The 144,179-nt window shown below is 38.7% G+C and overlaps 1 protein-coding gene across 10 annotated transcripts; it reads left to right on the top strand.

Moving 5' to 3' along the window:
* Positions 1-56,361: 56,361 nt before the first annotated feature.
* Positions 56,362-141,371, top strand: Fam135a (family with sequence similarity 135 member A). 10 transcript variants are annotated; one of them, XM_021649105.2, is made up of 23 exons: positions 56,362-56,525; positions 58,039-58,130; positions 69,821-69,912; positions 71,021-71,137; positions 81,695-81,774; positions 94,357-94,496; positions 94,588-94,658; positions 95,874-96,047; positions 97,459-97,585; positions 98,278-98,431; positions 102,392-102,469; positions 105,418-105,467; positions 107,350-107,505; positions 121,375-121,448; positions 123,178-123,332; positions 123,550-125,908; positions 127,270-127,430; positions 129,225-129,316; positions 129,793-129,890; positions 130,699-130,850; positions 133,905-134,015; positions 138,353-138,466; positions 139,949-141,371. In XM_021649105.2, exons 4-23 carry the CDS (start codon positions 71,061-71,063, stop codon positions 140,152-140,154), a joined length of 4,629 nt encoding a protein of 1,542 aa, XP_021504780.1. In that variant the 5' UTR covers positions 56,362-56,525; positions 58,039-58,130; positions 69,821-69,912; positions 71,021-71,060; the 3' UTR covers positions 140,155-141,371. The 10 variants fall into 10 exon arrangements, with proteins under 10 accessions (XP_021504780.1, XP_021504781.1, XP_060225780.1 ...); XM_021649106.2 differs by having other exon boundaries at positions 56,362-56,637; XM_021649109.2 differs by having other exon boundaries at positions 56,363-56,525; positions 124,138-125,908.
* The last annotated feature ends 2,808 nt before the right edge of the window (positions 141,372-144,179 follow it).

Below are 144,179 nucleotides of genomic sequence, written 5' to 3'. Positions count from 1 at the left end.
ATCACAAAAGATTAAAACTAGGCAGTATTACTAAATATAAAATCCAGTATAAGCTAGCAAATATGTGAAATTATGTCTCTACACCCTTTACATTACAAATATTGGGAAGCAGATAAGAGGAACTGCCAGAATCCTAATGAAAATAATCAACCTCTCTATCCACCACCAGCAAGTTTCTGACATTGCCAGGAGCTCAGAGAAACAACCCCGATTTTTGTATCCTTTGTAAAGACTACAGGGCTTGAGTAGAGGATGGGGGGAATCATTTCTGAGCCAGAGTAACTGTTGAAAATTATTTAAAAAAAAATCCAGTTTCATAGAGGGCTGTGACATACTCATAGGTGCTGGCAAATGACACAAGAGTCATGGGTCAGAGATAAGGGACAGTTTGTGATTCATTGTGTTAGCTTCAGCCTGAGTATAAGCGTCAGTATCCTGGGCCTCCATTACCACAGTGTGACGTGAGGAGGGCCAAGTGATACAGTCTCCCTTCCTTGTCTCACCTGCACAGGTGGTGGTGCATGCAGAAGAACAGCTCCAGAAGCCCAAATGCTTCTCGGGAGACAGGAAACCCATGAGACGCTCCCCTAGAAGCCGTTATATTTATCATACTGTAGAGTAGTCAGATTTTACCTTACTCCATTTAAAGGCCTATCTGCATTTTCCAACGCTGTTCACTACAGAGACATCTTTGAAAAGATAATCCATAACAAAGACTGTTTGTGCCCCTGCTCACAAGATGGGCACAAACTTTAAATACTCACGGGGAATCATCTCCCACTATGTGCCAGGCAGCGGGACTCCACTCTGTGGTATACTCTATAGCCCGTGACTGTTTCTTTAACCTTTTCCAAGGAGCTTAAGACAGCACGGCTCTCTCTGAATCTCGACATTCTCCCTTCATTGTCTCAAACTGCCCTGGTTTCTCCTCTTGCTCCATGGTGGTTTTTCCATTTTCTGACTCATCCTTCGCTTCACCCTTATTTTTGCTCCAATGTCAGAAGTGTTCCCTCTCAAGCCCCAAGTTCACTTCTGCTTCGTGTGTCTTGTACCCTCTAGAGAATGCTCCCGCTAAGAGCCTCCTTACCTACTGTGCTGGCTAGTTCAGTGTCAATTTGACACCAGCTAGAGGCATTTGAGGAGAGGGAGGGAGCCTCAGTTACTAAATGTCCTACCCTATTGGCCTGTGGGCAAGTGTATGAGGAATTTTCTCAATTGATTATAGATTTGGGAAGGCCGGATTCACTGTTGTCATGCCAACTGGCAGGTGGTCCTGGATGCTATCAAAAATTCAAGAGCAGCAAGCCAGTAAGCAGCATTCCTCCACACTTCTTCAGTTCCTGCCTCCAAGTTCCTACCTTGCATTCCTGCCCTGGCTTCCCTCAGTGATGGAATGCAAGCTGTAAGCTGAAACAAACCCTTCCCTCCCCGCGTTGCTTGTGGTCATGATGTTTAGGTCCTCTGGCGTTGACCTAAGAAGACGACCCTTAGAGAGCACGTACTGGTTATAAAACTGGTTGTTTCTAGGGATATTTAACACAACCCCACACAGATAATCATTATGGGGAACTGGAACTGAGTTTGGCCCCTTTTCTTTTTTTCTTTTTAAATGAGTTTTCTGGTGAAGGGGAATCATCTTGTTCATGTGCAATTTTAGTTAACGCTTTATCCAATGTTACCATAGAAACAGGTTTTCATCTGGAATAAATCCCATCAATTCTGAAATTATCATTCCACACACCTTCACAAATTTAGAATAAATGTCAGCATATAGATGATAAGCTGCATTTCCCTTTTATTCAATAATTTTTAATTTGAAAAGTGAACAATTAGGATTCCTACTTACAAATATGTAAGAATAGAAAGATAGTCAAGGAAAGTCCACCCCTTGTTTATTTTATTCATGAAACAGCACTGAAGTAGAGCAATGTGCACCATCTCCAAAAGACAAGGTCATTTTTCAAATGACTAGACAATAATGGAAATTCAATGTGAAGGAAACAGATCATTTAAACAGTATTTTTCTCCTTAGCAGAGAAACCTGAAAATCTATTTATTGGAAAAATACCAAACTTTGGAGAGCATTTAAATACTCTCATACTTCCTGCCTCTAAAAGTATTTTTAGCACCTACTATTCCTAAGTGTAAAACTATTAATAGTTACAGAATCCCTGTAAAGTGAATCACAGATCCCAAGTAAGAAGGACCCCATAATTTGAAGACAATATTAGCCTTTCTTCTCATAATTTATAATGAAAAGAATTTTTAAAATGTATGAAGTGAACCATCAGAAAAAAAAAATCATCCGTCTCAAATGTCTCAAATGATGTTTCATTAAGGTTTTGCCGATAAAAAGGTGTCTCCCATGTCTCTCCCTGGAGTCCATATATTTCACTGAAACCTCATCAGAAAAAAAAGTAAGAATGAAACAGAAAGAAGTGTTCCATGGTAAAGGAGGCGCCCTAAAGGCTATGCTGTCCAATATGGTACCTACCTACCGCCACAAATGGCTATTGAGTCCTTGATGTAGCTAGTGAATGGACAGATGTAGTTTTATAAAGCTGTCAATTAGCATGTTACATGTGAGAAATGGTTTCCATGTTCAACAGCAAACTTTAACTGGAATCCAGCTGAGAAGTTCTAGCTGATGGGAAGACCCGGCATGCTACATTATTGGCCACATAAATCTTAGAGAGCTGTTACCCAGCTACACAGATTATCAGCTATGTGGTCAAGTCACCTAACCTCATGGGTGAATTACATGTTCTGGTAGTGTCAAATGTCAAATGTGCTGGTTACTTAGCATGTGTCTGTCTTAGGGATGTCCTCAATGAATGTTAGATATTATTGTTAATTACTATTACAGAAATATTTCAGTAGAAGACTTTCTATTGCTTGCAGAAAACACCTGAGAAAATATAGCGAACTTGTAACAATTAATACTGAATGAGCAAGTCAAATCCAAATTGTTCACCAGCATAATTTAAGAGTTTGAGGCTGAGAGGAAGACACATTGGGCAAGACCACTTCATTCGCAAACATAAAAAGCTGATTTAAAATCTCCAATACCCGTGTAAAAAGCCATGATTATGCGAGCCTGTAACCTCAACACCACAGGGCAAAGACAGATGGATCCTAGAGCCTGCAGCCTAGCCAAACTGGTAAGCTTCCGGGTTAGTGAGAGACCATCTCTTGAGACAATAAGGTAGAAAGCAACAGAGGAAGACATCAAACACACACACACACACTGCTTCCACCGCCACACAAGCAGATTTAAGACTCTAAATTCAGAGCGATTTCACCAACATTCATAAGACACGTGGTATTCGCCGTAGTACAATCAGTCAACTTTTTCTCAATTGCAACCTGATGACTATGCATTGACCTTGTCTTAGGTACCTAGTAACGCAGCGAGGTGAGGTAGAACAAATATATCTCTGCCGGAAATCCTATTTCCAACGAGTTCAAGGTGTGCCGAGTCCATCGGTGACACACGTCGCTCTACAAACAATGCATGTGTAGCCACAAGGTTCTATACCTCAAAAGATTAATGTGATATTCAAATAAACTAACAGCTCCCACATATTTATTAATTCTTAAATTCGATATCAAACAGAAAAACTTTAGACTCCAAGAGTCAGGAGAAACTTTTTAACAGGGAGAAAAATGTTTCTGTCAATTTACAGAAATCCATAAAATCTGAAGCCTCTGAGGTAGAATGCTGTCAACACTGGCTTGAAACATTTTTATTTTATAAATGGACCCGGTGTGCTCCCCTCATCATTTTTCTGGCATCCTAACAGCAGACAAAGACAGCTCTTATTTTTCCAGCGGTGTCTGCCTGCTAAAGTCGAAATAGGTCAGGGCAAGAAGCAAAAGCTCTTCTTTCAATGAATGTTTCAAAAGTCAGAAACTCCCTTTCTACTTGAAAGTAGTTCTGCTGTGCAGTTGCCTAAAAGCAAACAAGCTAGCAAGCTCTTTGCTCTGGGCTCAGTGCTCACAGATCCCAAGAAACAACAAACCTCCAGTGTATGAAGTGAAAGTTCTTTAAAAAAAAAAAAACTAAGCAATATTTTTATTAATTCTTTGAGAATTACTTACTATATATTTTGAACATATTCACACACTCCCCAACTTCTCCCAAATGCCCCTCCTCTCCACCCTCAACCTTCATATCTCTTCCCATCCAACTTTGAGATTTCCTATTTCGTTTTGCCCCATCAAATCCAGTACAAATTCTCTGAAATATTTTTACATTAAATTCCCAGTGTATTTCAGAAGCCACCTTTAACGATGAGCTAGTTGTAGCTAACAATTCATGTCTGGCACAGAACGTGATTCTTCAGGTACACAATGGGAAGCAGACACGTTTGGAAAGGAAGGAAGACAAGAAATGGTCTAAGGTTAGAATTTGAGTTAAACACGTCAGAAAGAGGATCTAGAAGAGAATGTTCCCAAACTTGCTCAGAGAGGTTGTGTGGAAAACTATCAAGAGCGGCAGTTTGCAATTGTCCTTTTGCAAGAGAAGATACTGCTGTTGACATGAACTTTTGACAAATGCTAGTATCTAATGGTAAAGGTTTTCAAGCACATCTCTATCGCACCCTACTATGTATGACCCATGTGGGGACTGGAAGGACCCCATTCCTTGGGTGCCAGATGATACTGCCCTGATCTGTGAAAGTTCAAAACCTATCCTAGGGATTCACTGATTTTCAGTTAATCATCTCAGCATCCTGATTACCCTGGGTCCTGCATCTTCGAACGCATCTTTCCTCCACTATGTAAACACAGGTAGTAAGCAGAACTGACAAGTTTCATTGGTATGGCTAACTAGAGAAAGGGTCCCCTCTCACATCACTCCACAGCTTCAAAACTTTATGGTGAACTAAATCACATCTCTGGCTGCTGCTGCAAGGTGAGGGGGTCCTATGAGCGCGAGGAAACTAGATACCCACCACAGCCAAAGAAGCAGAGGACGAGTGTACCCAGGTGAGAATATTCAACATCCACTGAGTTCTAAACAGTAGTCATGACTCCCAAACCTGCAAAGTTGTGCCATAAACTCTTCATCTTGGAACAGAGGGCTGGACTTTTGGGGCATAAAAGAGGATGGTTAAAAATAAAATAAAATAATAAAATAAATGATTTCTATGGGGGCCTCAAAAGATAACTTGGCAGTTACGAACACCTGCTGCCCTTGCAAAGTGCCAGCATCTGTTTCTAGTACACACGTCAGGCACTCAAAGTCACCTGTAACTCTGGCTCCAGGGAATCCAGTCTTCTGGCCCCACTGAGCCCTGCATTGCATGCCGTGCACACAGAAACAAGCAGACACGTACATGTAAGTTTAAATTCTTAATATAAAAAGTAAAAATATCAATATAAGTATACCACTATAGAAATGATTACAAATAAAATTAAATGGTTGTTTAGATTCCTTAAGGGCTTTAGATTTTAGTATGTTTATCCTATAGTATATGGCTAATATCCACTTATAAGTGAGTATGTATCATTTGTGTCTTTCTGTTTCTGGGATACCTCACTCAGTTCCCACCATTTGCTTGCAAATTTCATGATTTCCTTGTTTTTAATTGCTGAGTAGTATTCCATTGTATAAATTTACCACACTTTCTTTATCCATGCTTCTGCTGAGGGACATCTAGGTTGTTTCCAGATTCTGGCTATTATGAATAGAGCTGCTATGAACATGGTTGAGCAAATGTCCTTGTTGAATGGTGGAGCATCTTTTGGGTATATGCCTAAGAGTGGTATAGCTGGATCTTGAAGTAGCACTATTCCTAATTTTCTGAGGAAGCCCCAGATTGATTTCCAAAGCTATTGTACAAGGTTACATTCACATCAGCAATGGAGGAGGGTTCCCCTTTATCCACATTTTCTCCAGCATGCATCATCCTTTGAGTTTTTGATCTTAGCCATTCTAATGGTGTGAGGTGAAATCTCAGGGTCGTTTTGATTTGCATTTCCCAAATGGCTAAGGATGTTGAGCATTTCTTTAAGTGTTTCTCTGCTTATCAGGGGACTAGGGAAAGAGCATAGAAGGAGAAAAGGGAGGGTGCATGGGACTGGGAGGAGATAAGGGAGGGGGCTGCAGCGGGGATACAATGTGAATAAATGGTAATAAATAAATATATAAATAAAAATTAATTAAATTAAATGGTCATGAACTTAGGTAAGACTAGAGACAACCCTTTGGTACTGCTCTGCAGTGTTCCACAGATCACCCCAGCATGACGGAGGAAGGTCAGCTCCATCAAAGACAGAACAGCATTCTAGGGTAGGGATTAAACACAACGCTCCAAGAAGTACCAACATGTACTTAATTAGTATTACTCAGGAAGAGAAGATATAATAAGAAAAAAGATGGCCAACACAGATACACATATGTGTCTTTACAGGAAAGAAATTTATCAGAAAAACTGCCTGAACACAGTCTATATTTCACCTCAAAAAGGTGGGGGGATGGGAGTAAGGATAGAGAAGAAAGAGGGGAGGGGAAGGAGAGAGAGGGGAGGGAAGAAGAAAGAAAGGAAGTTAGGGGAGAGGAAAGGAGCCTTACTGTGGCCTAAAATCAGTTTCTTGATAATTGGAATATAATGTTTAAATATAAGATGTAGCTTCCTCATTAAATTCTAAACACTGATTTGCTTTGAATTCTCAAAATACTTTCAGTTTCCTTCATGGAGGAGAATTAGCAATGATTCCATTTAGGAACCAAGCCACAGGGGCAAAGAAAAAAGCATTAACACAAGAAAGTCAGTATATCTACTTAAAAGAGTCTTGTAACCTTGAATTAAGTGCAAAGCTAAATAAGGGATCTCATCACATTTCTCTCCTCGTGAGCCAATGCCACAGAAAAGCAAACTGAAACGAATGAGGTTCTTTGATTAATTTTCTAGTACAAGCAGTTTAAATATCACACTGGTAGTTTTGATTACAACAGATGGAAATGATAGTATCTTCTTATATATTCCAACATCCTCTTCCAGGATCCAGAATGCTCTTATTTAAATACTAATTTTAATATGATTTGCATTTCTACATCTGCTACTGCAATCAAGTTGCCTGGTTAGTGAGGGTGAATCATGAACCATATAATCCAGACCTAAGGTTGGATTGTAAGAAAATTTTCATTCAATTACTGCATATTACTATGATAAGCGACAGTAGCCTTTATGGCTCTACTCTAATCAGGAAAAGTTTGTCTAATCCTCTAAAAGAAATTCTTTAAGTAAAATAGATTCACAGGATTTGATATTGAGCCAAGGTATGCAGTGCAGGCCAGTAATCCTGGATACTTGGGAGACTAAGGCTTCAGGAGTGTCACAAGTTTATGGAGCTGCCAGGACTATTAATCAAGTTATCCGAGGGAAGCCTGGGCAACATAATAAGATGCAGTCTCAAAACACCAAAGTTATAGGAGGACTGGGAAGATAACTCAGTGGCAGGATGCTTGCACAGCATACCCAAGGCCTAGATTCAATTCCCAGTACAGGAAAAAGAAAAAGAAGAAGAAAAAGAAAGAAAAGAAAAATCTTAAGTTGAAAATATTATATAGTACATTGACGTTTATTTAATGTCTTTAACCAAATAAGGTAACTCAGTAATACAGTATGCTAGAGTATCAGTTGCTTAGTGTCCACCATCTTGGTGGACTGACTCAGAGCTGCAGCATGATGTCCAGGTCACAGTATGGTATACCACATTGGATATCAGTACTGCCCACTGTCAGCCCAAGGGGAGATGGGATTCAAAGCACAGCTTCTGCTCAAAGCTCATCACTTGCATTCCATTGCAATATTAAAAAAAAAAAAAAACAAAAAAAAAACATTACGTCAAACTACGGTTTGACTCAAATTAGATGTCTACAAAATCTTTTTACACCCAGAATCTGCCCAAGTCTTATCCCATTTGAGCCTTAATGAAAATTAAAAATATTGCCTAATTTCAGAAACACCAAAATCCCAAAGCTAATCACCGTAAAGCTGTAAATCAGGTAGAGACGGGGTTCTGAGTACAATCCTTTCTGAGCACGACTCTTCTCCGTGTTCGGACCTGTGAAACTGGTAACACATATAACCTGCTCCAAGCGCACAGTGGAATGAAAAGCATAGGATACTTCCGAGTTTCATAGTTCCAGACAGTGGGACTATAAAAGAACTATTGATCCCAAGAAATGTTGAAAGCCAGACAAAGTGCAGGCAGGAAAAAAATATATATATACGATGGCTCTTTCCACTGAGCTCCTTGATGACCATAGAAGTTGTAGTTCCTCCATGGTGAAATGCAGCAGATACTTGTAATTTCATAAGTCTTAGTCAGGGTTGACTATTGCTGGGATGAAACACCATGACCAAAGACAACTTGGAGAGGAAAGGGTTTATTTGGCTTACACTTCCATATCATTGCTCATCACTGAAAGAACTCAAACAAAGCCAGGAACTCAAACAAAGCCTAGAAACCTGGAGGCAGGAGCTGATGCAGAAGGGTGCTGCTTACTGGATAGCTCTCCAGAGCTTGCTCAGCCTCCTTTCTTATAGAACCCAGGACTACCAACCCAGGGATGGCCCCACCCACAATGGGCTGGGACCCCCCCCCCCCCGGTCAAGCACTAATTTTTAAAAATGTTCTACAATCTGGCCTACAGCTGGATCTTATGGAGACATTTTCCCAGTGGAGGCTCCCTTCTCTCTCATGACTCTAGCTTATATCAAGTTGGCATAAAACTCGCCAGTGCACAGTCTTGCCAGTCTTTCTGTGTCTTTGTATAGTCAGGTTACCCTAACAAAATCACCAATACAGAGCAGCTTGCAAGTAATGTTCAGTTGCTTTTAGAAGGTAGGTCATTTAAATAAGGACACAGAACTAGGATTCATGATGAGAATCATGCCTAGTTTTATTCAACAGAGAAGACTAAATCAAGGCAGTCAGGAAAGAGAAACAAGGGCTTCCAAGTTGGAAAAGATGTCAGATTGCCATCATTTATAGAGGTCATGATCTTCCATATATTTAAAACCAGAAAAATTCAGTCTCAAATTTGCTTGAATTGATGGATTAATTTAATAAACTTTAAGTATACAAAATCAACCTTAAAACTTCAGTAGCATGGCTATATTTCAGGAATAAAGTATTTAAAATAAAAACCAAGAGTATGACCACATTTATGATAATTTCAAAAATAGTAAAATCATGATATTAATAAATAAATTGAATCAAAGATGAAATTTGTCTACAATGAAAATTTATAAAACACTGATGAAAAATTAAGGTGGAATCAAAAAGTGGAAAGCCACTCCATGTTAATAAGTTAGAAGAATAAAACTTGCTAAATTATCCTTGCAACCCACAGTGACTTAGAGATTTGATGGAATACCTATAGAAAAAAAAAACATTTTTATAGAACCACAAAAATAACTCCATATAATCTAGAGCAAAAAGAGCAAAGCAGAAAGATTGACTTCCAAATGTACTAAAAAGTAGTAGGGTGTGAATTACTTTTGTCATTACTGTGTGTTCTGGTTGGGTTTCTGTCTCCGAGATAAAATGCTGACCAAAACCAATGGGGGGGCCTCACCATAAGACTCTATCTGGACTGGCGCTCACTTTGTAGACCAGTTTGGCCTGGAACTAACAGAGATCCGCCTACTTCTGCCTGCTGGACGCTGGGATTAAAGGCATGTGCCACCACACCCGCCTTGCTTACAGGTTACAGTCCACCTTCAAGGGAAGCGGAGAAGGTGCTCAGGGCAGAAGCTGAGAAGCAGGAACTAAAATAGAGCCCCAGAGAGTGCTGCTTAATGACGTGGTTTCCTTGGCTGCCTCAGCTGTCTTTCTTAAACTGCTCAGGGGCCCACCTGCAGAAGACAGGCACCATTCGAAGTTGGCTAGGTCCTCCCAAATCAACTAACAATCAAGAAAATTCCCCACAGACATGCTCACAGGCCCATCTGATGGAAGCAGTTCCTCAGTTAGGACTCCCTCTTCCCAGGTGACTCTGTGTCAAATTGACATATAGGAACTGCCTCTCCATGACTGCTTCTCCCCCTCGGGATAGCCAGCCCTTGCACACCGGACTGGCTAGAGGGAGAAGACTAATAGAAACTCAGTCACTTGGAAACTCTGTTGATTTCACCTCTGTTAGGAAGTGGGCAAACATGGTCCATGTTTGTTTGTTTGTTTTTTCAATTTAATAGGCTTTCAGCAATTTTCATAATTTCTCTAATTATTCTCGCAGGCTATTTCATTTGCTCTTGTCTATCACCACATGGATAATGATAAATTCTTCCCTCAGCTCAAGTTGTAGCCTGCCCCCTTTTATAATGGTGGCAGCTGCCTCCAAGAGCTTACATGGCTAAACCACAGAAAACCCTTCTTAGACAGCTTTCTAGGACAGGGCAGTGTACAGGGCCACTCTTTGTTCAAGCACTTTTTTCCTCAGGCACTCTCTTATTCAATTCTTCAAACAGATTTGCAGTTTCATACACTGAACACTTCGATGAGTAGAATAGGGATAATAGGCACCTTCTCTATTATCCAGCACGAAGTCCTCAGTTTCTAATGATGATAATCTGCTCAGCAACTTGAGCAACTTTGTCTACACTTACCTTGTCCACAACACTAAACTCATCCATGTTCTTTTCCCCACCAAACTGCACATTTTTCACATCTTTGAACTCTGCCTATTCCTCAGAATTCTCACTGTAAGCATGGCTTTAACCAGTGAACAGTAACCATGCCGCAGCCTAAAAGCTGCTCTGTTGTCTTGGAATTTCAGGGGTAGGACATAAACACATTGTTTCCCTGAATAGGGAATAGTAACATGAACAGGCCCTGGCCAAACCCCTGAAAGTGTGCTTCTCCCCCCGCCCCCAACAGCTGGTGAGGTTAGACTTAACTGATCACCTTTCTCTGGAACTTCTCAACATCTTCATGCCCACCACAGGGGCTTGTGAGGCTCTTCTTATAACATCCAGCTTGCAGCCCAAATTCTTCCACATTCCTCCCACAACCAGTTGCTACAAACCACGTCAGATTTTTCACAAAAAAAAAAAAAAAATTACCCAATTTCTTGGCACTAATTTTTTAAATTTCCTGTCTCTTCACTGTGACAGAATACCTGACAGCAATGGATTAGAGGGCTTTTTTTTTGGGGGGGGGGGGGTGGTTGGTTGGTTGGTTTGGTTTGGTTTGGTTCACGGTTCTAAGCAGGAGTGAAGAATCAGCTGTTAGATAACTTTGGTCAACAATGGCAGACTTGAGAGGCAGCTGTTTATTATACTGTGCTGACCAGAAGGCAAAGAGTGAGGCCAGAAACAAGCCAGCCTGAAACTCTCAAGACCCACACCTGTTGGTGTGGAATGTATACAATTTACCCTTGTTCATTCAAATGATGATTTCTCTACCCCACTACCCGGCTTCAGTCTGAACATTGCATTGTGATGTTTATTCTAAGCATCAACTTCCTCAAGCATGCCACCATTTGTTCTCTGTATTGCCAATAAAATAACCAGCCAATGCTGTGCAATGGAGAGAATAAGGTGGGACATCCTGGTCCGGAGGGGAGGAGAAAGGAAATGTGTAGGAGGAGTGGGGGAGGAGAGATCAACCGGAGAGGACTTGTAACCACAAGGAACCGGATCTAAGATATGACTAAAAGCAAATATAATGTGGGAAATCTGAAGGTAGGAAACCGTGCAGGCTTGGGGGTTTAGGATGGAGTAATCATTGTCCAGCATTTGCCCTAGATTAACTAAATACATCCTAGTCTCTGTATGGTGATTTGGATATACAGCTGGTTTAGGAATAAGCGCTGTTTAGCTAAAAGATAAATCAATAATAAATATTAATAACCAACAACATACACCTATAGCCCTATGTCCATCTATAGCTCTAATGTCCCATGTTTCCGAAACCTCCCAAAGCAATGCCACCAGCTGGGGACAAAGTGTTCAGCCACATGAAGCCACGGGGAACATTTTATATTCAAACTATAACATGTGATAATCAGGATAGCATGATGTTATCATTAAAAACAAACAAACAAACAAACAAACAAACAACCAGAAAGGGTTTTGAATGTTTGCATCATAAAGAAATAATGATCAATAAATATGTTTAACCTAGTTAAACCCAATGCTATATCTGCATGAGTTAAAGCATGACACGGGACCAAATTAAGGTTTATAGCTTTGACGCTTTTTGTGTGTAAGAAATGAGAAAGCAAGAAAACAGAGAAATGCGAAATGAAGAATGTTCAATACGATTAGTGCTGCCGGGGCTTAGTCGTGGTCAGAAGGATGGTTGAACTGTGCAATGTTGAGATCATTTTCTCCAGAGGTTGTAGTAAAACAAGGCAGATTCCCAAGAGCAGATGATGACTCCGGGAAGATGAGGGTGGAGGTGGAATCTCAGACGCATCCCAGACTCCGCATTGTAGCTGAAACATTTTCTTCATCTCTAAAGCATTTCTTCCATGAGGAGGAGCACTTTTTAATTATCCATGGGCATTTATTATTCAGCAGATTCTATCTTTGAACCATAATTCATACGCAAGTCCCTAGAAGTTGAAAGTACAGAAGAATTTGAAAACTTAGAAGAATGTGAAAACTCTGCTTGGGAGGCAGTTGAGGGTGCATGAAAGGCTGCTTTCTTTAGACTTGATGTACCTTACTATGAAGGCTGACCCATGCTAGCTGCAATGCTCCAAAAGGACTAAACATATTGACCTAATTATGATCGCCACAGAACTCCTAGAAGACACTTACCAAACCTCAATTATTTTCAGAAGTTTTGCCTTCAAATTGAATTTTAAGTGTGGTAAAATTCCCTTTCCTTTTTCTCTGTTAATTTATATTGAATTTTTTTTCATACAATGTATTTTGGTTATATTACCTCACCAAGGTCTCCCACTTTGTTTTGGAATTTTTACTTTGTCTTATTAAGTTGTTGGTTTTTGTTTTTGTTTTTTTGTCTTTTCCATTTTATAAACTGAAATAAAGACATTTTAAGTTTATTCAAAAATAGCTTTATTTATTCTTGTTTCCCTGTGTAGCTTAAATTTCAAAAACTACCAAATGTTATACACTTTTATTTATATCCAATCATACGAAATAATGAGATTTTTGGATACTTTTGAACATAATAAAGAGAAAAGTGAAATGGTTTTACTTTTTCCCCAATATCTTCCAAACGCTCTTGCATTTTGCTTTCCGACCATGCCAGGCAGTTACCATTGCTTTCTGAGTTCCTCCGAAGATTTTAAAGATCTGGGCCTGTTCAGGCCAGTTTACTACTGCAGATCCTGTATCCAACTGTATTTACATCCTCATCTTACAAAGCACCAGCCAGCCACACACTGAAGGCAGAAGTGGGGGAGAGAGAGAAGATGGCCTGAGGAAGCAGATCCACCCTAGACAGGGTGGCCAGTAAGTTGGGAAATGCAGCAGGGAAGTAGCCAGAGTAGCTTAGAAAGTTTGTTTCAATCATACCTGCCCAGTTATTGTGCTAAAGTTTTTAAATGAATCCTCAGACCTCTGTCTTGATTACTGGGGGAGGGGCAAGCAGGGTCATAGTAGAGCCTTATAGAATTCAATAAATGTCCACAACAGTATTATATTGAAGATATGAGATGGTAGCTCACTTGGAGACCAAGGAGGTAAGTACTCATCAAATATCCATGTCCTTGTATTCATTCTCAAGGCTTCCATAAAGGGAAGAGACACTTAGTCATCATCGAGTAAGTGTGAGCAGAATCCACGTGTCTAGTTTGATCTGGTCTGGTCTGGGCGGATGAAATCGAGTGTAGCTTCCATCTTACACACCCTCCAAGGTGCAATGAGCACACAGGCCTGGAGACTGGCCCCCTGGAACGCCAATCAGAGGGAACCAGTGCAAGGAAGCTGCCAGGCCAACTGCTACAGCAATGACATGAAAGCACATAGGCCTCTGCTAAGCACTGAGCGAGCAGTATCGATTTGCTTTGCTATTAGAGCTTAATCTGCTCCATCCTAGTCTGTGCAATAAGCCTAGGAGATGAGGCGGAGCAGACAAAAAGCAGGCTACACCGAAAACCTCCGGCCAGAGGGTAGAAGGAGGATAGACTGATGACAATATGACAATATAATGAAATGTGAAAGTATAATGAACTCGCACGAATGTTCATATAAATGGGTGAGAAGGAGCCAGGAAAGAGTCTTGGCAATGGAGAGAACAGGAGAAAACGGATCTGTTTCCACATACAGATGGAAGGTTGAGATTAATTATGGAAATGAAAAGGCATGTTTTTGAAGGCATCCTTGCTCAGAGACAAGAGCAAATGAAATATCCTGTGAGAATAATTAGAGAAATTATGAAAAGTTCCAGAAAGCCTATTAAAAAAAAAAAAAAAAAAAACATGGACCATTTTTTGCCTACTTCCTAACAGAGGTATAATCAAAAGAATTTCCAAGTGACTGAGTTTCTATTAATCTTCCCTCGCACACTTAAATTTATTCAGCTTTATCCCCCACAGACGGCACATAATTCCTATTCGTAAGTTATGGTAAGCCTGATACATTCTACATCTTACATGCTTTTAATGCACTCCTAGGCAAAGTTACCCAAGCTTCGTGCGTACTAGCAGCACTGCAAACTCAGACTGGGAACTGCGGAAGTTTGAGAGAGCTTCCCAACCTGAGCTGAATAGAAATCCAACAGCATTACTCGCAGGTTTTACAGAAAGGTGACTTGTTTGTGCTGAGCATCAAGTGAGAGGGGAGAAAAAAAAAACATAGAGAATTTGAAAAAGAGTTGGAAAGCTAGAGTTGGAAAGCTGACAGAAATGCGTGTTTTCTGCTTTGCATTAAAGAAACGGAAAATGGAAAGGGGATGGACAAAACGCACAGAAATGTTCCAGCTCCAAAATTTTCGTAAGTCGTGGGATCTCTTCCCTCTGGTCTCCTTTCCCTCTCACCAAAAATCTTAAACTGCAGTTACCAAATTAAAAGATGTGTAGACATGCAAGTTTGCTTTAAGGTTTTACTTTAATCAGTATATAGACTTATAAACGCCAATTTACTTACTATATAACAGTGCCCGTCTTTACTAAGAGGCGGCGCTCTGCTCTCGGTCAACCCTTCACTGGCTCTAAAACCTTTCAATGTTGCTGTAAGAACACTGAGTACTAATCAGTTGGTTCTCCGTGCATTTCATAACTAATTATGTTCTTCATTTAAATATGCTTATATCTGTCCATTTCTTTAATTCATGACGCATCCCACCCTATTCAAGATTCTCTCTGCCCTACTATTAGATCTGGTAGCTCCCCAGACTTCCCATCACAGAATATGATAAACCCTCTTTCAGGCATTGCATTCATAAAAGGCCGCAAGACTTTTTTAAAAGGCACTAAAATTCCATGCAACCTTTCAAATATTGTGGGTTTTTTGTTTGTTTTATTTTTTTTCTGGTAACAATACCCAGTTTCCCCAGTTTCCAGAACCTCGTGAAGGTCTAACAAGAATTGTAAACATGTATGGATGGGTTACAATCAAAACTCAATGACCAGCATTCAATAGGTGAAGTAGTGGTGTACACCTTTAATCCCAATACTTAGAAGGCAGTTGGATCTCTGGATTCAAGGCTATCCTGGTCTACATAGTGAGTTCCAGGCCTGCCATAATTCACTGTGTCTCAAAAAAAAAAAAAAAAAAAAAAAAAAAAAGGCAGAAGGACCTGATTTGGATATCCAGAACCTATGCAAATATGGAGATGGTTGTGTGCGCTGTACCCCCTGGAGACAAGCCGATCCCAGGTACCCACTGACTGGCCAGCCTATCTGAATTACTGAGCTCCAGGGTCAGCGAGAAACCCTGTCTGGGGAACCCAGGTGAAGAGCAATAGAGGAAGACAACTGGGGTTGACCTCTAGTCTCCAAACACATGCGCACATATGCACACACATATGAACACATGCACACACACACACACACACACAAACACACACACACAGGGTGAAACCAAGGTGACATTCATAGCCCCTAACCCAGGTCTTTAGCTAGCTCCTCCTATCCTGTTCTTTCCTCCCTTCTATCATTTTTTTCCCACAAAAGCTTACTGAGTGCTTCTGTATTCTACGCATCATCATCAGCACCAAGAAAGAACACATAAAGTGACAGTCTCCTCACTGAGGAACGTCTAACCCAGTGGTTCTCAAGCTTCCTTATACAGCCCCGCATGTTGTGATGACCCAACCACAGAATTGTTTTATAACTGTAATGTTGCTACTGTTATGAATTGCAATATAAATATTTGGTATGTAATAACCCTCTTTCCCCCCCACACACACACACACAGTGCTGAAACACCACTTCCAGCATATGGGAAGTTAGGACTGTGGCCAGGCTTGATACTTCAGCAACTGAAGAAAGGTATTAGGATAGAGTATGAGAAATGAACATTGGACGTCCAAAACAAAAGACTTACAAGTGACAACTACCAAAGAGGGCTTCTGACTCATCAGATCCAAAGGGGGTGATGGGCAGAAAGGTGAAAACCAAGCAACCATAGACTTCAAAGTTCAACCAAGATAGATGGAGCAAATAGACTTAAGAAAATGGACAAGAGCTGCGACCCAGGGAGTCTATGGAACAATCGTAGGTAACAAGATTCCTTTCTGGGTAGCCTCAGCTCCACTAGTGGGACAAGGGAAGGGGGTTGGGGGGTGGGGAGCTCCGTGTCTCTCTTAGGGCCTGAGCCATTCACTGCCCACCCACCCATTCTAATACGTGTTTGGATGATCTTTAGGACAAACTCTCTAGGTCTAGAAACTCTGGTCATGCCTCCTGAAGGTCATAGCCCCTCAATTGGCCTCTCTACGCTGTCATAATCCTCACCCGGGGGCTTTCGGACTCATCCGCGGGCCTCTCATCTGATTTTTGTCTTCCAATTTGCTTTCTCAACCATCCACACTGGCAGCTCTCTGCTGCCCCCTTCTGTTATCAGCCTGTAACTACCATAGCAGCCCAGGGACGTGGGTAGGAATCCTGGGTTACCGGGAGAGTCTTGCTCAAAACCCATGATCCTCTTCCAGCCTGAGAGTTTCTTCGAAATGTGGACAGCACTTCCTGCTAGGTACTCTGGTTATGCTCTCTTGGGTTTCTTCATAACTTCTTACCCAACGCTTGGGCATTGTTCTAAATCCTCTTCTTTATCTCGCGGATAATGAACATATTCAAAAAGACAACTCCAGAAACCTGCATTCTTTCTGTTTAGAGTACTTCTTACTAAAACATAAAACCCTTACATTTTTTTCCAAGTCTCAGTGGAAGCTTGATTGCTTCTCTGACCCTCGCATCTTACTGACTAGACTGTGAGACCCACACCTGTATGGAGTCAATCACATCAAACTATTATTTTCCAAGTAAATGTCCAGACATATTTTGATAGAAATTCATCAAAACAGAAAGCATTGTATTTAATGACATCTAAAGAGCAGACAGATGTTCACACAAACTGAGCTAATACTGAAAGCAGACATAATGTCTGGCTATGGACAGTGGCCAGAGGTTTTCTGTAGGAAGCTTCACTTTAAATCGGATGGCTGTGAGTTGAAATTTCTAAAGAAAAAGAGAGAGGGGGGAGATCTTTTCCTTCAGAATGCCATTGTCCCAGAAGTAAAGGGGACAGGCTTGTTCACTTTCTTTGGCAAGCATGGTAGGATTTGATATTGTTTTCATCCTCGACCATCATCACCTTAGAGCCCTACTGAGAATAAACAAACTAATGGCTTATGATCACACATGTGGTCATCGGTGTATTTTCTACAGGGAAGGACTGCTCCACAGCTGGCCACCACCATTTCCCAACCAATGATCTATTTGGGATTAATAGTTAAACTTACGCTTTCTAAATGTATCCATAGTAATGGCATTTTGTTAATTTAATATAAATTCAGCAACTGTGAATCCTCACCTGAGTTATTACTACTGAACAGGCTGCCTACATCTCAAATATTTTTCTAAACGTCAATTAACTTTTGGCTGAGAGGTGAGCTAAAATGAGCCCACAGTAAAAAGATCCCCTCATCTCTCTCTGTCTTAAACAGTTGTATCTTATTTTACACTTTAAATTGACCTTGTACATTTTCCACCTTTATTGGAAGTGATATGTCACTCTTATCCTAAAGTTCATTCCTCAATATTAAATGGCGTTCATCAGTTTTTCATATATCTGCTAGCCTTTGGTTCGGTTGTTGGAGTAAAAACAGGCTTTTTACAACTCTTCTTCATATCATTTTAGTCTATTAATATAACAACCAGAAGTTCATGGGAGGGTGTAATGAGGGTTTGAAGCCAAGGTCAAAACGACCAGGGGGTTCTCAGCATGCTTGCCTTACGGAGCACAGAGCAGAGCCTAAGGACAGGAAGCTGGGTGTGGCAGGAGGTGGTGAGTCCGAGGAACACAAACCCAGACACCAAGCTGTGGTTTGTCCCTCCCATTAGCATTTGTGTCCGTGCTACCTGCAGAAGGAAACAGGACGAACTGTAGATTTATTAATTTTTCACTTTTAATAAAGCAGATTTTTTTTCTGTCACTGAATTAAGCTAGCTGATCGCATCAACTTTTATGTTACCAATTTTATCAACATAGATTTTCTGAAGCAAGTGTAGCTTATTGTGAAATATAACATTCCTACTTTAACATGGTTTTAAAATAGTATCATTAGAATGTTGCCAGCAGGCAAAGACTTAACAACATTGGATTTTACCTATCCTAAGGTAGGGTACAAGCTACTCTGGACTTTGAATGTGACAGACAGAACTTCATTAATCACATAAACAAAAACATGGAGACCCATCGCTATTCAAAACTGTCTTCAGTTCATTGAAGCTTAATTTTAAAGCTACTGTAACCACCATTTTAGATGTGCATAGAGCGTCTTAAAATTGAGTGTTTGTATTATTACTGGAAAAAAATACCAGATTCCTGAGTTGTCTTTAGTCTTTATTAGAAACATGAACTTTTTTTTTAATTTAACTGTCTCAATTATAAGTGGTTTGGAACTAGTAATAAATTAATGTCTCTTGCACTCCCCCATTTTGGATTTCAGGCAGCCAACATAAACGACTGAGAACTTCATGGAAGTTCTATTTAAGCGCATAGCTCAGTGCTTTGAACTAAAGAATAAACAAATTTAATCATTAATGTACTGATGGTTCTTGATGCTTCTCGGACATCTTCCAGCATCTGTGTCAACGCTCCTTGAGGAAGTAGTTCTCTAGTGCTGCCACTAGATGGCGCAGGCTCGCCCACCTAAAGGTGTGACAGAGTTGACACTCAGGAGACCTCAATCTTACGCACAGAGCTACAGGCGACTAAGGAATGCTGAGTGTGGGAAACTGTCTTCCCCAGAGAAGAGCACGCTGACTGGTCATCCAATACCAAATAGTCAGCCCTGAAAAACATATGTACAAGTCACACTATACGGATTGAGAAAGTTGTATTTATGAATGAATATATATGTATGTATATGTATACATATATATGTGTGTATGAATATGTATGTAAGTATACGTGTGTATATGTAACAACAATTAGTGAATAAAGAGACCATGAACTTGAAAGAGAGCAAGGAGGGGAACAGAGCAGGGTTAGAAGGGAGGAAAGGGAAAAGGAAATTTTGCAATCTTTTTATAATTAAGGCATAATTTTTTTTAAGTTATATTAAACAAAATCCTGTGGGTATGGTGGACATCAAAAACCTTATAATGCCTCCAGTCAAAGAAAGTAAGAACTAAGGAATTTTTCCTCATACCAGATTTAACTTTCCCCCACACGAAAATCTAGGCTAGTAGAATATTATTGCTTAACATACATGGGAATAAGGAAGAAAACCCATGGTGAAAACAAAATGCCTTCTCTTACACTTACCTCTTCTTACTATAATATCACGGCAGAACAGTAACAGGAGGAGCCGTAGAAACTCAAACCCGTGGGACCCCTTTGGAATTAGGTGTATGTTTGCATAAATTACACCCGCGGGAAACTGTTGGGAGAACATGCCTGCTGGTTAGTTAGATACAAATTAAACAGTTAGGAAGCAGGTGCCTGGGGAGCGCTCGGCCAGGCCAGCGGTGGTGGAGAAGGGTCCGGCTGTCTAGACTGAAGACTTCTCAGGCAGTTTCTAAAGCCAAAGACACTCCATGGTGTCATGACCCCGACAGTGGAACACAAACCCTCTACTTCCTGCCGAGACGATTTTTTTCTCCGAGGAGGAGTAGCGTGGGTTGTCTTTGTTTCTGGTGTTGAGGAGGGGTGGTGTGGGTCGTTTGGGTTTTTTTTATTCGTTTGTTTTGAGAAAGGATCTCGCTGTGTAGTTGTCAGCCGGCCTGGAACTCACTACGTAGACCAAGACGGCCTCGAACTTACAGGCCAACCTGCATCTGCCTCCTGAGTGCTGGGATTCAAGTCGTGTTCCGCCACATTGCGGTGCGTCTTTGTGGAACAGAGTCGCAGAACAGTACTTAGCCTAACAGTGGACAGCACACGCGTTGGTGGCCCCAGAAGATTACAGTGAAGCTAAAGGCTCCCTGTCACCTGGTGGTGCCTCAGCCGGCTCAACAGCGCAGGGCAACGCTCTACGCGTGTGCTTGCAGGGTCGCCCACGTGACTGACCCCGCTGCGCCGCCTGTCCTGTAAGACTGCAGCGTGAGCAATCACTCACGACGTGCGAAACCTGATAACGATAACTAGCAACTCTGTTAACTAGCGTCCTGTAGGCGCTGCTTTCTCTATTAGTGACAAGGGTCCTTCTGTTTAGGTTACTGCACAAGAAACAGCGTGCTGTATAATGATAGCAGCGGCCGCCTGTCACCGGGTTTCCTGAGTCTCTGGTTGCATCAGGAAGCCCGGGGTTGGGTGGGGAGAAAGGGTTGGCTGGCCTTTTAGGCCCTTACTATCTGTGTTCATGTAAACACACTGTGATGTTTGAACAACAAAATTAGCTAGTGACAAGTTTCTCCTGATACCCACACGATCACTGGCGCATGACTATAGGACTCTAAGCCTTTCAGCTGCGTATCTAACACCCAATGATGCTAATCACCTTCTCATGTGGACCAGTTGTCTATTTTCTGTGAATGCATGCCTATCTGACGCTTTTGCTCACTTGTTATTGCCCTGTCTTTTTATTATGGGGTCCTTTCCATAGTTTTACATGATTTGCAAATGTCCTTCTTGTTCCATGGCATATTTTTTTTCATTTCTTTTTGTGTGTTTCTTTTCTTTGTTTGTTTTGTTTTTATGAGACAAGGTTTCTCTGTGTAGCCCCAATTGTCCTGGGGCTTGTTCTCAGAGCAAGCTGGCCATGAACTCAGAGATCACTCTGCCTCTGACTCCCGTGTGCTGGGTTTAAAGGCCAGCGCCGCCACACCTGACTATCTGTGCATTTCCTAATGGTATACTTTGTAGCCACACACCAAGAAAGCGCTTTGCTTCTGTGGGTGGAAAAGGTGACTCGGTGGGTAGTGAGGAGCACTTGCTGTACACTCTGTCCACCTAACAACTGAATGTCCCACAAATGCCTGCGACTCCAGCTCTGAGGGACCTGACATCCTGTTCTGGCTCCCACACTGCTCTGGAGCACACACCTGGGCGTGCATGTGATCATGCATTAATGCAAGTATACACACTGAAAATGCAGAGAAATACTAGCCTGCTTTGGTGGAACATGCCCTCAATCCCGGCACTCAGGAGGCAGAAACACGTATAGCTGTTCGAGGTTAAGGCTGGCCAGGTCTACATAGCAAGTTCAAAGCCAGCTAAGGCTATATAGTGAGACCCTGTCTCAAATGTGTGTGTGTATGTGTGTAAATACAGTTTCATTTGCAATTCTTCATTTTGTCACTTTTCATTTGGGCATCACATGTAAGAAACTAGCATTTAACCCAAAGTCTTCTAGGATTTTTTTTCTCTATTTTCCTGCCAGCCCTCTGTAACTTTAAGAAATGGAAGAAAGGGTCTGGGTAGTTGGCTCCGTAGTTAAGAAGGCTTCCTGTTTTTTCAGGCAGCCAAGAACATGTGTATATATACAAAAAAAATTATTACATCTTTTTAAAATAAAGAACCAGTAAAGGAAAACAAAGTTGAAACATTACAGCTTATGTTTAAAAAGAAAGACAGATGGTATCTTTTGACAACGGAAACTCTAATGATGTTCGCCGAACTGAGAATAAAAATCACAAGACAAGACAACTTCCTTGGGCAAGTTTTGTTTGACTAGTCACTAATTTCCCAGCTGAGACTAGAGAGTATTCTTTAACAAGAGGTAAATGGGGGTTCCGAGTGTACATTGTGTTCTCCTGTGGGACCAAAATACAAAGGAGAGATGAAGGGCTACCACTAGAAATGAGCCAGAACCAGCTAAATGAAAGAGAATCTGGAGCAGGAGCAAGTCCACAGATAGATTTCACTCAATGAGGCAAAATTCAAATGATAAATATTCTCAGTGAGAAAATATCTAAAATATAATTAAGGGTATATAATACATGCTAAACTGTATATTCACATATTCAATAGTACTCCGTGAATGCCACATACTCACGTTCATATGAACTCACAAAAAGCGTCATAAAAGACACATTACTAAAAGCTTCTTGCTTCTAGGAAAACCACTAGAGTACGTAAGTGGTCAGAGATACAATACTCACACACACACACACACACACACACACACACACACATATATATATATCAGTATGAATACATTAATGAAAAAGTTTCACAATTGCTTGGTTTGAAAGGATTCCCCAATTCATACATCAGAAACTTTAATTATCAAAGTCAATGGTAGCTCAGGCCTTTGGGAAGTGATTTCATCATTAGAGCAAAGTCCTCAGGAACAGACTAAGCCATTCATGAATTAATGAGTTATCCTGGGAGTGGCTTTGTTATAAAACCCACTTTTTTCTGGCTTCTGTGCTCTGTACCATCATGCAATACCCTCTTCCATGTTCTGATGCAAGAAAAAGGCCCTCACCCAATGCCTTACCCTTGGACATCACAGCCCCTAGAACTATGGACAATGTAAGCTTTAGCTCTTTGTAAATTACACAGTCCATCACACTCAGTTACAGAAACAGATGTAGACTAAGGCATAACTAAATATACTTCTTCATTATTTAGAAAAATATAGTAATAAAAACTTTAAAGTACAATAATGTAGGAAAAACAGAGATATAATGTCTACCGCTAGCCAGCTTGTGTAGTATGAAAAAAAAAATCCCTAAGACTTACAAATGTATACTACCAAGTTCTGACCCAGTGCTTTTTCAAGTTTCTAATATCAGCAGTTCGTAAGATGAGGAACTGTCTGAGCTATCTACTTGATGTCAAGATTTCTTCGGAGTTCAAGTTCTCGGGAAACAAAACAAAAGCAAAGCAAAACAAACAAAAACAATGAGCTATCCTAAGCTTTCCCTCCAGCTTTCATGAAACCTGAAAAGATGTCTCTGTGAGAAAGCTGTTGAGAGAGTAAGCTGAAACAAACATAATGATACGGGATTCTCGTTTGAGGACTTAAGCTCGGGAGCACTGCAAATGAGATAAATTATCTGTGGACAAACATGAAACGACAAGCAGCAGGTGGCCTGTTAAACCACAGCCTAAAAGTGGGATGTCAAAACTCTTTCAGGGCTGAAGAGGTGGCTCCTGTGTTAAAAGAGAGTACTGCTCTTCCAGAGAACCCAAGTTCAGTTGTCAGCACCTGGAGCCCAGGACCCTCATCACCATCCGCAGTCTCCGGGGATCACTCATGGACACACACACACACACACACAGGCATTCATCCGTGCATGTACACACACGTGCAGAAATAGACCCATAATTTTTAATTAAAAATAAATAAATCTCAAATACTTTCCATCTTGTCATTTCTTAATTTCTCTGCTCCCACCCTAATCCTAACCCTAACTCTAACCCTTGATTTATTCCTCACCTACTGGAATTTCTAACTCCCCACTGAGACTTTTCCCAACCATTTTTCTAAATGCTAATCAAACTTGCAAACATTTCTGAAGGTAAGATAAGGGGGGAAGAAAAAGAATAATGAGAAAGAAAGTGACTTATTTGTGTGCCAAGTCTCTCAAAGCTTTCCAAAGCGTGACCTAATCTAAAATGTTCCAAAAGCACAAGATAAGATTATATTTATTTCCATGTGACTTACAGAAACCTAGTGGAAGGGGAAAAAATGGGCTATGTGCTGAAGGCAACAGAATTTACTGATGGTCCATGACATATTACTCAAGTTCTTGCTCCTCTCCAGAGTCAGGGGCAGGAACTGACATGGAGAGTCTCAGCATATTGGGAGACTGAGCTGGCACAAGAGGTTCATCGGCGTGAGAAACTATACTCTAGCTGGGGCACCAGCCCAAAGCGGTCTTATATCTTAGGAGGCCATGTGAGCCACAAAGTAGCCAAACTCATTGTCCTATCAGGAAACAAACGTTTACAGAGCGCTCCTTGGAGACAATTCAAGCTCCAACATGAGACTCACAAGAGTCGGATCTTACTGTCACGGGAGGCAGCCTGGTTCTCAGTGAGAACCAGGTTGGTCTTTAGGACTCTCCAAAGCCTGCCTCACTACTTCTTGGTGTCATGATGTTTAGCACTCTTCTCCCAGATGGCAAGTCAGAGCAATCACTGATGGGCACTCAAAAGGCCAAGCCATGAAGTTTCCCATTCAGCTCAGCAATGGCCTGGCCCTCAGGCTTAGCAACACCAGTGGGTACATGGATAATTAGTCACTGCACTACATTTTCTGATAGGGGTCATCCACAGAATTCTGGGTAAGAGTGGTATCATGGGCTGTGGTCATGAATCCCTCCACATTGTCTAATTTGTCACCTTGAGTGACCTTGGCCAGAGGAGATCTGGAAGAAGTTATTGTATTTCTTCCACACTTCAAAAACACGGAGACATTAGCACAAGGAGCAAAGATGACTCAAGTGACCCCCAACTTTCACCCAAGGTCAGGAAGACAGGAGTGGATCCAAGTGCATGCAGTGCCAGCATCCCTCCATATCAATATATCGATACCTATATTGATGGGATCTTCCTCCTGGAAGATATGGTTGAGGTCTCCCTTGATGACAAAATGTCCATTCTCAGCCTTCACTGTGCCCCTGGAATGTCCAGTCTACATGTAGAACAGGTGGCTGGAATCAACAAAAATGTCACTGCTGGTGGACAAGTCAACTCTCCCAGAACTGAAAGCACCCTTGGTGACCAGGTGTCCAGTACGGTCAAATCTGGCATTTGTCACTGTGTCTCAGACACAGCCAGCACCAAATAAGAGAATGTGGTAATCTGCCAAACAGGACAAACAGAGAACCAGAGGCAAAATTTGAGACACAGTTGTGGTGCTAAAATAAAAGGTCATTCGTTCTGAAAAACACATGAATTGTTTCTAAAAATCTTCAGATTATCTCTGAGGAGAGACATAAAGAGAAATTTCCCATGGAATTCTTATTTCTTCCATCTTTAAGTGGAAAACACAGATAAATAATTAGTGTTCCCTTTTTCAGTGTGCCTTTGTGTACATTCCTGAGTGACTGCTAACAGAGTGGATGGACTGCTGATCGATTTTCCATTAATAACTCTAGATGTGCACACATCCATCCATTCTTTTGGACTGTGCCTCAGGGGTCCAATAACATCCATTTGCACAACGGCTAAAGACAGTTAGAAGTGGTGCCACAGGCCCCGAGGCAAGTGAAGCTAATTGAACTATATGTGAACTGAACTCATGACCTTGGCCTCCACTACGCCACAACAACAGAGGTTAAGAATCAGCCGATACTTGCTCAAATAAAAACAATGTTGAAGAAGAACAGTGAGTTGGGAATTAAATATATATTCTTGGAAACTTAGACAGAAATTAATAGCATAGACAATAAATGCCTAGTCTCAAACCATGTTCAAAGTAACTGTAATGTTTTAAACTTCCAATAGTTTTGGGTGAAATACTTTTGAAAGTTCTTTTAAATACAAAATTTTCCCTATGGATATTTCTAGAAGTCTTTGGAAGGTCATTATATAGCAAACTTGTTTCATGAAATCTTGCAAGTTAAAAATTGCTTGCTAAGGAAACTATAATGACCTATCTGTTATAAGGGATTAAGTTATGAAAGGAAAAGTTCATAGGTGATCAGGAGGTTTAGTCACTCACTCCTGCATGTGCTGATTCTGAAAACAAAATAAATAAAAGTAACCAACAGTGCCCAGCACAAACTCCCAGCAATGTTCAGCTGCGTGAGCAATGGCTACCTTTCAGTAGGTTTCTGGTGAACGGAAGAGCCAGAGTAACCGTGAGGGGAGAACTTCGATGTCTAGCTTGTTGACAAAACACTACGCCACAATACTCAGTATTTAATCAAACATCAATCCGTAGGTCTCTTACAGGCTGGTTTTAAGTTGTGATGACGTAAGGCTTCGGCCTTACCGTAGGCTTGAAGCCCAGCCGGTTGTCTTCTACAAGGACAGTAGGTCTCAACTTATTAGTTGATGATCTTCCAAGAACAGACTGAACAGCCCACCAGAGGAAGAGGAAATTCTGTTTTCGGTCTGTAGTCAACTTCAAATTGGGGCTCCGCTCTGTCTGCTGAGCTTTCAGCCCTCGTTGACTAGCCCATGTGATTTTGACAGCTGACAAGCACAAGCATACAGGTAGCAATTTACGTCCTATTAGTTTTTTAATCTGGAATATTTTAACTAAGGTAGACAAAACAATGATCGATTAGGTGATTTCCTCCTAATAAAAAGATAAATGTATGTCCTGATATTACTTCCATTTTTAATTTTAATTTTTATTCTTTACATAGATTACATCCCAACCACAGTTTCCCTACTTCCACTTCCTCTGTTTCTTCAAGAAAAAAAAAAAAAAAAGCAGGCTAAACATATTCGTCTTTATGAAAAGAGTAAAGTAGTTTAATCAGCAGTGTAGAAGTATGCATCAGGTTTTATGTTGGTGGCAACAACCATTGAGACCTTTAGGCTCCTGTTCAATTGCTAATTTGCATATAATTAGCTTCCCCCGGAGATATTACTGTTGAAAACCAGTCACCACACTGACAATTACAAACTTTAAAATTTGTTTGATGGGTAAAGTTTTCACAGTGTATTCAAACGCTGGGTCAAGTTACCTTTAAAGTGATGCCTGTTACGGGTTCAAAAATAGCCGCACGCTAACCACTCTAAAACCAGACTCACGTTGATGGAAGTTTATTGCATGTTGAAAAAAGACTGACCGACCAGGGGAACAATCTGATCCCAGGAGCCAGACTGTGACACCATCTGTTTCTAAGGAAGCCTTTTTATTTAAAAAAAAAAAAAAAAAAAATGGCAACATAGTAACCAGGTGTAAGAAAGCAAGGGAATAACAGCATTACATGATTTTGACTAAACATAATCAAATATTTTCCAAGTGGATCTAAATAGCTAGACAAAGCACTTGAAGCTGGCTGGCTGGGATACAGGCTTCGGGACTTGCCAGTTCTCCACCATTCTGGGAGAAAGGAGCACAGCAGGCTGCTTCTCTTTAACTCAAGCAGAACACGCATTTATCATCTATCGTTTTATTCTAGGCAGCAAGAATTAAACTATTGAATTGTATCCTGGTCTCAGGCACCCTGGGCCTGAGAACTTGAGCTTAATTTCATCTTATAATCAAAATGGAGGCTTGGAGGCAAAATGGCTTCTGATATGCTAAAGGCAACACCAGGTGTTAGCAGAGGAGCCACAGTTGTGCTAAGAGCTAAAGTAGGTCTCAATAGAGGGGCTATACTGTTCAAGCTGGTTACAACAATGCCATGAGTCTAATTGAAGTGAATCAATCCTCTTCAGCCAGAATCCTCAGAAAATGTCTGTGTCTTAAGGAAAAAATGGTAGTTCACTAGCTAATGAATTCAGGGGAAAGGCAGAAGAAATGGGTGGTTGTCTACACTTCTATTTCTGAAAAAAAAAAAAAAAAGTTTGTTTACTTGCTTGCTTGCTTGTTTTTAGAGACAGTGTCTCTGTGTAGCCCTGGCTCTCCTAGAATCTGATCTGTAGACCAAACTGGCTTTGAGATCTGCTTGCCTCTTCCTCAAGAGTGCTGGGATTGAAGGCATGTATCACCACCCCTGGTACTGAAGCAGCTTATAAAAGAAAGCTTGCACTTTTGAGGGTTAGAGTCCATGATGGATGGTGGAGCAAAGGCATGGAGACAGGATCAGCTAGATGCTCATATCTTGATCCACAAGTAAAAGGCAGAGAGAAGCACACTGTAGATGACAGAAAATGTCAATGCCACCCCCAATAACTGACACACCTCCCACATCGCTGCACCTCCTAATCCTTTCCAAACAGTTCTACCAACTGAGAGCCAACCATGCACACTTATGAGCCTATGGGAGCCATTCTTATTCAGCACACCACAGAAATACATAACCAAAGTCAGACAGGGAAGCGTGGGGCGTGGGGCGGGGGTCAGGTGACCATCTCAGGTGAATGGAGGAGGAGCCAATTACTTAAGCAATGTAGTAAAAAAAAAAAGTGTTAGAGAGGTCAGCTGGAGTTAGCTCATTCTCTGATTACCACAGTGAGATGTTTGTATCACATCCTGAAGCCAAGGAGAGTGGGATCAACACAAAAAAAGGAGCGGAGGGAGCTATTTGTGTGGAAAGAGTATTGTAAGACTCGTGGATGTGGGGATGAATAAAACAAAATATTATGTCACATACGTATGAAAATGCCATGTAGATAAACCCATCACTTTATGTAGCAACTTAGAAAGGAAAAATAGAATAATGTTTTCGAAAAGAGAAAAACAATTTTCTTAGGGAGGTACTGAACATTCTCAGGAGCTCCACAGTCGCCGGCCCCCTCAGTAGTCACCAAAGAATTTGAAAAACATAGAAGGAATGCAGCGTCAAAGTAAAAACAGACCAGGCAACAGACTGTCTCCAATCTGTTGGGTGTTATATTTAGCATACTTTATAATTAAATGAGCTGAGTGTTAAAGTTGTTTTGAGAGTATAAACAACTACTTAGTTTTCTTAATAAGAATGCCTAGCACCCTACATGGTATCTGTCTGCTGTCACCACACTAACGATGCTGGGTTCTGTCGAAAAGCTAGGGCGTGGCGCTGTTGTTGTTTTATCCCGTATTAGCAGTTTTTAATGATGTGGATACAATATTCACTGCGACGATGTTTTTAATTCTGTTCCTGCACCGAATTATCTCAAGCTATGTTGATACCTGGCCCCTTGGACCTGTGTTTTGCTTACTCGTAGCAACGGTAGCCAATGAGTTAGAACGCCTGTACGTTTGTTTTTATTAATAAAATTATAGGAGTCTGAAGAAAGATATCACTTAACTGTGATAAAAGATGTTTAAGTTATAAAAATTCCAAATTTTATCCCGTAACTTCCAACCTGAAGAAGACTTAATGTCATCACCTGGCTCACAGTCTTCCTGCGTGGGAGCTTGATACACATGCAAGTTCCCAGGAGCAGTGGGTCCGACGAGGCTCAGGAATCTGCATCTAAAATAAGAGCATAGGATGGCCCTCGAACTTATCAATCAGCACCCTTATGTCACGTAGCTGACCTTAGCCTCAGAGAAGGTAAACGGCTTACCCAAATCCACACAGCTAAATGATTGACTGAGGTAGAACTGATACAGCCTCTCAGTTCTGCGCTCACACTCTCAGCCCCTAACGGTTTAGACTGTCCTGTAGGATTTCACATCTCCAGTGCATCCAGGGACTACTGTGAGCAGGAAGATCAAAAGCACTATTCTATGTAGGCCATACACCAGAAAAAGAAAAACAAACACTGTGTGAAGGGCCAAGGACAGCCTGGTCCATGTGTCTTTCTGCATTTAAGTTTCTCACTTTATACAAGCACAAATGGAACATTAAAGCAAAATGCAAAGAGGTGGTTACAATAGATCTCTAGAAAATCCCAAGTTTTCCCATTTAGTCAAACACAATTAACACAGATTTAAAAATAATTTTTAAAAACAAGCTTTCTGTATTTTTTAGCGTATTGAGCTCAGAAATGCTGCATCCTAAACTTGCCTGTACTTTGCAAATTTCACTTATTATGTATGAAACGAGTCAAATAACCCTATATACTTTACCATTGTATTTGATCACCGCCAGGTTCCGTGCTCAGTGCGTCCCTGTTTCTGTCACATGGTAGATATGCAATAAGCACTAATATTAAAATACTATTATATAGTGAAAGGATTCCATTGAAGAAAAACTTAAAAAAATAAAATAAAAACAACCAAACCAGTGCTGAACATAAGTCCAGTGCCTGTATATCTGTCCAACATACACAAAGCCCCAGGTTCAATCCCCAGGGAAGAAGAAGAGCCAGAGGAGAGAAAGGAGCAAGCGGAAAAGCAGGAAGAGGAGGAACAGAAGAGGAATAAGAGGAAAGGAGCAGGAAGAGGACTGAGGTGAGAGAGGGGGCAATAAATAGTGAACTGCCTTGCTTGCCAATGCATAGTTAGGAGGCAAAATTAGAAAGTAATGGACAGAACTACTGGCCTAATGGTTCCCTCTGAGGGGTAAAGACAGGCTGCCATGACAAAGGTCAAGTGGCCGCCACCATGTGCTGGCCACATTGTGCCTCTGAGTCAGGTGAAGGTCATGTCAGTGTTGCCTTTATATATCCAGGCACAGGGGTCTTTCCTGAAACTGATTCTCCAACCAAGGACCATGCATGGATATAAACCTAGAACCCCTGTTCAGACGGAGCCCATGGCAGTTCAGCATCCAAGTGGGTTTCCCTAGTAAGGGAAACAGGGACTGTCTCTAACATGAACTCAGTGGCGGCCTCTTTGACCTCCCTCCCCTCCCCCTGAGGGAGGAGTAGCCTTGCTAGGCCACAGAGGAGGACATGGCAGCCAGTCCTGATGAGACCTGATAAGCTAGGGTCAGATGGAAGGGGAGGAGGACCTCCCCTATCAGTGGGCTTAGAGAGGGGTAGGGAGGAGATGAGGGATTGGGAGGCAAAGAGGGAGGGGGCTATGGCTGGGATTCAAAGTAAATAACCTGTGATTAATATAAAAAAATAAAAATTATAGAAAAAGTTTTGTCTATCTTTGTAGATTTCTGTGGACACACTATATTTCATATGAGTGATTGTTTTCACATGTCTGGGTCTCTAGAAACAGCTCAGTGGCTAAGAGCACATACTGCCAGAGAATCCGAATAAGGGCTGAATACCACATCAAGGAGCTCACAACTGTCGGTAACTCCATCTCCAGGGAATCCGGTGCTTCGGGCCTCTGTGGGCCCATAATCCATGCACAGATACACATACACAAACACAGAATTTTTTTAAAAAGTAAATTTTTAAAATGTCTCTAGAAGATGAACTTAGTAGGTTACATCCAAAGATGTTATTATTAGGCATCCCCGACTTAGACGTGGGCATGGTCTCTCCACATGGACTAGTAAAGTAATAGAGCGCAGCTGTGTGTCAGGTCTGTGTAAATATTTACCCGTGTCACAGCCCAGAGGACTCACACCTCGAGGCTGTTGTGAAGTCTAATTGGGAGTCATTTGATCAGAAATTGCCAAGATCCATTTAGCGCTAAATATATCATCAACCCAGTTCCAGATGACTGACGGGTTCAGCGGTGATCGTGGTCCCAATCATCAGTCTTAAAATAGTGACGTTTTCTTATCCCAGCAATGTTTTCAGACACAGTTTCTATGGTTTCCAAGCCTCAAATAGAGAAATAATATACTTCCTAAAAGAAAGGAGACGTGATTTTCTGATTTTTTCTTTTTTTTTTAATTTTTAATTTTTACAAATTATTCACTCTATATCCCAATTATAGTCCCTTCCCTAATCCCTTCCCAGTCCCTCCCTCCCACTATTCCCCCAACCCCCTCCCCTAGTTTACTGAAAGGAGGAGTCCTCCTCACTTGCCATCTGACCCTAGCATATCAAGTCTCATAAGGACTGCCTGATTCCTCTTCCTCTGTGGTCTGGCAACCCCCCCCCCCGCCCCCACCACCACCAGGGGGAAGTGATCAAAGAGCAGGCAACCGAGTTCATGACAAAAGCAACCCCTGCTCCCCTTACTCAGATAACCTCATGAGACTGAGCTGCCTATGGGCTACATCTGTACAGGAGTTCTAGGTCCTCTCCATGCACGGTCCTTGGTGGGTACATCAGTCTCTGCAGGCTCCCCTGGGCCCATATTTTTTGGCCATGTTGGTCTCTTTGTGGAGCTCCTGTCTCCTCTGTGTCCTTCTATCACCACACCACCACCACCAATTCTTCTGTAATATTCCCTGCTCTCTGGCCAAAGTTTGCCTGTGATCTGCTTTCATCTCCTACTGGGTAGAGTCTTTCAGAGGACATCTGTGGTAGGCTCCCATCCTGTTCCCTCTCTTCCACCACTTCTGGTGTCTATCCTGTTTGTCATTCTGAATGAGATTTAAGGGTCCTCCTTCTTGTTTAGTTTCTTTAGGTTTGTAGATTGTAGTATAGTTATCCTATATTATATGGCTAATATACACTTATAAGTGAGTTATACTATGTGCATCTTTCTGAGTCTGTGATACCTCACTCAGGATGATCTTTTCTAGTTCCCACCATTTGCCTGAAAATTTAATCATTTCCTTGTTTTTAATAGCTGAGTAGTATTCCATTGTGTAAATGTACCACAATTTCTGTATCCATTCCTCCATTGAGGGACATCTGGGTTGTTTCCAGATTCTGGCTGTTACAAATAAAGCTGCTACAACATGGCTGAGCAAATGTCATTGTTATATACTTGAGTATATTTTGGATATATGCCTAGGAGTGGTATAGCTGGTCTTGAGGTAGCACTATTCCCAATTTTCTGAGAAAGTGCCAGATTGTTTTCCTTAGGTTCCTTAGGTTCCTTGTTCCTCAGGTTTTTTTTTTCTTTGTTTTTTTTTTTAATTAAATTTTTGTTTTTTTATGTTAATTACAGTTTACTCACTTTGTAGCCCAGCTGAAGCCCCCTCCCTTGTTTCCTCCCAATCCCATCTCCCCCCCCCCTCATTTTCTCCTATGCTCCTCTTCCCATTCCATCTGACCCTAGCTTACCTGGTCTCATCAGGGCTAGCTGCAATATCCTGCTTTGTGGCCTAGCAAGGCTTTTCCTCCCTTGGTGGGGGAAGGTCAAAGAGTCAGCTACTGAGTTCATGTCAGAGACAGTCCCTGTTCCCCTTACTAGGGAACCCACTGGGAGACTGAGTTGCCATGGGCTACATATGAGCAGGGGTTCTAGGTTATATCTATGAATGGTCCTTGGTCAGAGAATCAGTCTCAGAAAAGACCCCTGGGCCTAGATATTTTGGTTCTGTTGCTCTCCTTGTGGAGCTCCTCTCCAGGTCTTACTAACTCCCCCTTCTTTCATAAAATTCTCTGCACTCTGACCAAAATTTGTTTATGAGTCTCAGCATCTGTTTTGATACACTGCTGGGGAGAGTCTTTCAGAGGCTCCTGTCCTGTTTCCTGTTTTCTTCTTCTTCCAATGTCTGTCCGGTTTGCCTTTCTGAATGAAGATTTTTTTCTTTGTTTTTAAACATGATGTTATGTGGCTCAGATCTTATCACATGGCTCAGGCTGGCTTCGAATTCATGATTATACTGCCTTACTCTCCCAAATGGTGAGATACTGGTGTACGCCTCCACATTTGGTGCTATTAGAGTTTGAATTTGTATTTCTCTGATGGCCAAAAATATTGAATTTTTTTTTTTTGAGACAGTGTTTCTTTGTGTAGCCCTGGCCATTCTGCAATTCACTTTGTAGACCAGGCTGTCCTTGAACTCAAGAGATTTACCTGCCTCTGCCTCAAAAGTGCTGAGATTAAAGGCATGTGCCACAACGACCACCAAATATTCCTAAATGATTTTATTGGTAATTTGTATTTCTTCTTTTGGGAACTGTTTGTTCATCCTTCTGTTACCCTTAGCATTTTTAAAAGCTATTCTGTGTATTAATCCTCAGTCAGGTGAATGGCTGGCAATGATTTTTCTCCCACTCTGCAGAGAGTCTTTTTACATTGTTGATTTTTCCTTTCCTGCAAGAAAGGAAAGTTGCACATTTTAAAAGTAAAATGTGTTATATTTTCATATTTTAAAATCATAATTGGAGCCTTAGTCAGAAAATCATTGCTCGTGTCAATACCGTGAAGGTATTTGCCTTATGCTTTCTTCTGGCAGATACAAAATTTGGGGTTTTAAAGTAAGTTCTTTGATCCACTTTGAGTTGAATTTTGTACATGAGGAGAAATAGTAGTCTAATTTCAATCTTGCAGATGTCCAGTTTTTCTAGGACTGTTTCTGGGAGAAGTTATCTTTTCCACATGTGTGTTTTGATCTTTTTGTCAAAAATCAGGGGATTGGGGCGGGAGAAAGCTGCTGGTCTTGCAGAGGATTCAGGTTCAAGTCCCAAGACCAATTACAGGCATCTTAGAGCCGTCTGTAACTTCACTGTCACACCCTTTTCTGGACTCTATTGGTACTGCACAAATGCGGCATGCATACAGACAATCAGACATATAAAGGTGTACATAAATAAAATTAATAACTTTTAATGTTTAATCAGAAGGTTGTTGAAACATGGATTTGTTTCTGGATCTTCTGTTCTAGGTCTTTGGTCTGTGTTTTTATTTTAGTGTCAATACCATGCTAGTTTTATTACAATAGCTCTATTCTATATATTTAGAAATCTGGTGTGGCGATGTCGCCATGATCGCTCTTTTTATTTGGGCTTGCATGAGCTGTTCAGGATCTTTTATGCTTCCAAGCAAAGGTTAAGATATTTTCCTAACTTTGAAAAGAATGTCATTGGTATTTGAGTAAAGATGATTTTAAATGAGTAGATTGATCTTGGTAGTAAGGTCACTTGAAAATATAATTTCTGCCAAGTTACATTAATAAAAGATAATAAATGAAAACATCATTTCAAATTAGGTTACAGAGCTATATTCATATAACAGCACGATACTGGCACAAAAACAAATGTGGAACAGAATGAGGACATATAAACCTACCCACAACAAAAATATATACTGGAGTAAAAAAAGCAGTGTCTTCAACAAATGGTGCCAGGAAACCTTAGTATTCATGTAGAGAAAAATGAAACCAGGGCTGGAGAGATAGTTTAATTGTTGAAGTGTCTACTAAACCAGCAGGAGGACCTAAGTTCAGATCTGCAGCACTGAGGTAAAGAGGTAGGGTAGGCATGGTGGCATTTGCCAGTATTGTAGCACTGCAGAAGTGAGGAGGCAGAGAGAGCTCTGGAGTCCACTGGTCATCCACCCTCTCTACAACTGAAAGAGAAAGGCCCTGCCTATAAACAAACAAACAAGTAAATAAATAAATAATGAAACGGGAGAACAACAGAAGAACACAGCTGGTGCTGACCTCTGATCTCCACAGGGACACACGCTTGCACACCTGCACATATATGCTTATACATAAACAGACGCGTGCATAAAGCACACACAAGAAAATGAAGCTAGATTTCTATCGCTCATCCTGCACAAAAAAAAACGTTCAGATGGATTAAAGACCTTCCATTAAGATCTGAAGTCTTGAAGACTGTCCCATCTGTAACAACTACTCTGATCCCAACTGAGTACACTCAGATTGGCAGAAAGTGGTATGGTAAACTCTTAGTGTCAGCAGGTTTTGGTGGTGATGGTGGTAGTGGTGGTGGTGATGGTGGTGGTGGTGGACCAATTGTGCTAGAAATATTTTAAAAGAGTAGACTTATTTTGTTAAAAAACAGAGAATTTTCTTTATTTGTTCAGTTGAAATTGCTCGGTTTAGGATAGAAATGCCCCGTACAAGGAGGAAGGATGTGTGATGACTCTCCTTTGCAGCACGGCAAGACACAGTGGACTAAAAACAAACTGGGGGCAAAGACTTTCTTTGCAAAGAATCCCCAGCTGCCAGACAGCAAAGCTCGCCCTCAGCGTACTCACTCTCCCTCTCCTTCTGGAGGAGATGCTCAGGGTCTCCTGAGCTTTTGTTCTGCTCTTCCTGTTCTGTGCAGTGTAAGGAAGTTCATGATCATTATCCATCACCTCTCACGACAGGAGCTTTTGGAAAGACACCTTGTTTAGTAGTTGTGTTCCCTGAGCTGTGTCTATATCGAGAGAGCAGAAAAGCTACACCCCAGGGGACAGAGCAGCTAGCTTCCATAAGAGCAATGTATGACATGAAAAGCCATCTTTATAGATGCCTTTATAGATATAAATTATTAATTTCTTCACATTTTCCCTAATTTTTTCCTCATTGAAAGTGTACAAAAAAAAACCCAGTGAGAACTTCTTAGCATATCTGTCCTATTAATTTAAATTAGTGATGGGCCATAAAATATTTATTATTTGGCTATAATTATTACAGTGGCATTATTTAACCCACTATCACAATCAAATAGACACAAACACCTTTTAGATTTTATAAATGCTTTATTTTCCTTGGGCTAGACAGATATTTCACCTATACTAGCTCAATAACTTCACCATCCATTTCCCAGGCCACATCCAATGCCATCTGCTTTAACTATTCCTGTCTGGGCTACCTTCCATTCATAATCCAAAGACAGTTTCTTGTATTTTTTATCCTGTTTGTTTGTTTGTTTGTTTTGTTTTCCCATCCATGCCATCCTTGGAATCTTTCCTTTCTTTCCTTTCTTGGTGTGGTTCCTTTTCCACACCAACCCATTGCGGTGTCCTCATTTCTCCTCAATTCCCATCTGTCTGTTTCCAGTGATTCTCCTCAACCCAAAGCCCAGGAATCTTAGCTATACCTCCCCCATTCTTCCCTGTCCATGTTTTAGGCCCTTAATCAACCAATCAGGTATAATGTCTTAGGAAGGTTTATGAAAGGATAGTAACATCCAGGCATTAACCAGATCTTGAGGGCAAGTATTTAGCATCAAAATACAATCATCAGACCAACTCCCAACACATATCCCATGACCAGGAAAAGCACTTGAGCCATCTAAACAAACAGGCAGGGAACGTAGCTTAGTGACAGAGCAGGTGCTCAGTGTGTGGGACTCCTTGATTCAGTCCTCACCCTCTAGAATAAAAATAATGCAAAAGAACCTCCCCTCCATGTTTCAGTAATTTTTCACCCTTTTCATCTCATCTCTTTTGGGAATAGCCCATTTGGTTTCATCTACAGTATTTACCCGTCGGTGTGGTTTCCAAGATAAGGGAAAGAGATGCTGTGATGACAGCTGCGAAAGCACAGACTCTTGACAGTGTCCCCTCCACTGTTCACAGAAGCTATGGAGACCCAGCCGACCGGCAGTTAGTGTCACAATGGTGTCATTTGTTCAGTGTTCCTCCTACTGTGGAAATCATGCTTTGGAGCACGTAAACCCTGGGTCATCAGATCCTGTGTTATTGATAAGCTAAAAGAAATGGGACACTGGAGGTGCAGTTAATAGAGAGAGGACCTGCCTAGAATGCTCACAAAGCTCTGTGTTTGATTCTTAACACTGCCACCAATAAAAGAGAGAGAAAAAGAAAATAGGGTTGTTTTTAACTGTCTTCACTGAGTCTATTAAAATGCACTGTGGCAAGACAGTCACTTCTCAATGGGAGATGCTTAAAGATGTCAGTGACAGAGTACGGACAAACTGCCTCAGTAGTAATTGTAGGGGGAAATGGTTTAGTTACTTATTAGACAAAAAGTTAATAACATGATTGGATATCATATATTATTTTGTAACGTAACCACATTTTAGTGAAGTTGAACTATGCGATCATATGTAGATGGGGCTGAGGAAACAGTTCAGAGGGTAGAGGACCTTGCCAGTGTCCCAGAAGACCTCTGCCTGAGTCCCAGAATCCACACCCAGGAAGAGAAGCAACTCTGCAAACTGTCGTCTGTCTCTGTCATACACACACATACATACACACACAGAGGTTAAATATTTAAAAATTAAAAATCCTGCACAGCCAAGGAAGCAATAGAGTGAAGGAGGAGTCTAGAGAATGGGGTCTGACAGAGGATAAATATGTAGCGTATACAAAGAGCTTTAAAAAAACAACAACAACAATTAAGCAACAAGAGATTAAGCAACCCAGTCAATGAAATTCAAACATCTCCTAGGGCAATGACATTTTCTTCTAACAGCTTCAGTGTCTCGGGTTTCACATGGAGGTTTTTGATCCATTCACAACTGATTTTTATGCAGAGTGATAAACATAAGTCTAATGGCATTCTTCTACCCACGGATATCCAGTTTTCCTGGCACCGTTTGCTGAAGATGCCATCTTTTCTCCAGCGTGTGTTTTTACTATCTTTGTCAAACACAGCATGACTGTAGTCAGACAATCTTATGTGGGTCTTCCGTTCTGTTCCACTGATCTAGGAGTCGGTTTTAGGTGTCGGCCTCATGCCATTTTTAGTACTACACCTCTGTAGTAAAGTTGACATTTTGTTGTGGTAACGTCCCAAACATTGCCATTTTAGCTTAGGACTGCTTCGACTTTCACAGGTCCCGGATAGGCAAATGCTGCATGTACTTTCTTGTTTGTGGATCTTAGGTGTGCCTGGAGTTGCTGCAAATGCCAGGAAAGTAAGATGTCATCAGGTGGGGACAGGTGGAGCTCTGAAGAAGGAATAATAGAACAGGAGTGCTCTGGAGGGGAAAATAGGTGGGAGCACATCCCTGGTAAGGGGAAGGAAGATGGATAAATAACGAAGAATGTTCAAAGTTTTATAGGGAAATCTTCTGTTTACTTAAAATATATAACATATTATATATATTAAAAAACATATTATATATATTAAATAAGGTAATGCAACTTGGGGTGATAACAACCGCCTCAAAAGCTACAGAGTATCTAACAAATACCCCGAGTGTCAGGCATAGGAAACCTCCTTCCAAGTTGTTGGTTAAGAGAGTCAAAGACACCCACCCCCCAATAGTACAGACTATGCCATTTCCCTTAGGTGCCTCCCACAATTTGAAGGTATGGCCCTCTTGCTGAAGACTCCACTCTTAAGGAAATAAAGCTGGATCTGACCTCAAAGCCTCCTCCCTTAAGAATAGTTCTCATAGTATTCAAAGATGCTCTGCCAGATACCAAGGGGAAGAAAAGCAATCAATAGTCCTACCCAAACGTAACTTATCAACCACCACAATGAGCTGCATACCCCCAAGGATGCAATTGTGGCATTTAAGTCTTAGGAGCAACTAGTACCTATCCAATTAGACGTAAGGCCTACTCAATAAAAGAGAACACATTCCTGGTGCTATAAACCTAGCAACTATCCATGGCTGGTAAAAGATCCTACTATTTCTACTTTCGTATAATTTCTTGCTGCATTCTAAATAATTATCCTATATTCATAGATAGGTGTAGCTTGCAAGCCTCACCAAAGAAGCTTCTTTTTCTAGCAGAAAGAGACTCACAAAATCCACAACTGGTCCAACTGCAGGGAACAACCCTAAGCAATACCTCTACAACACAATTCCTACCTCTAAGGCTCATAGACTACCAAGGAAGAGGGGGCAGAAATATTGTAGAAGCCAAAAGACCAGGACATCTCCGGTGAACTAGTGTGTTCTGCAGCAGAGAAGCTGCACCCATTAAATCTCAAAGATATGTTTGCTTAAGTAAGACCCACACAACGACACCAGATGGCATGCCACTGTAAGTGGCAGAAATATCACAAGGCCCTACTGCTAGATCAGTGGTCCTCAACCTTTCTGATGCTGAGACCTTTTATTACAGTTTCTCATATTGTGGTGACCCCCAACTATTGTAGTAAATAATAAATGAGTGTGTTGGACTGTAGAACATTTATTATTAGCCCTAAGATTATCATGGTGGCATTATCTAACTTGCTATCATAAATAATAAGACACAGACACCTATTAGAATTTATATTTACCTTGGGCCAGGCAGATATTCCTACTTAATGCTGTCTGAATATACTCACCATCCATCTCCCAGCCGCCATCCAATGCCATCCTTTTTAACCATCCTATCTTCCATCCATATTCTTATAAATACTTGCTTTTATTCTTCATCTGGGCCTTCCTCCCAGCTCCACATGGTTTCTTCTCCAGGTTAGCCCTTTGTGGCTTCCTCCTTCCTCTCTTCTTGTCCTTCTCTCTCCCATGATCCTCTCTGATCCCCAAAGCCCGGGAACCATAGCCAAGCCTACCCCATTCTGCCCTGCCCAGGTACAGGCTGTTTAATCAACTAATCAGGTATGCCTTAGGCAGGTCTACAAAACAAAGATAGGTGTAATCAGATCCCAAGCGCCAGTAACATGCATCAGACCAACCTCCAATACCCAACCATAAAATTACTTTTGCTGCTTCATACTCCTTACAAGAAAATGCTTCATAATTGTAATTTTGCTACTGTTGGGCATCCTATTGTAAACCTCTGTCTTTTCCAAGGCTCTTAGGCAACCCCTAAGAGGGTCAGGACCCACAGGTTGAGACTCATACTGCTGTCCTAGATAGGTACAGGTATTTAATGTCTACTGAGAGGATGAGAGTCTCCTCTACGAATGAGCTCCCTACCAATTATCCAATCCCAAAAAGCCCTAAACACACACACACACACACACACACACACACACACACACACACACGGGAAACACTAAATAGACACAGCAGTTTGCACGTATATATACAGATGGATGTGTGTAACAACGGTGAAAGAAGAGGCCATACGTTTGAGAGAAAGTTGGGGATGGGGAAATTGGAGGGAGGAGACCAAAAAGTGGAAAGGTATAAATACAGCTTTCATGTAGGGCAATGTCAGAAAAGTATACTTAAAATGCAAGTATCAGAAAGGGGGAAAGTAAATGAAATCTCACCAGGCATGCCCTGAATGACATTTCCTAGAATTTAAAAACAACAAACGAGAAGGAAACTTTGGATATGCTGATTAACCTGTAAGTTTGTTTTTGGAAAAAGAAAGCAAGGTTGATAGATCATTGTTTTAATAACCTTTCTTTTGGCTACTCTAAGAGATTAGCTAACCAATTACATAAGGAGCTATATAAAGGACCAGGCTGAATCCGAGAAACAGTAGTCTAGCACCTGAGCTTTCCCACTTAGTATGAAAGCCTGCTAGACTGTGACCTAAAACTATTACACACGCCACTACCAACAGGAAGGACACTCTCAAACTTCCTGGAAGTACTTTACACAAAGAAATACGGTTCTCCTCGGTGAACCTTGACAGTTAGCACTGTTAACGATTTTTCTGGACTGCCCTTAGGGACCTAGCAAAGTCTTCAGTCATTATCTGCACACCAGGTGTGCAGATCCGATGAAAAGACTCCCACCACCCCAGCTTGCTCTCTCTCTCTCTCTCTCTCTCTCTCTCTCTCTCTCTCTCTCTCTCTCCTCCATGCCCCCCCACCTTCTTTCTCCCTGGACCCTCTTTCTCTGCCCTCAAGGCTCACTCGCTGCCTCTACCCCACCTCTCCCTTCCCGCAATAAACCTTCTTATACCAGATCTGTTGCCTGGCAGAATTTCTCAGGGGGTGCACCTTGGCATGGGCCCGCCCCTCGCCCATCGTTATATTTCATAATAGCCAGCAGGCCTTCTACCAGACAAAGCAAGTAAATAGGTAAAGTCTGTTTTAGCAGCACATCTTAAAATCTTTCTACCTGGGCCCATGGGACCCACAGAGATTGAACTGTAAGCACAGAGTGTGCATGGGATGGCCTTAGGCACTTTGCACATATGTACAGTTGTGTAACCTGGTCTTCATATGGGACCCCCAACAGCAGGAGCAGGGGCTGTCTCTGACTCTGTTGCCTGCCTTCGGATCCCTTTCCCCAACTGGGCTGCTTTATCCAGCCACAACAGGAGAAGATGTACCTAGTCCTACTATAACTTGATATGTGAAGGCAGGTTGATATCCATGGGAGGCCTCCCCTTTTCTGAGGAGGGGGAACTGGAGGATGGGAGTAAGGGGAAATGAGAGGAGGGGACTGGGAGGAAAGGACGGATGGAAGGGAAGCTTCGATCTGGATGTAAATTAATTAATTACACATTAATTAATGATTCTTCCCTTGAAAATCTTCTTTAAAAAAGAAAAGAAAGAAAAGGAGAAAGAGTAACAGAACAACAGCAAGTGAATTTTAGAAAGTCAAAGGCCACTTCAGAAAGAATTGGTGGGGATCTCAGCTTCCTGGTCCTGCCTTCTGCTCTTGCAGATTTTCTCGTATGTGTGTGTGTTTGTTTGCTCACCCCATAAACTCCTTCTTCAGCTGCTGATTCTGTCTACAGTGTTTGAGATTTCTCTGTTGATACCTGTTGGAGTTCAGATTTTTGCTGTCTTTCAGTTCTATAACTAATAGCCAAAAAGAACCTGTTTCAGACCCCTAGACAGTACCTTTTCGTGGGTTCATCTCCAAATTCTTTCTGAAGATGGTAACTTTGGGGAGAACCTCATCTTGGGATTTCCTTTGAGGACCACTACAGTGTTATGAAATATAATGATGCAGTGAGGGGTTACCATGGCAGGCACATGCCAAAGTATGTCCCTGAGAAATTCTGCCATGAAACAGTTCTGATAAAAGTAGCTTTATTGGGGAAGGGAGACGAGTGAGGGCCTGGAGAAAGGGTAAAGGCAGAGGAGTGGACATGTAGGCAAATGGGGTAGGGCAGAGCAATAAGGGGAGAGAGGACAGCTGAATTGCCTGTACACACAGACTCCTCAAGGTAAGAAACAGAACAGGAAAGTGCATCTGTGAAACTGCTAGCACCTTTCTCTCATCCTGGAATGGGGCTGAAAACTTTATTTTCTTCTCTCAAACAACGAAGACTTGCTCTGAGCTCCTAACTTTAATGTCTGTGTACCCTAAGAAGCCAGTGAAGATGTTTGGTGACAAACAGGTACCAAAACTGTACTGTTAACCTAAGGCCTGGTTATGTGACCTTACTCTGGTTAGGATGAAATCTAATCAGGGTGCCTGGAGGAGCAACATTTTTAGGAATATTTATAAAATTACTGTTTACGGGAAGGCAAATGACTCCTGTATCTTTGAATTTCTCAAAGTACCTGTAATCTCCCAGCCTGTCTCTTCTGCAACACGTAGAGAGAGTGAGACAGGCCAACAACTCAAACTGATTATAATCACTCTGAGATGAGGCCATGAAATTCCTCTGTTTCTTTATTTTGTTAATCGAGGCCTGCCTGCTGAGGCCATAGAAATTGCTTCCTCTTCTATTCACTCTCAGAAAGTGTCTGTTTTCAAGAAAGGGTAAGATCCACATTTAATCTGTGAGCCCTGTGGATACCTCAGGGACTTGTGTCTCTTGGGAGAGGGCTCGCTTTATCAGTGAGCTGGGCTCACCCTGAGAAAAAGCAGCCATGGAGCTTGCTGCCATCTTGGCTGGTGACCTCATCAACATGGAAGCAGCTATGTGACTTCATGATTAATGTAACCATCTGACATAAACCCAGTATGACAACACCCATAGAACTTCCTGGTCCTACGGAGCCCTCTGGTCATCGCGGCATCTTTTTCTTTATTAGACTGAGGAGGTAACACCAGGCTGCCAAGATAGTTGTTTGGTTTGTTTTCCTAAATGTTCTGCTTGGTTTTAACTCTGGGCCTTTGTTGACGTAGTTTTGTTACTTTGTTATAGTCATAAAGGTCAACAATAACAACAACCCCCTAATATGATCACATTTCTGGGTTCTTTTAAATGTTGCTTTGTTCTGCTTTCTTTTCCTTGTTTATTATTTTAGATCACAGAGACTTAACCCAATTTACATATGCACTTTCCTAATTTAAATAATATTTAAAAAATAATCAAGAAAAAGGATGCATATGAGATCAGGGGACCTAGAGCAGACACTGATCAGTTTTTGTTTAGGCTATTCTTTGAGATACAAGAAGGTTCCAAGTCCTCTCTCCACGAGCTAGATATTGCTTAAGTTTATATTACAAAACAAACAAACAAACAAGCAAAACAAAAAGAAAAGAAGACCATTATTTAGATCTCAGAAAAGGAAAAAAATAATAATAAACAGCTCTATCTCTCAGAATCCACATCATCCTAACCTTGATCAATCCTAGTGGGGGAAGGTTGGGATTGAACCAGCATCCTCTCCGCCTCAGTATCTCCTGCAGAGAGGGTTTGCAGGGCGCTGGGGTCTGTCTCTTAATGTGATGCCTGGGGCATAAGTGAAAACTGGTGGGGACTGAAATGGCAGATACTAGTAAGCTTGAATCAGTCTAGGGAACCAGTCTAGTCACTCCAACCACCCTTTTGATGGGCTAGGAGTCACCCTCTCCTGATGTTGGAATGAGAGACTCAAGAAGGGTTAGCTAAACCTCCATGGGCCTTGTTTCCACTTTACAGATGGACAAAATCCTCCAGGATTCCCTGATGTTCCCCCATCAGCTTGCTCCCTGGACAGCTGAGAAAGTTTGAACCACAGGTGCTTAGAAGGAGGGAGTTTTGGTCTTTTTCTCAACCTATGCATGGTCTAAATATCCTCCTGGGGGGAAAATGCCCCCGTTAGCATGCACATGATTCTGCTGGCCTGCCCTCAGGAACCTAGCAATTGCCTACATTCTCACCTGCCAAAGGCCTGCCACCACCTCCAGCTCTCACCCTGTACCTGTGCTTCCCGCCTCTGTTCCTCCCCCTACCTCTCTCTCCCATTCTGTCCTTCTCTCTGCACCTCCTGGCTCTGCCCCTGTCTGTCTGCCTGTCTACACATCCACTCATCTGCCTCTACTCCTTTTCTAGGTCCTCACTCCTCTCCCTTCCCCCCAGTAAAACCTCCTTATACCAGGTCTGTTGCATGGCATAATTCCTCAGGGATGTACCTTGGCATGGGCCCGCGACGGTACCCCCATCACTGCCACTTCATTCTATCATAACAGCCCCCACTCCAAGAATCCTTAATTATAATGCCATCCTACAATTAGAGTAGGTATGTCAATGAGAGAAAAATTCCCCTAAGACTCTCTATGTTTAGCTTTTCTTTTACCTGAAGGATCATCCAGATCTTGCTAAATACTACAGGATGGACCCACAGATTCTAGCTAAGAGACTTATAGGTGTATCTAATCAAGGTTTATTTTAAAAGTGATTAATTTCTGCTCAAGCTTCACCTAAACATTACAGACTAATCAAAAATAATAAACTGGTTGCAACTGACCCTCTGAGTGGTCAATAACCACATTTGGAAAGTTAAACTGACATGGACAAAGGAATTAATGGGGAAAATATTTTCTCCCTTGTCATCCAAGGTCAACTAAGTCTCAGGAAATGGTGGGGCATCTCTGAATTCCCTGTAACTGTGGAAAGTCACTTGTTCTCTTGTTTCAGGAGGCCATGGAGATGCCACTGACCTGACCCTAGCTAGTTTCCAGCACACAAAGGGAAGGATGAACAAAGAGGAAGAACTCCTCCACACTTCCAAATAAGGCAATGGCCAAGCAAGGCCTCTGATTTACCCTCACATAGATGGATTAACTGGCCAAAGAGAAGCGAGAGGAGCCAGAGGTCCCTCCTAAACCCAAATACGCCCCGAAGACCAGATTATCAACTGGCCTTGACAAAAGAAAAAAAAAAAGTTATTGATTTTGGCAACCTGCATGGTCTGAAAGACCCAGTAGGAAGGTAGAACCATGATTTAAATGACCAGATATATGTTTCTTTGAAGTCCACAGATGTCATTCTTAACTGTATGAGATGCTATTTGGACAGCTATTTCCCCTAATGACTCTCTTCCCTGTAATGCTGTTTCTGAAGAGCACTTCTCCCAGCTATAATATGATGTCCTGTGTGTTGGGCTTCAGATCCGGGACAAGTGGCTGACATGCCCTTTTTAACCACGTTCTCCCAGCATCCCTCAGTCCCTACCTGTTACAGGGTGTGGCTAACATACTCTGCTCCTCTACCCTAAACTCTCCAGCCCAGGGGCAGGAGCTTTCCCTTCCCAACAGGATCTTCACTATGTAACCCAGACATTTTGGTTCCCCCTCTCTTTCTGTTTTCTCTCTCTAGGGCCCCCCACTTTTCTGTCATCTCCCCCACGTGGCAGCTACTCCTAGCCCCATTCCTTGGGACCAGTGAACCCACCAAGAGCGGCTCCCAGTGAAGCTGCACTTGCAAACTCTAATTTCAGCTTGAATTGGCTCATTTCATCCGGAGAAAGAATACCCATCACAGTGTCCTAATCAGGCACACCCCCTGGTTAAAGGAGGCTCCCAGAAACTGTGTGGTCAGACTTACAGGTGCTGATGTAGTGACTTGAGCAGATGGAAGCTGGATTTCATTCAGGTTTGGCCCATAATGCCCTCTCCCAGACATTACAGCTGGTACATGGGCCCTGCCAACAGACCTTCCATAGGATTCTGATAGAAACGTTTCTGGTACACAGTCCAGCCAGCTATAAAATTACGTCTCACCTTATTAAACAAAACTTATGTTAACCATGATTTTGAGGAACTTTCCTCACTAACCTCGCTTCATAAATGTTCCCGTGAGGTTACAGCAAAGGAAACTCAATGGCCAGCTTCTCAACTTAAATTGATGGATAAACGGCTCCTTGAACTCTTGAACAAGACAAATGGCATCCTCCCTGGTGTACATCTTATGGCAGACATCAATCAATCTTGTTGATGCCTATGACAAAGCCTGCTCAGGATTCTTTGGTTTTCTTGCCCATTCTCTTTCCCTAATTATAGCTGGAACAAAATTACCTCAGCTATTTTCTAACTATGTTCCCAGTAGGAATTACAGGACTGCTAACCATCTCACTTTTAATATGTTACAAGTGCTACCCCATTCTTATGGCAAGCCTCAACGATTCATAACATCACCAAATGGCTTTCCTACACTCTGGATCATCGCCATCGGTTAAGTTTTATCTTGGTCCCTTAGGTAGACTCTCCTTTGCAACACTCTGACGGCTGCCCCTTCATTGCCAACCCTCTGACAGCTCAAAGTAACTAAGAACATTCATCAACCCCCAAGTCCCCTAACAGCTTCTAGGGTGACCTCTGAAAAGGAAAAAGTGATAGACTAAGAGTTAGCCTCCCTAAGAGTTTCCTGCTGGAGAACTACACTTCCCAGCTCCCCTTGTGGACTAAAAAAGTAATTTCCTGATCATTTCCACTCCTATGAGAGACAGCTTCCCTTCAAGGCATATTGGCAATCACACAGGTGGATGGAGGTACAAATGATTTTCAGAAGTGTTCTTACTAAATATTATATCAAAATAAATCAATAGCTCTCTGATCCCTCATGGGATTTCTACTTCACAATAGTATTAAACCCTTTTCTAACTTGACTAAAGTAAAACATGACACACGTATCCTTTATCCTGTAGGACTGTGCTCTTCAGATTTTTTTGGAACCAGTAACACTTTTGATTAGTTGTAACCTGTAGCATCAGGTTTGTCAGTTCTTTGCTGCTATTATTTGACTTTAAGAAAATTTCAATACATCTGGGTGTGATGATAAACACCTTTGATCCCAGCACTCATGAGTAGAGGTAAGTGGGTTTCAGTGAAGCCAGCCTGGTCTACATAGAGAATTCCAGGACAGCCAATATTATATAGAGAGACCATGCCTCAAAATACATACATACATACATACATACATACATACATACATAAATACATAAAACAAAAAGGAGAAAAATATTGCAATAAAAAGGTTACATAAAGATGAAGGTAAAAATACTAAAAATCTAGACACTTGAAAATCTAGCAAGTGGTTGAGTCTTTATTTTAATTCCTAAAACTCCCCTTGTATTTATTTTTAGTTTAAATTAGACATGATTTGAATCAATTTTTAAAAGCCTCTTTTGTTTTAGATTCTTAGATGTTTTCCACATCATATTTCTCTAGTTTCCATTGTGTTGTTTCCTGTTATGAAATTATTCAATGTTGTTTCTTTTTAATTGTTGTCTTTCACAGAATGACGGGCAGCACTTGGGGTTATTTCACAATGCAGTTCCTTCCTGTGTAGACATTCACACAGGCACCCACACAGAAGCACACGCGCGCTACATGAGAGACTACAGTTCCCAAGTCTTGGAATTCTTGTGACTATCCTTTCCCTGGTTACTGGGAGCATCTCTTCCCCTTCAATTACCCTACACCCTGTCCTTTATAAGGGGCCTGCATCTCTTTCTTACAGAGGCCCTGGTGTCAGCCACAGCTTCGGGAGGTGCTGCATTACAGTGGCCAGCTTCTGCAGGCATGCGTAACGAAATGAAGGGAAGAGCCAGCTGTGCCCCTCAGCTAGCAGCCAGTCTGTCCAGCACAACAGGACTAATTCTCATGAGTTATATCCTGTTTGTAACTGGACTGGCCCAACTACTGGGTCATATCTGTTATGAAAACTTGCCCAAAAGAGTGTCTGTTGGAGGAGAGGGGCGGGACAGTACTGCGAAATAGTGAAATAGGAAACTAGATTCTCAAAAGTATAAGAATGTGAGCTATCAAAATGGCATGCCCACTCAGTTAAATTAGACGTTGGAGGTTTTAGCCACATTTTGCTCTACAAGATTCCAGCTTGTCTTGGAGACGAAAATCTTTACTTCAGTTACTTCAGTAAAGCACTAAGTGGGAGACTCATGGTCAAACGCTGCTGACAAGAGGTTCGGGGTTACCCTGTTCACTGTAACGAAGTTCTGAATGATTTCATGCACAGCTTGAGTAATCATGGAATAAGTGACTGGAGGAGGGGGTTGAGACACCCAAATATGCAAGATAGTTCCTTTGCTATACATATTATGTATTAGAATATATTATCCTACCCTGGTTCAGAAAGAATTATTTTTTAATAATACTCCTGGGCTTCTTTCTTGTGTACAATTTATTATGGAAGGGGTAGAAATGTATTCTGGTTTATTAATATCATTATATCATTTATTTGCTCAGTAATGGGACCAAAAAGATTCTCACCATTATTTTTCTTTTGAGATAGAATGTCATGTGTCCCAAACTAGCCTCAAGCTAACCATTTAAGCAACCATGACTTTGAATTCTGGGTCTTTCTGTTTTGAGTGATGGGTGAGATTCCAGGCATATGCCAGCATGCCCAACTTCTGCTCCAAATTTAGAATGTCAACACTGGCGGGTTAATATTAAAAAGCATATACTGTAGCTACATAAGATTATCAGTAATATCTTAAAAGCTTGTATTCTGGCTATACACAGGTGGCTTTTGTTTTAGCAACATTATAATGACTATGTCAAAGTGAGCTAAGACCATTTACTCTAAAGTGCTCCGTGCCCCCAAATAATTCTGAGCCATATGGCAGAAATTCGATACAGATGGCTAAACATGCATGTTAATTATTAATAGTAAAAACCAATACAGAGAGTTAGGCGTGACACACTGACCCCTCAGAACTATAAAAATGTGTGTGAAATTCTATCAAAATACCATCTTAGAATACTCAAAAGCAAGTAAGACAATAGCAAAGGTAAACGCAGGGAGAGAGACTCGTGTGGAATGTGCTGACCAGACACTGAGGCGGACACTTCCCACACCTTAGTTGATCTAACCTGAGAACATTCAGATAGTTCACCTGTGAGGGCTGTGGCCATGTTTAACTACTTTTTCTTTTTCCAAGCCGGCATACCACTTGGTTCGCATAGTCCTAATGGAAAGGTTAACTTGCTCAGTGTTACGATTCTCTTGCACAATTTTTGACAGTCTCATCTCTTGAATCATCATCTGCCTCGGGCTTTACTCACAGCTGCCTCTGGAAGACTGGTTTAGCTCTTCAACTCACCTTTCGAAATATCTCCGACACAGGTCACTCATTCTGTTTGTGCCTAATGAGTCATTTTCCTCTTCCCAGTCGACAGAGCAGGGTATCAAAGCCTCGTTTATCTTTCTGGGTGGATACAGCATCATTAAGCTTAAATATGCCCTTTGCCAACAACCTTGAGGGTTGGGTTTAGTTATTAACTTGCTGAGCCTCCACCCAGCTAACTATTCTAGGAAATAATTTGGTGAGTCAGGTGTTTTTATATTCATAGTTCAGCAACCAGTAATCTACCCTGGGTGCTGCAGCTGAAGGCTGAACATCCTGGAAAATCTGTCTTCAGGTTTCCAGTACTTCAAAAGCCGACCCCCTCCCCCAAAAGATGTATTGTTTGCCTGGGCACCATTGTTTTTGTGTTTCTCTTTTGTGCGGCCTTGCCCTGGTTGTTATAAAAGGTCACGTTTGCGGGCCTCGATCTTGATGAAGCTGGGAAGGCTTGGCACAGAGCCGCCTTCTGACTTTGAGAGTATTGAGGAAGGAAAGCCGAAGTAACAGTTGGGAATGAAACAGGCCTGAAAAATGAGCTGCTCCTCTGCTCCTGGTAGAGAAGCTGTGAACACCGCGACCGTGCGCCTCTCTGTCTAAAAGGCTTGACTCACTGGCTTGTTTTCTTCCTGGCAGCTGGTGGTGCGCGCATGCCAAGTGACAGACTTTCCATCACTCTGCTCCCACCAAATGTGCATGCAGAGAGGAACCTGGAAGAGGAGGGGGAGGGGGAGGGGAGAAACAGAAGGGGGTACCTCCCCCCTTTTCACAAGAGTTATCCTAACAGGGCTCCTCTGCTTGAGAGGTAAGGACTCTACTAATTTATAAAAACAGAAACATGGTTAAATTGCCCAAAGGTCAGGACATAAGGAAATTTATTTTAGGAAAAAAAAAAAAAAGTCCTCCTAAAACCAAACAATAGTTAATTTTCTCTTGAATTCTTTTAGCATGGTAAGTGTTAAGCCAAAGACAACTTGTGTGGTTTTGTGCGTGGTGATGCTCACAACATTTTTATAATGTTGCCAATATTTCATCATTTTCTAGCCAAGCTTTTAGACTGTGATTTTCCCAGAGCTGAAGAACTGAGCCAAAACTTAGATGGAGTCATTTGTTCTGAGGAATTATTAAAAGATGTTGCATGAAGAGACAAAGCTGCTGATAAGTATGTTATATTGCATACACGGTAAGTCTTTAAGATTTATTTATGTATGTGGGCATTTGCCTTCATGTGTGTATGTGGGTGCCAGGAACCAAACCCAGGTCCTCTCCAAGAGCAACAAATGCTCTCAAACTCAGAGCCAGCTCTCCAGCCCCATATAGTATTTTTTTTTTTCAAGAAAATTAGTACTATTAGCATATACCCTGCAGAGCAAACTTATAGACTGGTTTGGTTTGTGCATATAGACAACAACATACAGATGTCAATACTTCTTTTAACACAACTGTGTACCATTATTGAAACAAAAAACTACAAAAATTTCAAAAGCAATATTTCAAAACAGCGATAAATAAAAATTCCATCAAAACATGGCTAAAATTCATAATCTAAGCAGCATCAAGTTTCAGTGGCAAAGCAGTGAGTGATGTTACTGAAAGCCATAAGGAGGAAAAATAATATTTTCAGGTTGGACAAAGATGGTTTGGAGGGCTCTCACTGCACACACACACACACACACACACACACATATCACACATCCATATATGCATTTTCTATATATAAGAATGTATTCATTAAAACACAGATTGTTACCTGTGTAGAACTTTTGGCCATAATTCCTATTTTGATTATGCTCTTTATAAACATATGCTCTATGTCTGAACTAACAGATAGACATAAGAACAATTATGGTAGCATGGAAAAATAAAAAAAATGATTAGGAATATGTTGGTAAAGCAATCAATTATCTTATCTGCACCGTGATATAAAAACAAAAAAACACTTCCAAATTCATTTGACAAAGTTGGTACAAATCTGATACCAATCGATGGTAAATACAAGGAAAAGAAGGAAGATGACATGGGGATGGTGAGGAGGAGACTAAAAGCAGGACATATGGGTGTAATTGACATATAAAAGTCATGTACATATTAAGGGTATACAATATGATATTTTAACATATAATACAATGCTTACAGCTAAGTTAATAAACATGCCCAGCATTTCACATAGTAAATTTTGTATGTGATGAAAACGTTGAAGATGTAATCTCAGAAAGGCTTAAGCATATTAATTATTAATACCTGTAGTTACTACGGAACATTAGAACTCCAGGACTTACTCAGGAAAAGTAAAATGGAGAGATACATTTATGTGACACCAGTAAAGTTTCCTGTCTATACATTTTGATCTTGCTAACAGTGTTTATAGAATCACAGGAAAACAACAGAAATGAGTAGGAAAACACTTTTAAATGGGCAGCAAAATCATTACTGTTAATTCTTTTCTTTCTTTCCTATCTTTTCTTTCCTATCTATCTTTTCTTTCCTATCCTTCCTTCCTTCTTTCCTTCCTTCCTTCCTTCCTTCCTTCCTTCCTTCCTTTCTTTCTTCTTTCTTTCTCTCACTCCTTCCCTCCCTCCCCCCCTCCCTCTCTCTCTCTGGTAATGATACAAAAAAGAAACCCATCACCAATACTGTTTTTCCTTAACCTGCAAGTTAAGGAAGTTAAGCAAGTGCGTGGCAAATTTCCTCTTCAAGATGTTCCTCCAAACAGCATCACCCAAAGCTGATTATTTATTCCTGACCCAGCTTAGTCTAAATTGCCTTTTCTTTCAATTAGCTGAATAGCTTAGAAAAGTAATTTAAATAGGCTTTCAAGATGTAACTGAATTTTTAGTCAACAGCCATGCATACTGAACTTGACCAACATCATTTGATCATGGAAGCTAATCAGGGCTGGACCTGCTTAGTAGTTGGCTAGAAAAATATAAAAACTAGATTGACAGGCTGGAGAGATGGCTCAGCGGTTAGAAGCACTGGCTGCTCTTCCAGAGAACCGGAGTTCAACTCCCAGAACCTACATGGTAGCTCACGACTGTCTGTAACTCCAGTTCCAGGGGATCTGGCACTGGCATACATGCACGCAAAACACCACTGCATATGAAATGAAAAGAAACAAGTTTAAAAGAAAACTAGATTCATATTTTTCATGATACTGTATGTTTTTCTTTCTCTGCACCCTAGATAATAAATTCAGCAACTCATAATACATTTCAAAAATAGGAAACATAAGGATATACAGATTTGTAGTTGGCAATAAAGGACGTTAAGCCTAATGATAGCTTGAGTATAAACATGTGATTTTATTGTTGTGGCTTTTCTGGCTATTGTATTTATAGTGATGGCTCCAATGTAAAAACTAGGACTATAAAGAACTTTTCTTTTTTTAAAAATATTTTTATTTTTATGTACATTGGTATACATAATCTAAAGGTGTCGGATCTTCTGGAACTGGAGTTATAGGCAATGGTGAGCTGCCATGTGAGTGCTGGGAATTGAATCCAGGCTCTCTGTAAGAGCAGCCAGTGCTTTCGACCTCTGACCCATCATCTCTCTAGAACTTTTTCTAGAAGAACTTTTTTTCTAGAAGAACTTTTCTATACGAAATCATATTTGAATGTTTAATTTTGCATTCTGTACTGACACTGGGGATTAGAGCTGCATACATTTTTAAGGGACTTCCAGCAATAATTATATTGTCTTACAAACTCAATCTTTTGAGGGAAAGAAATATTCAGAAGCATGGGCCTTTTCTTTTGTAAAAAGGTCTTGGCAAGAATAAGCTTTCCAACACAACCACGAGGCAGCCTCTTATGGCATTCAGCATACAGAACAGAAAGTTGTAAACATTTTATAAAGTGGAGGATCTTCAGAAGACATTGCAGTCTTTTAAATTAAGTAATGAATTCACAAGTAACTGAAAAGAAGTTCACAACCTTAAAAAATTCTACAACTAAAAAAGGCAAGAACTATGAATTTTGATGTTAAGCAAATATGAAAACTGACACACATAAAAACAATAGTTTTATTTGATGCAGGTAAAAATTTTCTTTTATGCAAATTTTAATAATTAGTAAATTACTGTTTAAATAATAACTTATTTGTTACATGACTGGTTATTTTAGACAATATTAGAAAACAAATACTGTCATGCAACAAATAATTTAGTTGACAAATCTCTTATTTCCATTAATACTATGTTTTAAATCCCTTTCTCTATTCACTAGAGGTGCTATTTCTTTTTGTCCAAGTATGACTTTTCCTTGGAGTTGAAAGTCATTTTGAAATAGAGAAGTATTTGGAAACTGAAACAGGATATGGAATGAGATAGATGGGAAACACAGGAAAGCATCCAATACGACTGACAGATTCTAGGCTTGATAAGTGCGTCTGGAAAAGACACTGCCAGAACCTTGAAGACTGTGAGAAACAATCTCTGCAAAAAGGGAAAAGGGAAGTGGTAAGAGTTCTGTTTGAGCTATGGTGAGCAACAAGATTCATCACGCTACCTAAGAAAATCAGTCTGATGTGAACCAACCAAAGATACGTGGCCAGAACCGGCTAAAAGATCAGCACTTGAGATAAGGCATGAATTATTAGAAGAAGGTGATAGTTGCCCTTATGTGTTTTCTATCACAAAGCTAGTGATAATTAGCATATATATCATATTACCAAAAAAACCTAGTAAGCTTAAGGCATATAAAGAAGAGAATAATTCATGAAGTCCTGCCATTGCTGTCACTTGATACTAGATAATTATACTTTACAGGAGTGATTCAGAGGTATGGTGGTGGGAGGAATGTCTCCTGTCTGACAGATTCTGCCAAGCAAATGCTTTGTCACTTAGGAAACCCAAATAATCTGAGTTGCAACCTGCAAGTAACTGTTTGCACCTTTCACACTATACTGAAAAAGCTACTTTGCGGTTCAGTCAATTATGTAGTATCAGGAGTTTCTGGAAATATATTATTAAAGACTATGGCACATGTATTATAAAACTGCAGTTATTTTATATAGATTCAAATCGTCTCCTTTAATAATTCACTAAAATCTCCATTCAACAGCTAGATGAAAGCAGCGTTATCAGCTTAAAAAAATCCATTTATACACTTATTAATCTGTAGCTCAGGCTGGCCCCAGGGTGTCTAGTGCAGCAATTATAGGTGAGAACCTTGAAACACAGTTGAATACTTTCGTTTTAACTGGCAGGTTGGCATGGTCACTTGTCTTATCTCATGCTTTTCCTAGAAAGGCCACAGCCATGAAGCCATGAAATAACACCACAACGTTATGAAGTAATATATTTGCCCTTTGGGCTTGTAGCTGTTGTACCCATAAAGGAAGTGCTATGCTTAAACTTAGCTTTACTCAATCTCATATTTGCTGTTCTTTTTAACTTCTAAAGACAACCTAACCATTGTGTACTGTGGGCGCCCATCTTAGTGTCTATGACTCTGTCTATAGAACAAAAAAGTGATTGCACTGGAGGAGTCATTTATGGAATGTTAACAGGTTGGTTATCATAGCATAATTGATTCATTCCAATCTTGTTTAAAATTTGTTCAAAACCGAAGAAAAGGCAATGGTTTAAATCATATTTAACACTCGTTTTCAAAGGGCCTAAGGTACAAGGCAACATCACCACTGCCAAGTGAACAGAAAAGTTTCGTTCATCTTACTGTAGCAAAATACACATAGTATTTGCCATTTTAACTATTTTTAACTGCAGAGATGAACGGCCCCACGTTCACTCACATTGTATATAACCGTTCCCACTCTCCGTCTTCCCAATGCACTTTTAAATCACAAGCTGTGGTAAGTGTTACAGCTCTGAGGGGGATTTACAGCTGTTGAGGAAATTCTCAACTTTGCTTTAGTCACACGCAGTCGCTTTACGCTCTAATATAAACGTTCTGTTGCGACAGTGGGAAATAAGAGAATGAGGCTAATCAATGAAGGACTATTTTCCGTGGGCTCCTGTCAATGGAACATAAGATCTGAAGGCTTCTGTTTAGATGTCATCAACCAAGAAGCTAATGGATCAGCATGCTCGCACAGCCACACCACGAATGGACCCCCAGGGGCGACCCCCTTCAGCAGCTCCCTTGCCCAATTGCCCTAACAGAGGCGCAGGGGCCAGCTCCAGCCATGGCTGCAAGCAGAGAAGTGAAGGAGAAAGGATGACTTCCAGAGGAATCTCTACAGTCCTCAACCGTCCCCTGGGGCCTCTTCTGGCCTCCTTTAATTCCTGACCAGACCTCCACACCATTCCTCCCGCTCCCACCCGGCCCGGGCTCGCGCTCTTTATTGACGCAGGCCCTCCGTTCTCGCGGGATCTCGGGAACGCGAGCTGGGAAGGAAGGGAGAACAAATCTTCAAATCTGGGTTGGCGCCGGCCAGACCACAGCAGCTGGGGCTCCGTGGGGGCGGGGCGCGGAGCCCTTCGGGGGCGTGGCCTCGCCTCGGAGAGGGCGGGACGTTGCTGGAGGGGGGAGGGGAGAGCGCCAGGGGCGGGGCCGCGGGCCGGGACCTGTTGAACGCAGGTAGCGCTCCCTAGCCGCGCTCCCTCGGGACCGGGGCGACTGCGCATGCTCGCCGGCGGCGCTGGGCCGGGAGCCGAGCGCCCGTGACGAACCGACAGCCGGCTTGTGGTGGTTGCGGTTGCGGCGATGGCGATGTGAGTGGGCCCGGGGCGGGATGGTGCTGACCCGGGGGAGGACGCCTTCCAGCCGGACGCGGGGCTCCTCCTCCGCCGCACGGGCGCGAGCCGAGGCCGCGAGGCCGGAGAGGTGAGCCCCCCGCCGCCCGCGCGCCACTCCCGCTCGGCCCCGGGACCCCGGCCGGGTCCGGATCGGCAGCGGCCTCCTGGCCTCGGCCGCCTCTCTCGCCCCGGCCTCGGCCGGCTGCCCGGCGGTCGGAGCCGGGTCCTGGGCCTGCCTGAAGGTCGGCAGGGACGCGAGGGGCGCGGCGCGCGGCGGGGGCTCCCGGCCGGCCCTCCCCGCACCTCGCGCCCGCCGGCCCGCCCGCCCTCCGGCCCGCTCCGTCGCCGCCGCCCGGCCCCTCGACCCTCCGTCGCTCGCACCCGCGCGCCGCGGTGGCCCCCGTGGTCCCCCTGGGTCGGTCCTGCTCTGCGCAGTTTGCTTCCCCCGACCGTGCATCTCCAGTCGCAAACCTCTTGGTCGCCGCTGACCGGTTTTCCTCAGTGTTGACATTAATTCCCCCCTTTGGTACTTCATCCCAGTTCTTTTGTTAGTTGTTGACTTATGGGAGGCTGGGTGTTTGGCTTTTTGCTTGTTTTGTTGTTGCGCTTAAACATCCTTTTGCACTAGTGGTCTTCCTGCGTTCCACCTTGCCTTTAGAGACCCTCACTCTCTTACCTCTCTTTTGGTACCCTGCTTCATTACTTTCTGTCCAGTGGCTCCTATCCTCAGTACTGAACCGATTTCTATTCTCTAATGTTGGTTTTTCATTCTTTCTTTCTTTTTCATCCATAAAACTCATTTTTCCCGTTTGTATGGAACCTCTTCATTCAGTGCATTTGTTTTACTTTTTATTACATTCCTAACGACTTGTAACATGCTCTCATCTCTCCTGCTTTCTACGAAAGTATCCCTACTACTGCCCAGTATCCCTAGTGCAGTTTCCACATCGATCAGTCTATTCATCTTTCTTCACCAGAAATTTATCATCTAAAGAATGGCACTTCATTTTATCGAATCTTTAAAAATTATTATATAGACCAGTCATGTTGTGAGAAGCAGTCTGGCTATTTATAAAGAGTTAAGATTTGCCAAAAGTTGATGCTCCAGTAAGTAATAGTTGTCCAGGAAGAAATCTAAAATGAGGTCTAACAAAAATTATTATATAAAATGTATCGATTTGGTGTTTTACACTCAGGATTACAGTTGTTTGCATCATTTGAGTCTGTTCTCTTTAATAAATGCATACAGTTTCTGCTAACAAGAATAGGAAACTGCTCACTGAGAAGGAACAAAGGAGCATAGAGGTATTAGTTTTTTGAATTGGGCAAAAGAACTTAATAAGTACATTTGGGAGCTTTTCTTCCCTTCATTTCTATCTAGGTCTAATTTAAATGAAACTCCTGTTTCTCTGTTAATAAAGGTGTAGCATCATCTTCAGGAGGCATCTGCTGAGACACTTGTTTTCAGTAAAGTTTGCCTTTTTTCTAGGGTTGAAGACCAGCTGGAATATGTATTTCATTCTGGAATCTCCCACAAACAACCTACAAACAATATGTTCTTCCTAATGTTATCTATGCCAGGTAGGAATTACATTTTTCTATTTCCATGTTAAAAGGAAAAATACCAAGGCAGAGAAAAAAGGTTTCTTGTTCAAAGTGACTTACAAGTGAAGAGTAGAAGGTGTTATTAAACCACATTTCTCTTAGAAGAGCTAGCAATGCCCAGCTCAGATGAAGTGAATAATTCTTTTTACATTTTACATTTTAAATGCTTTCTCAAATGCAAAGAAATCATGCTGTTTCTCAAAGATGCCTGTTCTTCTTCAAAAGCAGGTTTTTATTTGTAGGGAAATGTCCATTAGGAAGTCACCATCTACAAATTCTTAGTATTATAGTGAGCTACTGTTACTTGAAATGAAATGAGGAGTCTTTGCTATTCAGCAGGCACAGGACTAAATGTCAAGAGATTTGAACCCACAGAATAACTCAGTGGTGGTTTGAAGAAGCCACTTAACATCTACCTCAGTGTCTCCACTGAGTAATAATGCTGGCAACCCAGTAATCTGTCTGTAGTCACCACTCATCATTCAAACATGCTTATGGACACCACAGACAGAAATTACTGTGTAAATACATAATTTTTGTTTGTTTAATTATAGGCAATAAAGTCAAATACTTACACATCCCTTAAGAACAAGCTAAACAGTTTGATATCTTTTTAAAATTTCTTTTTTTTTACAGAATATATCTAGAATACTAGTGCTCCATGGACCAGCTTAAGTTAGTTAATGTTCAGACACAGTGAGCAGGCATTGGCTCATACAGTATGTAAAACGGATGAGTTGTTTGCCAGGAGTTGATACTGAAAGGAACTGTAAGAGTCCTATCTTTAGTGACTCCCTAGTTTCTGTTGTCTTTATGTCCACATTAATTTCTGTAAACTGTAGCCCCTTGAGACTTATGGGCCACGAGAGATTGTTTAGGGATTATAAAAGGCAAGGATTCCCTTTGCTTTGTGGTCTTTCTGAGTGTTTATTTAAGTAAGCAAGTGGAGCTAGAGCTTAGACATTTAGGGTGGAGATTGAGCATAGACATTTAAGGTGAGTAGGGTTGGTTTGTTTTGAGTGTCAGGAAGAAGGGATGACTAGGAACCAGATGCTGTGATAGAGAGCATTCTTAATGGATCCAGAGGTTTTCACAAAAAGTTACAAGGCACATGGTAGGCGTGCATGTTCTCCGAAGTTTAGTGAGGCGCCTCCACAGTGGTTGTATATTTGAAGGTTTGGCAGTTTTTAACATGCACCGGCATGCTTAGTCATCAAGGGCATGCTAGATATAAAAATTAACCTCTTTAATAGAAATATAAAGGTGCCAGGATTACTGTGCCATTAAAGTATATCTCCTACTTAGATAACCTCTTATATAGTTCTTGTTTTTATGAGGTCAACTTTGTGAATACTCTCTCAACCAAGAAGCGGTTCTGAGAAAATTATAGTGTATAATTCCTTTTATGGAGTTACATTACACCAGTCAGAACACAGAAAGTTTCTTAAGTATCTTGTAAATATAGTCTAGGTTTGACCAAATATAGTTGGTTCTTAATAGGCATCTAGAACATTTATGTTAAGTTTCACTCACATGTCTTTTAGCATCAGTTAATTTAGTCTGACCTAAAGTTGGTATTCCTTTATTGAATACCCTTGAGGTTGCCCTGTAGAATGCAAGCACATCATTCATAATTGCTTTTAGAAAAGTGGTGACTGTCACATGTGATCATTGATGTGTTCAAGCTGCCAGTAAGTTATAACTTGGAAATGCTGCTTCCCCCTCATGTACAAGTAACACAGTTAGGGATTATCACTATGACAGTGTAAGACCACCGAAGCCTGTGTACTCCCAACTATTACTTTTGTCTTTTGGAATTGAGAGCTCCAGATTTTCAGACTCTTCTCATCCTTGCTCAGCTTTACGACATAAAAGTATTCTCCTGTTCAGTTGGACAAGGATATAATGCAGGCTTTCACCAGCTCCTTCAAGTTAAGTCCGTTGCCACTTATAGTGGCAAGCTTCATTGCCACTATATAGTAATGTAATGCTTGTAGAAGAGTTTTGAAATAGCCCTCATAAAATCATTCTCCATTGTAATCTTTTGTGTTATAAATGAAGCTTTTTTTCAGGTTGTACACTTGAAAAATATAATTATAACTAGTTTTATTTGATCTGTATTTGGAATAGATATTTTCTTGAATAGATTAATATTTAAAGATTATAATAAAAATCATACTGTCAGCTATTTATTGAGCATCGTGCACCAAATACTGTGTTTAGTGCTTTTGTGTATATTACCTTTTAAGCATTATTTTTTTCAGATAGGAATCGTAAAATTAATTCCATTTGAGAAAACAGGTTTAAGTCTGAATTAGAATCCAGGTCTGATATCAGAGTTGCTGGTAAAATTACAACTACAAGGAAGCATAGGATGTCAAGAAAACAGTATTTCTTAAAATATTTTTCTAGAAAGTTGTGGTTCTTTTTACTCTGCTTTTGAGTCTTGTTTTTGGTTGAGATAAGGAAAAAAATTCAAGCACTATTGAGCAGATCCTTGAACTAGACATTAGAGGATCACTGTGGTTTGGTAGGCTTTTGCAACTTTGGCCCTTCTGAAGTCTTTAAAAGTTTATAATAGAGTAACATGTTCAAAAGCAATCTATCCTGTGGTGTTGGCAGGATTGTTTTTACATTAATGTATCCTTAAGTTTCTATGAACTGCTTTTAATAAATCCAGTATTCCTTTTGTCCAAATAAAATGGAGGTAGGGTTTTTCCATTGTCACATGAAAAGTTCTTTGTTTATTCCATTTTCATGTATAGAAGAAAACATGGAGAAACTCTCAGGGTAACTAATGCTTCCTACTGTATTGTTTGCTTTAACTGACACAGTTTTCTAATATCAACAGTGTTCCTTTTGTTGATTTTTTTAAAGAGTACCTACTGAATAGAAATGTCAGTTCTAATATTAGTAATAATGCATGTCATTTTTAATAGTCAGCTGTTTAAACACAAGCTTTAAAGAAACCAGAAAAGACAGTCTCTTCAGAGTATGCTTTTGTTTGTATGGGTATGAGAGCTTTTAAGGATATCATAGGAAATACTGTTGATTACATGGGAGACTGAATATAGTAAATTTAGTAAGTGTAATTTTTACCGTTAGTGTTGCAATCTGATTTTTCCTCTGGTGGGCATATTTACCTATGGTTTTATGATCACTATTTCTTACAACAGTGCTGGTGTGCATTTTAGAGTATTTTACGGACAGGCACTGGGGCTGAACACATTTTAGTTCTTTGGGTTTTTTTTTTAATTATATCCTTTCTATGTAACCTTGGAATAGTTACACAGACATTTTGTGAACCTATGTGTAACTGGAAATGTTAATTTCCAGACTTAACAGGAAAAATAAGTCAAATAGCATAATTAAAGGCACCAGTGTAGGGTTAGCTGCACCAAACTGTAAGTTCCTATATTTGCTTTTATTTTATTTTGCTGTTTGGTCTATATTTGGTGTCACCGGTAGAGAACAAAGCTTTCCAGAAACACATGTCTGTCAAGTTACTCTTCCCTTTCCTTTCAAAGGTCTGTTCTCCCTCCTCCCCAAAGAAGAGAGTCTAATTTTCTATTTTTAAATTTTCTGTAATTCATGCAATGTGCAAATAGCTGCTAAAAATGTTAATTCAAAGTTTACTTTGATAAATGAGGAATGCCAGCAAAAATTTCTAGATATATGTTTTTCCTTGCCTAAAGTGTCCACTTGATTGTAACAACTCCCATAAGCTGGCGTTGTGAGTCACTCTTTTTAATGAGTGGCATTACTACAGAGAGTTATGTCCACGCAAATGATTCTAGTCTGAGTGGTGGTGATCCTTAGAGGCTGGTGCTTGCCAGGTGGCTGGGCCGTTTAAAGCAGGCTCTGACTCAGTTCAAGCATGGTTAGCACCTGCAAGAAGCTTGCAATGATGGGTAGGGTATCATGGCCTCACCCGACCAGAAAACGAACTGCATAAAAACCCAAGAAATAAGACTTGCTCATATATTCAGAATTAGCCAGCGAGTGCATGCTTAATCACATGACCAGAATTTACACCTGATGGCAGATGTCAGCAGCTGATCGTTTTTCAGTGTATGTGCTGTGGTGTAGGACTTGGTCGAGATTAGCTCAAAACATCTATGTAAATTTAGAGTTCTAAATTTAGGTTGAAACTTAGGAAAGCTAAGCATTCCTTCCAGCAGGGAGACCATCTTCCCATTGGTTGGTGGGCTGCAAACAGGATTCTTAAAAACCACTTAGTGTTGCTCACAAGAAAACAGCATTCTGAAGACCTCTAGGGTTCCTCCTATTTAAGGCTTTCCAGTTATTTCTTTTGAGAAACCCAAGGAAACTGACATGAATTTTATTTTCACCACTATTAGATGCATTGAGGTAACCCATTCTAGCCTCATTAGAAAATGTCTCTATCATATTTCTAATTAACATACTTAACTTTAACTGTGTGTTTTAGCTATTCTTCCTGTTGTTGGTTACAGTTCCCAAATGTCAGTCTCAGTTCCCAGTTGTTTAGGAGAATGTGAGTGACTCTGCTGTCCCTTCATTTAATGTCAGTTTCCATGTCTGTCTTAATATGAGCCTCTCACTCCAGTGAGTATGAACTTCTGATAACAGTGGAGCTCCTGAAAAGCAAGCTTAACTATGGTAGATAGTATTTAGCTGGAAAAATAATGAACTTTTTCACAGTACTGGAATAAAAAGTAATCCTTGTTTTATGAGAAAATGACACATTACTTGCTAACAAGGAGCCTTTCAAGGAGTTTTTCTAAAAAAATCTTTTCTGTGGGTGGTATCATTATTTAGACTATCACTATTACAGGTTCTGATCCCATTTGTCTTATAGTGTCTAAGTTACAAGTAGAATTACCAGCAGAAACCTGCACTATTTAGTGGTATGTGGCTCTGTATCTTGGGGCTGACAAGGAGTATTGCATCTCTAATTTGTTCAACTCCTTTTCCATCTTCCTCAGTAAACAGAGCATCCCTTAGGGTGGCTAGGATCCCACAATGGAAGAGTTGCAGCTGCTTCTTGATTTCTGTGAGCAATTAATTTCTGTGGTCTCCAGTCCATCTTGAGGGAACTCTGAGCTTTGCCTTGGAGTTTCAAGTGCTTCCACATCTGTGGGGAGTGTCGAGATAAGCCTTCTGGAGGGATATAGGAAATGGCGAGTGAAGCATCAGTGACCCCAACTCCTCGAAAGGTCCTGGTCCACCACACACAGTGTTGATCCACTAGGGACTCCTAGCCCACTAGTGAAGTCTCAAAATGGATCCAAGGGTAGGGCCGTGACTGCTTCCCCCTTGACTTAAGTCTAAGGTGACCTTGTCCCCTCCCTGCAATATTTCTTTATAGTTGTACCATCCTGATTGATTTTTATTTGTGCTTGAGACTAGCATGGGGTGGTCTGATTGGCCTTTCAGTCGTTCAAAGGCTTTTACATTGGACAATAAAGTTAGAGCTGCACCTTGAGTCTAGTCTCCGGAACCTGATTCCTGGGATTCTGCATGGGCTCTGTTGCCACTCACCAGCCTTCCCTCACACATACCCATAGTACTCCAAAACACTAATGTCTGCTGAGTTGAGAGTATTTTAGGATCAGTGTGGATGATGTAGGAACATTTCGTGCAGTTTCCTAACGTCCATCCCTTGGCAGTAACTTGGTGCTAATAGCTGTCTCAACTGCTCTGATGGGAAGTTGGTATCTTGATTTCTTAAAAGCTGTGCATGGCAGTACTATGTATTCCTTTGGTACTACTTCTGGGTTATTTTGTGTACACACTGTAGCCACGTAAAGACACAGCTTCATAGGAGTGACTGATAAACAGTTTTGAGGACATGTCAAAAGTTTAAAGTTTAAAGAGGACATGTTTAAAGTTTTCTAGTAAGCTTGTACTGTAAACACAAGTGAAATTAGAATGGCTGGTAAGATGGCTCAACACATGAAGACACGTGCTCTCAGTCTGATGACCTGAAATCCACACAGCAGAAGGAGTGAATTTATTCCTGCAAGTTGTAATCTATCCTCCTCATGTGTGCCATCACTGTGTGCCCTGCATGTTAAATACATAAAAATGCTAAAGAAAGTGGGGGAAAACAGGTACAATTAATTCTAGTCCAAAATATTACTTGAGATACGCCAGTATATAAGTTCTGTAGAGATGGCTTGGTGGTGGTTAAGAATACTTGCTACTTTTGCAGAGAACTAGTGTTCGGTTGTCAGCACCCATAACAGGCAGCTCACAGCCACCAGGGAGTCTGGCCCCTGTGTGTACCCCTATGCAAGTACCCACATATACACATAAATCAAAAGTTTTCAATGTTTTTAAAAGACATATTGTTCTGAGTAGTTTTAGGTCAACTTGACACAAGCTGCAGTTACCTGAAAAGAGGAAACCTAAACTGAGAAAACACCTTCAAAAGATCTAGCCATAGGGAATTTCTGAATTAGCAATTCATGGGGGAGGAACCAGCCCATTGTGGATGGGCCCATCCCTGGGCTGGTGGTCCTGAGTTCTGTATGAAAGCAGGCTGAATGATCCATGAGAAGCAAGCCAATAAGCAGCACCCCTCCATGGTGATGTACCAAGTCCTGCCTCAGTTTCTGTTCTGTGTGAGTTCCAACTTCTTTCGATGATGAACAGTGATATGGAGGTGTAAACCAAGTAAATCCTTTCCTCTCCAACTTGCTTTTTGGTCATTGAAACTCTAATTAAGACACTGTATCAATACAAAATGCGATATTTACATGATTTTTATATTGTCTTCAAAATTCACTATATGCATCATGAAGCTACAGCATATTTTAGCATTCTTTTGTTTTTGGAAAAAGAGCTCACTGTACAGCCCTGGCTAGCCTGGAACTATCTATGTAAACCAGGCTGGCCCCAAACTCACAGAGATCTCCTGCCTCTGCCTCCAAGTGATAGAATTAAAGGTGTATACTACCATGCCAGGCCTAATATTTTTAATATTCTACATATAATGTTTAAAATATTAGGACTGTAAATTAAGAAATTATTTTTTTCCGTCATACTAAGGCACTGTTTTGTTGTGGTCTTCATGTTGGACACATTTCAGAAAGAACAAAAATGACTTTTAGATTTATCACTGGGTTTTTTTTTTTTTTCTTTGAAAAAAATTAACTTTTCCTGAGATATTACAAGGAATTTTTTTTTTCTCCCTGCTTATCAGCTTCGCTTGGGAGACTTGGGGTCATCCTTTCTAATCTCCATAGGGGCTTTTCAGCATGGATTTCTCACTGAGCATCAGAGTCATCTCCTTGTTTGGACTGGGATTTACTATAGATTGCTTAGCCGACTTAGGAAATGTTGCAGAATGGATTCCTGTTTGATTGGTCTCTAGATTATTGAGTTTTACATTCTGTTTTGCCATTGCTAGAAGAGTAAACCATTCGGTCTCAGATAAGTCAGCTGATTCTGATAATGTCACAGGGAGGGTTGAATCGATGGGCTCTGAGCCAGCCCTAGGCTGTGACTTCAGGAAGATACTTGAACTGAAGAACACTCTATGCGTAATTGTGGTAAAAGGAAAGAAGTCCTTTCTGACAATTTCGTTACTTAAGAAAGGACAGACAAGGACTTGTGAGTAGTGTAAAAATCTGTACAAATTAGAAATCCATAGAATGAATTTGCACTTCTTGAATTTGGTTTGCAATGCACAATTTTTGGTCTTTTTATCTTTATTTTTATTTTTTATGAGTTGACAGCATTTAAAAATAAGATTTCACCTTTAGGAGAAAAAAAATAGCTTCCCACTTCCTCTTGAGAATAAGCCATCAGTAATGGACACCAAGAATGGACTGGAGATCACAAAAATGTTTGAATCCTCTTGCAGAGAGCCAGGAAGGATGGAGCCAGGTGGCATTTGCTTAGCATTTCATAGACCGGGGGTAAAGACTAGTTTGTGTCAAGAGAAAATACTCTGAAAATACTAAATTTTTCCTTCTTCTTTCACACTTGTAACTTTTCCTTAAGTTCTTCGGTAAAGGTAAAAAGACTGTGCTTTTGAGGGTGACAGTGTAAGTCGGAGTGATTTCTAAGCATCATGTACACACTTGTACGCATATATATGCATTTTAAAGGTTGCTCAATGAAAAGGAAAGGATTTAAGAAAAGGAGGCCACACAATATAGCAAAAAGCACAGCAAAGTATAGGAACTGGAGTAGAGGGAACTTCTGAACATACACTAATAAGGGAACTTATTCATCAGTGCCTGTTTTCAGCATACCCATTTCATAAGTCCTTTCTCCAGATTGGTTTATTTTAAATAGAAAAATAATAATTTCTATTTTTGGAATATTTGATGTTAATATCTTAAATGTTCCCTAAAATTACATTTGAGTGCCTTCTATGTGTATGAACCAGTAAACAGAGTAACCAAAATTCCCTTTTTTACAGAGGTTCGTGTTTTAGATGTAATAAAGGATAAGAAGGCTGGATTTGGCAGCTCATGCTTACAATTGAGTTGTTTGGAGGAAGAAGTAGAAAAAAATGGGAATTCAAGACCGGCCTGGGCTATAATACTGACACAGTTTTATTTAAAAAAAAGTAGTGGGTCAAGTTTTCAATATTTTAAAGGGATATAAGTGCTTAGGAACCAAGTAGGGTGTGGCAGAAACAGAGTTCTCCCTGTAGATAATGTGGCCAGGGAGGCCTAATTGAGAAGCTGATATTTGAGTCTAGCCTAAGCGAAGTCATGTACATAAATGGATGGAAGAGTGCTCCAGAGAAAAGTGAACACAAAGATTTTGGGGCCATCTAGTGTGCTTGAGAAATAGACAGGAATGAAGTATGGCTGGAGTGGGCAGACTGCTAAGAGATGAGGTCAGAGATACTGTGAAAGAACCACATGCAAGGGTATAAATTAAATGCATTTACAGTATCAGACTCATAAGACGAAAGGACTGAGCAATGTCTAAGCAGCTAAGGCACTCTGGAATCCAGAATCCTTCCCTTCTTTTGCCAGTCTTTAAAGAGTTTTATCTTAATCTTTGTGATCAAAACTAGATCACTGTCAAGAAAGTATTCCTGCCTAGACAAGTGAAAGAAGGTGAAGTTCAGGGCAAATGATTTTCTTTTAAACAAGTTAGTTGCACGCTTCACTTCAGTTTATATTCTGTGAGTACAGTGAGTTGGCCATGTCCCAACTCACTGTACTCACGGAATACAGGATAACTTGGCATCAAGAGAGATTGAGAAAGAGTCTCGGGCTGGGTGACTGTTTGGCTTAGAAAGGAGAAAAGAAATGACATGCAGTGTCTGCTGCTCTAGCCATCCAGGAATCCATGCATAACCTGTCAAAATCCCATGACCTCCCTTCCTATAAAGAAAAAAAAAATGAAACAACAACAAAATCCCAAAATAAATAAGAGCCTTCTATGTATTACTGGGCGATCTGCAAGTCCAGCTACCTGGAAGTAAAACACCTTTCTGCTCCACCCCCATCCTTCCTAGACTTGCCAGGATTTTATAATAAAATTAGAAACAGAGTAGTAAAAAGTCTCTCATTTGGGAAAACAAACAGGAAACACTTTCTAGCTGAGAGAAATGCTGGACTGGAATGATGAAGATACTGTGTCCTGGCAATGGAGGAATCCTGCAGTTGTGATTTCTGCCATGAATACCTATGTTCATTGCATTAGGTGCCCTATACTTGCTTTCTGGATACTTCTTTCTTATGTTAACCTCCATGGAGACACAGTAAAGCTCACGCTGAAAGCGTCTCTGCTTTGGAAAATACAGTTTTCATAGCCGTCTATAACTTCCTGCTCTTGCAGATTGTGTAGCTTGCAAGTTACAAAGTCACAGGCTTGCAGGTTATTTCTTTGACAAATACTGTTCTGTAACAGCAACAACAACAAAAACCCATAGTAGGATTTTTATGACTTTTTTCTATTCTATTTTCTGCGACAGTGACTCAGTAAACTTCTTTTGTGGATGTGGTTCATATGTTTGCCCTTTCTCTCTATACACCTACTTTGTTTTAATAGCCTTATTCAAGTGAGATCCAGCTTTTATCTCTCATTTTAGTGACCATTGTTTTTAAACCACAAGTAATAACAGGCATTTGTAGGAAGCCTACACCCTTAAACTAATCTTAACTTGTTTTGTCAAAAATGGTTAAAGTTCCTTTGAGAGAGGTACTGACCCTCCTTCAGTATGTGGGAGTACTTGGCTGCGCGTCCCCAGTTTCTGCCCTTTCATTTCCTTTCATCTTTGCTTACTAACTAGCCAAATTAAACACCCAAAGAGTCACCAACACAACAAGTGTTGTGATTCTTTTCAGCTACTTTTCTGAGGCTCTGCGTTTAGAGGGAAACCTAATTCTGGAGGTTATTGTAGACATTTTTATCAGTTCTTTTGCCCTATGTAAGTAGGAGACTTTATCAGTATTTTAGTAGTATGTGTCCTTGTTGCCTGGTAATTATTAAGCTAATGCCATGTATTTTAGGATTTTGTTGCAAGTGTACCCTATTTCTGGTAATTATTGGTTCCTATGTTTTGGGGGTCTAAATATGCTTCCCATATTAAATTATTTTTTAAAGATTTATTTCTTTATTGTGTATCAGTGTTTTGCCCATATAGACGTCTGTGTGAGCAGGAGTTACAGACAGTTGTTATCTGCCGTGTGGGTGCTGGGACTTGAACTCAGGTCCTCTGGAAGAACAGCCAATCCTCCTAACTACCGAGCTGTCCCTCCAGCCTCATATGAAATTCTGTACATAAGAAAAGCCCAATTATTATGACCAGATCCCAAAATGAAAGGAGCTTAAACTAGATTAAAGTTTCTCTCATCCCTGTAATAGGCCTACCACTGTTTGATGTGCAATTAGTGTTGTCTAGGTACCTTAAAGGGGATGAAGATAGAAGGACGATAGCATCTTGGAACCAATGTCCTAAAGACTAAATGTGACTCTGGCACTATACTCTATGTGCTTGATGCTTTTAGTGTGATTGCTGAGCCCACTGGCATCCAGAACTGACCTAACTTCTGTGAAGTGGGAGGATCTCTTACCTAAAGATACATTGATTTAATCTACATTAATCTTTATTGTAATTGATGAGATTACTTAAGTAGCAGTCTTAGGACTTGGCACAGTCTATACCATCGTGACAGAATGAAAAAAAAGTGAAGGATGAACATGAGCCTCACTTCAGTGTTTTTGGACCCTAACACAGTTAATAGTAACGTCAGCAGTTTTTTCATCTATATGCTTGAAATGTTAGAAAGGCATAGTTGGGCAGCCTTTTGTCATTATTTTAAATAGTATATTCTCTTCACACGTCTGTACAAAATATGTGAAATTAAAAAATTATTACTTCGTTATTTTAAATGAAGAGTTCTCTATCTTAGAAATTAATGACAGGTCTCTAATGTATTCACTGAGAAGTGTTTTCTGAGCCACTGAATTAAGAAAGTACCCTATATGGTACTGTGTAATCTATGTTATTTGAGTCCTTAATAGAAATACATAATAGTTAGTGATAAAGTTTTAATGTATTCCTAGGCTTTAAGGAGTATGTAAGTCCTGTGTAAATTGTGAGTATTAAGTAATGAAACATAGGTTCTTTTTTTTTTGAAACATAGGTACTTTTAAGATAGACTTTGTATCTATAATTTTCAGATTTTATTGTTTCTTTCTCATAGGGGGAACAATATATTTTTAACAACAAGAACCAGTAACTGGAAATACAAGATTGGTTATTTAATAATATAAAATGAAGATTTGATCAGCAGAGGTAAGCATATGGCATTTCTTTTTCACTTATTTCCTTATAGGTTGGAATACTTGCTAAATTCAGAGAAGTACTTCAAGAGCTGTGAAGGCTTGGAGATTTTCCTGTGCTTGCATGCTAAGCTAATGAGTTGCTTGCCATGGTGCCATAGGTTGACAGAAGACATTGGTCTCACCAGTCAAAGACAAAGATTGTTTATACTCACAGCAGTGATAGTGCCAGATGACATCTACACAGGAGTAAATGATATTACACGAGAGGAACCCTGAGACTTTGATAATGGACAGTGGATCCATTTCTGCTTTGGAAGGCTTTACTTTGTAGAATAGTATGCAGATCTGTCCTTTGTTCTCATGTAAGACACTGTCTCTGGCTTTTAAGATGTATGCAGGTGTCCTGGGATACATAGCCTGGAACAGAGGCTGTCAGTACTCCTGTGTTAAGAGGTGCCGAGGTACCAGAAATCAGTGGAGACTCGCTCCAAACCTTTATTTTCTCTAAATTGCTTTTTAAAATATGAGTTCTTGGTAAGGATGTTTGTTATTTTGGGGGATAGTGAAGATAGAAGCCACTGAAACAATAACACTAAATGGCTCTTTAACATGCTCACAGTGTAATAGTTACAGTTAAAATAATGTCATTTACACTTATTGGCTTAAATATTTATCAGAAAATTATCTGAAATAAGCAGATTAGAAAATATGCATGTCCAGACACAAATTTTATAAAAATTGTACTAACACAAAACCATATATTTTAAGATGTGACTCTTTTCATTTTCACTTGCCTGTGCACTTTTTGTCTTAATGTCTGTGAAAATGAAATTTTAGCCTTTTATATGAAAGGGATTTTTTAAATTCAAAAATGCTTTGTTCTTTAAGAAATACTTCTTCACTTAACAAAAAAAAATTATTTGTGTATTATCATATGGATGTCATCAGGGGAAACAGATGTTAGAAAAGCTTCAAACCCAATGAGTTTTAGGTAGTAAAGGTAGTTCTGCTGTTTGCTAGTCTTTGGATTCTGGTACTACTTAGTTGGATTAAGTTAAGTTAGGCTTATAAATTGCCATTTCTGTTGTGTTTCTCATGACTCCCCCTTTTTTAACTAGGGTGCTATTACCAGAATTGTCCTCTGGGTATAAATTAAAAATGACTGAAGTTCAAGCAATGGTAGAATTCTCCGTGGAGCTAAACAAGTTCTACAATGTGGATTTATTCCAAAGAGGGTATGCATTTTATATTTATAGTAAGAATTTAATTGCAGGTTTTGTTCCAGCATATACATAATTAAACAATGAGCTGTATTCAGGTGATTATGCCCTTTAAGTAATTTCATATAACTAGATATTTGGGTATTATATATATGGGTGTAGTGATAATGCTGAATATATTTAATATGTATTTGTGACTTTGTATTGATCATGGAGAGTATGCTTTAATGAAAATGTTATCATTTTTACTGTTTAAAAGTATAGTGTATAATAGAGGAAAGTTATTTACAAAGAAGCAGCTAAGTAGTAATACAAAGCCTATATGATGAAGCTTCAGTAGCTATAGGAAAGTCTGTAGAAATCAAGCAGGGCATTTTTCTGAGTGTGTACATTAGCAAAGTCATTACAGTGATACTAGCAGCGACAGGAAAACACAGCCCACCACTGTTGTGCAGCCTCAGCAGTTTCCTTCCCGACTTAGAGATCTCCATTCAGGGAAAGCCAGTTCTTCTATGCTTTGCAGAAAGGTTTTCCTTAGTGAGCCAGCGTAAAGCAGTTATTTACAAAGGTTAATAAGACAAAGGAGAATGTACTCTCAAGAGTTGGCATTTTGTAATTAATAAAAATAATTTAAAAACAAAAAATAAGAAAAAAAGGGAGGGAGCTACAGGGAGATACAAAAAAGTGAATAAACTGTAATTAATGAAAATAAAAATAATTTAAAAAACCGAAGAGTTGGCATTTAAGAAAAATAATTGTTTAGGAAAACTGCAGTCCATATCCAGGTCATGAATGTGAACTTCTCAAAAGAAAGCCTCGTTTCAGTGTCGTTACAGGCCTGTCTCTAGGATTGTTTCTCAGTTACATGTGGAAAGCACATAATTGACAACATGGTTTAAAGATTAAGCAAGGCTTAAATTTTAAGTTAAACATTTAGGAAAATTATATGAGCTCACTTACCTTTCTGTTTACAAAAATTTCTTCTTGTAAATGAAAATTTAAGAAGGTTTTTGGGTGCTTTGTTTAGGTTTAGTGGTGTGAAAGAAATATTAAGACAGTGAACTTCAGAATTACAAAGACCCTTGCCCTAAATAATCATAGTTTATTTGCTGTTTAAGATTTTGTTCTCTTGTGTGTATGTGTTTGTGCATGTACGTGCAGGGCCCACAGAGGCCAGAAGAGGGCTTCAGATCCCCTGGAGCTGAACTTACAGATGGTTGTGGGCCACATGATACAGAAGCTGGGAACTGATCTTGGGTCCTTTGCAAGAGCACCACTTACTTTAACTGCTGAGCATCTCTCCAGCCTCTTTGTTTTTAGCATCCTTGTTTGAAAGGACTTAGGAAAACAGGCATTATCTCTATAGGCAATTTTGGCTTTATTCTGAAGTTTCTTGACTTTCAGCAGGAAAAGCCAACTAGATCCTAGGTTGAGGAACTTCTTTCTCCCTTTGTGTCCCTTCCTTTTTTTCCTTTCTATTTATCCTGCCTGAGAGATAGAATTAAAATTCAGGTAAGACTTAAGTAGGCAAAGAATGAAATGATAGAGCCAAGTCTTAGAAACATGAACATATTATTTATTGATTTTGTTTGTTTGTTTATTGGTCTGTTTGTTTGTTTGTTTGAGATAGTTTCTTGCTACATATCTCTGGCTGACTTTAAACTCAGGATAGTTCTTGTTCATCAGTCTCCCAAGTACGGGGATTATTATGGGTCACCACTATGTGACTGGTATTTTTTAAGGGTTTTTAGGAAGTTGGATATTTTTTGGAATTCAAAAAGAAAGGCAAAAGCTTGTTTGTGATAGCTTTTAGTACCTGGAGATAAGTTGACAGTGTGGATTTAGCTAACAGTAAGTCATTTCCAAGTGAGAATAGAATTATTATTACTAGTACTTACAAGTAATTGTCAACCTGGTATCTTAGTTATTTTTCTATTGCTGTGATTAAACACCACTAATAAGGCTACTTATAAAAAGCATTTAACTTCAGCTTTACAGTTTCAGAGTCCGTGGTGACAGAGCAAAGGCATGGTAGCAGAAACAGTTGAGCATGTAACGTCTTGATTTTAGGTTGAATGCAAAGAGAGTGAGAAACATACACTTTGGGAATGGAAACCTCAAAGCCGACCCCGTTTATATATCTCCTCCAATAAGGCCGTACCTCCTAACTCTTTCCAAACAGTTCCACCAACTGGGAACTAAGATTTCAAGCATGTGAGCCTACGGAGGCCATCCTCATTCAAACCACTGCACATGGTAAACTGATAGTTGCATGGAAGAAATGGAAGGATAGCTTTGTACGGTGGTTCATGTGTATGCCTAGCAAAGAATCATTAGTGTAAGGCTAGCCTGGGCTATGTAAGTGTTTCAGGCTAGACTGTACTACACAGGAAACACTTTTCAAAAACAAAGAAGGCAAAAAGATAGTGCAGCAAGCAGGTTAGAAGCGAATGCAGCAGAGCTCCTCTGGAACTCTGAAGGGCTGTGTGGACATGGTCCTGTGTTGTCCGGTGCTCAGGTCCATAACCTGCTGACCCAGGTCCCAAAAGTTCTCTGTCCTCCAAAGGACATGGTGAAACAGTCTGGTGAAGTCACTGGATTTATTCCTAGTCTAACCCAACGGGAAGAGAAAAAATTAATTCCTCTCCACTGTTCCTGTGTCAGTCTAACAATTTATAGAAAACCATGAGACAGAGTCCAGGAGATATGTCAGTTGTGAGACAGCTTGACCAGTGCTTTCCTAGGAAAAGGATACTGGGCCACCGGGTTCAGTTTTTCGTCATTCCTTTAGGAGTTTTTTTTGTTTGTTTGTTTGTTTTTTGTTTTGTTTGTTTGTTTTTTGTTGTTTTTTTTTTTAATTGAAGTTCAGGCCTAGGGAAAAGGGATTACATGTCTATAAGCTATCCATTTTTTGAAGAAAAACTCTTGGGGTTTATGGAATGTAGGTTTAAGATCCCCGCCTTCTCAGGGATATACTTTTGTCCAGTCCCTTCTTTTGTTGGATGTAGGACAAAAAGTCTTTTGCATCTTTTCTTTGGAGATTGGCTTTAAGTTCACCCTGCTTGCTATGACACCTCGGCACAGGCAAGGAGCGGGTAGAATGATGTGGTGGAGTTGTGGTGATGGTTCATAACTGAAGTGAGGCTACAAGGATCTTTCTACAGAATCTAGCTCATACCCTCTGCCCCCAGGCCTCTGTCTAGCCTATCTTCACAGTGGTAGATGCTCAATAACTAGCTAACTACAGGAAGGGATTTCCTAGCTTTAAGGAGTTTGTTTTTCAGAGGATTTGGCTCGATTTTGCCATGTTATTAAAACTGAAAATAGCCTGCTGTGCTTTTCTCTGCTCTGGTCTGCTCCACGTAGCCTTTCATTCATCAGTAGACTAGCCTGACTTAATTCTCATAAAAGAAGTCAGAAAAATTAAGGCCCCCTGAATTGGCACATTGTTTCGTCCACTGAAGTCTGTTGGTTAAGAAAGTCACAGAACATAGCCAGGAATCCAGGCTGGTGGGTTTTTCAACTCAACATATGGGCATTCTGTATGCCTGATACGGCCATGGCCTAGTCCAGACTTTAAAAGCACACACCTGTAAGTGTTTCTGAAACATATTTACTTTCTAGATATAACCACTACCACTTAAGGACCAGAATTCTGTGGGATTGTATCTGTAAACTTCCTAAAATCTTGTTGTCAATCTAGGAATGCCTTCTTACAGCCTACCTTAATTCTTTTAGTGAATTTTGAAGAAAAGTGTACACTTACACTCTTGATACAATATTTGATTCATCTTATATTGAGTATCTTTTAGGAGACCAGAAACAAAAACATTTTTATTTTTCAACTTCCAAGTCCTCTGTAGTCCCTGGATCCTGATAGAAAGCGACTCCTTTCTTCACCTGTTCTCTCCTGTACTCTCTTACAGTGCTTAGCTAGTAGTAAACGCTTAGGATTGCTTTTTCATGTCCAAAAGTTTCTCAGAACATTGCTTTCTTCCTAAGTTATTATAAACTGTATATTGTATTATTCCATAACAAGAGTTACTATTTTCCTAATTTTCTGTAGTTTCATTATTTTTCCACTTCTTATAATTAACAGTTTAATTGTTTGTTAAGTCATTGTGTTTTAACTTTTTGTTATAGGAAGTACCAATCCTAGGTTTTGATTTCTGTTTTTATTTCTATGGTAATGCATCTATAAACAGTTAATAACAAGTACAGAGTAGCACTGCATCAGACATGTGTTTCTGCAACTAATGCTGTATTAGCTAAGTAGTTCTGCTAAGCTGTCTTGGCTTGGCTAATCTTTGCTGGTCTCACCCATCAGTCCAGTCAGCTGACAGCTTGGGTAAGTACTAGCTGACGCAGAATGGCTTCCGCTTGGCACACACTGCTTTCTTTTACAGCTTTCATCCTAAATCTTGTCATGGAGTAGGCAAGGGTCCAGGGAGGAAGACCTCTTAACACTTAGACACAAGTAGATGAGTATATGTAATACAAATTTTTATTGCTATATATACTTTATTTAGAGTTTGTGATGTGTGTGTGGGTTGTCTACCTACATGTGGGGATCAGAGGACAGCCTGCAGGCGTAAGTTCTTGCTCTCCACCTGTGGTCTCCAGATCTCAATTCAGTGATAACCAGGCTCAGTAGCAAGCAGCCTTAACCCACTGAGGCATCGCTACCACCTACTGCCTTGTTTTAAACGCTTTTGCCTCAGACAGTTCTGTTTCTAGGAGTTCCAAGAAAAATGTCATAGAAATACAACATTCTTTTAATCATCAGATTTAATTTTTTTGTTTTATTGAAAAAATTGTATTCAGAGGTTGCATTTGATTATAAATCTCTTAGATTTTTTTCTTAAAGGCTATAATCAGTGACTTAATGTAAAGGCTTAAATTCCAGTAGAGTTTTAAAAAGAAATGCTCAAGTGGTACTGTGTCCTTTTGGATATATTACAGAACACACACTGTCTGGCTGTTTCTTTTTGTGACAGATGAATTTCAAGTGTTACCAACCTGGTGGACCTTTATAAAGTTTTTTATAACCTAATCAGTAGTATCCTTTGAAGGTCTTTGCCCTGAGTGATTATTTTACTAGGAATTTCAGAACAGTGGCATTCTGATTTTCTTATTCTTTTAAGCATAACATTACTTCATTAATTACTGGTTGCTCTAAAGTGCTGCCTATATAGAAAGGACATAAAGGTTTTGTCCTTTTTCCTGTTCAGTTATTTTCAGTGCCCCAGTCCCTTTCAGTTATAGTCAGTTTTTATTCAGTGGCAAAATGCACTCATAGATTTCTTAGCATGTTTAATGAAATTGTCTCATTTTTCTCTCTTATGATCATGGGACACCCTCAGTTCATATTGGCTTCACACAATATCTGATCACATTGCTCATAGGACACATTGGAAATGACTTTTTCAACAGTATTTTACTTGTTTTTTGGGTTTTTTTTTTTCCTCCATATTATTCTCTACTTTTCTGGTGATAATTATAGTTATTACCAGAAAACATCTGCATATGAAACAAGCAAATACCCATATTTGCCAATTAAGATAGTATTTTATATAATACTAGGTAAAAAAACCTATTGCAGTGTGCCATAGTGCTAACTGTGGGACTAGATAAACAGGGTGGAAAACTGAAGTCCTAGGCCAAATCCAGACCTATCCGTTGGTTCACTGCATCTAAGGCTGTTTTTCCTCAGCACAGAGAAGAGTAAGCACAACAGGATATATGACCTACAAGAGGCACATACTAACAAACCTGTTAACAAGCCTTGAAGTTCATTGGTCTTCAATGAATAATATTTAGGCAGTGCCCCATCCTTTTATAACTATCCAATAGGTTGTCCCTAATGTATTCTAACTGGGACATTTTCTTAAAAAACAACAACAACACTGTAGTCATTGTGTATCACAGGATACAATGTAATGTTTTGATAAAGAAGATTTTGGAGCCATTTAAGTTAGTGATCTTGGCCATTTCCTCACCTACTTGTCTTTTTGTGTGTGGTAAGAACATTTAAAATTCTTTTGAAATCTTAAAATATGCAATACTGTATTAACTGTGGTCACCATACTATGCTAGCTCATGGACTTAGTTTTCTTTTGTAACTGAAAGAAACTTTGTATCCTTTGACCAACACTCTTATCTCCCAGAACAACCCTCTCCCCTCCCCCAGCCTCACATGCCCACATCCCCCTCCCTCCCAGGCCTCTACTGGCATTCTATATTCCACTTTCATAGGTTCAGCTTTTTTATATTTCACACATAACTAAGTTGATGTAGAAATTTTTGTGCCTGGATTATTTCACTTAGCAAAATGTCTTTGAGGTTCATTCATGTTACTTCAAATGACAGAATTTCCTTTTTATAACTGTATACATTTCTTTGTATACACTCTATTTTCTTATTTAATCCATGGATAGACACGTAGCTTATTTTTTAACTCTTGTAATAATATAATATGAAATAAACATAAGGATTTCAGTTACTGGATCTCGATTGTGTTGTTTTTAGCTTCTTGGGTAACTTGTATTGTTCTCTGTGATGGCTGTACTAATGTGTATTCTCTCCAGCCATATTACTTTTCTTCCATAGCTTTACCAACCCTTGTTCATTTTGATATCTGGCATTCTGTGGCTGGAATAATTGTAAATTTTAGGACTCGTAGGGTTGTTTTGCTTTGTTTTCTAGCCAACATACATTGAATGCTCAGCTTTGTGTAAATTGTCAAACACAGGATTGTGGTTAAACAAGTAGTACTGCTTCAGAGGTTAAAAATGAAACATTACCTAGTAGTTGTTTAGTCTTAAAAAGCTTTTGTCTCATTTACTTATACTTAAAAGTTATAATATTTCGCTTAATAGTTCACCATGGTAAATATGGTCACATGGGAGATTGAAGAGCTTGTAGAAAATTTTCTCTCTGGTTTGAAGGTTTCTCCTGATTTTATTTTAATTCTCAACTATCTTTGTTTGCAGCAGACTTCATCTTAATCTTAACTAGTCCTAAGTAAAAAGACCTTTTTTTATCCTGTTTCAATTGTTGTTTGGGAGGCGTACTGCCTTCTGCTAACCTCTACTTAGTCTTGGAAGCGTCTAGCCTTGGTACAATCTAACCTTGGCCTAGAATGTTTCAGCCTCTGAAAATGACTGCTTAATAAGCTCACCCTTTCTTGTTGTTACTGAGTTCTGGGCTGGCTGGTTCAACCTATCTGTTGTGACTCAAACTCCTCTCCCAGTTGACTTCCTCTGTCTTCTCTCTTGGCCCCTGAATTGCTCTGCATGGCCTCAGACTAACTCCAGCAGTCTGTTCTAATCTCCAGGCTGCTTCTCGTCCTCTAGCTCACTCGGTGTTCACCTGAGTTCTCTCTCTGCAACCTGTCTCTCTATTACTGTTCCTAGAAAAAACTGCCTCCTCCTCCCCCACTGAAACCTTCTCTTTCCCCCTTTTCTCGTCTCTCTCTCCTGTCCCTTCTCTCTCCTCTCTCTTCTTTCTGTCTCCCCCTCTCTCTGCCCCCCCCCATTAGAAGCTTCCCTTTCTCAGGAGAGTTGGGCGTATTCTGTCAAATATTTCTGATTCATCACTGTTTCTGCAACTCATTTAGACATCACTTTCAAACATGGGTGCTTTCTTTTATGAACGATCTTTACCTTCATGGTTTGGGATTGAAGACATGTACCTTAGGCCTAGACCTAAGCTTGTGTTTACCTGAAACTTGCTCTATACCAGGCAGGCCTTCATGTCAGGGATCTGCTTGCCTCTCTCCTGGGGTTAAAGGCGAGCCTGTATTCCAGCGGGATCACACAGACTTTGGATCTGATCTCTTGCCAGAGTAACCATGTTCTAAATTAAAATATTTCTACAGTCCTACTATTCTGTCTCCATGGAGTTTGCTATGTCCATTTAAGGCATTTTACGCTTTCATTCACTATGATTAATTTTGTCCCTGTGAGGTGATCATATGCCCTCTCCCATTTGCATGTTATTTGCTAATTTAACAAATTAATCTACTTAATAAATTATTAAAGAAAAATAAACATCAAATATTCAGCTCTCCAGTATACACATAAGTTTATCTCCTACTTCCTCCTCCTGCTGGTCTAGAATTGGTATATAGACAATTCTTACTTGAAAACTTTAACTGTTATTGTTTTCCTTGAATGACAGGAAATGTCTGTCAGACTTTAAGTAAGAAGGGTTTTCTATGAAAAAGTGGCATATTCATTTCCCAGTTCAAACAGATGCAGTGCTTTCATAGGAGCAAATGTCGCACTTACTAAACATCAGGACTATATAATGTGAACTGATTTCTCACCAAACATTTACCGTAGTCAGAGGTTTTGATTTAATGATGTCTATTGCTTGTTCTCCATGGTCAAGAGCACCCATCTTGGTCTGCTCACAGCTGCCTGTAACCTCAGCTCCCGCAGATCCACTCGCCTCCATTGGTGCCTGCACTCACAGGCACAGACACATAAACACACAAAATTAAAACAATAATAAAGCTGAATATACTGGAACACACATTTAATCCCAGCACTAGGGAGGCAGAAATGCATGAATCTCTGAGTTCAAGGTCAGTATGTCCTAGAGAATGAGTTCCAGGTCATCCAGGGCTAAATAGTGAGAACTGTCTCAATAAAATAAAATAAGGGGCTGAGGAGATGGGTTAGGGCAGTGGTTCACAACCTGTGGGTTGCTACCTTTTCAAGGGGGATTGAACAGCCCTTTCACAGTGATTGCCTAAGACCATTGGAAAACACAGAATTATATTATGATTCTTAACAGAAACAAAATTACAGTTATGAAGTAGCAACAAAAATGATTTTATGGTTGCGAGTCACCACAGCATGAAGAACTATATGTATTAAAGGGCCACAGCAGCAGGAAGGTTAAGAGCCATGAGGTTAGGGGGTTAAGAGCACTTTCTGCTCTTGCAGGGGATCATGGTTCAATTCATAATTGTTTGAGTTGAATTAGCCACATTTTCATGAAGAACCATTCTTACTTGAAAGAAAAACTCAAAGCACTCCTGACAATCCATAACCCTTTATAGCTCCAGTTCTAGGAGCTTCTGCCCTCCTCACTGCGCTCAGTGGTGCAGATACACGTATGCAGCGAGACATTCATGTAGATAAAATAAACAGAAAGAACCACTTAGAAACTAATAACAATTCCTGTTTCTTATGAAGGACATTCATGTGAAACAAGCTTTTGTTTTCTGTGATTGCGGAGAACATGATTGCAGTAGTTTCAGCTTCAGTGACACAGTGCCTTTTCTTTCTTTTTTTATATTTATTTAATCTCACTTTTTAAAATTTTATTTTTATTAATTACAGTTTATTCACTTTGTATCCCAGGTGTAGCCCCCTCCCCCACTCCCTCTCTATCTCACCCTCCCTTCCTCTTCTCCTATACCCCTCCCCCAGTCCAATGATAGGGGAGATCCTCCTCCCCTTCCTTCTGGTCCTAATCTATCAGGTCTCATCAGGACTGCCTTGATTGTCTTCCTCTGTGGACTGGTAAGGCTGTTCCCCTCTCAGGGGGAGGAGATCAAAGAGCCAGCCCCTATGTTCATGTCAGAGACGGTCCCTGTGCCCATTACTAGTGAACCTTTCTGGACACTGAGATGCCATGGGCTACATCTGTGCAAGGGTTCTAGGTTATCTCCATGCATGGTCCTTGTTGGGAGTATCATCCTCACAAAAGACCCCTGTGTCCAGATTTTTTTGGTTCTCTTGCTCTCCTTGTAGAGTTTCTGTCCCTTCCAGGTCTTTCTATCTCCCCCTTCTTTCATAAGATTCTGTGCACTCTGCCCATAGTTTGGCTCTGAGTCTCATCATCCCCTTTGATACCTTGCTGGGTAGAATCTTTCAATGGCCCTCTGTGGTATGGTCCTGTCCTGTTCCCTGTTTTCTCCCTCTTCTGATGTCTGTCCTGTTTGCCTTTCTGAATGAAGATTGAACATCTTACGCAGGGTCCTCCTTCTTGCTTAGCTTCTTTGGGTGTACAGATTTTAGTATGTTTTTCTTATATTAAACAAGGTGTCATTATCCTTGGCTATCATGAAACTCATTGTGTAGACCAGGCTGGCTTCAAACTCCCAGAGTTTGCCTGCCTTTGCTTCTGCTTCTGCATCTTGAGTATTGAGATTAAAGATGCGTGTCACCATAACAAGTTTATCTTTGAGTTTTAATGTTCACCTCCCTTTGAGAAATCTTGTGTTAATAGAAAGTTTTTACTCATAATTTTTACCTGATTTAAAATTACTACAATGACTGATAAAATGTGTTAGAACAAGTAGGTTAGTATCACACTCACTGCTATAGAGTAAAAGCTACCATGTATATGCTTCTGTTTCTATTGTCTATCTTTATACATGGGAAGTTTCTCTTTTGGTTTCATGCTATGCTAACATTTCATAGGTGGATATGAACCTTACCAGTCCACAGAGGACCTATAGAAACTGGTAAAATTGGGCCAAATTTTTATTTTAATAGACACAAAATTTATAGATAGGAACATGTTTTAAAATGACTTCCTTATTTATTGTTTTAGTTTCTACCAAATACGTGCATCAATGAAAATCCCACCAAGAATTCCCCACAGAGTAGAAGCCAGTTTGTTACATGCTACAGGTAAGTCAAGAAACATTTTCAAGTTAAAAATAAGAATTTGAAATAACATATTGGTCAATTATAATATTTTATAAATCCCTTTACTCTGTTCATTATAGGCATCAGTTACCAAGTAGGATCATTCTGATTTCCCTTTTAAGAAATCAGTAAAACAGGCTTAATTTGGTTTCTTAAAAATGAACATATGAAAATATTTATAAAATTCCATGAAAATAATCATAGATATGTGTGCTATTAGTTATGTAAGTTGAGGTTTAAAAGGGTACACAGTAAAAGTTAATACATGTTGACTAAAATAACCAGGACTAATCAGGCTATGGTGGCGCACACCTTTAGTCCCAGTACTTGGGGAGGCAGAGGCAGGTGGATCTCTTTGAGTTTGAGGCCAGACTGATCTACAAATCAGCCAGGGCTACACAGAGAAACCCTGTCTTGAATCCACCCCCACCCAAAAAAAATTACCAGACTATTATATGATAAAATTTTACAATATGCTTTTGAATTGTGCATCCTTGTGACTCTTGAATACTGAGATTTCAGCTGTATGTTACTATGCGCAGCTATAGAAGTAGAGTAAAAATGCTATATAAAATTATCTTGTCCTTCGTGTATAAAAACGTGAATTTTCCTTTAGATTTGAGTTTCATCCCTAGCACAACATTTATATCCAGATATTCCACAATCTGAAAAAGATTAAAAATCTTTTAACAAGTCCTGGGCTCACGTTGTAGACCAGGCTGGCCTTGAACTCTCAGAGATCTGCCTGCCTCTGCCATAAGTGCTGGGATTAAAGATGTGCACCACCACAGCCTGCTAAAATTAAAAATTTTAAGCATTCTAATCCCAGGCTTTCTGGATAAGAAATACTCAGTTTATATGTGTTTGTATCCCATGGAGTTAGGAAATGAAATGGTCAGTAAAAATATTCTAAAAAGTTGTCATGTAAACCTGATATTATAGTTTTCAAACCAAACCTAAAATTAGGGTGAACCTAAACAGTCCATTTTTGATACTTAAAGAAATTTCCTGGAAATTAAAATTGTTATTTTTTTAATCACACTGTAGATACTAACATGCCAGTTCATGTTACATTTTTGATGAATTGTACTTAATAGGAGTTTATCTTTCAAACACTATCAAGCACAAAGAAATTAGTTTGTTATCTTAAAAAGGAAAAACCAGATGGTTTTCTTCTTGGCCTAGCATGTATCTTATACATATACCAGTCGTCATTGTACAGCCTTCTATAAGTTTACCTTTAAGAAACAGAGAGGAGGCTCACACCCAAAGCGGCAAGAAACAGAGGTAGCAAAGCACTAGCAATTTCAAAACAAACTTCATACTCCTGTGGGAATTTCCTGAAATCCAGCAGGTGGGCTGTCTTGCTCTGTGTTATCTCTTCAGCTTGCCATTGCAAAGTCCTCAGGCTTTGGTTTGTGAAATACTTCTGCAGCTGGCAAGATAGTTCACCTAAATTTAAAAAGGTTAAATAACTAAGTTATCAGTTTTTTAGGATTAGATTTCTTATGTAGAATCAGTTACTTTTATTATAATGAAATTTCAAGAGAATGAAGGCCAAATTTTGTATTCATATTTATGTGTGTGTATGCATGTATCAATTACAATAGTAACTGAAGAAGGAATTTTCAAATTGAGACAGAGTTGGGGCACACAGGATATTAGAAGGGAGAGTATAGGATAAAAACGATATAAATACAGTACTCATAGTTTCAAAAACTAATATAAGAACAGAAATGTAATGTTAATAGATGTAAATAGCAATATACAGTCTATTTATATATAAAATATGTAAATAATATGCTTCTATATAGTATAATATATTGTTATATAGTTAATCAGTATATATTATATATTAATGTAATTTTGACATGTAAAAGTTGTATGTGGTTGGTGTTCTGGTTTTGAGGTTTGTTGTTTTGAGACAGGGTTTCTCTGTCTAACCCTGGCTGTCCTGGAACTCTCTCTGTAGACCAGGCTGGTCTCAAGCTCAGAGATCCACCTGTCTTTGTCTCCCAAGTGCTACAACTAAAGGTGTGCGTTACTACTGCCTGGCTGATAATTGTAAATATTTTTTTACAGTTGACGTTTTCCTCAGGAGGACATAAACTTTACTTTTTTTTTTTTTCATTCTGATTTAGAATTAATTTAGAAGCATTGCTTTTTAAATGTTTAGTTGTAAGATCATTTAGTTAGGGCTGGAGAGGTGGCTCAGAGGTTAAGAGCACTGGCTCCTCTTTCAAAGGTCCTGAGTTCGAATCCCAGCAACCATATGGTGGCTCACAACCATCTAAGATGAGATCTGGTGCTCTCTACATGCAGACAAAACACTATATACACAATAAATAAATTAAAAAATTATTTTGTTAATCCAGAAAATTCTAATTAGGGATAAGGGAAGAGATAAGAATTCTAGAAAGAATGTTGAGAAAAATGAGGTAAGTGTGGATTCCTAGCAAATGACTGTGTGAAAGGCCAGAATGAAATGTGCTATGTTTATTGCATGGTCTTACTGTATCAAGTGGAAATAGCTCTTTGTTCTTGATAAGTATAATTTGTTTGGGGGGAGGAGGAAATTTTATATTAAGAGATTAAATTTTCTGTTACAAGTAAACTTTAGTAACTCAAAGAATTACTTTTACCTTAGTTTTCTAGGTTCTAAACAATTTCATGGAAGGACTAGAAATTGTAGTCATCTTTAGTATTACAGAGTAATTCTGATTATGGATGCCAAAACTAGCAGGAAGTAGAGACAGTGATAAGTAGACAGCAATTTTATAAGTAGAAAGCAAAATTTTATATATTTAGATTAATCTAGAAGATAGAATTAAATGTCAAAGTATTGCATCTCGTTGATGTGTTTTGCTGAAATTTGCATTGTGATTATTATAACTGCTTTTTCTAAACTTTATAAAGCATTTCTCTACTTCTACTTCTTAACTGGTAAGCTGGGGACTAGGAAGAGCATGAAAAATAAATCACTAAAGATTTAGCAGTAGCTCAAGATTACCTTTCCTATTCTGTAGACCTTGAGTGACTCACAGACTGCTGCTTGTATTTTATAATACATACATACATACATACATACATACACACCACACACTTATATATTCCTGCCAAGAGTAACTTTTTCTGTCCCTAATCAAAAATAGTATCGGTATCTTGATTGTCAGCAAATTGGAATTATGAACCTTGCCAGGGGTCTTAGGAACCAGTAATTGAAATGATGTAAACATTGTGCCCTGCAGCCCTTCTGAACCTTTGAGAGCAGTTTTATGTCTTGAAAATTGGAGCAGAAGCTACTTCTCATGGCAATTAGAAAGTGAGCTCTTAACTGCTGAGCAATTTCTTCAGCCCCTCTGATAGACTTTTTTTTTTTTCTGAATACAGGCAAATAGGTAAAAATCAGTTAGTTTAAAAATACTTACATTGTTACTTATTTTTTTTCAAATTTTTTTCTTCCTCTACTTTCCAGTTTCTTGGTTCATATGACTGTAGATAAGTCTTCTTCTAGTTGAATTTATAGGTTGAAAACCTGTCAACAGCTTTTTTGGATTTTGTTACATCATAAGAGCACAGGGATTTATTAAATTCTAATGAGTATATAGCATGAAAGAAAAAAAAGTTTAAAGTTTCTAGGAGAAACTTAAGGGAGGTCTAGCTATTTGAGTGTTGATCTAATTAAGTAGATTGATAGGTAGACCTCCAGACATAAATATGGCTTAAGTGCTGATTCAGACATGGTCCACTCAAATAGTGACAGTGTCGGTACTAGGATTCAGACACCAGCTTCCTTTTACGCTGCTTGGGAAAACTCACTTTTTTCTGAGAAATAAAATTTCATTATAGCAACCCAGTATCAAACACATTAAAGAACAGCACTTTAAAAATACAGATAGTTTAAGGAAATAAGTAACTGAAGGCAATTCATATTATGTCTCTATTTACTGTTACTGGTAACTGAATAATCTCAATACCCTTGAGTCTAAAATTCATTATCAGATTTTATCATCTTTCAGTAAACTTTTAATTATAAAGCCTTTAATTTGGCTTGGCATTTCAAGCTTCCATTTGCTTGCTCCCATTTAAACAGCTTGATTCTGTCAAGACAAGATTGAAATTACTTGCCTGCGTAGGGTCCAGACTGTGCTATGAACTCAGAAGGCAGGCATGGTGCTTGATTATGCTGCTCTTTTACTTTGCCATACTAGATAATGAGGTGAGGTCAATAAAAGCTTGCTTGTTCACACAGTACAAAAGCGATAGCAAAGCTACTTGTTTAGCCAAGGAAGTGGAAATATAGATAGTGATACTACTAAGATACAGATTAATATAAATACGAAAGTGTCTAGAGTCAATGAATGTGTTAAAAAATAGCTAACCAGCAGAATGCAAATGGTTACTTGAACAAAAAAAACAGGTTACTCAATAAAGAGGCCAAATGGTAGTTCATTCAAAAATACTCCTGAAGTGTCTATTACATATAAGATGTAGTGCTCAACCGAATACTAACGGTCTGAAAAAGAAATAGTTCTTGACCTCGTGGAGGCATTTTATCTAACATGTTGAAAAGCTGTTTCTGACTCAGAACAATAAATTGAATATATGCCTGCTTTGACTTATTTCCAAGCCTTTTTGCAAATGATATTGTAGTGGTGTAAAAAGAATAACACAGCAGTAGAGCTGAGTGATACTTACAAAAGCTGACTGCCTAGATTTGACCACTGCACACTACTTACATGCTACTGCAACCACACTCCACCCTCCACAGATATGCAGGGCAGTATGCTACTTTAAAAATCAGATTTTAGAAAAGAAAAAATGCAGCAAATCAGTGTCCATTTGTGATATAAATCTTCCCTCGACAAATTGTAGGGAGCTTTGAGAATAAAAGACATCTATGAAAAATGTTAACTGATATTTTCTTTGCTGGTGAAAGAGTTTGTGTTTTATTTATTTATTTTTTTCTCTAAGAACAATGCTAATAGAATGTTTTGGTTTCTAACTTGCATGCTTAGAAGCTTCATTTAGATTTCTGCTAGGTCTCAGTTGTCTAACCATTATTTAATGAAAGGAAGGAGTAATTAGATATTATAGGAGCTTGGAGCATATCTCTTTGAGGTTCATTTTTGATTGGTAACTATTTGCTAAGGAATTCTTGATAATATTTGTTGCTGTAGTGTGCATGTTATGGGGCAGAGGCCAATCTCTCCCCTACCTCTTTTTGTTTTTGTCTTTGAAACAGCATCTCTCACTGAACCGGAAGCTTGCTGATTCAGCTTGACCAGCTAACCAGCAAGTTCTGGGCATCCTGTCTCTGTTCTACAAAAAGCTGACTACCACCATGACTGGTTTTTATGTGGATACTAGGATCCAAAATTGAGTCCTCATGTTTGCCCATGAGCTTTCTTCCCAGTTTCTGTTGATGTACTTTATTGGTTTATTCAGAGTCTTAATGTAGCTATGGCAGATGCTGACAATTGGATTTAACAGTGCAGAATTCATTGGTCTTGATGTGCAGTTGCATGGATCAGAGACTAGCTGGAATGTGAATTAATCCTTGCTGTGTAAAAATTTGCCACTCAACTTAGTTTTAAATACCACATTATCACAGTTTCTGTGTGTCAGGAATTTAGCCCCATGCCTCCGGTTCAGAGTCTCTTACGAATTAAAGTAGGTTACTTCTGTTGTGTTTACACAAATTATACCATTATTTTTGGTGTATTCACAAACATTAATTCTGATTACTTTGTAGAAAGAAATTTTACAAGGGTACGGACACCAGAAAGTGAGAATCAATGGCCATCTAAAATTTTGGCTGTAACAAATAGGCTGAATAGAGAAGAAGGTGGGTGGGTACATTAGATAAATAGACTAAATGCCAAGAAGTTGAGCTGTTTGCAAGAAAAGAAAATAATGTTTGTCTACAACCATCTCCACTACGAAATGGAGCTTATAGAAACTCTCAGATGATGATGACTATGTCATGAAATAACAAAGTTATCATAGAAGGCTAGGATTGGGGAAAGAAAATAAATTGTGAAGAAGTCACCTAGAAGTGTGAGTTACAAACAGTCAGCATGATTGCTAGGTAGCACTGGGGGCTCACTTGAAATAAGTGGTCATGAATGTAAACCATAGGCAATCTGAATAGCTATACACTATTCCCCAGACACATTTTACTTGTGAGTATAACTGTGGATTAGGGATCTAGATTTAGCAAAATTGCGATATACAAGCTAGCATATAGAAATAGGACTAATATATAATCACACACACACACACACACTCTCTCTCTCTTTATAATAGGATGTTTGATGGTTCTTTTTTGTGTTTTGAGACATAGTCTCATTGAGTTACCCAGGCTAGATTGGAATTTTCAATATTTTATTTCAGCCTTGAAAGTCTCTGGTATTCTTGGCACATATTACTCCTCCTGGATTCTCTTAATGGGGTGTGTATATATAAGAGGTTGTGATAGTGAGGAATCAGAATGTAAGTGTGGTAAGAAGGAACGTGGGTACTTGGAAGAAAATGGAGAGATCTGAAAAGGAAGAAGAGCCACAAAATTGGTTCTAATTGGGGCAAAGGATTGTTGGACCTTGTTACCTGGTATAAATGCCATTTTTGTATCCTCAGAAGTGGGGCTGAGATGAGAGCTGTGCCCAAGCTTTACGAATATATGGCTGAGCCCAGGACATTTCTATCTGACTATCCCTAGGCCTATGCTTGGAAGCTTCTAGCCTCCATATAGTCTAATCTGCAAGCCCAGACCTGGAAGCTTCAGTTTCCAGTGTCTGTATGCTAACCTAAGCCTAGAATGTTTTCAGCCCCCGAGACTTACTGCCGAATAAGCTCATCCTATCTAGTTTTTTCTGAAGTCTGGCTGGCTGGTTCAACTCAGCTATTCTGGCACAAAACTTCTCTCCAAGCTGACTGATTCAAACTGAAATTCTTGCTGAATTGCTCTGCTTGGAAAAACTGCCTTTGAACTCCACAAACTCAGCTACACTCAACTCAACTACACCAAACTCCTGTGTGGCAGGTACTGTGCTCCTGTACTGTACTCTGTCACACTCTCTCTGTGCTGTTCTTAGCTAGTCTCTCTCAGACTCTCTCTCTCTCTCTCTCTCTCTCTCTCTCTCTCTCTCTCTCAGGTTGGACATGTCCTATCTCTTACTCATTCCGGCAAATCTTTCTCTGATTTGTCACTTTCTATCTAAATTAAATACCACCGTTTGAGATTAAAGGTGTGTCTAGTGTTCCAGCCAGAGGGGTTAATGGTGTGTATTCCAGCTGGCTCACACAGATGTAGGTCTTGGATATGTTCCCTTGCCAAAGTAGCTATATTTCTGGGTTAAAATTTCTCTACAACCTGGGGAAGTAAGCTGGGAAGATAGGTGTGGTTATAACAAGTCGATTAAAATCTACATTGCGGAAGAATTGCAGTCAAAGGTAATGTCAAAAGCTAGAAAATGACCATAGGAAAACAGAGCTAAGGAGGACTATGGGTTAGGAGCGCACAGAGGAAAAATACCTAGAAAGTTGGGAGTGCAGGGTTTACCTGCATTGCTATTCATCAGGAGTAATATATACGGTAGTATTGGGGGGAATAATTCTGAATTAAGAAATTAGGATCTTAGGGAAGGACTAGGAGGAGAGGAGGGAGGGGAAACTTCAGTTGGGATGTAAAGTAAATTAATTAAAAAGAAATTAGGATCTTGATGACTGCAAGAATGGGTGAAGTGCGCAGTGGGTAGTAGTAGTCTAAGGAAACTCAACAGTATAAATTGTAATTTAAGAGAGAGACAGCATTTGAAAGCTAAAAAAACAAGGAGGTCCCAGTCCTGGTGGCAAAGTGTAGGACAGGTCTTGGTTTGTAAAGTACATACTATGGGAGTATGAAGGCTTATGTGTGGATCCCAGCATCCACATAAAAAGGTGGGAAGGTGGGCATGGCAGCACTCAGCTGTAATTCTAGCACATGGAGGAGAAAATTCCTGGGGCTTACTAGCAAGCAGTCTAGCTGAATTGATGAACCCTAGGTCTAGTGAGAAGCTCTGTCCCCCCCCAAAAAAAAATAAGGTAAAAAGTGATTGAGAAAGACATCTAAGAACGACTTCTCGCTGTTAAACACACCCCGGTCCTCCCCACCTCCCTATGTACGTGCTCATAACAAACACCTGGATACAAAGGAACATACAGGAGAGGAAATAGCCCGTTTGAAAAAGAAACAGAATTCATGGGAAGAGCAATAGGAAAAGGCTTTGCTTCTTGAGGCAACAAATACTAATTAGCATTATTTGAGGCCTTCACACAGAATCTATACTGTATTAAGGAAAATTTCTTCACTCACCTCAGTTCTTCTCTACAACATGCAGAATGGAATTTTTGAACTGTTTCATTTTCCTTGAAATGTATATTGTGACAGATCTCAAACGCATAGAAAAGCTGTAAGTACTTGTAAAAAACACTTTTAAAAATATTTTACTTGCAAGTATGTGTATACATACAATCCTTCACATGCCACAGTACATGTGTGGGGGACAGAGGACAGCTTGCAGGAGTTAATTCTCTACTTCTGCCTTGGGCTCCAGGAAAGAAACTCAAGTTGTCAGGCTTATGCAGCAAGAGCTTTGACCCGCTGAACAGCTTGTCAGCCCAAGACCATTTCTTATAAGTCTTTACTGCTATACCAACCTACGAACATGAGGAACATCTCAGAGTATGCAAATAATTTCTCTTGCACAATTCTTGTTCCTGTGATCTATAGCTATTTTCTCTTTTGGTCATCCCTTCACATGTCCCAAACATCACCGTACCTTCTTCCCCTGAGTGCTTTTTTGTACTGCTGGGTTTACCTTTATGTCCAATGTTCCCTAATGCGAACATCTTTCTCACCTTGCTGAAGAATTATGCCGAGTCATTTTAGAGCAGTTCCTCACCCTACTTACGCTGCTGCTGCCTGCTTTCTTTCCATCACCTTGCCCATCTGGACTTCTACACTGTCTCATATAGTATTATTTCTTGAGGCAAACCAGATTTCACAGGTTAAGTAGATAGCCCTCCTTCAGCTACCATTCACAAGTTTAGTGGCCAGCAGCAGCCCTCACTTCAGACCCCCTGAGTTCAAATTTTTATTTTTTAGGATTAATATTTTATTTTAGAAAGACGAATAAAAATTTCAATGGCATAATAAAGGAAAATATCCTCACACTGCAATTTAAGTATCTCTAAAGAAAAAATGTATTCAATTTTGACTATAAAAACATGTAAAACATCAGGTATAAAGAGGAAATTATAAATGCTTTAAAAAGAAAAAATGTTAACATAATTTCAGTGATTCACACAACTTAGCCATAATAGCAGTAAAACCTGGAAGCTGCTGAAAGAATGTTACAATGTAACAAGAAAAGGTTTTCAAACTAGTTTTAAAAACAAACTAGAAAAGAAATAAAGAAGATTTTAGTAAAAATATGAAGTATAGATCTTGTATTTGCCACTAAGGGAAAGCACTGGGAGAATGAAATACAAAAATTATTTTTAAAGCAAAAAGTTCTAGGATCCTCTATAAGTTAGCATGCTTGTCCACTTTTCTTTTTTTGTTGTTGTTGTTGTTGTTGCTGGTTTTGTTTTTAGGGGATTTTTGTTTGGTTGGTTTTTTTGGCTGGTTCTTTGACCATCTCCCCCTGAGCAGGTGCAGCCTTGCCAGGCTACAGAGGAGGACATGGCAGCCAGTCCTGATGAGACCTGATAAGCTAGGGTCAAAGGAAAGGGGAAGAGGACCTCCCCTATCAGTGGACTTAGAGAGGGGCAGGGAGGAGATGAGGGAGGGAGGGTGGGATTGGGAGGGAATGAGGGAGGGGGCTTCAGCTGGGATACAAAGTGAGTAAATGGTAATAAAAAAATTAAAAAAATATACTGAGTTCAAATTTAGGAGCTCTACTATTCACCAATTTCGATAGTTTACTGGAAGAACTCATTCAAGAAGGTAGCTTTAGTCTAACAAAAGTGTCACATCATTACTACTCAGAAGAAGAGATGCAGGCCAGTGAGGTGTCTCAGTGGTTAAAGGGTCTTGCCACCAAGTTTAGTGACCTGTTCAATCCCTGGAACCCACCTTGGAAGGAGAGAAACAACTCCCTCAAGTTGTGCCCTGACTGCCACACCTGCACTGTGGCATACACGCACACAAGTGTAAACGTACAGACAAGAATAAGTAAGTGAGTAATTATTTTTAAAATTTAGCTTTTTGCAATGGGTTTGCTGACACAACACAGGTGTTGTGAAAACTACTCTAATTCAAAACCAGAATGGAAAAGACTCACACCAGCATCATCACCATTGGACACAGAGGTTTGGTTAAACCCACCACAGCCAGTCACGTGATCTACAAATATGTGGAATTGACACACAACGCAAGACAGGTTTGGAAAGGAGGCTACCAAGATGGGAAAAGGCTCCTTCAAGAATTTCCTGGGTCTTGTACAAACTGAAAACGGCTCAGGTGTTATCCAGAAGCCTACAGGCCAAATCAGTGCTGGGTATGTTCCTATACAGGATTGTCACACAGCTCACATAGCATACAGGTTTCTTGAGCTTAAACGAAAGATTAACCATTGTTGTGGTGAGAAGCTGGAATATGGCCCTAAATTCTTGAGTGGTGATGCAGCAGCCATTGTTGGTATGGTCCCTGGCAAGCCCATGTGTGTTGAGGACTTCTCTGACTATCCTCCCCTGGGTCCTTTTGCTGTTAGGACACGAGGCAGTCAGTTATGTGGGTGTCATCAAAGCTGTGGACAGGAAAGCTGTTGGAGCTGACAAAGTTAGCAAGTTTTCCCAGAGAGCTCAGAAAAGCTAATCAGTATTACCCCTAACCCAGGCCACCCTAGTCTTAATCCATGCTAGAACGGTCTCAGAACTGTTTGTCTGAATTGACCATTCAAGTTTAATAGTAAAAGACTGATTAGTGGTAACACTGCATCATAAAAGCTACCAGGACTTTTTAATGTAAACTTGACCAAAAAAATCTGTCACAGAATTTTAAAACCCATTAAAATAAATTAAATGAAAAATACATAGGGCTGAATATGTAAAGTCCTATATGTAAGCTTCCATTGTTTTCTTCTCTAAAACCAAGCTGCATTACCACCGCTCACATAATTTGCAGAAAAAGAAGTCAGAGAAGCTCACCCAAAGTTCTGTGTCCAGAGTTTTATTGGTGTTTTATTAGGTGGGCACAATTGATTGAACTATCCCCCAATATAATTTAAAATCCCCAGTCCTTTCCCCTGCCTAAATAGTAATATTATTTCCTGTGGTGAAAGCCAGTTTATTAATTACATGCTTTGTCTTCATGGTGTGGCAGCCCCATCCTGGGTCCAAAAAATCATCCTGAGTGAGTTATCCCAGAAGAGAAAGACACACAGGGTATATACTCACTCATAAATGGATATTGTACATATAATATAGGATAAACCTACTAAAGTCTGTACACCTAAAGAAACTAATCAAGACGGAGGACACCGGCTAAAATCCTCAATTTCCATTCAGAAAGGCAAAGGGGATGGACATCAGAAGAAGGAGGAAAACAGAACAGGACAAGAGCCTGTCACAGAGGGCCTCTGAAAGGCTCTACCCTGCAGGGTATCAAAGTAGATGCTGAGACTTATGGCCAACCTTTGGGTTGAGTGCATGGAATCTTATGAAAGAAGTGGGAAATGATAAGTCCTGGATAGGACAGGAACCCCACAAGGAGAGCAACAAAACCAAAAAAAGTGGGCACAGGGGTCTTTTCTGAAACTGATACTCCAAACAAGGACCATTGATGGAGATAACCTAGAACCCCTGCACAGATGTAGCCCATGACAGTTCAGTGTCCAAGTGGGTTCCATAGTAATGGGAACAGGGACTGTCTCTGATATGAACTGATTGGCCTGCTCTTTAGTCACCTCCCCCTGAGAGGGGAGCAGCCTTACCATGCCACAGAGGAAGATAATGCAGCCACTCCTGATGAGACCTGATAGACTAGGGTCAGAAGGAAGGAGAGGAAGACCTCCCCTATCAGTGGACTTGGAGAGGGGCATGCATGAAGAAGGGGGAGGGAGAGGTTCATGGGGTTGATACAAAGTGAATAAAGTATAATTAATAAAAATTAAAATTAAAAAAAGTAAAGGAAAAAGAAATCTAAGGGCATAAATTTGGAGTCTTTTGACCCAGTAACAAAGGCAAAGAGTCAGCAACATCTCTTTGTTCTTCAGTGTTGGAAATCTAAGTTGCCCCTTTCTGTATTAAACAAATCAGTGTTCACTCTAAAATACCTACTCAGATTTCCTCATATGTTTTTCAATTAAAGAAAGGTCTGTACAGGAATGTTCATAATGATTATGATGCACTTATTCAGTTTTTATCAGAAATTAGAAAGTTTTCAGAAATATTTTAACACTTCTATATAAAATGGTAATGACAATGCAGTCGTATCAAATTACAGTATTTTAAAGTAGCATTTAGTTACTTGTAACTATTTGTCTTTTACCACTCAGTTGTATATCTCATCTGTTTTAGGTATGACATTAGCCTTTCCAGCTTCAGTTCATGATGCTCTGGTTTGTAGTAAAACTTTTCAGATCCTATATAAAAATGAAGAAGTTGTTTTAAATGATGTCATGATCTTCAAAGTTAAAATGTTGTTGGATGAAAGAAAGGTAAACATATCTTTATATCCACTTACTGTGATACTTCCATGCATATTTATAACATTTATAAATATTAGGCCTCTTACAAATTTCTCTTTAGATAGAAGAAACCCTTGAAGAAATAAATTTTTTGTTATCCTTGGATCTGCATTTCACAGATGGAGACTATTCGTAAGTAGGCTGACTGTTCAGACAGTTAAAGATCTTTAGGTACTCCTGGCTTTGTTTGTTGAACCCGTTTTCTCTTTGGGACTCTTCTGTTTTGTCTATTCTAAAGCACTTCTATTCCCCGAGAAAGTCTGGGGGAGGTTGGCACTATTCTTCCATGCCCATGCCCCAGGCAGCAAATCAGGCAAGGTGAGAAATTATGAATTATTTCCCTAGACTCTAAAACTTGTATGGTTGCCATAGTAACACTACCATGAATTACTTAACTGACTTCTCTTCTGTTGGTCGTTGGTAAGTTTTTCCTGGCACTTTGTGGGACTTCGTCGATACTCAGAATGATCAGGACTGATGACACTCAGCAAGTCTAGTTGATTACTTGCTGAGATACCAGTTACCCTGAATGTGTCCACATACCTGGACATAGTCACATATTGTAGAGGCACATTGTGCTTTTATTTGTGTAAAGCAAAGATGTTACTTTTGAGAGCATTTTCTCGATTTTAAGCAAGTATTAACAATAATTGACTGTGTAGTACCAAGCAGTCACATTACTGAAAGGTCTGCTGTAAGTGTCCCCTGGACTGTGATGAAAAGATAATAATTTTATATAGTAACTATTGTTCCTCTTTACACTTTTTAAAACCAAGTCATAATAATTCCTTAAGTAAGTAGGTAATTCAGTAATATTTGCATGGATTTTAAAAAGGTTATCTGGATATAATTTTTATAACTTTTTTCAGGGTGTGTGTGTGTGTAAATATAATAACAGACTATATAATAAAAATATCATTACTGAATAGGAAGTGGTTTGTTTTGAGATAGGGTCCCACTAAGTGTTTAATAAATGTTCAGGGTCTCTAAGTAACACTTAATAAAATCTTGTGCAGTAAAAATTATTTGTCATACTTTAGGGGACTTATTATAGTAGGATTTAACCCTGTAAGAAGCAGTATTCTTCTTTGAATAAAATTTAAGGTGTATATTAATTATTTGGCTGTCAAAAAGAGCTTGTTTTTATAGGTGTTAGTCATATACTGTTAGAAAGCTGTGAGTGGAATGGCTATTTTCATACTACTACCTTATCTGTTTGATGCTTACAAAATCACTCTCATTGTAAGCTTAAATAATTAAGCCTTTATGGAATAGTTTTAACTGATTAATAATTATTAGCCTTATTAAATATCGAGTAATTACATGAAAATATGTTGCTTTTTGTAGGGCAGATGATTTGAACGCCTTACAGCTAATAAGCAGTCGAACACTGAAGCTGCATTACAGCCTCTATAGAGGACTTCATCATCACGTGAATGTGATGTTTGATTATTTCCATCTTGCTGTTGTATCCGTCACAGTCCATGGGTCATTGGTTGCACTACACCAGCCACTAATAAGGTAAATGCAACTAAGATTCTACTATTTATTAATGTAGTGCTCTGGTTTATAATGGAAGCATACTCTGACAAAGGTAATTTAAATAGTAAAAAAAAATAAATACATAATTATTGATATATTTTCATTTTTTGCTGACATAATAAAATGATATAACTCAAAAGCATGGAACCATTATTCTCAATGTTTTTATTACAGAAGTTTGGGATAAGAGGACTGTTTTTTTTGATAATTCAATTATTTGATTAAGTAAAAGAATGTAATTATGAAATAATTATGCAATATTGTTTAGTCTCTGCTTGGTTTAATTTTTACTTTATTTTAGTTTGTGTGGCATGCATGTATGTAACATTGTACTGTTGACCTATTCCATGTATGAGGATATGAATGTATTCTTAGCTTTATTTCATTGTCTGAATCCACTATTTTTACTTTTTAACTTTGTCATACAAAAGTTTTTGCTTTCTAAGGTTTTAAACAACTATGAATTTTCACTAAGATTTTTATGTAAAACCATAATACTGTTTTAATTTGAAATTGCATAATATTGGGGTTCAGAGGTGGCTCAGGGGTCAGGAGCACATAATACCTTTCCAGAGGACCCAAGTTTTATTCTGAGAACCTTCATCATGTGACTCATAACTACGTGTAACTCCAGGAAGATCTGACACCTTTGGGAGTACCTGCAGTCATGTGCATATGCCTCCTCTTACTATACATATAATTAAAATAAATAACAATAAATTTTTAGATAATACGAACATTTTAGATAACAAATTTATCAGGTAATTTTTCTGACTACCATGGGGAGAAAAATTATGTTTCATCAGTGTAAGATATAATCATGCTCTATGGTTTATAAAATAAAAGTCCTTGGTAATGTAGGCAATAGATGGAACTCTCAAATCAATAACTTTACAAAAAAATACCCCATAAGTTTGATTTCTGAACTGTCGGCAATTTCTAACACAAACCTGATTGTAACAATTGTTATGGGTGATACTTAAAGGGGATGTGTGAATGTGTTTGTGTGTGTGTGTGTGTGCATGTATGTATGTATGTACATATATATGTATGACTTACCAGTTAAGTCGGTGAGTTGTTGAATTGCCCTCAGAATTTGTGGGACACCTGACTGGCTTACTCAGTGCTTGCCTGGCATGTGTAAGGTCCTTGGTTCGGTCCCCAGTTTCTCCAAATGAGAGAGAAGCAATCTCAACTATCTAGCCTTAGATTTCTTAGTGCTCATTGTACTTTTTTCATAAAATCAAATTATTAAAAGAAAATTTAAGAATACTATAGAACTTAAAATGCTGCACAACCTTTGCTTTTTGTTTTGTAATGTTTTCTTTTATAAATATCCTGCATGAAAATAGACTGTTAAGAGAGTAATAACGTGCTGCCTGCTCCCCAGCTTTCCTCGCCCTGTGAAGACTACTTGGTTAAATAGAAATGCACCAGCACAAAGCAAAGACTCGGCGATTCCTACTCTGGAAAGTGTAGTCTTTGGTATTAACTACACAAAACAGTTATCACCAGATGTAAGCATTAACTACGTGTATAAACATTTTTTTCATATTTTATTTTTCCTTTATTTTAAAAGAAATGTTTTGAATATTTTATGTATTAATGAATGTAATTTCTTTGCATTATTTGAGTTCAATAACTTTAAAGTTGTAGTTAAGTAAGATTATAACCAATTGGTTAGTCAAGTATATATTATGAACATTAGCCTCTTATTCAAAATGTTAACAGATTTAGTGAATAGATATTTTTGAGAGCCAGTGACCTTTGTAAACCTCTTATTGTCACCCATTGTTCCTTTAGCAAAAACGGTTAGGAACATCCAACGAAACCTTTTAAAAATGGTGGACTTGAGAGTAGTCTCAGATTAGTATGAGCATGGCAATTACTAGGAAAGGAGATGCCTGTAAAGACTGAAAGCGATGTCTCCACAACAGCTTTATTAACCTCATCTTAACAAAGTCATGACTTCACCAGTGTGTTTATAGAATCCCATGACAACCGAAATTGTTATAGTCACATTTTAAATATTTAAATCACGTTCATGAGCTACAAGATACTGATGAATTTCTTATATGTTTTAGAATAAACAATGGCAATAGGTTGGTTGTGGGATTTTTTTTTTTTCTTAGTGTTTCAAGGTTTCAAGTGTAATAGATTTTGATTTGTGCCTATGACCATTTTGTTTTCCAAATCTGTTTCTTTTTAGGGTTGTAACTTCCTCATTGCAGAGCCCTTCCTACATCATGCCTATCATTTTCATTATACGCTTTGTGCTACTTTGCTGCTGGCCTTCAAGGGATTGCACAGCTACTTCATTACGGTAACAGAAGAGATTCCCTCTTGTCAGAAACTAGAACTGGGTATGTTAAAAGCGGCCAGACTTCTCTTAGTCACTCTCTTCACCGCTCTTGCTAGTGACCAGCTTTGCCGCAGCTTCCTGTATTGTGTGCTTCACTTTTCTCTCTCACTTCTGACTTTTTCTTACCCTTGATAATCATGTTTTGAAATGAAAACTTTTTCTTAGAATGTAGAGAAATAATTTCTTTGTGCTAAGATTGAAATGAGTCTTTAAATAGATTTTTAATGTAACAAGTTATATGTCAGTAGTCCATACCTCTTAAAGTTTCATTTAAAAGTATACTAGAAAGCAAATATAATTATCTGTGGAGTCTGAGAAAGGTAAGTAAAACCTCACTTCAGTAGCCTACATGGATATAGACACTTAGACTGTTTTTGTACATATTTGCCTGTAAGTTATTGCAGGGCTCTCTTTCTTTCAAATTACTCTAAGAAATAATAACATTTTTCAGTACATTAACATTTCAAAAATTACTTAAATCAAGCTTCAGTTTCTCTCAGATGTTTCATGGTCTGTTTATCTTTTATGTATTTATTTTTTTGTTTGTTTTTCAAGACAGAGTTTCTCTGTATAGCTCTGGTTGTTCTGGTACTCACTCAGGCTGTAGACCAGGCTGCCTTCGAACCCACAGAGATCTGCCTGCCTCTGCTGAGTGCTGGGATTAAAGGTGTGCACCACCACCACCCAGCTTCCTGGCCAGTTTATAAATTTCAGTTTTCACATATTAGCGTATAAAAGTGTTCAAATATTAGCTCATAAAAAAAGCTCATTTGATTTTCTTGACAGAATGAGTTGTTTTTATAATTATTTCAATAAGTTAGGGTTTTTTGAAATTTTACTTAACCACTACTTTTAATAGATTTCTTTGTACCTTCAGGAAAGTATTTTAAACAATACCAATACATTTTTTAAAATAGTAACTGCTATCTTAAATATTTTTCTGGATTTGAGACTAGGTGAAGGTTTTCTTGTTTGTTTTGTTTTGTTTTGTTTTAATTCTGTGTTTGCAAAAGGGGCTGGAGACAGTGCTTAGTGATTAAGAGCACTGACTATTCTTCCAAAGGATCCAGGTTCAATTCCTGCTGCCTACCTTGTGGTTCACAACTATCTACAACTCCAGCCCCAAGGGATCCATCAATCTTTTCTGGCCTACTCAGGCACTGCATATATATGGTGTAAAAACACATGCAGACAAAATACCTATGTACATACAATAAAAATAAGGGAAGAAAATTGGAAAACGTTACAAGAATTCACACGGCTTTGTAACCTCACTTCAGCTTGGTTATGAGAACATCCTTGGCAGGGTGCCGCCTCTTAGCTGGCAGTATTTGGATTGCAGTGGATTTGGTGAACGGCAGTCTTCTGTCAGTCCAGGTCACTCTTCTCTCATGTGGCAAAACACAGCTAGCACTGAGTGAGCTCTTGATTTGTTTCTGTAACCTTAAGGGCTAGCAAACACAAGAGAAAGATCTGCTTTTCTGCCTGCTTAGGTAGGAAGGTATGGTGAGCACATACTCTCCCTCAAAATAAAACTGTAGTAGGAAAGGGAAGCTCTTGAGCATTGTTCTCTGAAACTCTTCGGCTCTTGCTATTCAAGTATTTAGAGTGCCTCTGCTTCCCGTAGGGAAATTGGATAGGAAGCTCCTGCCTCAGACAGAAATGAAGTTCTGTTGAATGAAAGCAACTTAAGTAGCTCATCCTTTATTTCTGATAAATACAACATTGTGTCCTAAATGTGATAAATTTTTGAAAGGAAATTGTAAATGTTATTAGGATTAATAACTAGACCATAAAACTCTGAGACCATGGTATTGGTGAAGGGCTCTGTGTGCCGGAAGGTAGAATTTGTGAAAACCACTGACCTAAATTGTTAAGGCAGGCTGCGTGTGTAATTAGAACTAGAGCGCTTGCCTTATGTGTGAGGCCCTTGGTTGTGTCCTCAGTAGTCGCATAAAAAATTAAAAGTTACACTTTTGTGTGATGGTGGCATTTTCACAAGAATAATAGTGGCCACGTGAAATACTCTACTAGAATTAAGACAGGCTTTTTTATTTTTTATTTATTTTTTATTTTTACTTTTTGGCTTGTGTGCCTAAGAGTCTACATTTGAAGGTATGCCTTTCACTTTGTGTCTGTAAATACCAGCTGGTTTGTGTTCTTTAGATAAAGACATTGAAGGAAATCAGAACTGTGTGTGACAGGTCAGAAACTAAGGGTAGGAGTACTCAAAAGCCAGCTGTGTGCAGTTGCACTAGCAGTGACTCTTTATAGGGTGATTTCGGCGGACTCTGAGGGAGCTGCTGTGTCAGGCACAGTGCTAGGTGCAGATGAAAGGACAGGTCTGGGCCTTAAACAATTTTGCCCGACTGTTTGCTCTCTCCTCCCAGCTCTTGGCGCGGGAGGACAAGAGAGCGTCCACAGTGATACACAGCACCTTTTCCTTTTGACAAATGACAGGCCTGGGAAGATGTCCGTCAGCCTCCAGTAGTCAAGTGGATGGGTATAACATACAATATTTACACAGGAAAATACACATGAGCCATGCTTTAAGTAAGGAAAAAGTACTTCTCAAAAACCAAGAAACATGTTTGTTGGCAAAGTGTCTCACTTAACTGGTAACTAAACAAAAACATTTTTCTTGTCAAAAAGCTTAGACCGTGCTGGCACTATTTTTATTTTATTAGTCTTAACTTCAGTTTAATTTTAGTGGTGATATTCTTAAATTTTTTCTTAGGTTGCATAACTTTCCACTTACAGGCCAATTTTATAAAATTGCACATTAAAAAGCCCTAATTTAATTTGGGAATTAGGTATTAAATGACTATGAACATTATTTTAAGTTACTTGCTTCAACATATTAGAAATCAAAATTCTAAAGTAAGCCTACACTTCAGGGTTATAAATAAAAATAATGGAGAAAAAAATTATTAGTATATTATACTTACTGAGAATGTATTTATTAAATGAATTAATTGGCAAAATAGCACAATATGGTTTTTATTTTGTTACTTGAAGTATAACCAATCAACACAGCTTATAATAGTTTCCTAGTGATTTTTTTAAAAATGAAAACATCTTCAATAAATATTTATTAGTAATTCTTGTATCCTTAAATTTTACTACTTATATTTTCTTTCTCTTCATTTAGATTAGTTTACTCAAGTACAATCTCTAGAGAACATCTAAAAATACTATGAATTACTTAAAATAAAAATGTTTTACATTCTGAGTTTATCAACAATATTTTTGTTCTAATAAAATTGAATTGTAGACACTAATATATTTTCCTGGTATATAATGTACTATTTATTAAACATCATTATGATCACTAGTTCTAATAAGGGGATATAAATTAGCTCCTGACAAGAGAATATTTCTATCATTTAATTTTTTTAATGTTTTAAATAATCATAGAGTTAAAATTCTTAAGCACCATGCTTTGAGAAACTAATGTAAACTCTTCCCTCTTTTAAAATAATATTTTGAATTTCTTTCTGCTCTTTTTCCTTTTTCTTTTCTCCTAGATAAATGATGTACATTGTGTTTTGAGGACTCTCATTAAATATTGGTTATTCAAAGAACTCCACTGTAAAGAAGCTCACAAAACAAGAGTGAGGACTTGTGGAGTCTAGGTTTTGGCAGTTCCCTAGCCTGTGTGAGCCTAACCCCCATACTTGGACAAGTGGGGAGTTGAGCTAGCCAGTCTCTGAGACTTGCCAGCACGAGAATTCTGAATCTGTGAAACTACAACATCAACAATAATGGAATAAGAAGTACTGATCAGCATAAATACTAAAAAATAATCTAAACTTGAATGTACATCATTTGTAATTCTAATGAGCTATTAACCAAGTGCACTATCAATACTAAGTCTGTTATTAACAAGTTGGAAAATTCAAGTAAGTTTTGTTGTACAAGGAGTGTAGTAACTAGTGCTGTGTGCAACCCTTATGACTAGCCAAGGCCAGCATGCAGGTCCTATATGAGCGCCTCCTCAGAAGAACACAGCCAGGAACCCAGAGCGACACACATCTAGGTATGTTTACAAATAGGGTAATTAAATAATCCTCTTACTTAAAAACTCTGTAAACATCATAATACATTCTAGCACTTTTATTAAGAGCTAATGTATATAATCAATTTGGGTTGTGGAAAAATTTGGGTTAGTTTAATTGATTTGTCATGTTGAAGTTTTTATTTAGAAATGAAAGTAATAGGATAAAGATGTCTTTGGCTTTTCACATATTCTAGTTTTTATGACACTTTTTCTCAAAACCATCTGTATCACCAAAATTTGCTGATTAAATAACAATTGCCATTAATGTCCTTAAAGTAATCTCATCTTTGGATGGACCTAATCTTTAAAAATATCACTTAAAAACTGGTTTTTATGTGTTGGAGGGATAAAGAACCCTTCAGGATTGGTTTTGTGGTTTTAGTCAATTTGCATGTTTTTCATCATCCTAGTCTTTCAAAATTATTAAATATTTACTTTGAATGTTGCTTATGTTAAAGAAAGAGATCTAATTATCTGGTTTTGTTTGTACATTTCCATGTTTATATATAATTTTTGGTGGGATCACAGAAATATGACTGGGATTAAAACTATGAACCACTGCCATGCCCAGCCTCCATAGTATATTTTAGATTTTTGTTCTTGCATACAAATGGTACTTAGTTTGTTAACTTTCTGAAAACATACTGGAAATTTTCCATTTTGTATTGAATCATGGTTGCGGCTTTTAAAATTATGAATAGCGTTGAATTTTTCAAATGAAATAAAATTGTATTTTCAGTTTGTTAGATGAGTGAACAAAATCAAATGAAGAATATAGTTTTTTCAGATGAATACTGGCTGAAAAAGATTTAAGCTGCTTAGTTTACTAAAATTCTTTCAAAAATTCATTTTTTTATCATGATGGAAAAAAAGCAAGGTTGAAATTTTATTCTCATATGAAATTACTTAAAACTAAAGAATTTATGACATGAAATTTGTGGCATACTTTAGCATTTTTCATAGTGATTAAAATGTATTTCTAGTTCAGTTAGTTTCTTGCCAGCCAGTCTGCTTACCTTGTGAGCATTCTGGTTTTATAAAATGCTGCTTAATGTAATTAAGATTTTTCTTAAAAGGGGGGAGTAAATTTTGATTTGTTGGGGAAAAGATTTTATTTAAAACGTAAACATAAACCAGATTATGGTGGCACACACCTTTAAACCCAGCACTTAGAAGGAAGAGGCCAGTGGATCTCTGAGTTTGAGGCCAGCCTAGTCTACAAAGCAGGTTCCATGACAACCAGGGCTACACAGAGAAATCCTGTCTAAAAAAAAACAAAAAAACACCAAAATAAATAAAAACCCTAATGCATACAAAAGTCAGTTGTAAATAACATTTCAGTGTATAGTGGACAAAAGTAGAAAATTTCTGTTAGCTGAATATAACTTTATTTTGTAGCCCATGTTTTGATGATCGTATCACAAAAATAATGTGGGTTTTTTTAGTGAGGGGGGGTTCTTTTCACATTTTGAAAAATGTTTTTTAAAGAGACATGTACAAGTAAGTTTATTACATTATTTCCACCAATATTTGGACAAAGAGTGGAATAGGGAAAATTTTGTTATACCTACATCAAAGAAGTAAAAGTAGCTTTATTATTACAAGTACTTAAGGTTGGTGACAGATTTCACTGAAGAACTGCTGAGAAAGAAACACAAAATCAAGAAAATGTAAAATCGAATCTCATTGTTGCATAACATTAGCTCTAAAACTCACAAGTGTATTTTAAAAACATGGAAGGACATATTCTGTATTGTAACCTTGGACAGTAGGAGGAGCACAGGTCCTCAAGATAATTGAACAAAATAGTGGATATGATTTTACATTTCAGTTAATTGTTGTATCATCATCCAGAATTTGAAAAGAAAAAGAAAATTACAGCTGATTTTTAAAGTGAGATAAACCTAAGTGATTTTGAGACCGTTGTCATCACAGTTAGCAGTTATTTTTTGCTTTTACGCATGTGAAGATGTTTTGGGCTGAGGGGATGACTCAGTGGTTACAATGCTGCTGCCCATGTGAGGGTCTGGGTGAGGAGGCCCAGCAGTGAAGTAAGACACACTGCCCTCGTGGGCCTTGTAGCCCCAGCTGTGGGGTGCGGAGATGGAAGAATTCTAGGCTTTGCTGCTAGCCCGTCTAGCTGAGACTGAGCTCTGATTCAGTGAGACTGCTTGAAAGAATAATGTGTCGAGCAAGAAGAGGAACATACCAGCATTGACCTTTGGCTTCCAGAGTGTTTTCATTGGGCAGCTCACTAGCTATAATAGGTATTTGGACTCTTATGTATAAACATTAGAAAATGGTATCACTTTTATAAAGTTTATTTTCTGAAATGGGGTGTATAACCCAAATATAATTTTAATGATTTTCTTCTGACATATATGATTAGCAATGTGAAAGTAGGTGTTGGTATATGAAATTTATGTAGGGTTTGCTGCTGGGTTTTTGTTTTTAGCTTGACATTAGAAGCCACTGATGTTGCTGACTGAAATTATTTTTGAAGTCAGTGAGCTAATGAGTGAATTGCAGCGTGTCATAGGATGTATCTTTGTTTTTGTGTGACAATTTTTTTAAAAGAGTTCATTTTAGTTATATTTTCCTAGTTTAAGGTTAAAAATATTTTAAGTTTATATTTGAGATTGTAATGTAATTCTCTCCCATTAAAAATAACTCACTTTATGTTGTTGGTTTCAGTGTTTCCCTGCTGATATTGCCATTTTAATTATAAATTTTCTACTAGATTCGTAACGCATACCTAAATAAATCATAATTATGTGAACAAAACCACCTTACTTTTAACAAATCTAATGTTTTGTTAAATCAGGGATTAACTTATTACAAAAGATTTTGTCCTTCATATAATAGCAAAGATAGTTTTCAGATCTAACACTAAAATTTTTCCTCTAATTAGTTTTTACCCTTTTCAGAGGAAATGGATGTAGAAACTCGTCTTACTGAACTGTGTGAAGAAGTTAAGGTACTTGGAATTTTTCTTTTTTAATTCTCATTCTTTGAGTAATTTCTATCTTGTATCCTAAATATTTTTTCTAAGAAAATTCAAGTACTTACCTTTTTTTAATGCAAAAATAAATTGGATGATCGTAATAGAACCACATATTAGATGGTCAAAAGCATCTAGCCTGAACATAAAGCTACCTTTTCCTTTGAAATACTTATTATTTTGTACATAAAGAACTGATCAAACATAAATACTTTCTTCTGTGATTTTATTAAAGGATTTCTAGACAGGTTTTTAAGCTAGTTGTATAGTTTTGTAACAGTAGTTTTTCATCTGATGACCTTTTTGGTTAGTATGCAAAAAACTAAATTTCATTTGATAATCTCACACTTTTCATTACACATTGTTCTTATTTGCCCCTCCCCCCACACTGCCCTATCTGTCTTTCATCTCTGTACTCTTGCTGGCCCTCCTGCATGGCAGTCCTTTAAAATACTTTTTACTACAAGTCAGTTTCTGTCTCAAGCTGCTTTTCTGGTTTATTCTTAGAATTGAATTATATACATCTTTTTCTTTTTTGGTCAGAAAACTAAGTGCCTTGACTATGCTAAGTTCACTCTAGAGTCACTCTACACCAGCTGTGCTAGTGGGAGAAACCAGAGCCATGAATCAAATGAAAGTATACATTTAGTTTGGAATATGTGTCTATATGTACATTTCAGTGAAAACTAGATTCTTTTTGAGAAGGGTCTTTTTTAAAAATATGCAAGATACACAAGAATGTCATTTCCTTTATTATCACAGGACTTCTTTAATTCAAATGATCATTTTCTTTTAAAAAGTTACTAGTATAGGTCTGAAGAGATGATTGAACAGCTAAGAACTCTGACTATTCTTCCAAAGGACTGAAAGTTTTATCCCTAGTACGTACGTGGCAGTTTATATTGATCTGTAACTCTAGTTTCAAGGAATCTATCTCCCGCTTCTGACATCCATAGCCACTTAACATGCATATAAATAAATGTACATGCAAGCAAACCACTCATATAAAATAAAATAAGGGTTTATGTTATTAATAAAAGATATAACAGTTGTTCTTAAATAGTTACCCACAGGGCAATATTCATTTAAAAATAATTATAAGAATGTGGAGTCAATACGAAAAATACCTCGTTTTTTATTCAGAGATTGAAGGAGTTGGTTTGGTTTGGGTTTGTGTTTTTTAATATTAAATCTCTTTATTTGCATTCCATTCTTTTGGCTGACTTTTATTCATATGATATCTTCCCTTATATATTTCTCCCATTTCACTCAAGGAAAACCTCCTTCTGTCTTACCCCCTCTCCCCACTCCCAACATCAGGCACTAACCAGACATGTTGCTAAGCCTCTTAAAATCCACTTCTTTTTAAATCTGGCATGGGAGATTTGTATTGTGCTGTCATAACTTTCTCTTTTTCAGTCAGTGGAGTTAGTGCTCCTGCCCAGTCAGAATGATTTGTCTTGATTTTATATTCCAGTGTATATTGGATATGGGCCATAGCAGAGTCAGCTTCGGCTAGGTCTCCTCCACTCTGCATTCACCATCCATTCCAGCTGATCAATCTCCATTTCCATGGTGAAAGTCCTTGTTTTCTTTTTAGAATTTTATTGTCATATATATACACACACATACATATATATATATGTGTGTGTGTATATATATGATATTAAAATACTGGCTAGCTCACTGAAATTGCCTCAATATTCATCAGTTAAATAAAACATTATTCAGCTGTTTTCTCTCCCTCAGCACACATGTGCATACTTGCCTTCATGCTGGTGTTCTCAGTATTGTTACAATAAAGTTTGATGTGGTAATTCTCAGGAAGCAGTGAAGCTGTTTGTCCTTGTCGTTTTAGAAAGTAGAGAACCCTGATGAACTGGCAGAGCTGATCAACATGAACCTTGCACAGCTTTGCTCACTTCTCATGGCTTTATGGGGCCAGTTTCTGGAAGTTATAACCCTGCATGAAGAATTAAGAGCACTGTTAGCACAGGAACACCACACCTTGAGGGTAAGTTCAAGAAATGTGCTGCTTTTACTGAGTGTTATGTATCTTTAGGAATTCCTATCACTAAAAATATTCTCACTTCAGGTGTATAAATCAGAAGAGACATCGTTATGTTGTTTTATTCTAAAGCTAATAGTAAAATAACACAGCAAACAGTATATCTCACTCACAACCTCTTCCAGTAAGAAAACCACCTAAAAGTAAATAAAACATCATTATATGTGATATGAGACAGTTCCAAAAGCAAGAATTAGAAGCCAGAAACTCAATAGGCATCTCTGATTTTTTTTTTCTTTTTCAGTTTGGTTTTCCGTTTTCTTCTTTAGCCCTTCATGGGAATATGTATTTAGGAATTTTGCCAGGTGAAGAAAATACAGATGTATTTGCTGTAGAGCTAATGTGGTCCTTATTCAGAAAGTTAAACTATTTTATTGTATAATGTGTTCTTGTTACTGAATTATGTGTAAATTAGATTATGTGTTGTGTGTATCTCCTCTTGTGTGCTACTTTGGAGGGGGGGTAGTGGTTGGATTCTAGACAGGGTTTCTCTATGTAGCCCTGGCTGTCCTGGAACTTGCTCTGTAGACCAGGCTGTCCTTTTGCCTCCTGAGTGCTGGGCTTAAAGGTGTGTGCTGCCACTGGCCAATATGCTACTTTCATTGTAGCTGCAGTTGTTGATTTTCTATTGTGATATGCACCATTTGGGTATATATTCAATTAATTTATTCTCTTGATAGACATTTAGAGTCCTCCTAAGTTTGTAACTATTGCAAACCAAGAACAGTTTCCCTGAAGGGGTCCATTTATCTAGTTAACTATTACTTCAGTATTTATTACCCAAGATTAGAACCGCTTATCCATCATAGTAGCCAACTTTAGAAATTTTTATGCTGGTATAGTAATGATATTTAGTATATGGCCTATCTTAGTTAAATCTTTGTTGGTGTGATAAAATATCCTGATAGAAGCCACATAGAAAGGAAGGGTTTATTTTGGCTTAAGGTTTCAGATGAGGCTACAGTCCACCATGGCTGGGAAAGGATGACATCAAGAGCATGGGGCCAGCTGCTTACATTGCGTTAGCCATCTGGAAGCAGAGAGACAGTGAGAAGAGCAAGTGGGGCCAGACTGTGAACCCTCAAGGCGCATCGCCAGTGACATTTTCTCCAGCAAGGCTTCACTTCCTAAAGGGTCCATTACTTTCCGACAGTGTCACCATTTGGTGATCATGTGTTCAAACACATGAGCTATAGGGGAAGTTTTACATTCAAACCACAACATGGCCCATATTTAAATTTTACCAATTGTTATGTCCTGTTTGACAAATCTTACCCCCGCCCCCATTTTCAGGATCAAACTCAGATTGACATTTAGTTTTGATGGCCCTTTCAAGTCAATTAATGTGTAATTATTCTTATCTCTTTATCTTTTATGGTGGATTGTGTTTTACAGAGTTTTGGCTAGTGATTGCATAAAATACCCTCACTTTGGTCTATTCTTCCCAGTAACTAGAATAAAATGATGCATTGTAAGTAAGGGACATTGTATTTCATTTATTTTTTTCATACAGTTTAATAAATTATATTTTTCTAAGGAGTTTTTCTATTCTGTCTACCTTTTAAATTTTACTATTACCAAATAACAGAATCCTTCATTTAAAAAAAAAAATCTGTGAGATCTATAGTGTTTTCCACCATTCATTACTAATATTTTTATGCTTTTTATATTTTTCTAGATTGGCCTTAAAGAAAACCTCTCATTGTATTAGATTTTTTTAATGGACTATTTTTTCATGTTGTTACTTATCTCTTTGATATAAGTTTTCTGTTTGTTGTTGTTGTTGTTACTATATTTCAGTAAATAGAATGTCATACTGAAAACTATTTTTTAGGGTTCTTTCTTAGAAGTCCTTTAATAAAGATGAGTCACTTCTCTAAAAGGCCTAATATGAGATTCTGCAGTGGAAAAGATAGCATAATTACAGTATTCACCTTACTAATGATCTTTAGCTTAGAATAGTAATGTAAAATGAACAGCTCAATGAGTGCAATGTGTTTCTTTCAGGCAATTGTTACTAACATTTTTTACCACCACGACTTTGAGCAGTGATGAATTTTAGTGGAAATGTAGCCAGTTCCCATGGTGGTGCCCACACTGATGAGCTGAAGCCTTTTCCTTGGTGCTCTTGGAAAATTAGGACTTTAGTGAAGACTTGAGTGTAGGCCTGCCTCTCTGGGTGGGGGGGGGTCAATACATTTTCATCACTGTTTTCTTGATAGCCATTCTGACTGTAATGTGATGAAATCACAAAGCAGTTTTAATTTTTATTCTCCTGGTGGCTAAGGAGGTTGAATACTTGTTTCACTTGGCTTTTGAGAACTTTCTTTTCAAATAGTTCATTAGCCCATTTATTAATTGGTTGATGTAGACTTAGAAGATACTCTTCTTTTCTATTCTTCTTCTTCTTGCTTCTTTATTCTTCCTTTTTCTTTCTTCTTCTTCATTCTTCTTTTTTTCTTCTTTCACTTTGTATCCAGGCTATAGCCTTGTCCCTCATCTCCCAGTTCCACCTTTCTTCCCTCTTCCTCCCCTATGTCCCTCCCCTAATCTACTCCTTCTCCCCTACTATCTGATCCTAGCCTATCAAGTCTCATCAGGAATGTCTGGATCCTCTTTCTCTGTGGCCTTGTCAGGTCACCTTGCCAGGGGGAGGTGATCAAAGAGCAGGCAACTGAGTTCATGCCAGAGTTCATGAGCTGAGTTCATACCAGAAACAGCCCCTGCTCCCCTTACTAACAAACTACATGGGGACTGAGCTGCCTATGGGCTGCATCTAAGCAGGGGATCTAGGTCCTCTCCATGCATGGTCCTTGGTTTATTCATTAGTTTCAGGTTCCCCTGGGCCAAGATTTTTTTGGTTCTGTTGTTCTCATTGTGGAGCTCCTGTCCCCTGCAGGTCTTTCTGTTGCCCCCTTCTTCTCTGAGATTTCCTGAGGGATCATTTCTATAGTTCATTATTTTATTTCATATGAACAACCTAGATTTTAAATTGTAGGGGTGGGGAGAGAGAGAGAGAAAGAGTTGATCATAAGATAGAAGAGATTTTAAAGGGACCTGTGGGAAAAGTATGGGTAACATGAATGCATAAGGGAGAACTATCTGGTAGAAGGGAGGGAATCATCCAGAGAGAAGAGGCAATTAAATTAATGACGTACATATGTGAAAGCTCTACGACAAAAACATTACTTTATATGCCATCCTTAAATATTTTATAAGAGGGAAAAAAGAATTAACAACAAAAATCCTTTGATCCTAAGGGCCGAGGCTTAGGAGATAAGTAATTCTTTTTTTTTTTAATAATTTTTATTTTTTTATATTAATTACAGGTTACTTTGTATCCCAGCTGTAGCCCCCTCCCTCATTCCCTACCAATCCCACCCTCTCTCCCTCATCTTCTCCATTCCCCTTTCCAAGACCATTGATAGGGGAGGTCCTCCTCCCCTTCCATCTGACCCTATTTTATCAGGTAGCATCAGGACTGGCTGCAATGTCCTCCTCTGTGGCCTAGGAAGGCTGCTCCTCCCTAGGGGAGGGAGGAGGTCAAAGAGTCAGCCACTGAGTTCATGTCAGAGATCGTCCCTGTTCCCCTTACTAGGGAACCCCACTTGAATGTTGAGCTGCCATGGGTTACGTCTAAGCAGGGGTTCATTTTCCAAGCATGAGGGTTTGAGTTCAAATGCACAACACCCATGTAAAATGTCAGTCATGTTTTGCATTCCTGTCTCATAATCAAGAGGTGATCTCAGTGGAACCTGAAAGCTTCTGGGCCAGGCAGCCCAGCTAAAATAGTGAGTTTCCCATTCAGTGAGACACCATTTTTCAATAAAGGGAGCAATAGAGGAAGACATAAAATATCTTCTTACACCTACACATTCATTTGCATACACCACACCAAGACATATACACGCTTAAATATATAACATTTTACCCAGAGCTTCCCTTTCCATGCCCTGTTAATAATATCAGAATAGCCCATGTCAATCTCTTTGACTTGTGTTAATCTCTGTTTAACTGGACAATCTCTTTTTAGGACTAATGTCAGAGTAACAACTGATTCGACAATCATACAGATTTTAACTCCTGAAGGAAAGAAAGTATAATTAGGATACAACAAGGAAATACTGTATTACCCTGCTTTGTTGTGCATCACAAAGACAGTGGCAGTTACAGCATAGCATGTCTATTGATCCCATTAATGCAATTCAACATGAACTTAGTAAACTGCCTTGACATTCTGAAAAGCCTACAATAACCAAAGTAGTCCAGAAGTTGTACAGTGTTTGTTTAGGAAAAGATAGCATAGTGAGTTACATGGCTTTATAATGTATATTCACTGTTGACTTTGTGCTATTACAGAGGTAAACTGATGAGAAATTTTTTGCTCGCTTTCTCTGGTTGACTCATTCTCCCCCTTCGTTGCTCCCTTGTTCTTTTTTTTGACTAATTTTTTATATTAATTATGGTTTATTTACTTTGTATCCTGGATGTAGCCTTCTCTCTCATTCCCTCCCAATCCCACCCTCCCTCTCTCCAGTCCTCCCATGCCCCTCTCCAAGTCCAGTAATAGGGGAGATCTCCTCCCTTCTGACACTAGTCTATCAGGTCTCATCCGAACTGGCTGCATTGTCCTCCTCTGTGGCCTGAGAAGGTTGCTCCCCCCTCAGGGGGAGGTGATCAAAGAGTTCGCCACTGAGTTTATGTCAGAGACAGTCCCTGTTCCCCTTCCTAGGGTACCCACTTGAAGACTGAGCTTCCATGGGCTACATCTGAGCAGGGGTTCTAAGTTATATCCATGAATGGTCTTTGGTTGGAGTATCAATCTCAGAAAAGACCCCTCTGCCCAGATTTTTTGGTTATGTTGCTCTCCTTGTGGAGCTGCTGTCCTCTCCAGGTCTTACTATCTCTACCTTTCATAAGATTCCCTGCTCTCTGCCCAAAGTTTGTTTATGAGTCTCATCTGCTTTGATACCCTGCTAGGTAGAGTCTTTCAGAGGCCCTCTGTGGTAGGCTCCTGTCCTGTTTCCTGTTTTCTCCTTCTTCCAATATCCATCCCATTTGTCTTTCTAAGTGAGGATTGATCATTTTACCCAGGGTCCTCCTTCTTGCTTAGCTTCTTTAGGTGTACAGATTTTAGTATGTTTATCCCATATTATATGTCTAATATCCACTTATAAGAGCTCAGAGGTTAAGAGCACTGGCTGCTCTTCCAGAGGTCCTGAGTCTAATTCCCAGCAACCACATGGTGGCTCACAACCATCTATAATGAGATCTGGTGCCCTCTGCTGGCATGCAGGCGGTAGAGCATTCATATACATAAAATAAAATAAAATAATAAAATAAAATAAAATAATAAAACTGTGCTCCCTTGTTCTTATTGTTACTCTGGTTCTGGATACTGAACCCAAAGCTGTATCCACATTTCCTAGTGACATCTCTTATATCAAAATGTTTCATATTGTAACATCAGAGGTGACCATATGTTAATGCTAATGATTAATTATTTACTGTTAATTATTAATATTTAATGTTCATCATAGCTTGTACCCAAGATAAGTCCAGTATTAAGTAGATCACTATATGTAGTTTACAGACTTTGAATGATGAACTTTGTGAATTTGCTAGTATTAACTTATGTCAATCTCGTTTGAACTGGACAGTCTTTTTAGGGCTGATGGTCAAAGTAACAATTGATGTGACAATCTTACAGAGTTAAATAATCCACTAATTTGTGTTGTGTCTGATGTTAAAATGATATGCCAAATAGATAGTGTTCTCAGAATGCCTAGTCATATTTGGATTTCAAATGTATAGCAGCATATAATAGGGTTATTTTCATATAGAAATAAGCATATCCAATGTAGTCTTACATAATCGCTTACTAAAGCATCAAAACTTTTGTCTTACATATCTTTAAATCAAACATGCCTGTTATAGAAAACACAATTCATTGGTTTAAAAAAATAATTCTGAGTCCATTGTCTTTATATGGAGCCAGTGCTAAACATTTAGTCTTACTGGGCATATATAGTTTTATAGTTCTGACCAACAACAAGGAAAGTCTTAAGTTGATACGGTGATTCTGCTGTTGAGTAACTTAACATTCTATGATACTGATGTGCCTCATTCAAACTCTTCTTAGTAATGCACCATTTTCATTGGGCCATAAAATGCTATCTTCTGCAAACCTTAATGAAATGAAATGAAATGAATAAAAATGTCTGAAAATCATCATTAACATCTTCATTATGTACAAATTTTTGTTCCCCATTTCACCGTATTTACCCTTTTGTAACTTTTGGGCCATTTAGTTTATCCTCATTTTCTCTCTTTGTGTTTTTATTTTAGTTCATAGCAACATGCATGTTACTAACCCATTATGAAATTGCAACGATTCTTCCAGGAGCACTGACTAGGAACCCAATAATTCTTCTACAGGTTAAAAGGAGGGAGAACGGTTTTTTGGTTGTGGTTAGTACATTTTTGTACTCTTGGGAGTAAAGGGGAAGCATGGAATGTTCTGGAAAGGATCCTGGTTCATCTGTTTATGTGGTTTTACTTAATAGATCATCTATATAATCAGTTATCAGCCAGATACTGTACAGTAGATTTATACTGTTAATTTAAATCATCAAAATCCCATGAATTAAATAGCTTACTCTTTTTATGTTACTGGGGGGAGATGACATTAGGAAGAGAAAGAAAGTGATTGGCCAAAGTTGTACAGCTGACAAGTGGTCTAGAGATGCAGCAGATTCAGGTACTAGATAGAGTTGACCTTTGCACAGTTCATCTGTTTTATATACATTTATAAATAGTAAAATGAATTGACTTAATTTGCAGTAAAATAGATGGAACTGGAAGATAGTGTGTTAAGGAAAAGAAGACCGACCCAAAAAGGCAAGTTCTCACATGAAAGCTAAAAATAAAAAGTTGACCTGAATATACAGTAGCAATTCTCTTGACCTGAATATAGAATAGCGGGAAAGGACAGAGGCAAGAAAAAAGGAGGCCATATTTGATCAGTGTGCACTGTATATATGTATTGAAATATGACAAGAAACCCCATTAGTATATACAATTAATGTTTGTTAATAAAAATATCATCAAGCAAGCTTTATGCTGCAGGCTTCTAAACCCAAGTATTCAGATAGTTACGATTTAAGGTTTACAAGCTCCAGGCCTTCCTGGACTACAGAGTGAATTCAAAGTGAGCCTGGGCAATCTGATGCGATCCTGTCTGAAAAAAACTAAAAAGAAGGCTGGGTGTGGCTTTGTTTCTTCAGCAGGAGAATACTTGCTTAGAATTTACAAGTTTATTCCTAGGATTAGAAGAACTATCCCTGGCACATCAAGTAAACAAACAAACAACTAGTGAGTAATATAGCTCAGTGATAGAATTGTTACCTAGCATGTGCAAGGGTCTGAGTTGTTTGATTTTCCTCAGAGCAAAACTTTTAAAAAGGAAAGAGGTAGGGTTAGGCGTTAGGAATGGGGGCATTCCTAGAGCCTGGGTTAGGCGTTAGGAATGGGGGCAGTGAACATAAATTAGACTTTAAACAGCTAAACATGTTGGAACATATCTGTAATCCCAACACTTAGGAGGCTGTGACAAGAGAATACAAACAAGAGCAGCCTGAGCTATATATAGTAAGACTTTCTCTCACAAACAGCAAGAAGAACAAAAAACACCGGACTTCATGTGGATAAAAGGGAACCCTATACACTGCTGGCGGGAGAGCATTGTATGTTGTTTGTTTGCTTGATTTTATCATTTGTGGATAAACAAAGTCATTTGTGTGTATATGACAGGAAAGTAGAGGTAAAGCTGTCTAGAGGACTAATGAGAGAAAAGAGAGGTTATAAGAGGAACTATGCGCACAGAAAATATGTGCATGTAGAAAAAGAACAGTAGTCCAAGTGTATGCTAGCACACCTTTCATTCTCATTCTAGTTTGCTGTGCCATTTGTGTTTTACACATAGGGTAAAATATAATTTCAGTTATTTTTCTGTGATCACCTTGACAGTATACGATACAATTTTGAATTTTCATTTGGTACGAATATGAAGTGATATGAACATGTTGCACTTATTCACTGGGATTGATGACTTAAAACATTTAACACCCTATTAGGCTATAGCCTAATAGCTAGGAAATCAAAATATTTATTGAACAAACCTCCAGAGTCAGTGCAATAGGTAACAGGTAGCCATTTCCAAATATTCTTTTTCACTTGTGATCAGAAAAACATTTATAACAAATTGAAAATTATATATAATTCAGTAGCATTTAGTATATTTATAATGTTATACCTTTACCTTCATCCCAGGATAGTTTTCCAAATTGAAATCTGTCATTTTTCTTTTCCCTTCCCTCTTCTATAACCACTGGTCTCGCTTGTACTATTTCTGCATGTTTTATATAAGTGTAAGCAGACCTGGTCATTGTGTTTCACTTCTTTCACTTAGTATACTGTTCTAGCCCATCCCATTATTTACACATATTAGCACTTTTCTTCATATTATAATGTAATTCCATTGGATTGATATACCACTATTATGGTTTAAATGTAAAATACCCCTAGAAGACTTGTGTGTGAGAGCCCTTGGTGACACCCTTTTAGAAGGTTATGGAACATTAGAGACTTGTCTAGTTGGCAAAAGGTGGTCAGTTGGGGCATAACTTCAGGATGTATTATGTCTTCTGATTCTGATGCAAGGCTCTCCAGCACGCATGCTGTGCTTGTCATTTTGGACAGTACCCTCTGAAATTTTGAGCTAAAATTAGCATCTCTCTTTACAGTACTTCTGTCACCGTAACAAACTAACAATTCGTTTGTCTCTTTGACTGCTCTGAATAGTGGTGCTATGGAATTGGTCTGAAAGTATTTGCATGATTACCTGCTGTCATTTCTGTTGACTTTGCCCAGGAATAGACTTAGCGGGTCATACAGTAATCTGGTTAGCTTTCTGAGGAACCTCCAAACTTCTTTACACAGCATTTGTACAATCTTACATTTCTGTTAGCAGTTCAAATGGGTTTTGTGGCTTTTGCACATCCTTGCCCACATTGCTCTTCTTGGCATTCTATTATGTGTGTCTTTATGTGTGCAGTATACATGAATGGGGGCGGTGTAGCTACCTTTTATTGGGGCTATATTAAATTTGTTTTGTAAGCATTTTTGGTTTCAGTGTCGGAAATTTGTACACATTTTCTATTGATGTTTTTACAAATGTTTGCAACTAGGAGTATAATATATATTTTGCATCTTGACCATTTTATGGTATGGCTAGATTTATTAAGTGATAGTTTCCATCCATCTAAATTATCCCATCTTGATTGTCATCATGTTTCAATGTTAGCTGAGTCAGTTGTTTGTTTGTTGACAGGGATGGAACTAAGACCTGGTATTAGGGAAGGAGGTTGTTTGCTTGTTTGTTTCTTTTTATAAAGCTATGCTAACAGAAAGAGTTTTTAAAATAGAACTGGCAACTTCAGTAACATCCAGGTAATCTTGAAGTCATCTAGGAACTGCATTTACTTCTTGGTTGGGTGTTACATCTTCCTGCTTCTTTGATTATTTTCTTCTGTTCTTGATATTATTTAATGTCTTTTGTCTGGTTTTGTAGTTTATTTTTATTTAATGGTGAATTCTGAACCAGTTTCTCTGTGATGAAGTTAAAGTAGAGATTAAAACAGAATTTTCAAGCCTGGCTAAGAAACACAAAATAATGATTGAGGTCCAGAACTAGGTACCTGTTTTTAAGTTCTGCAAGTTACTGTCAGAATTATGCTGTTCCCTGAATTAACACCATTCGTGTAGGAAGAGTGGATTAGCTGAATGGGCACATCCTCCTTTGAGTCCAGTTCTGACTGAGGAAAGGACATTTTTACATTGGCACTTAAAAGTACCAAGTGACTTGACTAACCTCATCCTAATGCGGAGATACAGCTTCCCAGTAAGACCAGTCAGTGGGCCAGGGAGTTCCCAGAACCTTTTAGTAAGATTTAGGATTTAAAAAATAGATAGATGATAGATAGATAGATAGATAGATAGATAGATAGATAGATAGATAGATAGATATAGATATATAAATATATCTATCTATATATAAATATATATACACATATATATGTATCACACACACACATATATGTACATATATATGGGTGTATTGGCTACTTGCTATTTTAACTCAGTGGTAAATTGTTTGCCTAGCTTGTACAAGCCTCTGAGTTTGATCCAGGACACCAAAAATAAATCTTTCTAACAGTACTGTATATGTATGCTCTAGGATAAGTTTGCATAACTGCATTTTTACCTGTAATAATAATGTGAAAGGTTTGCATAACATCCATTGCCGTTTTTACCTCTTATAATGGTGTGAAAGGTTTCATTGCATTTTTAGAGATACACTCATCTCTAACACTGCTTAATAGATTTTTTAACAACTCAATGTGAAGGTTAAGATATTAAGAAATATTTTCTAAATAAAGAGCTTTTGTTTAGTATTTTACAAGGATTGAACAGACTTCCACTTCTACTGTCATTATAAATAGCTTTTTTATATAAGCATTCAAAAACATACATAGCATTTTCCTAAATACATCTCTCCAAAGTAAACTTTATTTACCAATAATGTACTTTCTAAAGAATTTTTTCTTTTAAATTATTTTAACTTATAGGGAACATTTATGTGATTCATGGTTTTCTACTTTCTTAATTAGAAAGTACACACTTAGTCTTTTCTGGATGATGGCATTAAATGCAAAGTTTAGATTGTATGCTTAACCTGAACAAATGGGTTTTGTAGTCTACTAAAATTATTGAAATATTAGATCCTATGTTAAAAGGTCCCAAGTGGTATTTATTATTATTATTATTATTATTATTATTATTATTATTATTATTTCTTTTTCATCCTTTACTTACATGAAGGAGGGGTGCGTTTTTTTAAAGGTAGTTTTAATTTAGTTTTTTTGTTTGTTTGTTTTTGAGACAGATTCTTACTATGTAGCACTACCTATTCTAAAGCTCACTATGTAGATCACACTGGCCTTGAACTCTTGCTTCAAGATCCACTTGCTTCTGCATCTCAAATGCTGGGATTAAGGGTGTGTGCTACTGTGCCCAAAGTGGATTTTTTTGTATCGAGCTGTTGTAGCTGGTAATCATAGTTCATGTTTGTAATCCCAGTACTTGGATAAGAGTAAAACTACATGCGTTTGTAATCAACTTGAACTACATGTTCAGCCAGGACTGCAGAGTGAGACCCTGCCTCAAAACAAAACAAACAACAACAACAAAACAAAAACCTCTGGTGCTCACAGTGTCCCACGTGCAATTGTCTCTGCAAATCTTCATGCTCTTTTTGATGGGTGTGTTCATGTTGTTAGCCCAGTGATGCTTTCATGTTCAGTTCATCAAATTGCACTTTAAGAATATAATGTCACAACTCAGATACCTCCATAGAACTAGAAAAATGGTGAACTAGGGGCATAACTCATTGGGAAAGAACTGCCTCACATGTGTGCTGGGTGTAGTTCCAAGTATCAGGAAGAGCAGAAAGGCCTAGAAATTTTTAATTAAGTAAGATTAAAATAAAATAAAATGGCCTGTCATGCATACAAAAGAATTTTTTCTTTGTTGATTTGCTTTTAAAAGAGAGTGGATAGAGAAATCATTTCACTTAATAGCTAGAATTGTATCTAATATTAAATGGTAATAAGTTTTGTGGAACAAAGCATTATGTTATCCTATAACACACAGAGCAAAGGACATGTAATCAAGTAAACATTTTCACAATATATATGAGCCTAATTTATCAGATGGAGACTGCACTCAACATTAGGCATATAAAATTGTTACAGCAAAATATTCCTAACAATTTACCAGCATTTTAGAGTGAACCCAGAGAAAAAAAAGATTTAGCCTTTTAAAGCAAAAGTATCTTTTTTCAGTTTGAATAGTTGTGATATTGCCAAGTAAATGATTTTTAAATTAGAGTTTTAAATTTTTATAAGCAAGTATAACAAAGCAATACTGTGTATTTTTGTACCCCCTAAATTTAAATTTGAAAAACTTAAATTTTAATACTATGTGTTGCCATCAGGTGGCAGTCATATATTAGTTACAGTGATACAAAAACTTCATTCATTGCATATCATTCCAGTGTGCTAAAAACTGTAAGGAAATTTAGGAAAAGAACCTCGTATTAGTACATAGAGGCAAGGAAATATTTCTGATAACAAAACCTTGATGTAGAAAGACAAAAGAGAAGAGCTTTAGAGCACCAGATATGGAATTTCCCAAACTGGTACTTGAAGCTGCAGGTTTATCACTTACCCTTTCCCTGACTCCTTTTGCAGTAGCTTCCTCACTTACTAAATGAAGATCCCTCCTCCAGAGCATGTTAAGGCTTAAATCAAAGTCCTAGCAGAGCCTCCTAGGTAGGACACTGGCAAGAAGTGCTACTTATTGTAGGAATCAGGGCCATTTAGGAGAGAAGGGAAGCAGCTCGCCAACTCTAGAAATTAAGTGGACGCTAAAGAAAAGGAAGGTTACCTGAAATGAAAAAGAGAGTTTTCTGGGCAACAGGCAAAGGAGGGAGGAAGGGGTTAAGGAAGAATTTGGGTATCATTAAATTATAGTATGGAGTCTTACAATGAAACCTCTCTTTTTGCACTTAATATAATAAAAATGCATATATGCTTTATAATCTATATATGAAGTATATATATATGTGTGTGTGTGTCTATACATAAAGTATAGACTTATACTTTATAGTCACCAAGTACATGTATGTATACACACACACCAAAAAAAAAATCTTAACCATGATCTGACTTAAACATGTGATGTATTTCTCTTCCCTCTGTGTACCCAAACAAGATAACTTTTCCCTCTCTTAATTGGCTTACCAGTGCTTTAGTACCTTTAAAAAAAAAAAAGCCTTTGTTTTCATAATTAAAAATAAATGTCAAAACAAAAACAGTGGAAGAAATAGTCAGCAAATTAAATATATATTTACCAAGTACATTCTTTTATAACATGGTAAAATACATTAGAGGGCTCATAGTTCCTTCAGACATCATGGCACATACCTTTAATCCTAGCACTTGGGAGGCAGAGGCAAGTAGATTTCCATGAGTTTAAGGCCACTGTGGTCTATATAGCAAGGTCCAAGCCAAACAGAGCTATACAGTGAGACCCTGTCTTAAACAGTAAAATAAAACATAGTTCCTGTCCCTGTATTTCTAGGAAGGAGGTTTGATCTGTGCATAGTTGTGTGAAGACAGAATGCAGCAACCGCTAGCACAGCAGTTACAGAGCACGTGTTATATAGACTGTCCGCTCTGAAACTACTGCTGCGTGTGTTCTTTGTTCTTCACAGGGCTGGACGCACAGCAAGTACTGAGTGTCAGTTTGAAAGTGCATCACCTGAAGCTCAGAGGTCAAGTGCACAAAGCCAGTAAATCAGACAGTTGATTGTCATGTACTTTAATGTCTGACATATAGCATATGTGTCAGGCACTATTCTGGAAAGTGTAGACAAAACAAATAGGACAATACCATCTCTGCCTTTAAGGAGGAGAAATGAGATCCAAAATGCAAACTTTAGCTGCTCAGTTCTCTTGTTTCTTTATTCTACACAATGTAGAAATACAGTGACAACAATACTGAGGGAAAGTTTAATTCTCACAGGGATGATTTTTGAATGCCTAGTGGAGTCAGCATCTCTGCTTGATATTCTGTGCCAGACTGATAAATGAAACTGTCACATTATCAATGCTCTTCTTTAAAATTATTTAGGTTCGCAGATTTTCGGAGGCATTCTTTTGTTTTGAACATCCAAGAGAAGCTGCCATTGCTTATCAAGAACTTCAGTAAGTAGCACAACTCCAAAATACAGATAATTCTGTTTCCTTTTGTATGGTTATATTAGACTTTATTAATGACAGACTTCATGGTATTTAAGGCAAAAGAAAATGAAGGAATTTGAAATGTAGAACTCTAATCATATTAGGTGTAATCTTAGGAGTTATCTTTTGAAAATTCTGTCTGTTCAACAAAAAGCAGAATGAACTTGTGCCATGTCCCCTGCTGTGAGCTGTGTCACACCTAAGGATGTTACTGTGTACTTCTCTTTAACATGCCGTCTTCTATGTTTTCTTTCTCAGGTCAGAATAGCTCACATTCACCTTTTTTCACATCAGGTTTTTATAGTCTGAATGTGAATGACATTGTCTTCCCTGACATAAAAGATACACAGTTTAAATATCTAAAATACTTGGGTGCTGGTGCTACATGATTTTAATCCCAGGAGTTTGGAGGCAGAAGCAGGTGGATCTTTGTGTTTGAGTCTAGTGTGGTTTGCACAGGGGTTCCAGGACAGCCAGAGCTGTCTTGAATCCATGGCTTGAAAAACAAAAAAGTGCAAAATAAATGCCTTCCATCTATACTACTGAATGTGGTTAGGTCTCATTTTCTTTGTCTTTAAAGAGTTGTTTGAAGTCATTTCATTGAGAAAAATAAAGCAGATACAAAGGAGTGAATACTGTATTATGACTTTTCTTTTTAATATATGAAGTTTTGAACAAGCAAAACTAAGGTGAAGAAAGTTCAGTGATCCTCTTGGGGTTGATGTGGCTGGAAAATGTAAGGAAACCGAGTAGATGGAAATAGTCTTTGTGTTGTGTATTCATTTGTCAAATCATACAGAATATATTTCAGTGCATATATATATCTTACATCCTGAAAATACCTATAAACAGTGACTGGACAGAGAAGGCAGTCAATCTCGAATTATAAAACAAGGGCAGGTATTAATTGTTCTGACTGGGTCATAAGTAAATTGAGTTTTTATAATACACTTTTTTATTTTCTTGAATTTTTTATTAGAAAGTGGTTTTTCTAAAAAAAATTTTTGCACTTTTTTTATGTGTCTGAATGTGATTATGTTTACCATATATGTACCTGATACTATTGGAGATCAGAGAAAGGAGTCAGTTCTCCTGGAACTGTAGTTAAAGATGAGCCACCGTGTGGGTGCTAGGAATTAAACAAAGACTTTTGCCAGAGTACTAAATGCTCTTAACCACCGAGCCATCTATCCACTCTTCTAGAAGATGTTTCTGATCACTATTTTGTGTTAGAAATTCATATATCCTATTTTAAATAGCTGTTCGGTGTTCTTATCCACATGTATCAGTAAAGCAGCTGTGTGGAACACTCGGTTTCCCTTGCGTTCTCATTAAATAAGTAGGAAGCAGTGAGCCTTTAATACTAGTTCTGTGTGCTGCTTCCAGCAAATTTGGCACTTCAAACAGCATGCATTAACATTCACCTTGAGATAATACAGGAAGTGGTAAAATAGATTAGGAACTAGCTTGTCAACAAAGTATAGTTTTATAATTTATAATTTCAATAATTCATTATCAGTAAACCCTAATTTTTACTTTGCCAGTTTTAATCACTGACCAAGAAGCTTTTCCCAGGGACGTTGTATCTTGAGGAAAGGGGCTAGAACTGGTGGGGAAGAGAACAGGATAGATTTAAAGTGGAGGTGGGTGTAATTATTTTTTCACTACAATCTGACTTAAGAATATTTTTCAGTGCTCAGAGTCATCTACAGATGTGCACCGCTATCAAAAATACTTCCTTCTGCAGTTCTCTTCCACCCCTACCTATTGAATGTAGTGAATTAGATGGAGATCTCAATTCATTACCTATAATCTTTGAAGATAGGTATTTAGATTCAGTTATTGAAGGTAAGTATAATCTAACTAAAATACATAAGCTATGTATGTCAATTTCAGCATATTTTTCCAAATATACATAAAACCATCCCCTAACATTAAGTCATTTCCCCCTCTAGTTTCATTTACTTATGAGGAAATTAGAAAGTTATAGTTAGAGAAAGTAGTCTTGATCCTTTGAGTTTTCACACTTATTGTAAACTTGAATCTTTTTTTCTTTGGATAAAAGACTTAGAAGCGCCCTGGATGGGAATTCAGAGTCTTCAGCTATCAGAGGCCAGTAGAATGGATAAACATGAGACTGAAGAAAGCTCTGTAGCAGGACTTTCTAGCCCAGAGTTGAAAGTCAGACCTGCTGTTGCCTCCAGTATTTGCTATACAGAAGGTGAAAAGCAGCTAACAAAACCTCTAAAAGGAAAAAATGAAGAATCAAATAAATCCAAGGTTAAGGTCACTAAGCTCATGAAAACAATGAAACCAGAGAACACGAAAAAGTTAATAAAACAGAACTCTAAAGATTCTGTCGTTCTAGTAAGCTACAAATGTTTGAAAAATACAGCATCAAGTGATCTCACTAAATGCTTTGAAGGCAATCCTTCACATAGTCAGAAGGAAGGTCTGGATCCCACACTATGTGGACATAATTTTGACCTAAAAGCCTACATCAGACAGACAAGTCAAAAGGAAGCTAGCTCTTTGCCAGCTAATACAGACAGAACTGAATACAAGTCTCCAGATACTGAAAATATGCAACCAGACCAGTTCGATCTCTTGAACTCTGGCAGCCTAAATCTTTGTGCCAATTTATCCATTTCAGGTAAACGTGCTCTCTCCCAAGACGATAGTGACATCTCACATACGGAGCATAGTCTGGCGTCTAGACACTCACCAGATGATTGCCATGACTGTCAGACAACCCCATCTTTGGGAGCTAGAACACTGGAAGTCAAGGCCAACAGTAAAGAGTCTGTCAGTGGAGAGGAAACAACAGTTAAAGTAGGACCTTGGACAGAGCTTCGCAGAGATGAACTATTTGTGGATAATTTACTACCCATTTTTGAGTCCTTAGAATCGAATGATAAATCCAAGACTACGGAAATAACCCTTGAAAGGGATGCAGTGCAGGAAACAACGGGTCATTCTATGGAAGAATCATTAACTAAATTAAGAAGTAGTCTGCCTGTTCCTTCTACAAAAGAATATCATGTTGTAGTAAGTGGTGACACAATTAAATTACCAGATACTAATGCCACATATGCCTCCTCTAGATTTTCAGACTCAGGTGTTGAGAGTGAACCAAGTTCTTTTGCAACACATCCAAATCCAGAACTGGCCTTTGAAACTCCCCAAGGGCCAGGTCCTTGCAACAGCGAGCGATTGTTTACTCCGCTCTTGGTGAAGCCTGATCACAATGTAAAATTTTCTCTAGGAAGTCATTGCACTGAGAGCACAAGTGCTTTAAGTGAAATACAGTCGTCTCTGACGTCAATAAATTCCCTGCCTTCTGATGATGACCTGTCAGCTGACGACAGCTGTAGGAAATGTGCTGTGCCTGAATGTCATCCAAGTGACAGGAAGACGGCGTTACATCTAGGAGCAGTGGATCTGCCAACGTGTGATGATAGTAAAAAGTCAAGCATTGTTTTACAACAGCAGTGTGTTGTATTTTCGGGGCATTTGGACAATGAGAGTTTAGCCATGCATTCCTTAAGTTCAAACAGTAAAGACCCTTTACAGCTTGTTTCCTCAGGCGAAGATACTTCCAGTGATATTAAAAGTAATTGGGGCTCCAAACCTAATTTGGACTTGGATGCTGTCTTTAAAGGTTCTCCGAGTCATGACACGTGTAATAACAACTCAGCAGAAACAGTGACAACGCCAAGCTCAACACTGATTTGCTTGGGTACTCCTTGTGTTGTTTCAGGTTCTATTTCTACTGACGCAGAGCTTAGTAGAGATAGAACTGTAGAAAGAAAAATTAGTGAGCCGTTAAATAACAAGCAAGTGTATTCAGAAGCCCGTGTCATTGAAAGTGACCCACTGAGTACAGGCGACTCTCTTTCCAGCAGTACTGATGTGGTGAAACAGGGGCTTGTGGAAAATTATTTTGGATCTCAGAGCAATATGGATGTTTCTGACACGTGTGCTAACCCCTACCGCAGCTCAGTGAGCTCTCAGAAGGAAACCTGTGAGAAGGGAATTAGTGATCTTCAGCAGGAACAGAGCAAAGACGACGAGGAGGAGGACCAACAGATGGTTCAAAATGGGTATTATGAAGAAGCAGATTTTCCAGCTACAGATGGAGCAGTAAGTGTTCACTACATAAGTGGAGATGCACTAGGGGAAGAAAGACATGAACCATCCAAAAAAGTAAACAGTGACTATCTGAGGGCTGGCGTAACGGTTCCTACTGTTTGTACTTCTGGTTGTTTGTCCTTCCCATCTGCTCCCCGAGATTCTCCTTGTGGTGTTAAATATTCTTCTAGAAGTAAATTTGATGCCATTACAAAGCAGCCAAGCAGTATTTCTTACAACTTCACTTCTTCAACATCCTGGTATGAAAATTCACCAAAACCTCAAATACATGCGTAAGTAATGGAACTCAATGTTGTATCTAAGTGTATATCTGGAACATCAAAAATAGTGCCAAAAGGTGGAGTCTTTTTTTGTTGTTTCCTAGCTAAGGTTAGAACCTGTTTTTGTCACTACCTCATTTCCTCCCATAACTTCAGAAAAGAGCTAGGTTTTATCAGTACATGTGGGAAGTCAGGGTAATATTAAGTAAATGAATGGCACATTTGTAGAAGCTCCTTAAGCCTACCAGCGCCTAGTCCCCTTGCTTAGGTCAGTTGTCAGCAGTAGCAGATGGGTCTGTGTGCACTGATTCCTAAAAGTTCTACTTCAGCCTCGACCAGCTCACGATCTGTGAGGTGTGAGGTCTGGGCGTGTGTACAGTAGATTTTTAACATTCACAGGTTACTCTGGTTTATATACAAAGTTAAGATCCATGAAGCCGAAAGCTAGAAGGTGGAAACAGTCATTGATTTTTAAACTTACATATGAGCATCACATGATAGCATATGCCTTGTAATACCAGCACTCAGGAGTCAGTCAGGCAGATCTTTGTGAGTTCAAGGCCAGCCTGCCCTTCCAGGGACAACCACAGCCACATAGAGAGACCCTGTCTCAGAAACAAACAAAAACTGATACTATCTTTTGGGTCTTCTCAGTTTTTCTGAGGCAGCAGAAAGCAAAGTCTATGTACTACACAGACAATTACTCATCAGCTTTTTCATTTCTACTTTTCTCAGCCAAATGGATGAGCACACGTGTCATGTTAGATAGCAGTTTTGATGTTTAGAGTCTTCGAGTTAGATCTGCTATCATGCCAAATTCTATATACTGCCAGCTATAGCCATGTACCTCTCTTGGTGCTGTTCCTTATTAGCATGTTAGAAAAAATAGACTCATCAGCCCGTCCTGCTTGAATATCATGCTCGCCACCGTGCTTTCTGTGACAGCTTCTTTCTTTTTTGTTAAATTGTAAGAGAACAAAGAAAGAATTTGATTACTTGATGAATACCAGTTGCCATTTTTCCAGTACTTTTTTAAGGTCGTTTTATGCATGCAATATTAAATTTTGAAGAAAGCATAAACCACTTCCAACATTTTTTTAGTCAGTTTCAAGTTTAAAAGACTATTTTAAAGTTACTTCAGGCTTCAAATGTTCATTGTATCTAATTAGATCATGTACTAAAAATCCCAAAAAGTTGTCTTTTGATAAAATCATTTAGATGACCCACATGGTTTCATGATGTGTACAACTATTGCTGATCTTCTTTTCCTGTGCTTCTCTAAATTGTGTTCTCTTTTTGTTTCTAAAAACGAAGAAACCTTACTAAAGAATATTTACTTACTAAAGAAAATTTTCTGTAATATTTCACTTCAGCTTCCTTCAGGCAAAAGAAGAATTGAAGCAACTTAAGCTGCCTGGGTTCATGTACAGTGAGGTTCCTCTGCTGGCATCCTCCACACCGTACTTCAGCATGGAAGAAGAGGATAGTTCTGAGGACGGCGTGCATCTCATTGTCTGTGTCCATGGTCTAGACGGTATGTGGCAGCCGTTGACACACCCATATTGACACACCCATATTGACACACCCATATTGACACACCCATGTTGACACACCCATGGCAGTTCAGTAGCTGTTCCTAACAGAACATGTAGTTTCCTGCAATCTTTGAACTTAAAATAGTGAATTGCTAAAATAAATTGAATATTACATTTTGAAACTTTACTAAATGTATGTATTAGATTTTCTTTTTTTGTTGTTTTTTTAAGTAAATTTGCCATGGATCTGAAACTCATATAAATGCTTTGAAATTTTTTATTTTTATTCTTGCTGATTTTATTAACTATAACCTCAGGACTGTCCCTTTCATAGTTTCCTATTCTCTTTTACCTTGCTTCTTGTGCCGTACGAACTAGAAAAGAAAACTGGTGCCCTTACTAATTGAAGCATCACTAAAATAATGACAACTGCTGTGGTTACTCAGAAGATTTTCCTTTCTGTGTTGAGAAGATGATAGAAAAGCCAACTATTTCTAGATTAACATGACACTGCATATTGTAATTCTACAACAAACTATTTGATGGGATATAAAAATGTTAAATAAAGATCTTTTTTTTTTAATGACCCTTCAAGAAATAAAGTACCTTCAATACCAACCTTTTAACCCTATCTTCAGATAATGTGATATCAAAGGATTATCTACAAAACAAGACTTTTTGACACTAGAATTTTCCGGCAGATTTCTTTCATTGGAAATTTCAAAACACAGATGGTCTGTGTGTCTCATAAGTTGGATCAGAATAATAGAAAAAAGATGGAATCCAACGCATTCTTTGGTTATCCCAACTGTGGTACGAAATCTGGTAACAACATCATACCAAAACTCCTCTAAACAGACTATTTGATAAATAGATTTATTTGATTAACTAGATTTATTTGATTAAATAAAACTCTAGCTACTAGCATCAAATATATAATTATTACAATAAAATTTTAATATCCAGAATATAAAAATATAAAGATAAAATAAAAATATAAAGTGCACTATATAAGTAAATTAATAAGAAGAATCGATGTGACACAGTTAGCCATTCCCAGTGAATATGAGCTATGCATCAAACATTAGGTATTAATTAGAACTGCTCTCTAACCCATAATTGTGGTTAACTGAATATATTTCTCAGCCATATAAAACTTACTTTTAATAGTGAAAATTAGAAGTATTCATTTTAAACTTAGGAATAAAAAGTACGTTATCTTAATACATTAATCATAAATAGCTAAACAGTAAATATTAGGAGCGCAAAATAAAATTGAAACCTGATAATAGTGTATTGCTAGTAAACCAGAGGAATCAGAAAAAGCCACTAAATTTTAAAGGTGTTCTGTGTTTTATATCTGTATGGTTTATCTGTCTTTAAATATACTTTTGTTTGTATTTTTAGTTAACAGTTATTTAACTACCCTAGCCACCAAGGGAAAGTCAGCAGACTAAATCTAAATGTAAACTGCATTAAAAAAAAATAATAAAAAGATTAGTTACATGGTCACCTAGGGCAGTGATCGGGAGCCAGTCATTTACTGTGGCTATGTCCAGTTAATCGCTACCTAAAGAGCGGTGTGCTGTTAGGTAGATAAGTGAGCCAAAACTTCCTAAAAACTAAACTGTTAAAGGATAATGGCTGGAAACTCTCTCACATAACATATTGTCTATCAGCAAGTGGATTAAGACATGAACTTTCTGTTTCGAAAAACTGTAAAAATGCATGATAAGTGTATGAGGCCCCTTTTATTTCACCTCATCCTTTAAACGTCATTCTTCATTTTCTAGGAAACAGTGCAGATCTGCGACTAGTAAAAACATACATTGAACTTGGACTGCCTGGGGGAAGAGTTGATTTTCTTATGTCTGAGAGAAACCAGGTACAATAAAGCAGTATTTTCAGTGGCAGCAATCATGCTTGTGCCAGTTTCTACATTTTGCTTGCTGCAAAATGCCTGTGGTCATATAAACACTTCTGACTTCTGGGAAATTTACTGTCACTTCATATCCAGACGTACAGATGATACACATCCTGAGTTAGGAATTCTCTTGCTGTGTATAAAACATTTTAGAGTTTACGTTTTATACAAAAACTTTATTAACTAAGCCACTATACGAGGCTCTGTGTTTAGTATTGCTAGCCTAAGACATAAGTAAATGAGGCAAGTGCTATTACAGATACTGAGACTCCTTTCCCTAGAAACTTGGTCATTTTAATAGAGTAAATGCTCCAGTCACTAACTTGCCTAAAAGTGAACTGAACTATATTGATAACACCTAAACTAAAAATGATTGTATTCAGTTTTTCATGTTATGGCACATATTTTAGTATGTAATATGTTTTCCTCTTGTTTAGAATGATACTTTTGCTGATTTTGACTGCATGACTGATCGCCTTTTGGATGAGATCATACAGTATATTCAGATATATAGTTTAACAGTCTCAAAAATAAGGTAACACATTATTTCATAGTATTTTTGTGTTTCTGTGACTTATAGAAGAGAACAGTCTGTAGTACTGTTAACATATGCAGATTTTTAAGCGTGGATTTTGATGATTGAATTTTGGACCTCGTGCTTCCTAGGCAAGCACTTTAGCAACAGCACTATCTCCTCACTCCCTTACTTTTAAATATCAACAGCATGAGACTAGCAGGTAGATAATTTCTGAAAAGTTATCTTGTTTTTGTATGTATAAGTGCATGGTTATATTTGAAATTTAACAAGTAAATAATGTGGGTGTGTTCAAGAGGCAAAACTATGACCTAGTCATTAGATGACTGTTTTTTAAAAATTTGCATCCTGTACACAAATGTTTTGTCATCATGAATGTGAGTCATGTATGCTGTTACCATGGAGGCCAGAAGAGGGAATCAGATCCCCAAGAACTGGAGTTAGACAGTTGTGAGCTGCAGTGAAATTGCTGGGATCTGAACCAGGGCCCTCTGTCTTAACTGCTGAGCCATCTATGATCTATTCAGTCCCTGCAAATATTTTTTATTTATTCATTTCTACACAGTTACTAAATATGATGGATGTTATTAAATGTTATTTCTAAAACATAATTGAGATCTATATTCTATTATTTTTTCTTTATAAGTTAAATATTTTAAGTATTACACTATAATTTAAAAAGAAAATCTCAAAAGTATTTCAGAATAATCTCTGACATGTCAGGCATGATGGGATTTGGGGGGGGTTGTTGGTTTGTTTCTCTTTAAAACAAATATATAATAAATAAATTTTTGTTTTTGTCTTACAGCTTTATTGGACATTCATTGGGCAATTTAATAATCCGTTCAGTGCTTACAAGGCCAAGGTTTAAATATTACCTCAGCAAACTACATACCTTTCTCTCTCTCTCTGGACCTCACCTTGGTACACTCTACAACAGCAGTGCTCTCGTCAATACAGGTAAAAAGTTTATTTTTTTGTATTAAAAATATGACATGGGCAGATAATTTAAATACAAGTTAGAATTTTCTGGTATTTATATTTAGAAACAATTTGTCACACACCTGAAATCCCATAAAAGAGAAGACAAGGCTAATTTTTTATTTTGTTGTGTAATTATTTCAACAGTTGCTTTACAGATCTTCCCTGCTAGCTACCCTGGCCACTTTTTCGAGTTCTAATTCAAGAAGTATAACTTTGGGACTAGAGAGGGTTGGCTTATCAGTTAAGGGCACTCATTGTTCTCTCAGAGAATCCAAGTTTGACTCTCAGCACCCACAAGATTCTCAGAACCTGGGGTTTCTCATTCCAGGTCCAGAGATCCCAACAGTCATGCATATACCTACATGTATGCAAATATTCATACTCATAAAATTAAATATAAAAAAATTTAAAGGAGCGTAACTTCACCTCTTCCACATTCTTGATCTTTGAATACCAGTCAGAAACCCAAGTATGCTTACCCTGATGCTCTTGACTTTTCCACTGTTTCACCCTCACTTTCTACAGTTGCATACCAGACTTCTGTTGCTGACTATGCCTGCTTTCTTAGACCCTAGTCTTCATCCCATTTGCTATTACTATAATAAAATACCAGAAAACAGTAAAGGGTTTGTTTGGCTCCCTATTCCAGATTACAGTCCATCACTGTGGTGGAATTAAGTCGGCAGGAACTTGAAGTAGCTATTCAGACGACATTCACAGTCAGATAATGCAGCATGCCTGTGCTTGGCTTCCTCTTCCACTCAGTCCAAGGCTGCCTCATAAAATGGTATTGCCCACCTTCAGGGTGGGTCCCCCACCTCAGCTGACCTAGTTAAGAGGAGAGCAGTCCAAGGGAGAGGGCGCAGCAGATAAAGGCTCATCAGGACAATCCCTGGGACCTATATGGTGGAAGGAGAAAGCCTACTCCCACAAGCTGTACTATGACACACACAAAACCATGGCATGCATGTGCACATGTAGAAACACAGCAATAAACAAACAAAAGAAATGTAGTAAAGAATTAAAAGACAACCTATTCTAGGCAGTTCCTCATGTATCCTCCTTCCCCTGGCAGTTCTGTACCATGTCAAGTTGTCAGTCAAGACTGACCATGATGGATCCTAACTCAAAAGACATGGTTATCACCCTCCTCAGTCCACAAGCTGCTGACAGTTACAGCTCACCTCTCCTGTTATTTTCTCTCAAGTTCTAAGGATAGATTCTTCAAACTTCAAACAGTTATCCTAGAAAATAGTCTAATTGAGATGGTGTCAGTCAGAATCCCCAAGATGATGTTTCCTCTAAACTCAGGATTACTAAATTTTTATCATGTATGTAAACTCATCTGGTCATTCTATTTGTTGAAAAGATGAATAAATATGCTTAATATATTATAAAGTTATTAAATAACTTTCTGTAGACTGCTGTCTACTGGTTTCAGTTTGGTAGTGATTAAGAGAAAACTATTTGTAGGAAATAATCCAAATTTTCTAAGGATGTTAAAATTAATGATCAAACCCTAATTTTTAATTTTTTTTTTTTTTTTTTTTTTTTTTTTTTTGAGACAGGCTGCTGTTATGTAGCTGTATCTGGCCTGGAACTTGCTATCTAGACTAGGCTGGTCTTGACTGCCTGTGCATTCTTTGTGTTAGGAGTAAAGGTTAAGTGCCACAGTTAAGTGCCAAGCCAGTGTAAAAATTTTATTGAGATATGACAGGTTCTTAGTTTGCCTATTGGTTGTTTTTATTTTTTCCTTGGATTTAAAAAAATATATATGATAGTTTAGATTCCCACTGCAAAAATAAATTTAATTTTTTATTGCTTCCAGATTGTTTTGTATCCTATTTGTACCCAGTGATTTCAAAGCCCAGGCAATTATTCATTTATAAATAATTGACATTATAAAGCCACGCAGAGGTAACATGTGACCCCAGCACTTAAGAAACGGAAACAGGAAGATCATGAGTTTGAGAATAGCCTGACCTTCATAGTAAGACCCTGTCATGTGATAGGGAGAAGAGAAAGGGAGATTAAAAAAAAAATCCTTAAGTAATGTGAGGGATAACACCACATGTATAGGATCTGATAAGTCGACTCTTTTTTTTCCTATACTTTTCTCCATCTTCCCTTGTCTATTATATTTAATTACTTGAACCATGTTTCCCCTCCATTTTTCCACTGCTCCTTGTATAAAACAGAAACAAAGAATATGGAAGTAAATAGCACAATCTTGGAATGATTGATATTTTATTTAAATTTGTATTTTGGTAAAGGGTCATTTAAATATGGGTTATTTGGGCAGGAGGGATGTCTTAGCAATTAAAGAGCAAGGGTTGCTCTTGTGGAGGACCTGGGTTGAGTTTCTAGCCTCTACATGGCAGCTTACTACTGTCACTCCCGGTGTCAGGGGATCCAGTGCCCTATTCTGATATATGTACTAAGCACACACTTGATGAACATGCATAGATGCAGGCAAATAATATGGTATGGTAAATATGCATGGTAAATAATATTCAAAAATATGTGGAAAGTTATTATTGGTAATATAAAGAAAAATAAAATAGAGGATTTAAATAAAATTGAATTGTTGTTAGAAAATGCTGTAAGTTGCTCAAGTGCTGTTTAAAGTAGTCTAGTAGTCCTCTCTTGCAGCTGCCAATAGACTGAAAGCGCAGTGCACAGGCATTTGGACCTACTGTGGTTGAGTTTTTGTGCCTTCTGCTTTTCTTTTTTTTTTTTTTTTTGTTTTTAATAATTTTAAGTAGGATATTCAAACATACAGTGTTCCCAAGTTTGCTCTTTGTATATTAATTACATTTTTTGTTACTGACAAAAGCTTCCGTAAACCACCATTAAACTATGCTTGTAAATGTGTTTATCAGTGAGTGGAAGTACCTTGCAAATACATTTTATTAACCAACGAAATGTTAATAAAATATTATTTTTAAAGGAGTATATGTTAACACTAATAACTTTAGTATATATTACTACCTTCCCATATGTGCTCACATATCATATTCAACTTCTTAGGTCTCTGGTTTATGCAGAAATGGAAAAAATCAGGCTCTCTTTTACAACTGACGTGTCGGGATCATTCAGACCCTCGCCAAACATTTTTATATAAGCTTAGTAATAAAGCAGGTAAGTAACTAACAAAAGTTTAGAAGATAGGCTTGTGTGCGGGAGTGTCCACATGGGAGTGTCCACACAGGTGTGTGTGTGTGTGTGTGTGTGTGTGTGTGTGTGTGTGTGTGACAGAGAGAGACGCGTGGACACGTACATGCCACAAAGACATTTGAAAGTCAGAGCTCAACATGGTGGAATTGTTTCCTCCCACTCTCACATGAGTTGTGGGTGTTGAATTCCCGTCATCTGGCTGGTGCAGTGAGCACTTTCACCTGCCCAGCCAGCCATCTCACCAACCCTCTTAGTTATTATTCTAATAAGAGCTCTGCTTGTCTATCTCTGTGGTCTTCCAGCTGTTGCCTAACTCAGCCTTCAGCCCTTTCTATAAACTACCGTATATATTTATTTCTTGTTTCATGGCTGTCAAACATGTTTTTTAAATGTCAGAAATTGTGCTTTCTTTGGTGGAGTGCTGCTGTAATGTTCTATCTTCCTTTTTAAAAAAAATCATGTTTTCCCCTCCTTTAACTTCTCCCATATGCTTCCCTCCTCTCCCTCACACAAGTGTATGTTCTTTTTCTCTTTCTTTCAAAAAGCAAAAACAAACTACAGAGGCACAAAAATGGAATCAGAATAATCAAAAGATAATACAACCCCCAAAAAGCCAAAATAAAAAGTGTGCACATTAAAAAAAAAATTGAGCTTGTTTTGTGTTGGCCAGTTACTCTTGGGTATGGAGCTTATCTTGAAGTGTGGTTAATATTACATACATTGGGGCTCCACTGAGAATTATTTTCCTTTTGTCAGCTGGTACTAACTGAAGATAGCTTCTTGCTTAGAGGTGAGAACCTGTCTCCACTTTGTCCTGTCAACAATGGGACTTTATCTAGCTTAAATCTATACAGGCCTTGTGTGTGCTACCAGTCTCTGTGACTTCCTGTATGTACCAGTCCTGTTGTGTCTTGAGGTTACTGACTGATTGCTTAGAGTTATCCATCACTTTTGGCTCTTGCAATCTTTCCCACATAGATCCCTGAGCATTGAGGGTTGGGGTCTGATGAAGACATCTCATTTATGATTTAGTACTCCAAATTATCTTACTATCTTCATATTGTCCATTTGTAGGTCACTTTGTTAATTCTCATTTCTGGAACAAGAATTTTCTCTGATGTGGATTGAGTGAACTAACATAGCAAAATGTCTGTAAAATAATAGTATTGGGTTTTCCCATACTCTCATGAACTGTCTAATTTCATATTCTTAGTCACTTTAGCAGTGGCAGATATAGGTTCCAACAAGGAATAGACCTTTAATCTAAATAAGACGTGGTTACTCCATTAACATTTGTGCCAATGTTGCACAAGTATATCTTATAGCAGTCTACTCTTGTGGGTTATAGTCTGTAGCTTGGGAGATAATGATGACTACCTTTCTCCTCTGGTAGCATGCAGAGTACCTTAAAGTACCATAACACTTGTCAGTTGAGGCGAAGCTTCCAGGGAGACACCAGCTCAACTTCTCTGTGTTTGATGACATGTGTAAGTGTTGTCTTCAACAGTAGAGCTAATTTAACATCAGGTTGTTGAAGACATCCAGTAGCCTTGGCAATAGCCTGTTATGTATAGGGATTCAATGGGACCCCTTTGGTCAGTGACTCAGCAAGATTTAACTTGGTAGCAAAAGATGCCTAGTTGGGATATTGATGACTGTATTAGAATTCTTTCCATATATGTGCATATTTTACAAAGCTTATACAGTAGTAGGTTTCCATATGGTTTTTAAATGATCCTTTGGTGTTTGTTGTTCCTCTCCATTTTCCATCCTTTGTTCTTCTCTTCTATCTCTCTTCCTACATAATCCTCCATTCTAGTTTCTTCTTTATATCTTTATGACAATATATTCTATTTTTCCCTTCCTTGGAAGATCTTCTCTTACCTGGTACCTTATAAAGTACCTAATCTCTGTATTTATATGGATTACAACACATATTGAAAGCTTAAGAGCAAACATTCACATGTGAGAGAAAACATATAATGTTTTTCTTCTGGGGTCTGGGATCTCTCAGTTAGGATGATTTTTTTTTTCATAGCTCTACCCATTTACCTGCTAATTTTTCATAAGAACTGAATAATACTCTGTTGTATTAATGTACCATATTTTATTTTATTTATTCATCCATTCATGGATGCCTGGGCTTTTTACAGTTTCTGGTTGTTATGAAGAGACCAACAATAAGCCTTGCTAAACAGTTGTCTCTTTAGTAGGATGAGGCATTGTTTGGATATATACTCAAGAGTTGTATACTGGATCTTTTTTATCTTTTAAATTTTTTATTCATTCATTCATTTGTAAATGAGTGTTCTTTCTTCATGTACATCTGCATGCCAGAAAAGGGCATCAGATCTCAGTATAGACAGTTGTGCGCCACCATGTGGTTGCTGAGAATTGAACCTCTGGACCTCTGGGAGAGCAGGCCGTACTCTTAACCATTGAGCACTAATTTCCTTAGTAGCTGGATTAGTTTTTACTCCCACCAGCAGTAGATGACTCTTATATCTTCCCCACATGCTAACCAGCATATGCTGTTACTTGTGTTACTTATCTTGGCCATTCTTAGTGGCATAAAATGAAGATTCAAAGTAGTGTTGATTTTCATTTCCCTGTTGACATTTTCTTAAGTGTTTCTCAGCCATTTGTATTTCATCTTTTGAGAACAGGTGTTTTTGGTTTTTGTACTTTATAGATTTTTGTAGTTGGTAAAAATCTTCCCATTCCATAGCCTCTTGCTTTGTTCAAATGATGGCATTCTTTGCCATACCTCAGCTCTTCAGTTTCATGAGATCCTATTTATTAATTGTTGATCTTAGTGCTATTAATGTTGTGTGCAAAATGTCCTTTGCCAATAGTTCAAGCCTATTTTCCAATTCCTTGTATGTTACATTCTGGGTGTCTGTTCTTATGCTCAGGGTCTTGGTCCATTTAGAGTTGAGTTTTGTGCAAGGGGAATAAATAGGAATCTATTTGCAGCCATCCAGATTGGCCAGCACTGCTTGGTGATGATACTGGCCTCTCCAATATATATTTTTGACTTCTTTCTCAGAAATCGGGTTCCCATAGGTGTGTGTAGACTTCTGTCTAGGTCTTCAATTCAGTGTATTAGTGTATCTGCGTTTATGCTAATATCATATATATTTTTATTATTATAGCTTTGGAGTCCAGCTTAAAATCAGGGACTATAGTACCTCTAGCAATTATTTTATTGCTCAGCATTGACTTAGGTAGCTGATGTTTTTTGTTCGTTTGTTTGTTTGTTTGTTTGTTTGTTTTGTGGCACCATATGAAGTTTCAAATTTTCTTTTCAATTTCTCTAACCATGTTGGAACTTTGATGGGGACTGCATTGAATCTGTAGATTGCTTTTGGTAGGATGGCCATCTTTATTATGTTAATCCTACTGATCCATGAATATGGGAGAGCTTTCCATCTTCTGGTGTCTTCCTCAAGTTATTTTTCAGTGTCATAAAGTTTTCATTATAAAATTCTTCTGATTTATTTGGTTAGTGATCCCAATAATTTAATTTTTATACTATTGTGGAAAGTACTGTTTACTGGATTTCTTTTTCAGACTGTCATTTGTATATTGGAAGGCTGCTGAGAGGTGTGTGTTTGAGTTTTTAGCAACTTTTACATAGAAAACCATATAATCTGTAAATAAAAATACTTTGACTTCTTTCCTTCTTAATTGTATTTCCTAATATACTAGCCATTAAGGGGAAAAAAAATTGTTTAATGAGCCTGACAGAAGCTATGTAATTCACAGCTCCAAAAATTGTGTCTCTGTGGATTACAACCTAAAAGCATCCTAGTAGTTGTATATTGTTTTGTTATCTTTTGTGGGAAACCTTTTGGATAAGTTAATAAAATTGTTCTAAAAGTACATGACAGTGTGTTTGTAGCTTGGGATAACTTTTCAGTAATGTTATTTTTATACTCAAAATGCATGGTCCCTAGAACCACTTGCACAGATGAGTGATGAATTTAAGAAAGTAATTTTTATATTTTTATTTGCCTCTTTTTAAAAAGAATTGGAAGCTGGGTATGGTGGTGTACACCTTTAATTTCAGCACTTAGGAGGCAGAGGCAGGTGGATCCCTGTGAGTTCTAAGCCAGCCTGGTCTACAGAGTGAGTCCAGGACAGCCAGGGCTACATAGAGGAACTCTGTCTCAAAGGGGTGGGGGAAGGGGGTGGGGGAGAAAAGAAAGTAATACTACTGTGGAAACTTAATTTTTATTATGGTACTAAGTTTTACATCTGGTTAAGTTTTGCAATAATTTGTTGTTCTCTACCTTTAGGGCTTCATTATTTCAAGAATGTTGTGCTGGTAGGGTCTCTGCAGGATCGCTATGTCCCTTATCATTCTGCCCGCATCGAAATGTGTAAAACAGCTTTAAAGGACAAGCAGTCAGGTAATGAAGTAAACAGATACCTCAGCGAGTTTTGTCCCTGAATGAGCTTTTCCCAGGATATGTCACAAGTGACTTCTTTCCTTTTCCTCCTATTGTCAAAGGCTGTTGTCCCCATGTTTTCCAGTTCTTCCTCTCTTGCCATATGAGCTGTCTCTGTAAGTAATGCTTCTGCGTTCCCCTATCAGGAAAGTACTCTGAACTTTGCTTTCCCCTCCATTCTTGGGCTTGGTTGTTATGGTAGTGTTTGGGCTTTATGCTTTTCTGGATACCACTTAAGTTAAAATGGCAGCAAGGACTGTCCCCTTTATAATGTCAGTGAGTGGTCTTGGTTCCTTGCTGCTTGTTAAAATTTAAATCAAAGCTAGTTAAAGGTACCAGACAACCTGAATCTTACTTGCTCCATTTAGTTAAAATAAAGATGTTGTATGTTCTATGCAAAGTCACTATTGACAAATACAGGAGTAAAGAAAGAAATTGGGCTTTAACTTCCAATATTGTCTCAGTTCTTTTTGTAAACAACTGATCCTTTTCTCAGTGCACACTGACAGCAAATAGCTTCTTAAGGCAGGGGCTTTTAATACACATGTGTACTGCCAGAGCCTCACATGGTACTCGGTTCATCTCACATTTATTGTGACATCAGAATTACTAAAGCCTGCATAGGGGAAGTACAAAAGATGCTCAGGAGCAGCCAAGATGAAATGAATGTCTTTTTAACAGTGAGGTTCTATGTTGCTAGGACTGCTTTCTGGGTTGCCAAACGAAGAAAATAAAGTCTTCCTTTTTAAGCATACTTTTAAAAATAGCCTGGACTAACAAAGCCAGTTTGACTCCCAGTAAAATCAAAGAGGAAAGAAGGGAATAAAAGGTTTGGTTGTGTTGGTTGGTTGTGGGGTTTTTTTTGTTTGTTTAGTTGGTTGGTTGTTTGATTAACTTATGTGTTATTTGTCTCCTCTTAAATGCTGGTGTCTTTGTTTTTGTTTTTCTATATACTCTTCTTGTCATTCCTCAGGACTGCATCCTACTTCTAGAGTCTACCATGCTTAAATTGGCTCCTTCCCTGGAAACATTAGCTACTTAGCCATTAATGATAAGGAGTACATTTTTGCACCTCATAGTAGTTTACGTACATATATATATGTACAAACATGATATATCTAATCTTTATCTTTTTATTTAACATGACCTGTTAAATTCATTGTTCTTCCCTGTTAAAACAACAGGGACGCTTAAGCATTTAAGACCTCAAAGCCCAGCCTCCTCAGTGACACACTTCCTCCAGTAAGGCCACACCTCCAAATAGTGCCCCCTTCCCTAAGGGCCAAACATTCAAACACATGAGCCCGTGGGGGCCAAACCTACTCAGCACCGCACATACTTCTCTGCTTTATGTGGAAATAATACAAATTTTATAAGTTACAGAAAAGTTGACATAGGCTTTTTCGGGTATGCAAATAATTTTTCTTTTTGTTTGTTTTATAGGACAGATCTACTCAGAAATGATCCACAACTTGCTTCGCCCAGTTCTGCAAAGCAAAGGCTGTAACTTGGTTCGCTACAACGTCATTAATGCGTTGCCCAACACGGCTGACTCACTCATCGGGAGAGCTGCACACATAGCTGTTCTGGATTCAGAAATATTTTTAGAAAAGTTTTTCCTGGTTGCTGCCCTCAAATATTTCCAGTAGGACAGAAGCATCGTTAGAGACTTACCAATTACCTCATTCAGCGATGATTTAAATAATGTATCATAGTTGTGTAGATGCTAAGTTCTATGACATATTTATATCTTTTTATATGGAAGATAATTTATATCATCCATGTGTAGAGCCTTTTAAACATCAACTTTACTTTCTAGGTAATGTGGCTGTGCAATATTTTTTTTAATTTTATCTTTTTACTTTTCTATTTTTCATATATTTTGCTACCTAAGTATTTCAGCAAAAGTTTGTGCCCATCTGTATGTCTGGTCATTTATTCTTGGCTTCCACAATCCTTGTTCACACTACATCACATTAAAAGCTGTTATTGATAGATAGTGTAGTATTTTAAATTTTCTAATTTGGGGCTTTTAGTGGACAATAAATTTTACTTTTAACACTTTATTCTGTTTTAACTGGAAGCAAAATAATGGCTGCTAAAATGTATTTTTGAAATCAAATTCTTTAATCCTAAAATATTAACTTTACATTTGATCAAACCAGGTAGTTCATACATGCCAATGTTTTAAAGGTTTTCTATAAAGTCATATTGTTGCTATCAAACATGTGTCATGCTTATTAAAGTATATTTTTATTGGTAATTTCAACATTATTTCTCATGTTGACTTTTATTACTGGAACTTTTCTTGTTCATTAGAAGCTTATAAAGATATAAATCAAGGCCCTCTGCCTTGATTTGATTGGAATTTTGTTGAATTTAGTAATATTGTTTGAACTCTCCACCACAGTTCTTTAACCCTTTTCACAGTTTCTTGTAAATAATCATTAAATGTTGAATTTATGAAATACTTTTATGAATTTAGATAATTTTTAAATACTATTAAAATTTATCAAGCTAAAAAGTGTGTAAATCAAATATCAGTTTAAAATTGAGAGATGATTAGCTTTATGTGTTTGGTGGTACAGTTTCAGGTGTTTTTTGGTATATGGAGATGTTGAGTCTTTTGACTTTACGAAAGGTGCTGAGCAGCATTAAATTCACTACTTTCTCCTCATGCTTTACTTGTGAAGATGATAAAGCACTAAGGGTGGGTGGAAGGGTGTGTTTACATTCACCAGTTGCAGTGGACAGAGGTTTTCGTTACATTGTATTATGTACAATTGGTGCATGTTTGTTTTTAGTGTCCTGTTTATTGCCTCTGATGTTAATAAATGAGCAGATGCCTTTCTGGAGGAATAGCTAACAGTTGTAATGCCTTGCTTACTCCTAGAATGCTTAGGGATGCAGCAGTGGCCCGCGTAACATTGTGTCAGCCATGATCACTTACACAGTGGTGTACCCATCCAGCCTCAGTGTGTCGCTGGCTCGTGTCATGTACGTTTACGTAAGAGTATCTCGATGCTGCGCAGCACCCAGGTCTCTTCTTAGAATGTATCCCCATCATTACGTGACAAATGGCTGCCTGTGCTTTTATCCATAACTAGATAGACTAATCTTTTATATATACCAAATATGTAAAAGAATTTCATTAATGGTTTTTTGTAATTATTTTTTTAAATTATTCAAGATTTTTATGAACTGAACTGAGCAATAAATTTACCAAAGGTATTATAACTGGAAAATATGCATTCATCATCAACCATACATTTTTGCTACATATTTTTCATGTTTGTATAGATTGGTTCTCAGTTTGAAATGTCATGGATCTTCTAAATTTAAAAACCATCTGACTCGACAAAGGCCTCATTCCTAATCATATATGTCATATTTAAAGGAAAATTGCTCTCAGGATCATAGTTGACCTGGTTTTGGGAACTCTATTGTTTCAAGTATTTTGGTGATTGTGATTTAAAATACCTTTTATTTCTGATTTATCAAGAAAATAATCATATACCATTTACCTCCATAAAAGTGACATTCTTAAAGAGAGGGGACATGGTATGGTTCAGTTTTTCTTATTGTGAATCTCATCAGTGTATACCAGTGTGAGTTCTTGGTTGCAGACAGTAAATGGTTATGATTATCTTACACAGAATAAAAGAATTTATTAGAAGAATAGGAGGTCCATCAGAGAATTGATGAAAAGGCTAGAGAACAGGGTTGGAGGACAGCAGCCAAAGGAACATGCTGTCCAAAATCCCATCTGACATTGAGAAGAGTGGAGGAAGATGTGTGTGCTTGCTGCCACAGAGGCTTGTGGAGACTAACTTTCAAGTACGCCCTCCAGATTCAGTCTGGTCACAGTGCCCAACTGACTAGGGCAATGTTTTGTTCATGCCAGTGCTGGGCAATTGTATCTGACCCTGAGTTTCCAAAGTAGGAAATGGACAAGTCCAGAAAGAATCCTGCTTCTTTTGCAAAGGGTTACATTTTTAACTCCTTGAAAATATAGGTTCTGTATGAGTAGTGTGGCCCAGTGAGGGTGTGTAAACTTTCAAAACAAGTTTTCAAAACTCACCGCTCTGCAGCTGTAAGATCTTGGACAAATTCTTTGATTTAAAACAGTCTTTTAAACCTTATCCCTAAGAGAAGACAAAATGGTACTGATTGCACACAGACCCAGATTTTGATCTTTCCCCTGTAAATGTGACCTTGCCAGTGAGCTTTGCTAACTGCTGTCAGGGAGAACGTCCTGATGTTCCAGGAAGAATAGAAAAAGTGAATAGGGGCCTGGGAATATAGCTCAGCTGCTAGTGTGCCTGCCTAGCATAGGCATGGTGGCACATGCCTGTGATCTCAGCTCTTGGAAGCTGGAGACAGGATCAGAAGTTCATGGCTACCCCTAGATACATAGTAAGTTTAAAGCCAGCTTAGGATACACGAAGTCCCTGACTCAAAAAAAAAAAAAAAATCAGCCGGACATCTGTAATTCCAGCACCCAGGAAGACAAAGAAAGGCAGATCTCTGTAAGTTTGAGACCAGGCTAGTCTACAAAGCAAATCCAGGACAGCCAAGACCATACAAAGAAACCCTGTCTTGGAAAAACAAACAAAACCTCTGAGTATGACACTTATGGACCTAGATGTTTGTTTGTTTGTTTTAAATTGTTTTATGTGTATGGGGGTTTTGCCTGCATGTACACCTCTTGTGTGCCTAGTGCCTAGTGCCTACAGAGGCCAGAAGAGGGTGTCTTGACTCCCAGGAGCTGGAGTTACAGATGGTTGTGAATGGCTATGTGGATTCTGAGAATCAAATCTGGGTTCTCTGGAAGTGCAGCCAGTGCTCTTAATTACTGAGCCATGTCTCCCTGTGGGCCTAGTCTTAAAGGCTTTTGAATACTTCTGCTCCATCATCTCTGCCATGTCCCTGAAACTGTCCCTTGTTAGCCTGCAAGAAGACGAGTTACCATGACAAGAAAGCCACAGTGCCCTAGTGGACAGTAAGTTCTGTGGAGAAGCAGAGCTGTGTTAACAAGTGAGACAAGCATGAACAAGCCCAAATCAGAAGAATGCTCCATCAGGGCTCAGCGCAGTCTGGGCTCAATCTTTTTGTTTTGTTTTGTTTTTGTTTGATACAGGATTTCTCTTGTGTTGCCTTCGCTGTCCTGGACTCACTTTGTAGACCAGGCTGGCCTCGAACTCAAAAGAGATCTGACCTGCCTCCATCTAGCCCGTGCTGGCTTTACAGGTGTGTGCCATTGCACCTGGCTTCTGGGCTCAATCTTAAACTGAAATTTTCAGTCAAACGAGTGTGTTTTAGAAAGGCTTGGTATGCTTGACAGCTAACCAATAAATAATCCAGGGCATATAGAATGCCGAGACTTGCTTATTTGAAATTGTCTTGGTAAGTACATGTTAAATACAAATTTTCCCTTTCCTTATAAAATTTTATTAGTCTATGGGAATCATTCAAATCACTACAGTCTACTCCCTGGCCCCAATAGGCTTGTAGTAATATAATGCAAAAATATTCCATCCAGCTTTAAATGTCTCCTAGCATTTCAGTCTCAATACTGTTTTAAAGTCCAAAGTCCATGTCTATTGAGACTCAAGAAAATGTCTTAACTATAATCCTATGCAGAAGCAAAAAGCAAATCACGTACTCCAGCATA

The sequence above is a fragment of the Meriones unguiculatus genome, chromosome 16, assembly GCF_030254825.1.
Source record: "Meriones unguiculatus strain TT.TT164.6M chromosome 16, Bangor_MerUng_6.1, whole genome shotgun sequence".
Lineage (NCBI taxonomy): Eukaryota > Metazoa > Chordata > Mammalia > Rodentia > Muridae > Meriones > Meriones unguiculatus.
The sequence above is the reverse complement of the archived record's forward strand: the minus strand, read 5'-3'. Positions and strand labels throughout refer to the sequence as shown.

Bases quoted from the DNA above. Each gene is read 5' to 3' on its own strand.
- Fam135a (XM_060369797.1), top strand. From the start codon at position 71,061: ATGACTGAAGTTCAAGCAATGGTAGAATTCTCCGTGGAGCTAAACAAG. The intron at 94,659-95,873 runs GTAAGTAGGCTG...TGCTTTTTGTAG, and splicing joins TTCACAGATGGAGACTATTC to GGCAGATGATTTGAACGCCT. The intron at 96,048-97,458 runs GTAAATGCAACT...CCTGCTCCCCAG, and splicing joins CTACACCAGCCACTAATAAG to CTTTCCTCGCCCTGTGAAGA.